The sequence below is a fragment of the Stenella coeruleoalba genome (genome assembly GCF_951394435.1).
Source record: "Stenella coeruleoalba genome assembly, chromosome: 9".
Taxonomy (NCBI): Eukaryota; Metazoa; Chordata; class Mammalia; order Artiodactyla; family Delphinidae; genus Stenella; species Stenella coeruleoalba.
Genome location: NC_137155.1, coordinates 98,252,002 through 98,385,519, shown reverse-complemented (window position 1 = coordinate 98,385,519; position 133,518 = coordinate 98,252,002). Strand labels below are relative to the sequence as shown.

At 47.9% G+C, this 133,518-nt stretch overlaps 4 protein-coding genes across 7 annotated transcripts; all 4 read right to left on the bottom strand.

The window, feature by feature from the left end:
- Nucleotides 1–27,379: 27,379 nt before the first annotated feature.
- Nucleotides 27,380–42,942, bottom strand: ZNF783 (zinc finger protein 783). 2 transcript variants are annotated; one of them, XR_013829629.1, is made up of 8 exons: nt 42,429–42,942; nt 39,371–39,772; nt 39,166–39,292; nt 38,874–39,002; nt 33,496–33,624; nt 32,306–32,416; nt 29,224–30,558; nt 28,473–28,486 (listed from the first exon to the last, which is right to left on the bottom strand). XR_013829629.1 is itself a non-coding variant. In XM_079930985.1 (7 exons), the coding sequence occupies exons 1-7, from the start codon at nt 42,450–42,452 to the stop codon at nt 29,720–29,722; spliced, it is 1,761 nt and encodes a 586-aa protein (XP_079787111.1). In that variant the 5' UTR covers nt 42,453–42,942; the 3' UTR covers nt 27,380–29,719. The 2 variants fall into 2 exon arrangements, 1 of the variants encoding a protein (XP_079787111.1); XM_079930985.1 differs by having other exon boundaries at nt 27,380–30,558.
- A 2,888-nt stretch (nt 42,943–45,830) lies between these two features.
- Nucleotides 45,831–64,538, bottom strand: ZNF212 (zinc finger protein 212). Its single transcript, XM_079931682.1, has 5 exons — nt 64,415–64,538; nt 52,777–53,166; nt 52,518–52,644; nt 51,202–51,291; nt 45,831–50,399 (listed from the first exon to the last, which is right to left on the bottom strand). The coding sequence occupies exons 1-5, from the start codon at nt 64,436–64,438 to the stop codon at nt 49,531–49,533; spliced, it is 1,500 nt and encodes a 499-aa protein (XP_079787808.1). The 5' UTR covers nt 64,439–64,538; the 3' UTR covers nt 45,831–49,530.
- Nucleotides 64,539–69,630: 5,092 nt separating this feature from the next.
- ZNF282 (zinc finger protein 282) lies at nt 69,631–94,835 on the bottom strand. 3 transcript variants are annotated; one of them, XR_013829856.1, is made up of 9 exons: nt 94,560–94,835; nt 90,983–91,402; nt 84,368–84,494; nt 83,746–83,865; nt 81,796–81,915; nt 79,947–80,063; nt 78,705–78,818; nt 71,179–73,060; nt 69,631–71,103 (listed from the first exon to the last, which is right to left on the bottom strand). XR_013829856.1 is itself a non-coding variant. In XM_079932032.1 (8 exons), exons 1-8 carry the CDS (start codon nt 94,722–94,724, stop codon nt 72,267–72,269), a joined length of 1,977 nt encoding a protein of 658 aa, XP_079788158.1. In that variant the 5' UTR covers nt 94,725–94,835; the 3' UTR covers nt 69,631–72,266. The 3 variants fall into 3 exon arrangements, 2 of the variants coding, with proteins under 2 accessions (XP_079788158.1, XP_079788159.1); XM_079932032.1 differs by having other exon boundaries at nt 69,631–73,060; XM_079932033.1 differs by having other exon boundaries at nt 69,631–73,060; nt 79,947–80,060.
- Nucleotides 94,836–101,127: 6,292 nt separating this feature from the next.
- ZNF398 (zinc finger protein 398) lies at nt 101,128–125,961 on the bottom strand (the record flags this gene model as incomplete). The annotated part of the gene is made up of 5 exons (XM_079931964.1): nt 101,128–107,148; nt 108,547–108,660; nt 118,609–118,722; nt 119,271–119,397; nt 125,764–125,961. Coding segments are annotated over 5 exons (1,698 nt in total), but the record flags the coding sequence as incomplete, so codon positions are not given.
- Nucleotides 125,962–133,518: the final 7,557 nt, after the last annotated feature.

Here is a 133,518-nt window from a genome sequence, read left to right as displayed (position 1 = left end):
CCAGGTACAATTGAGTGGGACTAACAGCTCTCTGCTGAGTCAGAATGGCCAGGCTGTGTGTGAGTGGAAGTGTAAAGCTTGTTAATTACAGGATCCCTCCGCCAGCTAGGGGTATAGCTTAGTGGTAGAGCATCTGACTGTAGCTCAAGAGGTCCCTGGTTCAAGTCTGGATTCCCCCTTTGAAAGTTCCCTTTTCCTCCTTGAGCTGAATTGACAATATTGTGTCCCATAGAGACCACTCTCAAAACGAGAACCTGGCTGGAGCTTACAGTACCTTAGATGGCCACCCCTTATGATTCAGGGTCCTGTCAGACACTCGGCCCTGTCTTGAAGATGAAGAACTAGACCAAGTGCATCCCCAGTACCCTCTTTGAGGGTCTGTTTCATGGGATCCCAATGGTACCAATTTCTGTATTATTCAGGGTCCAGTCTGGAGACAAAAATTGCACTGGTCATTTTAACAGAAAGCACTTAATATAAAGAATTGTTAATCTGTGTGTCAGTTTCTCAGGGCTGCTGTGATAAAGTGCCACAAAATAGATGGCTTAAAGCAACAGACATTTATTGTCTCACAGTTCTGGAGGCTAGAAGTCTGTAATCCAGGTATGGGCAGGGCAGGCTCCCTCTGAAGGCTCTTGGGGAGGGTCCTTCCTGGCCCCTCCCTAGCTTCTGGGGGTTGCTGGCAATCCTCAGCCTCCCTTGGCTTGTAATGCATCACTCCAATCTCTGCCTCCAAGTTCACACGGCTGCGTTCTCCCTGTGTGTCTCTCCTCTTCTTATAAGGACTCCATCATATTGGATTAAGGGTCCACCTGACTCCATTGTGATATCTTAACTAATTACATCTTTCATGCCCCTCTCCAAGGAAGGTCACATTCTGAGGTACTGGGGGCCAGGATTCAACACATCTTTTTTGGGGGGTGGGGACACAATTTAACCCACAACAATTGGAAATCACAGGACTGAAAGGGTGAAAGGGAAGATTAAGTATCATGGAGGGAGTACCTGCAAGAAACCACTCTGACTCCCGGTCTGTGGACACAACTGGAGGAGGATGAACTTACTCAATCTTACAAACCTGGGGAGGGTCTCTGTGGATCCGGGACCCCAACCCCTAAGGCGGGACCCCAACCCCTAAGGTGGTGCTAGTGTCCCTGAGGTGACATGACAAAGCTGGCCCTATGAGCACTAAACTGCAGGCGGCAATCCCCTGGGATGGACTGTCATGGCCGGGGACACGGACAGGAACCCAGTAGGCAGGAAGGACAGAGCCCTGCTGGCAGGACCAACCAGGAATCCACCTGGCAAAGGACAAGAGAGGTTTACAGAGTCCCAGACCCAGCAGCACAGAGCAGAGCACAGAAAGGCGAACTGGGAGCTTAGAGACAATCATTTCTTCAGACGTTTCATCTCACCCAACAGTGAAAGGGTTGACTACATGGAGATCTGGGGCAACGGGAGAGAGGCCAGCCTGCATCCTAGGGTGTGGCATTGTATGCTCTGACCCATATCCGGTCCATGTGTGTCCTGTCTTCGAGGTGTTGCATGCTTGGCCAGGCCAGTGGGGACTTTGAGTCTCAGGTGCTCAGCACAAAAACCACCATGGAGATGTCACTATAGACCCTTCCAGCTTTCGGGGAATGCTCCCCAGGTTATACCTCCTCCAGCACTGACAGTAGAGGCTGTGAGCTGTGGGAGAAAAGAGCCCGTTGCTTCTACTAAGGCAGGGGGATGAGTTAGCAGTAAAGCAGGTCTGGCAACTCAGCCAACCCATTCTGAAGGGGCAACTGGGGCAGCACATGGAATGGTGTTAATTGGACCTTGCTGACATGGCAGGGGGTATAGCTCAGGGGTAGAGCATTTGACTGCAGATCAAGAGGTCCCCAGTTCAAATCTGGGTGCCCCCTACCCTTTTAGTCACTAAAGGTGGTAAGGGAGTTCCAATTTCCTCTCCGCTTGCTGAATCTGGCTTTGCAGCAGGTAAAGAGTCAGAGAAGACCCTTCAGACCCAAGCAAGGCAGCTCTGCTCAGACCATGTGTTTGTCCCACTCCTCTGATCTTCCCACTCTCCCCTCCCCTGGTCTACCATGCAATCCTGCTTGTACGTTGATCTCCTGGCTGAGGATGAGGACTTTGTCCTTCGAAGGCAGCCAGAGAGAAATCTGAGATCACCTACAGAGGAAGAATAGTTGAACTGCTGGCTGACTTCTCAACAGTTGCAAAGGAAGCCAGAAGCTAGCGCAGTAACACAAGCAATATGTTGAGAGGAGATATCAGCCAACTCAGAATTCTACTCCCAGCCAAACCATTCTTCGAGAACAGACACAAGCTGTCGGAGAGTTTATGGCCAACAGATGCTCACTAAAGAAAAATCTAAAATATATACTTTAGAGAAAAGTAAAATGATTCCATATAGGAGGTCTGAGATGCAAGAAGGAATGTTGAACAAAGAAATTGGTAGATATGCAAGTAGATCTAAGAGTCGTCCATATAACACAGTGTTAATGTCTAATTTATAAGGGTTTTTTTTTTTAAAGATAGAACTAAAATACTAGCTAACAATAATATTTTAGGAAAGGGCTCATAAGAATTAAAATGTCTTTATGTAGTTAGGAAAGAAGATGAAGATATCGATTAACTTTAGAGTTTTAAAATTTGCATGCAGAAATTTCTAGTGTATCATTTTAGAAGTTGTAGTTTTGCTGAGAAAAAGGAGGTACGGGAATGAAGGGTATATGCTGATAGTCTTGCTAAACACTCATTAATTCTAATAATTTATTTGTTGATTCTTTTAGATTTCCTACATAGATGACCATGTCATCTAAGAAATTTTTACTTCTTCTTTCCAATCCTTATTTTATCTCTTTTTCTTACCTTATCATAATGGCTAGAACCACCAGGATCATGTTGAAAAAAGGTGTTGATGGTAGATATCTTGTTTTATTCTGATTTCAAATGAAAAGCTTTCAACATTTCACCATTAAGAACATGCTGTGTGGACTTCCCTGGTGGCGCAGTGGTTAGGAATCTGCCTGCCAATGCTAGGGGACATGGGTTCGAGCCCTGGTCCAGGAAGATCCCACATGCTGCGAAGAAACTAAGCCTGTGCATGACAACTGAGCCTGCGCTCCAGAGCTCGTGGGCCACAACTACTGAGCCTGCATGCTATAACTACTGAAGCGCACGTGCCTAGAACCTGTGCTCCACAAGAGAAGCCACCGCAGTGAGAAGCCCACACACTGCAACAAAGAATAGCCCCTGCTGGCTGCAACTAGAGAAAGCCCGCGCATGCAGTAAGGAAGACCCAACGCAGCCAAAAATAAATAAATAAAATAAATTTATTTAAAAAAAACTGTTGTGGGCTACACTTTTTGTAAATGGTCTTTATCAGATTAAGGAATTTTCCTTCTATTTCTAGTTTGCAAAAAAATTTTTTTATCATGGATCAATGTAGAATGTTCTCAAAACCACCCCTTTTTTGCATCTATTGAGATAATAATATAATTTTTCTCCTTTAGTCTATTAACATGGTGAATTACACTTAATTGCTTTTTGTAAAATTAAACACACTTTGCATTCCAGATATAAAACTAGCTTGGTCATGAAGCGCTCTCATTTTCATATATTTGTGGATTCAGTTATATAATAACTTATTTAATTTTTTGTACCTATATTTATGAGTGAGATTGGCCTATACATTTTTATATACTATCCTTGTTGGGTTTTGGTATCAAGGCTGTGCTAGCTTCACAAACGAAGTCGTACAATGTATACATCTTTTCTATTCTTAGAAAGGTTTTTATGCAAAAATAGAGTTATTTTGCATTAAGTAAGTGATAAAACTCACCAGTGAAACCAGCTTATCTGAATTTTGGGGGGGGAAACTTTCAAATAACTGTTTTAATAAAATTACTATTTAAAACTAGAGGACTATTCATCTTTTCTGTTTCTTCTTGTGTCAGCTTTGGTAAGTTGTAGTGTTTTTAAAGTTCTTGCTAAATTTCCACATAACATAGTCATAAAGTCCCTGGACTCTTAAAACATGATGCATGGATTCAGATTCATAACTGAGTGACCTTGGCAAAGTTGCTTAACTCTCTCAGCCTTAGTTTTGCCATATATAAAATGGGCATGATAATAGAAATGAGCGAAATAAGTACCTAGTTTGTGGAGTTGTTGTGAGGATAAATAAATTAGTATTTTAAAAGTATATAGAATAGAGCCTGCCACATGGTAAGTTCTTTGCACAGGTTTGTTAAATAGATTTAAATTTTTCTACATTATTTTTCGTAATGTTCTATGATTATTATTTTAAAGCCTAAAGACTGAAGCTTTTCATTTTCTTTTAATTTTTTAATTAAAAAAAAAAGTTTTCTGGCCACGCCACGCAGCATGTGGGACCTTAGTTCCCCGACCAGTGATTGAACCCGCACCCTTTGCATTGGAAGCGTGTAATCTTAACCACTGGACTACCAGGAAAGTCCCAATGCAGCATTTTTTTTTGAATTTTATTTTATTTTATTTTTTATACAGCAGGTTCTTATTAGTTTTCTATTTTATACATATTAGTGTATATATGTCAATCTCAATCTCCCAAGCAGCTTTTCTTTTTAATTCATGCTTTTGATTATTTTTGTCTGCTTTCTTATTTTTCTTATCATTTTCACCAAAAGTTAATCAAACTTACTTTGATTTTCAAAGGCCAACTTTTGGCTTTGTTAGTCACCTCTGTTGCATGTTTGTTTTCCATTTCATTGATTTCTGCTCTTCCTTGTATTTCCTTTCTCGTAGTGTTTTTTTTTTTTTAATAAATTTATTTATTTATTTATTTTTGTCTGCATTGGGTCTTTGATGCTGCATGTGGGTTTTCTCTAGTTGCAGTGAGCGGGGGCTACTCTTCGTTGCAGCGTGAGGGCTTCTCATTGTGGTGGCTTCTCTTGTTCTGGAGCACGGGCTCTAGGCACGCAGGCTTCAGTGGTTGTGGCGCCGGGGCTTAGTTGCTCTGCGGCATGTGGGATCTTCCTGGACCAGGGCTCAAACCCATGGCCCCTGCACTGGCAGGCGGATTCTTAACCACTGCGCCACCAGGGAAGCCCTCATAGTGTTCTTTTATCCAGTTTTTTCCCCTAACTTTTGAGGTGGATCCTTCATTTATTTATATTTATTCTTCTTTTCTAGTATATTGCTCAAAGCTATAAGTATTCCTTTAAATGCTGATTTAGTATCTGTCAATGGATGAGTGGATAAAGAAAATGTGGTATATATACATATACATATATATATATATATATATATATATTAAATGGAATACTATTCAGCCAGAAAGAAGAAAATCCTGCCATCTGTGACAACATGGATGGAACTGGAAAAAAAAAAATCAAACTCATAGAAACAGAGAGAGTAGATTGGTGGTTGCCAGGGGCTGGAGGGAGGGGGAAACGGGGAGATATTGGTCAAAGGATGCAAACTTTCAGTTATAATGAAGAAGTTCTGAGAATCTGCTGCACAGCATTCTGACTACAGTTAATAATATTGTATTGTATACTTGAAAGCTGCTATGACAGTATATCTTAAGCACTCTCACCCGTCCCTGAAAAGAAAAGGTAACTATGTGAGGTGATTGCTGTGTTAATTAACTTGATCGCAGTAATCATTTCACAATGTATTTATATCATATTATCACACTGTACACTTCAAATACATTACAGTTTTATTTGTCAATTATGCTTCAAAAAAGCTGAGAGGAAAAAGAAACTAAACAAAAAATTCTAAATTATTCATGATGCTTTTGTCTGATTCTATTAGTTAGTGAGAAAAGTATGTAAAAATTTCCCACTCTAATTCTAGATTTGTTTTCTTTGCTATTCTGTCAAGTTTTTGCCTGACATATTTTTTTTTTTTTTTTTTTTGCATTACGTGGGCCTCTCACTGTTGTGGCTTCTCCCACTGCGGGGCACAGGCTCCGGACGCGCAGGCTCAGCGGCCATGGCCCACGGGCCCAGCCGCTCCGCGGCATGTGGGATCCTCCCGGACGGGGGAACGAACCTGCGTCCCCTGCATCGGCAGGCGGACTCTCAACCACTGCGCCACCAGGGAAGCCCTGCCTGACATATTTTGAAGCTATATTATTAGAAACATAAAAGTTAGGAATTCTTATATCTACCTGGTAAATTCAGCCTTTTAGCTTAAATTCGTGATCTTCTCATCTCTAATAATATCTCAGGTCTTCAAGTCTATTTTGTCTGATAATAATATACACCCACTTTCTTTTTGTTAATGTTCTACAAGTTATATATTTTTTCATTCCTTTACTTTCAATCTTTCTGTATGCCTAAGTTTTAGACGTGTCTTTTGTAAATAAAACATAGTTGGTTGTTTTAACTCAATGTGATAATCATTGTCTTTTAATCTGGGGCATTTAATTTCTTTACTTTTAATGTACTTGCTGATGTTTTTGTATTCAAATCTACCACCTTATTTTGTGCTTCAATATGTGTCACTTATGTTTTTCTCTCCTTCTTCCTTTTTTTGTTTGATTGATTGAGATTTTTGTAATGCCATTATTTCCCCGTTAGTTTGAAAAATATAAATGCTATTTGTTCTATTTTAGTGATTATGCTAGAAACTCAACATGCATAGTTATTTTTCAAAGTCTCAAAGTCTGTGGCTAACCAATAGCATATCCTCCTCTTAGGTAATACAAACATCTTAGAACACTTTAACTCCACTTATTTTCCTCTCATCTTACGTTATTCCACATGTTGTCTTAACCTCATTATTGTTACTGTTTTATACAGTCAATGTTCGCTTAGATTTATTCATATACTTACTATTTCTTTGCCTCTTTCTTCCTTCCTACATCTCTATCCTTCCATCCAGATCAGTTCCGAGCTGCTTAGAATATCCCCTTACGAATTTCCTTTAGTGCAGGCCTGGTGTTGATGAATTCTTTCAGTTTTGGTTTGTCTGAAATTGTCTTTATTTTACCTTCACTCATGAAGGATACTTTACCTGAGTATAGAATTTTATGTTAACAGTTACAGTGTTTCAGTACAGTCCCTCAGTATCCATAGGGGACTGGTTCCAGGATCTCCCACCCCAGATACTAAAGTCCACGGATGTTCAAGTCCCTTATATAAAATGTCATAGTATTTGCATGTAACATGTACATCCTCCCATATATTTTAAATCATCTCTAGATTACTTATAACACCTAATACAATGTAAATGCTATATAAATAGTTGTCAGTGTGAGGCAAATTCAAGTTTTGCTGTGTGGAACTATTTGGAATTTTTTTCCAGATATTTTAATTCTGCACTTGGTTAAATCTGTAGATGCAGAACCCATGGATACTGAAGGCCAACTGTACACACAATTCCACTGCCTTCTGGCTTTCATTGTTGCTCTTGAGAACTCAGTTGTTAATTTAACTTGCACTCCACTGAAAGTAATGTCTTCTTTTTTATTATATTTTTAAGAGTTTCTTGTTATCTCCGATTTTCTGCAATTTTACTACAGTAACTCTAGGTATGGATTTCATCTTGCTTATTATGTTTGAGATTCATTAGGGTTCTTGAATGTAAGAACTGATGTCTTTCATTAGTTGTGAAATAATCTCAATGGCTGTCTCCTCAAATACTGCATCCACTTCATTCTCACCCACTTCTTCCAGGACTCCATTTAAATGGACATTAGACCACCTCATTGTGGCCTCTGTATTTACTACTCTCTATTCTGTGTTTGTCATACTTTTGTTTCTCCATGCTTTATTATGGATAGTTTTTCTTCCCAATGTTCCAATTCATTGATTTTCTCTTTAGCTGAATCTATTCACTGGGTAGAACATAGACATATTCATTGAGTGTTTAATTTTAGTTATTGATTTTTAGATATAAAATTTCTAAAAACTCAAAAAAAATTTTCTAGGTTGTTCTCTTTTCAAATCTTCTTAGTCACTTTTTATGCTTTCCAGTTTCCTACTGAAATATTGAAGCTTGGCTTTCCTCTCCTTGAACACAGCAAGCACTGTCATTTTACAGTGCGTTTCTGACAGTTCTAATTAAAAAGTCCCCGTGTTTAGTTATGTGATCTGTTGTTTCTGTTGATTTTCACTGATGGCATTTTGCTTCCCCGTGCACATAGTTATCCTTGACTGTGTGTTGAGCACTGTATTCAAAATTTTATTTGTAGAACTAACTCGAGGCTGGGGATAATAATATCTTCCTTCATTTGCTTTTTCCAGGGACCTGAGCAGCTCTAGCAGTCAAAGGACCTCAGCATAATGTCAAGGCTTGAGTTTTCTGGGCCTTTCGGATGTCACAAAGACCAGTCACAAATTCTTGCAGTGGCTGTTTTCTTTCAGTTCACCCCTACTCCTCAGGATTCAAGCCCAAAGCCAGAGATAGTTTTACCAGTGTCCCTATTCAGGGGGGCCCAGAATTCTGATTTTTATCCCCCTAATCCTGGGAGGTTTCCAAAAGTTCCACTTAGCCTCTCAGCTGCCTCTTTTGGACCAAAAAACACACTCAGGGCCAAAACAGCCTGTAGTATGGAGCATTAACTTTCTGTTTCCCATCCTTTTCAAATCTCCACCTAGTATTTTCTGTCTAAGGTTAGTTCTTTGATTCTTTTAATGAGATGTTTTTAACAGTTTTCCAGCTTTTTAATTTGTCTTCATAGGAAAGAGTGTTTCAAATCACCTTATCCATTAAGGAACGTGGAGATTCTTTTGCAGGTTTCTTTTTACCATTTATATCTCTTAACTATTTTATCTGGATTTTTAGATCTTATTATATAAAGTAGGGTCTACTTTTAGGCGTTCTCACTAAGGAAATACTGACTGAGGTTCAAAAAAGAAAAAGTGGTAGGAGAGAAAGGAGGGAGAAGGGAGAATCAAGTGGTCCAAATCTGTGGTAGAGGCAACACCCTGAGAAATTCCCAGGGGGAGGAAAGAGGGTTTACTTTTGACGTGGTTTTCAAATCTTTACAGTCACTTCTGGAAATTAGGAAGGAAGATGCATATACACCCTCTATACTTCTCAAGTGGTAGCAGCAAGAGCAAAGAGATAGCCTTCTTTCTGGAGATTACTGTAAGGTTGAGGAAATGAGAAACTGGTCTCCACACCAGCCATGAAGGACGAGTCCCCAGGGGGAGTGGGGCGGAAACTGGGTTAATTTCAGCAGCCTCTTCAGAGAAATGTGACCTCAGTACCTCTTGTCTGTGTGATAGTCAAGGGAGGATACTTGGAGCTGGTCCTAGTCCGGACCCTAAATTTGTATAACAAGACATAGCACGTTAATTTAAATTTCAAATGTGGAAGGAAGGGCCTGAAATCACAGTCTCTGTTTCAGTAACTGAAAATGTGAGCAAAGCAGGGGGCATGTGGATTTGAACCAGGCACCTCTTGATATGCATTCAAATGCTCTACCCCTAAGCCATACCCCCCACTTATGTTGAGCTTTTCATTAGCACCTTTTCACCCACGGTGCTGCTTTCTCCCTGCCTATTCTTCCTTGCTCTTTCCACATGTCCCAGGAGGTGGCAGGTCTTCTCCACTGTAGTCCGCTCTCCTGTCTTCCCCTCTCCAGCCCTCCTCTTCCTCAGGTCGTGGTAATGGCACCATCCCTTACACCTGGTCATTTGAGTCTATACTACTGGTTCTACTTCAGCCGGCACATAGTTAACAGGAAAAGGCCGTTGGTTCCGGGTCTTTAGTGAACCTCAGACTCAGCGCAGGGAGAGCCTCCTCCACACTCTGAGGCCTCAAGGAGGGTGCTCACTGTTTCACTCATTCATTCATTCACTCAACAAACACTCATGGAACATGTTAGGTGCCAGGCCCTATCATCCATGTTGAGGACACAGAGACAAACAAAACATTGTCCCTGTTCTTCAGAGTCTTAGTCCAAATAGGAGACGAGCCCATGAACTAAAGGATTTCCAAAGGGTGCCAGAAGCCCAAGCAGAGAGCTCTGGGAGCAGGGAGCCGGAGCTACCCGGCCTGCGAAGTCAGGAGGGGCTTCTGGAGGTGATGGGCAAGGGGTTTGCTGGAAGAAGCAGCTGGAGGGGTTTTCCAGCCAAGGCAGGAATAAAATCACAGATAAATAAGTGGGTCAGGTGTATCTGGAACTCAGTGAGGCTTGAGACTGATGTCACATATAAAGTGTGCTCATCAACCCAGGAGACACTTTGGAAGTCTGGTGATGAGTAGGACTCACCCACCACGACTGTCATTGGAGGAAGGCTTGTGACGCACGGCACAACTAGCCATAACTTCAATTAATTAAAACCCCAGCTGTCTAAGTGTAGACACGAGGAGGTACACAGGTTTGCCCAGGTACCATCAAGAACACCGCGTATACTAGAACATGGTAATGGAGTGCCCCAGGGCTGTGGGTGACAACTGCCTCTTTCCTATTTGATTTCCTATTTATTTATATTTACTTTTTATCACAGTTAAAAATGACCTTAGCAAGGGGGCACCCAGATTTGAACCAGGGACCTCTTGATCTGCAGTCAAATGCTCTACCCCTGAGCTACAGCCACAAGCCTGCCTCTGCTGTGAACTGCACCTCTTGATCTGGGCACCTGACTGCCGTTTCTGGCCTCTTACAGCCCAGCTCCGGGAGCAGGCAGCCTGCCCCGCGACAGCCTGCTCTCACTACCATCACTCACTCACTCGCCCACCTCCAAACACCTACTGAACAGTTTCTATGTGCCAGACACATCCTTCCTTCTCCTTCCATTTTCTCTGGCTCCGCCTACCTCTGCCACCCCAGTTCCGTCTGCCCTGCAGTGGGCCATCATTGGCTTTCCCCACCTCACAGGACCGTGGTCCCCGCCTCCCCTCCTGCACTAAGGCGCTGGGGAGCAGAGAGGGCCCTGCACAGGGTGGGGAGCGGGGACGAGGGCCTGGCCAGGACACCACCCCCTGAGACACAGATGACCCCCCCTTCTCCCCTCCCCACGCCCTTCCTTCACTCAACCCCCTTCATCCACTCAACCTGCAAATATTGTGGAGAAATAAGTTGAACCAGCTCCGAATTTCATCTCAAGGAGAAAACTGATTTGGGGAGGGGGTGGAACACCATGATGACTTGCTTGTGAGCCCCGGGGAATGGAAGGCGGCGGGCGGCAAGCTCCACAGCCGTAGCCGAGGGTGGGCAGCCCTGCTTGGGCAGCGGGAAGGGCGAGGCAGGCAGGGAGGAGGCTGTCCTCTCACGAGAAAGGCTGGGCGCTGGTGTGGAACGGAGCCGGGGCGCCCCCTCCCGGCCACTGAGGGAGACGCTAAAGCAGGCTTCGACTCCCCCATCAACCCTTCCTCTCCCCACGGAAGCGGTCTCCAGCAACGTCTACGAGGCTCATGGGCTTTGGGAAGTAGCTATTTCGTCCACAAATACTGAGGGGAGACCTAGTCCCCATGGGCTGGCTGGTGGCCAGTTTTCCTGGCACCTGAAGTGACCGCACACTTACTGTGCCCTCCTCTGCTCTCGAGGCCGCTGTGACCTGCCTCCCTTCATTGACCCAAGGGGGTGACATTTTCAGTTTCAGCTACCGCGGGGGAAGAGGGTGGCAACCAGCGCCCCAGCACAGCTGATGGAGCTAGAACTGGTCCCCGACCAGGCAGGTGTCCTGGGGCACAACACCTGCCTATATGGACCCTCTCCCTCACCAGGCGAGCCCAGGTCGGCCCAGCCTGGTGGGCACCTTCCCTGGCAGAGACCCGGCAGGATTTCACCGGCGGGCTCCTGCTTCATATAGGACCCCCGGCCCGCAGTCTCCACCCCAATGACACCGGCTGCCACTCCAGGACCTCCTGGGAAGAGGACTTGTTTGAGCAGCTGTGCTAGGAAACAGGCCTGAGGGGCTGAAGTAGCCAAGGGCGTGCGCTCCGGGCTCGCAGGGACAGGCCCTTGGGCGGTGGGGCAGAAAGGAAGACCCCGAGAGAAGACACGCTGAGGACCGTCTGTGGGGGAGACCAACCCACGGAGACACTGGGGATGGGGAAGGCACAGCTCTTCCACGTTGTTTTAGTTAATTGTCATTACCAAGAAAGAAGCCATAACTAAGCATAGTCAAATTTTTCAGTTACTCACGAAAGCAAGAGACTAGGGCTTTTCAGCCGGGTGAGGCGTGTTCTCGCTGAGCAGCGATCACAGGAACTGCTCCAGTGGTGGGAGAGGTAGGAGAGAGGACCAGCTGGAGCCTCCTCTACCCATTTGTTGCACAAAATGTTCAAAGGATGCTGTCAGTGCTGCTTTATGTTGAGGAAAAACTGGCAATTTTTACATCGTCATACCATAAAACAAATATTTGGACTTTTATGGCTTCCCTGGTGGCGCAGTGGTTGGGAGTCTGCCTGCCAATGCAGGGGACACGGGTTCGGGCCCCGGTCCGGGAAGATCCCACATGCCGCGGAGCAACTGGGCCCGTGTGCCACGTCTACTGAGCCTGCGCGTCTGGAGCCTGTGCTCCGCAACGAGAGAGGCCGTGACAGTGAGAGGCCCGCGCACCGCGATGAAGAGTGGCCCCCGCTCACCGCAACTAGAGAAAGCCCTTGCACAGAAACGAAGACCCAACACAACCAAAAATAAATAAATAAATTTTTTTTAAAAAAAAGAGCATAGAAGAGGTGAAGTAGCCGTCTCAGAAAGTGAGACAGCAAAGGTATACAAGACTGCCCAGCTACGTTCAATGCTGACTTGAGATTTTGGTCACAGGTGCACTTCGTCAGCACGGTTGTATGATTTTCCCCAGCAGTGTTAGGCTGCTCGGATGTGGGCATGGAATATGCGAACACCTGCACTGTGATTTTGCCAGGTGGGTACAATACAGGGAGAGAGGGCCAAACAGGTAAGAGATTTGCAAGACAGTGGTTGATGCGCTGGGTCATGGAATCCAAGCTGTGTGGGCAGGAGGAGAGAACACGAGGGGGAGGTGGGTGATGAAAAGCCAAACAGGAACAGGAAAGAGGACCTGACAAGGTCAGAAGATACAGGTAATGGTCAGATACTGTGCTTGAAATCAAGACCTCAAAGGTGGAAGCATCACTGATGATCACAGGATGTGCATCTCAAATGCCTACTTTCTATACTACAGCGCTGAGCTTAGGGCCACCTACCACCCACTGGTCTATGTGTCCCTTGAGAACAGGGATCCTGCCTCACTTTTCTTAATGATGCTCAGCCCTGAGCCTGAATCTAGTACATAGTAAGTGTTTAATAGATATTTGTTGAATAAAAGAAAGGGAAATAAATCCTATATGAACGGCTGTGCTAAGTGTCCCTACCTCCTCAAAGAGGGAAATGAGTTCCTCTGAGTTTAGGGCAGAACAAAGGACAGAACTCAGGCCAGGTGGCTGAACCACAAGTAAAAAATTCCAGGTAGCTCCTTACAAGTTAAATGTTCTTCTACAAGCTTTTGTTCCTTAGAGCCTAGTGCTGACACTAGGACTGTCTCCATGTGCCCACCCTCTCCCTGAGCTGCTTCAATAAGGGCTTCCTTCTCACATCTGCACCTGGGGAAGGTTGGGGCAGGGGGCTGTAGGGAGAAGAGACAGGATGTGTAAGGGCCTGTAGAGGTCAGACACACAGGAGGGGAGAGTGAGGGAGGAGCCCAGGGCTAGTTCATGCCTTCAACAGACATTTCCTGAGCCCCTACCATGTTCCCACCAGTGCCAGGTGCTGGGGACCCCTAGCTGATTAAGACCTCAATCTTGGGACTTCCCTGGCGATATATCTGCCAAAGGACAACGTGGTCATCGTCCTGGTTTCAGGCCGCCAGGGTTAGTCTCTGCACCCAAGGCCAAGGGGCCTCTGTGGCTTGAGCTGCATGTGCAGACCAACAAAGAGAAATGATTGTCTTGTAAATGCCCTTGTGCAGAGCAAGAGGGAGGGAAGGAGAAGGCAGCGAGGGCTGAGGGTCTAGGAGAGGGAGCGATGCTCAGCCCAGCTCATCACGCCATCAGGCAACAGTCTAGTGTCTCTCCTCCCCGTCTTGTCCTCCTCCAACCCAAAGAGTGCAGGGCCAGACAAGGTTTTGTTGTTTCAAGTTTCAATCTGATCACTGCCTCTAGCGATATCTGTTGAGTCTGTTTACCAGCATCCATCTCTCCAGCTCTTTATTAATCCCCCATTTCTCACCTTTTCCCCCAAATACTCTCACCTGAGAGATGAGCTCTAAGGTTGGTCATGTGAGTGAAGAAAACAAGGGGGCACCCGGACTTGAACCAGGGACCTCTTGATCTGCAGTCAAATGCTCTACCCCTGAGCTATACCCCCAGTTACAACTGTCCTGCTAATATCATTTCATGTGCAGAATCATGTTGCGTTAACACTGACAGTCAGTGGCAGAGATTAAATTTCAACTGATAAAAAAAAATTTTAAGCAATTTAGATCAGAGAAGAAACTGACTTCCAGAAAATCAAAAGTTATCAGGACTCTCCCTTTTCTTTGCTTCCTTCTCAAATTAGCTTTAATCTCTCAAACCAATCTCTCCACGCAGCTGATACCCCACCTCCAGCACCTCTAGGCTCACATCTCCACACTGTGGTTGCCAGAGAGAAAAGGGCTTAACTCTGAAAAATCCTAGAGAAGGCCTGGCCTGGCTGGGTTGTAGTGCAACCAGGGGACAGGGTACTTAAGTGGTATAACCATTTCAGGAGTGATGTCACGTAAGAATGTATCTGCTCCCACTCAGAATACACATCTATAGTACAGGGAGGGAGGGTGAGCCCCCAAAAGAAGTCAGGGGCAGCCAAGACATGGCCCCAGGGGGCCACCTCTGCAGCTCTGGGCCTCGCCGGTGGAGTCTACCATACGAAGCAGGAGAGCAGTCTATTGCTTCTGCGGCCTGGAGTCCTCAGAAGCCCTCCACAGCCACAGATTCCTTGACGGTTTTCACTCGTTTATCCAACAAGTACTTCGTAGGTGTCTACTGTGTGCCTGACCCTAACATCTGCACAGTTCTGGCCTCAGGAGCGGACAGCCTAGAGGAGATGTCTGACACGGCAACAAGTGATACTGACATGGTGAGAACCGGACGCTATGGGAACACAGAGAGAGAGAGCATTCATTAGAAGCCTGACCAGAGGCAGGGGTCATGACATGCTCCCCATTTGAAATGGGCTGTGCACTCTGAGGGGCTCATTTAATAAACAGGGGAGGTAGGGAAGGAATTCTGGGTGAAAATGGCACTAAGGACTAAGGAATCAGGTGAAGCTCTTGACAAGGTTCAAGAACGGCTGGTGCACACGCTGGTGTTGGGTGAGGTAGGAGGGGGTCCTGGAGAGGAGATGGCACAGTCTGTAGGCAGCAGGACCCCCACAGGAACTGATGAGCCACGTGGGCCCTGGGTGTAACTCCAGGGAGAGAGAAGGGATAGTCAGATCCACCAATGTGTTGAGGCTGGAGCACTGACGGCAGGTCAAGAAGTTGGGGTTCAAGTCCTGATGTCGTCTCCATGTTCTGAATGTCCTCTCTTATTCACATCATAGCCCATTTGGCAGACAAGATCTTTGACCTTTCTATGCCTCTGTTTCCTCATCTGTTAAGTGGGGATTATAAAAGGCCCTACAATTGTGAGGATTAAATGAGATCCTTTAGAGCAGGAGTCAGCAAACTATAGCCCACAGCCAGGGTACAGCCCCAGGAGCAAAGAATGGTTTTGATATTTTCAAATGGCTGGAGGGTGGAAATGGTACAGAGTACGTGCTTAATAAACATTAGCTGTTATTTCTAATAATAATAATATATTGTGACATGTGAAAATTATAAGAAATGCAAATTTCAGAGTCCATCAAGTTTTATCAGAGCACAGCTGCTCTCACCCATCTGCAGCTGCCTTCCTCTACTAGGGCAGAGTTGAGTGGTTGCAACAGGGACCAAATGCCCATAAAACTAAAAATATGTACTCTCTGGCCCTTTTCAGAATAAAATGTGCTGACTCCTGACTTCGAGTCTTTATAGAGTTCTGCCGGATACATAACAAATACTTAATAAAAAGTAGCTCTTGCCGGTATTATTATAGCCATGGGCAAACACCGTTCACTGGGGAGTCCGGAGTCTCTGATTCCCTCACTTTGGGGCATCATCAGCTCCAGCTCCCTCCTCTTCCCAGCTCTTCTACTTAGAGCTGACCAACTGCTCCTCACTGGGGCGGCGTGAACGACGCGCAGGAACAGGGGTGGGCACGCGTCCTCGAGGAGCACGCACTGATTACACTGGTGGCAGGTATCTGGCCATGACTCTCGAAATGACGAAAGCACATAACTCTGACCCAGAAATGAGACTTCTAGAAACTTAAAGACATATGCACATATTTGTGGAATGATGTTTGTGCAAGGCTATTCCACTGCACCATTATTTGTAATTCCAAAACGCTGGAAACAACCCAATTGTCCCTCATCTGAGGACTGGTTAAATAAGTCATGGAACATCCTGGAGTCGAATACTAATAAACAGTCATAAAAATGGTGATGCTCTTCTCTTTATGCACCGATATGGAAAGACGGACAAAGAAGAAACAAAACAGCAAGCTGCAGAACAATGTATGTACACACCATATAGCGCCACCGTCAGTGAGGAACAAAGGAGGGGAGAAAATATATTTGCTTCCATATGCATAAAAATTCTCTAGAAAGATATATGGCCAACATTAGATGCCTGCAGGGAGGGGAAGTGGGGGGGGCAGAGGTTAGATGGAATATTCCTGCACACCCTTTCCTACTGTTTGAATGTTGAACCATGCAAATGCATTCTTTATTTCAGTATTTCATTACCCATCTAAAAAAGAAAGTGTAACAAGAACAGAAACACAATGTAGCCCAAGTGTCACCATTTCTGTGACGCTCTCCCTCACCTCCACCCCCTCCCACTGGGCATCTATCCTCCACATAAACATGTACATTTTTTCGTACAAAAAATAAAAGTTATTAAAACATTCACAATAAGGATACTATGAGTGATACAGTTCCCAAATCCAGCTGTTTTGTGTAAATTATAATAAAATGCAAATAAAAAAGGATGCATACTTGCAATTTCTAGCACCTTAACTTTACAGACCACTGGCTCTAGCACTAGTGTGATAATTTGTTTATTTACAGGTATCCCCAGTAGACTGAGCTGCTTGAGAACAACCACTGTTATATTTGCCTCTGAAGCCCCATCGTCGAACGCAGTACCTGGTACATAACTCAGGTTGAGAGAATCTTTCTGCGCTGACAAAGGCCAATCCTGACAGAGCGCCTTCTCCAGCTCAGCAGCAGGGGGAGGTGAGGCACCTCCGGCACTTGCAGCATATGCAGATCCTGGTGCCGCATCCACAGAGAGAGGAGGTCCGGGGCCCACGTCTGCAGCCTCAGCCTGCCAGCCTCAGCTCATTCCTCCATCCACTAAGCCGTCCACCCTCTGCACAGCCACCAGCAATTTACCAGCTGCCTTAGTCTGCTTGGGCTGCCATCACGAAGTACAACAGACTGGGGGCTTTAAACAACAGAAGTTGATTTTCACACAGTTCTGAAGGCTGCCAGTCCAAGATCTAGGTGTCAGCAGGGTTGGTTTCTTCTGAGACCCCTCTCCTCGGCTTACGGGTGACCACCTTCTCACTATGTCCGCACAGGTCGTTTCCTCTGTGCATGTGCCACACTAGTGTCTCTTCCTCTTATAAGGACACCAGTCCTATTGGATCAGGACCCACCCTAATGGGCTCATTTAACCTAATCACTTCTTTAAAGGCTTTATCTCCAAACATGACTACATTCTGAGGTACTGGGGGTTGGGACTTGAACCTATGAATTTTGGTGGGGGACACAATTCAGCCCATAACATCTACAAAATTAATCTGGTCACATCATTGCCTTTCAAAAACGTCTCTTGATCGATAACTTTTGTTGTTGTTGTTGTTTTGTTTGCTAGCTTGTTATCTAGCACTGACATTCTAAGACAGCAAGGCTGGTGGAATGGGTGACCTCACCAATTGGCGCCAATTTCTAAAACCCATCTTAAGAATAAGGAATAATTACTGCTCCTTTTCCCTGCCTGGGTTTGACACAGGGTAGGCACTTTTTTTTTTTTTAACGTCTTTATTGGAGTATAATTGCTTTACAATGGTGTGTTAGTTTCTGCTTTATATCAAAGTGAATCAGCTATACATATACATACATCCCCATATCTCCTCCCTCTTGCGTCTCCCTCCCACCCTCCCTATCCCACCCCTCTAGGTGGTCACAAAGCACCGAGCCAATCTCCCTGAAGCACGCTTTTTGTTAAATGAATGAATGTAGGACATTCCAGATCACCAATACCTAATGGCCGCCCACATCTCGCAACACCATGCCAGATTTTGTCCCCAGGACTACAGGGTACAGCTCTTCTGTTTCTGTGGTGCACGCAGGCAACTTTGACACCATCATGCTCGGGGACAGCCAGCCTAGCCACTTGCTCCTGGATGCCACAGTCTCTTTAAAATTGGAGTATAGTTGATTTACAATGTTGTGTTAGTTTCAGGTGTACAGCAAAGTGATTCAGTTATACACACACACACACACACACACACACGTATATTCTTTTTCAGATTCTTTTCCGTTATAGGTTATTACATAATATTGAGTATAGTTCCCTGTGCTATACAGTAGATCCTTACTGGTTATCTATTTTATATATAGTAGTGTGTATATCCCAAACTCCTAATTTATCCCTCCCCACCCCTTCCCCACTTGGTAACCGTAAGTTTGTTTACTATGTCTGTGGGTCTATTTCTATTTTGTAAATAAGTTCATTTGCATCTTTTTAGAGTCCATATGTAAGTGATATCATATGATATTTGTCTTTGTCTGGCTTACTTCACTTAGTATGATAATCTCTAGGTCCATCCGTGTTGCTGCAAATGACATTATTTCATTCTTTTCTATGGCTAAGTAATATTCCATGGTGTGTGTATATAATATATACATGTATATATGTATGTGTGTGTGTGTGTGTGTGTGTGTGTGTGTGTGTGTGTGTGTGTATGTACCATTCATCTGTCAATGGACATTTAGGCTGCTTCCATGTCTTGCCTATTGTAAATAGTGCTGCAATGAACACTGGGTGCATGTATCTTTTTGAATTAGAGTTTTCTCAGGATAGATGCTCAGGAGTGGGATTGCAGGATCATATGGTAACTCTATTTTTAGTTTTTTAAGGAACCTCCATACCATTTTCTATAGTGGCTGCACCAATTTACATTCCCACCAGCAGTGTAGGAGGGCTCCTTTTTCTCCATTCCCTCTCCAGCATTGATTATTTGTAGACTTTTTGATGATGGCCATTCTGACCAGTGTGAGGTGATACCTCATTGTAGTTTTGATTTGCATTTCTCTAATAATTAGCAATGTTGAGCATCTTTTCATGTGCCAGTTGGCGATCTGTATGTCTTCTTTGGAGAAATGTCTATTTAGATCTTCTGCCTATTCTTTGATTGGGTTGTTTGTTTGTTTTTTGATATTGAGCTGTATGAGTTGTTTGTGTATTTTGGGAATTAATCCCTTGTTGGTTGCATCATTTGCAAATATTTTCTCCCATTCTGTAGGTTGTCTTTTTTGTTTTGTTTATGGTTTCCTTTGCTGTGAAAAAGCTTTTAAGTTTAATTAGGTTCCATTTATTCACTTTTGTTTTTATTTCCATTACTTCAGGAGACAGATCCAAAAAGATATTGCTGCGATTTATGTCAAGGAGTGTTCTATGTTTTCCTCTACAAGTTTTATAGTATCCAGTCTTACATTTAGGTCTTTAATCCATTTTGAGTTTATTTTTGAATATGGTGTTAAAGAATGTTCTAATTTCATTCTTTTAGATATAGTTGTTGAGTTTTCCCAACACCACTTACTGAAGAGACTGTCTTTTCTCCATTGTATATTCTTGCATCCTTTGTCATAGATTAATTGACCATAGGTGCGTAGGTTTATTTCTGGGCTTTCTATCCTGTTCCATTGAGCTATATGTCTGTTTTTGTGCCAGTACCATACTGTTTTGATGACTGTTGCTTTGTAGTGTAGTCTCAAGTGAGGGAGCCTGATTCCTCCAGCTCCATTTTTCTTTCTCAAGATTGCTTTGGCTATTCAGGTTCTTTTGTTTCCATAAATTTTAAAATATTTTGTTCTAGTTCTGTGAAAAATGCCATTGGCAATATGACAGGGATTGCACTGAATCTGTAGATTGCCTTGGGTAGTACAGTCATTTTAACAATATTGATTCTTCCAATCCAAGAACATGGTATATCTCTCCATCTGTTCGTGTCGTCTTCAAATTCTTTCATCACTGTCTTATAGTTTTCAGAATACAGGTCTTTTGCCTTCTTAGGTAGGTATATTCCTAGGTATTTTATTCTTTTCAACGCGATGGTAAATGGGATTGTTTCCTTAATTTCTCTTTCTGATCTTTCATTGTTAAGTATATAGAAATCATCAGATTTCTGTGTATTAATTTTGTATCCTGCAACTTTACTGAATTCATTGATGAGCTCTAGTAGTTTTCTGTTACTGGCTGCCACACTTAATCAGGGCTCTGGAAACGAAGTTCCTATCATGCAGCCAAGTCCAGGCTCTCAGAGTGCAGCTGATCAAAATGTGCCAAGGGGAAAAGGTCCCTAAGACATATTCCTAAGTGAAAACAGCAAGCTGCAGAATGATACACACAGTATGGTATGCGTGGTTTTTAACCCCTTTTAAACCTTTTTCCGCACTACCTACATGTATGAAAATGCATAAGGAAGGAGGCTGAAAGGCTACACACCAGAATGACAATAGTGGAGACCCTGGAGAGAGGGCTGGGGATGGAGGGTGGCCAGCACAGAGAGCCCTTCAGCTTCACGTGCATACATTTTCTTGGTGAGAATGTATTCTTGTAAGAACACGTTTGCAGAGTCAAAAAGCAAACACTTCCAAAGGTTAGAGGCTGGTTAGTCTGTTCAGAGGGATCTCCAACCTTGGTCCTCCAATGTGGACCTGCCTCCGAATCCCCTGAGGAACATGTTGGAACTTCAACGCCCAGACCTCCTGACGGAGAACACAGGATACACCTGTCCTAGAATTCCAGTAAGAGAAGCCTGCCCCTGGAAACACAAGTAAATAAAGCAATCTGCACACACTCTGTCAGCCCGCAGGTTTGAGCCAGAGTGTGTGGAAACAGCTCCCAGGAGCAGGGCCTGTCCTGGGGGTTAGGCAGGAAGCACAGCTCTCTCCTAATGAATCTGGAAAAGCTTACAGAGAGGGTGGAATGCAAGGAAGTAACTTCTGAAACATCAGGAACCTCCCAGACCACAGGATGGTAGCCGAGTCCCCCGAAGACCTCATTCCTCTGCCTCCCAATGCTCACTCGAGCCCCACACAAGAGCAAAGCCCCGCTCCACGGCAGAGCTGAGCCAGGGCTGGGGGCTTCTGCAGCCGGGGCACCTCGACTAGGCCCTGCATGCTCTGCATCTCCCTAGGAGCTTGTGAACAGCCCAGTCCTGACACGTCTGCTGTAGGGGCCCAGCCCCGGTGGCTACAGGCTGACTGCGGGGCTGGCCCAGCTCACTCCCTGCCCCACAGAGGAGGAAGCAACTCCCAGGTTCCTGCAGTAATGGCATTCACAGAGACAGGTCAGAAACCACAAGAGCAACCCTGCCTGCCAGCCTCTCACTCGTTGTTTCTTTTGTCCTGCTGTCGTGCCCCGTCCCGGCGGGAGTCTGAAAATGCCACTTTTAGCACCAGTCTTACATGCCAGCCACTCAATACCCTGGTCAATACCTACCTTCTTCCCAGCTCTGAGCTCATGGTAACTTAATTTACCTACTCGAAGGACCTGCTTCAAAGGCAAGGCTTTCTCCCCAAATAAAATGTCAGAGTCTAGAAAGCAAGGAACAGGTGTCTTGGCATGATCCCTTATGTCCTGAGAGAACAGGGCTCCTGGGTTCCTGTCCCCTGCTTCAACCAGGGTAGTCCCACTTTGCCCTGTGTTGTTTCTAGCTGTCATTTAAATAAAGGGTTCCTCGCCTTTAAAAAGCCTTGAAAACTGCATTTCAGATCCAGTGCTATTATTTGAAAGATAAAGAAAACTGAGCTCCTATTTGGTTCATCATTCATTTACTAATCACTCATTATTTGATATTTACACACGTGCCAGGCACTGTGTTAGGTGCTGGGGACATTCCAGAAAGACTCAGTGCCTTCCCACAAGGAGACTGAAGCCAAGGAGAAGACAGAAGGAAGAAGGAGCTGGAGTGCAGAGTGAGGGGCACCTGAGAGCAGGTGCTGAGAGACGCGGGGGCAGATATTGGTCAGAGAAGGTCTCAGAAGGAGGCCACCTTCCCGCCCATGTCTGCCCTCAGGACTCTGCCTGCTCTACGACAACCTTCTCAGTCTCAGGACTGGGTGTCTGGTCTGCCCTCTGCCACTCCCCCAAGCTCCCAGGGCCATCTCAGGCCACACTGATATGTGTGCAGCAAGTGGCACAGGCGCTCCCTGGGCACCAGAACACCTGGGCCTGCCCTAACTGTCAGCTGTGTGACATCGAGCAGCTTATCCCACTCTCCTCTCCCTCTGTTTCTCCAGAAACACGGACCCCTGACACCAGGCTGCCCTCAGCAGGCAAAGGTGGGAGGCCAGGCTCCGAGGGCCTCCCCTCCCACCTCCACAGCTCAGGCTCGGTGGCGGCACAGTCTATGAGGGAGGAAAACGGGCCCGTATGCCATAAGCGAGGTGACGGGGCTCAGCTCTGCAAGCCTGGAAGGGAGAGCGCGCCGCAGCCAGGGGTCTGGCGCAGGATCTGCCCCTCTTCCTGATGTGCGGGGGGAAAAGCACCGTGTCTCAGGCGGAGCACAAGTGCTCCCAGGCTCCCCGGCCGGCAGTGCAGGTGACCAAAGCTGGGAGGCACATCCCGCTGCCCTCACAAGGGAAGAAGTGGAATCCAAGAGAGACAGGAGGAGCCCGAAGTCACAGCCCAGCCACCTCATTCGACAGACGGGGAAACAGGTCCGGGAGGGGGAGTCAGGCATGCCTGGAAGTCAGCTCTCAGCTGGGCGCACCGTCCACTCTGCAGGCCTCCCGCCGTCCTCCCTTCCACATAGTCCCCGCCTCCCCTGAGGCCACATCCTCCCTCTCCCCATGGCCTCACAGCATGCTGGACGCCCTTCCCGAAGAGGAACCTTGGCGGCCAGGTGAAGGCAAGTAAGTCATTTGTTCTGGGCCTCAGCCCCCTTAGGAGGGGAGAGTGGACACAAGCCAGCTGCTTACCTGCTCAAAGCAGTGGGAGAATCCGGGGGTGCAAGCTGGGACGGAATGGGGGCGGGGTAGCTTGAAAAACTTAGATCTAATTGTGTCTTACACAAGCACGCATGCTCATGCACACCTATTCTTAATCCACAGCCTGAAGAACTTAATATTCCAGGACTGAACCTCCTTTTTTGGGCCTGGGGCCCACAAAGAATCCTTCATTCAGTAGTTGTTCTGGAGTACTCACAGTGTGCAGAGTACAGCTCGGTGAGCCCGAGGTCTGCAAATACAGATAACGAGAGGCCCTAGCTCGCCACCAAGTGAGAAGATGCGTGTGTAAGAGCTGCCTCTGGTGCTACATGAAGCGCAGACAGTGCGGAGCAGAGGCCAGTTCATATTTAGTCTCCGTGAGACCTCGGGCAAGACAGCTAACCTCCCTGCATTTCATTTCATAAAAACTAAAAACGAGAATCAAGGATACCTTCTACCTGCCTGAAGACAGAGGGCCAGTCAAATTATCTCAAAGTGCTTCCAGCTCTCAGATCCTAGAGGCTCATTTGATTCAATAAAGGATTTTATTCCAAGGACTTCAGGCTTGGAAGTCGCCCGGCTGGCCCCTTACCCGGGCTCACCTTCACGACATGCTCGCGGAGCTCCTCTGCCTGTCTCCCAGGCTGCCCCACCCCGACTCTAAGAAGCGCGTGGCCCCATCTTCTGCAGTCGCCCACACCTAGAAGTACAGGTCACCTGCGCCAACGTGAGTCACCAGCCATTTCAGAGAACAGCTAAAACCAGCTCCAGTCTCCTCTTTTCTCGCCCCAAACCACAAGGCATCACTGGCCAAACCACTGGGCAACTGCAAAAGCATCTCCATCATGTTTACTTCAGATAAAGGGCAGAGGCCAGTGTCTAAAAGGACTGAAGACCAGGGCTCCTAGGTTCTCATCCCCTCTCCTAAGTGCACACACACGTCCTGTGAGTTCCCCTACTTGAGTTCATGCTCAGAGGTCTTCCTGGAGTAGCAGGCGCACCACTGCTGCACAGCCACACCCTCCCCAACCAACTCCACGCCATCCGCCACAGCAGACATCTCTGCCGTGTCACACCTTCCTCCCGACGTTTTTCAAGCCCTTTAAAGTCAACTGGTGACTAGCATTAGGCACCTAGAGGTCAGGCCTTGGCAGCCACCGGGCTTCCCTCCACTATGAGTCTGAGGACCCCACTGAGTCCAAGCAGGCCCTCTCCACCCACACCCAATTCCTGTACCTTGCGGGGCTCCCCTTGCTGCCTGTTCCATGTTCTCCAGCCACCTCTGCAGCAGCCCGTGCTCCTGCAGCAGGATCCCAACTTGCCCTCCAGCGGACTCTTTATCTCCACAGCCATCTTCTCCTTGGCTGTCTCTGTTCACCTCTCCAGGCTCTGAAGTCGGATGGGCCACCGTTCCACCTTCCCCACAGCCTGAATGGCAGCCAAGATGGCCAGAAGGGAAATCTCTGCAGACTGGATCTGGGCCTCTCGTTGGAGGTCAGTGCCCATGTGCCATGCCTGCAACTAGACACGAGGAGGTGCGTCAGCCACCAGGAAAGGGGCCCAGAGCCATTCCCAGCTACGGAAAGGTCAGGATCCCCTGGAATAGGGGGAAACTTCTTCCAGGTGCTAGAAGGCCTCACTGGTCAGACTTCCAAACAGACCCCACCCGGCAGACTGTCAAAGACAGCAGACACTGACCCCATAGAGCTCCTGTGGGAAGAATCTTGAACCAAGACCCAGGGGTAATGGTAAATGGTATGACAAAGCATTACCATCATAAATGGACAGTCAGTATAAGGAATTTGAATCCCAGCCCTACCACATAATAGTGGTATAAACTTAGTCAATTATTTAACCAACCACTTCACCCAAGAACACAGCCCAGCAGGAGAAAGGAAGTGAGTGAGATCCAGAAGATTTCTCAGGGGACCAATGTACACACAGATTGCTATTTCAGTTCCTGGGTGTTCTAGAGCAAACCTACTGCCCGCATTCCTGGGCACAAAGGTGAGCGAGGCCCTGTTGTTCTGGCCTTGGTGATGTGATTTCTACGGCACTTCCACCCTGACATTTACTAGTACGTGACCTCCTAACCTGCCTGAGATATCAGGTCCCCGTGACCCAGGTGCCTTGTCAACCAGCTTCAGGGTTGTCTCCACACTAGGAGGCCAGGTCCTAGCTGCCAGGTGATGGAGCCAGAGAAAGTCAAAAGCCAGCATTTAAGAGTGGTCAGAAGAAAGAAATATTTCAAAGAATATCCTGCCACAGGAGGTGGAAAATGTACCGTGTATTACTAGGAGTAATAAGAAATTCATGAATGCCTCAGTGGGGACAACTGATATTTAATGGAAACGTTCCTGGAAATGGAATTCTGCTAGAACTTGACTCAACACCTATCCTGCCATTTGAAACCTGTGCATTTTGCGAGGCTGAAATGCACTGCAGGTACGGAAAAGCACTCAGGGAGCATTATATTGGCACGTATTACATCACTAAAACAAATATAAAGGCTGTGGACCAATGATCATAATGTTTATAAACCAAAGAGTGTGATTAATCCAATTCTGTGCACCTGGTCCCCCCAACACCTTCTCCATAAAAGCACTTAGCCAAGTGTCCCACACGTGCTAGGGACTGGTCACCACACACTTGTCCCTTCCTTCCTTCACAGCATAACTGTTCCACCTCTGAGTCTGGTCTCTGACCGGTATAAGGTGTAGCCTAGAGGGGGCAGACCCCACTTCCACAGATTAGGGACAAAACAGCTTATCTCCCCACAGTGCACAGTCACAAATCTGGCATCCAGGAATGTACCTAAAACCATCTCAAAGTTATGTCCACCAGGAGATGACTCCTCTGCCTTCAGAGACATAGAAAAACCTCATCTTGATAGCTCTTGTCACACAGGCCAGGGATGGCCTCAAACTTGCGCCTGAGCCACTAACCAGAAGTCCTCTATGACGCAGACCCCTCCTAGCAGCAACAGGAGGGACACCCTGGGCAATTTCAGAAAAGAGTGAGCAGACACCTAAATACATCCTGATAGGAATCAGAGTTCATACGTAGAAGAGCTTTACACGACCCTCACAGCCAGAGGCAAGACTGCTGACGGGAGGAAGCCAAAGGCCTAGACTGGAGTGGAAATAAGGTCACCAGACAATAGCACTGATCTTAGCTTGGGAAAGGGATGAGAATGGGGTCACGGTCTCCCTGAGACAATTTTAGGGGATGGGGGCTGAAAGACAGGTCCAGGAGGGGGGCCCTGGAGTGTCTCTGGAGTGAGGATGGTCACAGCCCATCCGCCCCACACACCCACCCTGAGCCCCTGAACCGGGTCACAGAACGTCAGGGCTGGCGGAAACCTCGGAAACATTGTGGTTAAGTCTATAGGCGAGCAAACCGGGGCCAAGAAAGGAGAAGGGATTTTATCGTGAGACCTCAGACAGCTCCCCTCAGGCCCTTCGGCCTCAAGCGTCTTTTTCCTAGACCCTCTACCCAGGCTGAGCCTCCCCAATTCCAGGAGGGGCGGGGTGGGGGTAGGACATCCTCTGTGAGTGCCGCCCTCACCGGAGCCGGGCCGCCTCGGCCATGTCCCTGCACTGTCCGGCCGGGCGGGGGAGTCGCCGCCGCCGCCGCCGCCGCCGCCGCCGGGCGGCCCACACAGGCCAGCGCCCGGCCTCCCTGCAAGCGCTCTCGTGTTCTCGCGGCCGTCGGGCCGGGCTGCCCCGGACGCGCGGGAAAGAAAGGACCCGGACGAGCAGTAGCGCTGCCCCGGGCTACGAGCTAGGCCCCACCCCGCCGCCCGGAGGCGGCTCCCCATTGGCCAGACCGGGAAGCTCCGCCCCCGCCCCTTGCGCGGACGACCCCGGCAGCCCGGAGCCTGCCCCACATTGGCCGGCCCAGAGGCCCCGCCCCCGCGGCGTGCGCCAAGGCTCTGTGGGCGCGGGGCAGGGTTGGGCGCCAGCTCCGTGGGAGAGCCCGGCGCGAGGGCCGCTCTCAAGCGTGAATGCGGACCCGAGCTCGGCCGAGCAGCCCACCCGCGTGGCGGGCGGGGACTTTCCGCACCGCCGCAGACTCCCAGAGAGCAGGAACCAGGTCACGTGCACGTACAGAGTCCAACATATTTATTGAGCACTGATGGGGCCAAGGTTTCACCACCGTCACAGTTCTTAACGGGCCTTTTAACACCAGAACCCCAACTTTGCTTTACAAATGAGGAACCCGAGACCCAGAGCTGGGAGTGAGACTGGGGTCAGACCAGGCTCCAGCCTCCCAGGTCACGCAGCCTCCGCTGACTCATTTCAGTGCAAAGAATGTCCTTTGAACACCTAGTGAGTGCCAGGCAAACTCACAGGGCCTAGCCGGGAGCCCGGCACATTGAATGCTTTGGAAGAAGAGGAGCACCACTGCACAGTGATTACTGCTTCTGTTAAGAGTTTGCGTATTTACACAGGGCATTAAGCATTAGAAAAGCCTGGAAACTCTGAGCCCTGAGGCCTTCCAAGGAAACACCTGAGACTAGCTCTTGCAGCTGAGGGCTAAGCTCTCAGCAGCTTCACTAGCACCACATCCTGTCTGAGCACTTGCTGACAGCCCAGCCCTGACTGCGGGGCCCTGGCAAGAGCTGGGGGATACCAGAGCAGACAAGCAGGATCTATGGCAGGGGAGGGAGGCGCCTCTCCCAAGCCCAGAGGAGCTTGGCTGAGCAGTCACTGACGCGTACACTCTCGCCCCAGAGATGACAGCAATGTTTCCATCTGCCCCCAACCCTGTTCAGGACTTTAGGAGAGGTATGAGGGTCAGAGGGGGGCAAGAGGAAGTGGCACAGCCAGGGACCCAGGCACCTGGAAGCAGGCCTGAACACTGGACACTTCACATAGTGCCAGATAAATAAGACAACAATCAGAAGAGCTGAGGACCCATCACTCCAGCTTCAAAGTCACCCAGACCAAGGGCTGGTTTATAGGGAGCGCCCAAAGTGGTGTGACTAAAGAGGCACAAGAAGCTAGGTGCCACCGAGACTTCTCCATAAGGCGCGACACTAGAGCCCGAACCTCCACAGTTTGAACCTCACTGCTTTGGTGAGAATTTGTTCCACTGAGGTACAAAAGGCTCCAGGCGGATATAGCCCAAAGGGAAAGTCTTACCTCACTTTGCACCCGTGGGACCTTCCACTCACTCCAGAAAATAAAGGTCCTTCTTGAGTGATTCTGACTGGGAAGAGGGCTGGAAGATCAACATGAAAGAGAAAGGGGGCCCTGAACCTGAAAGGAAGGTCGAAATCAGGCTTCCTATTTGTCCCGCTGCCTCTAAATCTATTATGACCCTGACAACTCTAAGGTGAGGTAGGATGCACTCGGGTCATTACCACCTTCGACAGACAAGTAACACGAGGATGGAGGTGGTTAAAAGATTCACCTAGATCTCCTGGCCTAACTCTGCCATGAGCCCCAAGTTCTAGAAGACAACCCCCTCCTTTAACGTGACACATCAGGCCTGGCAACCCCACAGTCCACGTGGGCTGACCAGCCTCCCTCAGACCAGGATCTTCCTCTCGGGAGGAACTTCCTGGGCCCGCTCTGCACCTGACCTCCCCCACCCCCCAGGTGTCAGGTGGGGTCCAGTCCATGGAGCGTGCACACCCGTGAACACTGAGACCTTGGGGGAAATGTCATCCACTCCAGGCTGCAGTTCCCCGCTCTCAGCTGATTACCAAAGTCAATCATGAATGTGAACACCCACTGGGGAAAGGACCAGGAATACTGGGAATCAGTCTAGACCAACGAACACACACCTGGGAAGACACCTGGTTTCCAGGGCAGCAGCCAAGGCACCCCCATCAACAGGCATTCCCAGGCTGGTCTGGACAGTCCCTCTGCCATCCCCACACACAAGGAGGTGGCAGAATCATCCCTGCCCCTCAGGAGTTCTCGGTCCCCTTTACAACCACACACAATACTTACAGAAGCACTTAGAAAATCTCCATAAAAAAAAGTTTCAAAATAACAGTAGAAAACTCAAATTTCCAGTGCCTATTCTTTAGGCTGTCTGTCCACTCTGCTGTTTCTCGTGTTGACAGAAGGCCAAGACCTCTGTGTATAAAATCAAACCCCAGGCTCTCCGTGTCTCGAACACCCCTACTAGAAAGGCCATGGCCTCTGGTCCTGTTGCCTGTCCACAGTACCGGTCAAAGGCCCCCACCAAAGCTTGGCATCCCCTAAGCCTTAGTGGCCCCTGTGTAAGTCAGGAATGTAGAAAAGGCAGCAGAGTGACAAACTTAGGAAACTGAGGCATCTGGCACGCATACACTCTGTCATCAAAAAGGCCACCGCTTCCCATGTAAAAAGATCTCTCCAAAGCCATCGCAGAAGGAGGAACCAGCATCAGGCACAAGTGGAAGGGCTCCGCCGGTGTTGAGGTGGTCCTGGAGCAGGGGGTGCCCCGCAGGCTCCTGCCCGGTCAGCCCTCCTCGGAGGGGCTGGGCCGTGCCAGCGGCGGGCTGCCCAGGCGGGCGGGGGGAGCCGGAACGTGCGGGCCGCCCTGGCCGCGCGCGTGCGTCTGCATGTGGACCGCCAGGTGGTGGTTGCGGTTGAAGGCGCGGCCGCACTCGGGGCACGGGTAGGGCCGCTCGCCCGTGTGGATGCGCTGGTGCCGGAAGAGGTCCGAGGGCCGGCGGAAGGCCTTGCCGCAGTAGGGGCAGGCGGGCCAGCCCTGGCTGTCGCCGGTGTGCAGGCGCTGGTGGAGCAGCAGGCTCTTCCGCTGCTGGAAGAAGCGCAGGCACTCGCTGCAGTGGTACACCTTGGCGGCCGCCGGCCTCCGCCCCACGAAGCAGCGGCGGCCCTCGGGCCCCTCTGGGAGCCAGCGGATGACGGGGCCGGGCACCACCACCTCCCCCGGCTCCAGCGCGGGCTGGGCACGTCCCCCGGCCCCGGAGGCCGAGCCGCCCCGGGCCTCCGCGCGCTGCTCCTCCTCCGCGTGGGTCCGTTGGTGAATGGTCAGGTTGATCTTCAAGCGGAAGCTCTGTCCGCAGTCAGGGCAGGGGAAGGCCCGCTCTCGCCGGCGGGGGAGGACGCGAGGCGGCTCGCCCCCCTTCCCCGGTGCCCCCGGTGGCAGAGGGTCCCCTGCCCGCACCCTGGGCGCTGCCCCCGAGTGAAGCCGGCCAGAACCCCCGGTCCTGCTCCTGGGCCCTTTGGGGAGTCTACACTCTGGCTGGTTCTGGGACTCCCCCAGGTAGAGCTGCTCAGGCATCATCTCGTCCTCAGATTGTGCTTCCGTCTTGATGACCATACCGCCACCACCTGGCAAATGGAGTCTGCGTTGATTTCAAGCGGACCACACCGCCGGCCCCCACCCGGGCCACAGACCCAGTCCTGGCCTCCCGGCGTGCTCCAGCCACACCAGCCCCGCCCCCACCCCCCAGCCTTCCCCGGGCCCCTCTTCCTCCCAGCGCTCCCGGCCACAGCAGGGAAACACTGCTGCAAACCCAGGAGCTGGGGTCAGGAGTCAGACCGGGGAGGCAGATGGGCGGGAAAATGAAAGGCAGACAAAGGGAGGCCTACGTCCTGTGCCCTGCGGCATGCTGACCATGCGGGACCCCCAAAGTTCTGACGACTTTAGTTCTGATCTGTGAATGACGATGAGCCCTGCGGGCCACCACTGCCCCCAGACTAGGTAAGAGGCTTCGGGCCTGGAGGTGGTGGGTGACTTAGCCCCCCTCAGAGCTACACAGCCAAGTAACAAGTCCACACCGAGCGTCCACCACCTGCCCTGACAGAAAGCAGGCACGAGTCCTGGGCTTCCCGGCTGGGCCTCAGTGTGGGTCACACTTGACTCTGAGGTGGGACTCAGGCAGCGACAGGTGGTCTCAGCAGCAGCTCCAGGGGTCCCTGTCGCTGAGGAGGCCGGTCCTGGCCGCAGAGCCCTGCCTGGAACCCGGCATTCTCCCACCTCCTCCAGCTGCTGGTCACCTCTGGTTTCCTCTGGAGCCAGCCAACCATCCCCCAGGATCCGGCAGCCTCAGCTGCTAGACCGCACAGTCTGCTCAACGGTGACAAGAGAACCCTGCCCGCTGCCTATTAGAATGAAAACTTACAGCCCTCATTAGGCAACTTCCAAGGTCCAAGACAAGAGTGATTTCTATTCTTGCTGAAGCCTGAGCTTAAACCGCAAGCCGGGAGGCCACTGAGGAAGAGACCCCTTAACTGGTGAACCTCCAGGGCAGCACCCGACAGCAAGACCTTGGGTTCTCTGCTCACCGCTCACCCAGTAATCTTCACAAATTAACTCAGGGCAGAACTTTATTTCTATGTCAGAAATGACGCACTTTTTAATTTAGTCCTCCAGCTACAGAATCGTTAAGCATCTAAGAATCCTGTAAACTTTGAGGTAAAACCTTGTTGCATTGAAGAGGCCCCCATGGTGGTCTTGGGCTTAGAAATTAGTGAGGGTCTCAGGCCCTCTTCTCTGTGAAGGCCAAGGCTCCCAGACCTCTTCATCTGCAGCCCATCTGCAGCCCCACCACAACCCCAAGGCAGGCCCAGATCTCATGCTTGCCTCCCACCGAAGGAGGTACCAGAATGGAATGGGAGGACAGCTGGATCCCTTTCTATTGGGCCAAAATTGGCAATAATCGCTTTCTTTTTTCCTGCTTATCAGGAGGTAAGCCCGGTTTATAGAAAACACACAGACTCTAAGCAGGAAGAGCTAAATTTAAATCACAGGCCTCCAGACTCCAGCTGCAAGACGCGAGAGGCTGTGGGCTGGGCCACTTCACAGGGTGGCTGTGAGGAGGCCACACCTGGTGGCACACAGCTTGTTTTAAGCAGCACCTTTCCAGCCAGACCAGACCACGATGGGGGAGGAACAGGACCATAGGTGACCTGGGTCCCCAGAGCCCCAGGGAAGTAATACTTGGGGGGTGAGGGAGGGAGCCCTCAAGAGGAAACCCCTTACCAGGTCCATCATGCAACCCCTACCCACTCCCAAAGGGCCCCCGAGTTCCTCCGAGGCTCTGCTGTGGCCACGGGGCCTCTTCCCTTCACTCACCTGGCCCCATGCCGGGCAGGATGTCCCTGGGAGGGGAGGTGGGTGACTCCCCATCTGAAGATTCTTCCTCCCGTTTAACCGAGGACAAAACGCTAGTGCTGGCTAGTGGTCCTGTGAGAGAGAGTCCCATGAGGGCCTTTCCCAACAGCAGGCTCCCACAGGGAGACCCAGCCATTCCCTAGCAGGTCCAGGACACGCTCAAGTGCCTGAGGCCCAGGAAGAGGGAACGCTGGGTTCTGTCCCAAGGGTGGCAGGTGCCCCACCCCGCAGCCTCTGCTCAGAGGTGGGCGGAGACCGGGGAAGGCCACACCCCCAATTCCCATGCAGGTGGTGCTAACAACTGGCCCCTCTGCATCTGGGGGTCACCCTGATGGGCCTCAAAAGGACAGAGGGTTTGGGGAGGCCCCAGGGCACAGCACCAGGTTTGCAACAGAGCAAAAGGACAATGAGAAGGTCCCAGTCCTCTTACATACTGGCTGGGAAGGATGGACACAGGGAAGCGGGGATGGGGTGTCACCTCCAACTGCAGGGGCCCATATTCAGTGGGGAAGATGCACAGAAGTAACTGGATAGAAAGCAACCCAGAGACTGAACGGTCGGGCCGGCAGGAGGGGGACGCCAAGCCAGCACAGAGCAGTCTGGAGACAGAAAACGAGGCTCTGGGTTACCTGCCAAGTGCTATGCTAAATGCCCCCTGAATATACTCTATTTTTGTGACAGGACGGGCAAGAATTTCCTTTAAACAAAAGCAGAGAACACTGGAAGTGGTGACTGGAGCTTCACCGGTCTTCAGAAGAGGACACTCACTGAGGAGCGCACGTGCTGGCACTCTGCTAGGCATACGGCACGTACTGCCCCATTAACGGGATTGTCTTAAGAACCCTGAAGAGACCCAATGTCCCCCTCCTGTGCCCTTCCCCTCACTCCAGCCCGATCAGTGTACCTGGCCCCCAACATACCTAAGTAACCCATACCTTTGCTTAGACTCTTTCCTCCCGCTGAAAATACCCTGTGTTCCCAGCAAAATCTACCTCTAAGGCCCGTCTCAGGGGCCCCTTTTCCAGGAAACCTGTCCAGCCTTGCCCGGCCTGGCCCAGCCCCCAGCCACCTCTCCCCGCCTCGAGCTGCAGCACTTATGCTCAGTACCGCTTGTCTGGTCCTGTTCACACGGCTGCCCAGCGCTCACTCACCGGTGTTCGTTTCGGGTGGGGTTACTCTTGTTTCTGAGTCTTGCTGGTGCTTGGAGGCCTGACCTTCTTTTGGCTCCTTCCGGGCAGGGCTGACTGGGCTGGAGGTGTGCTCTGAGTATGGAGGAAGGCCTGGGGAATGCAAATCAGTGACACTACGGGCAACGCAGAGGTCTCCCAGGAGCCTCTGGGGAGTGGCTAAATGCAGTCACCTGGAGCATCAGGTCAAACACAGGGTATGATAATTCAGTGAACTTTACTGATCGTCTAGTAACTAGATTCTAGACTAAAACCTCCATATCTGAGAAAAGGAAATGGTATATATAGCATGTTAAGTTATCCGATAGTACCACACAGGTCATGACACAGCAGGACCAAAGGTCTGGCTTTTTAAGGACTCCTGGCTCAGAACATTTCAACGGTAGTTCCCACTCCCAGGTCCTCCACCAGGCTGGTGTATAAAGATCCCCTGGGGAGCACCCCCAAGATTCTTATCAGTCAGTTCTGGGTGGGCCTAGGAAGTATGCATTTTTAAAAAGCTTCCTAGGGGAGGGGGCTTCCCTGGTGGTGCAGTGGTTGAGAGTCCGCCTACCAATGCAGGGGACACGGATTCGAGGATTCGAGCCCTGGTCCGGGAGGATCCCACATGTCGCGGAGCAACTGGGCCTGTGCGCCACAACTACTGAACCTGCATTCCAGAGCCCACATGCCAACAGCCCGTGCTTGGCAACGAGAGAAGCCACTTCAGTGAGAGGCCCGCACACCACAACGAAGAGTAGCCCCACTCGCCACAACTGGAGAAGGCCCGCGTGCAGCAAAGAAGACCCAATGCAGCCAAAAATAAATAAATAAAATAAATTTATTTTTAAAAAAAGCTTCCTACGGGAAAAGACATGAATATTTCACAGAATAAAAAATTAAAATGGCCATAAACAAACAAAGCTACACTGTTACCAAGGCCAGACAGACACTACAAGAAAACTGCAGACCAATATCCCAATATGAACAAAATGCTAGCAAACCGAATTCAGCAGCATATTAAAAGGATCAAATATCATAACCAAGTGGAGTTTATTCCTGGAATGCAAGGATGGTTCTACATATGAAACTGAATCAATGGAATACACCATGTTAAGAGAATGAAGGGGGAAAAAACCCACATGATCATCTCGGCTGATGCAGAAAAAACATTTGACAAAATTCAACACCCTTTTATAAAAAAACTACTCAAAAAACTAAGAATACAAGGAAACTACCTCAGTATAATAAAAGCCTTAATAAAGGAAATTCTGACATGTGCTACAACATAGATGAACCTTGATGATACTGTGCTAAGTGAAATAAGCCAGCCACAAAAAGACAAACAGTGTACGATCCCACTTATATGAAGCACTTAGAGCACCCAAATTCAGGGAGACAGAAAGTAGAACTGTGGCTGCCAGGGGCTGAGAACAGGGGGGAGGGTTATTGTTTGACGGGTACAGAATTTCAGTAAAAGAATAAAAGGGATGAATGGTGGTGATGGTGGCACAGCATGGTAAATGTTAATATCACTGAACTGTATACTTAAAAAGTTAATATGCTACATTTTATGTTATATGTATTTGACTAAAATAAGAAAAAAAAATAAAGTGCTAATACACAGCTCAATATAGATGAACCTTGAATACATTATGCTAAGTGAAAGAAGACAGACACCAAAGACCACATACTATGTGATTCCATTTACATGACATGTCCAGAATAGGCAAATCTACGGAGTCAGAAAGCAGATCTGTTGTTGCTTATGGCTGGGGGGCTGGGAAGGGGGTCAGGGTGATAGCTGAAAGACACAGAGCTTGTTTTTGAGGTGACAAAAATGCTATAAAATTGACTGTGGTGTTGGCTGCACTTATCTATGAATATGATAGAGAGCACTGAATTGTATACTTTAAATGAGTGAATTATTTCTAATAAATCTATTTTTTTAACTACACTGAAGTACTTACCTATTATGCAGACAGAAATCCGACAAGTCTGACCACATTCTCTAGTGGCAAGGCTGTGGGGAAAGAGGCCCTCTTTCACAATGCTGACGGGAATGTAAATGGTACAACCCCTATGCAGGGGGATTTGGTGATAAATTCTTTAAAAATTGCATATTCATTTACCTTTGACCCAGCAGTCCAGCTTCTGGACTGTATCCCAAAGATACACTGACAAAAATATGAACTGATTTATGCACAAGATATTTCCTACAGCATTAATTATATCAGCAATATACTGGCTATTCCCCAAATAATCCATCAGTGAAGACTGGTTAAATAAACTATGGTATATCACACCATGGAACATTCCATATTCACACAAAAAATTAGGAAGATCTCTACATACTGCTATGAGGTATTTCAAAGACAAATAGTATGGGGGAATACAAAGGTATCTATGTATTAGTGATATTTTCAAAAGGAAACACTGGAGTATAAACGAGAAGTTAATAAAAATGGTTATCTATAGGGAGAGGGAGGGGATAAGGGTGGAAATGAGACCTCGCTGAGTGTATCCTGTTAAATCATTTTGACTTTGCAACCATATCTTACATGTTCAAAAAGTTAAATTAAATCATAATTAAAAAGAGCCATCGCTAAAAACCTAAAATTAAGCAGGGGCTTCCCTGGTGGCACAGTGGTTACGAATCTGCCTGCAGGGGACACGGGTTCGAGCCCTGGTCCGGGAAGATCCCACATGCTGCGGAGCAACTAAACCTGTGTGTCACAACTACTGAAGCCCGCGTGCCGAGAGCCCGTGCTCCGCAACAAGAGAAGCTACCGTAATGAGAAACCCCCACAATGAGAAGCCTGTGCACCGCGATGAAGAGTAGTCCCTGCTCGTTGCAACTAGAGAAAGCCCGCACACAGCAACGAAGACCCAACGCAGCCAAAAATAAGTAAATTAAATAAATAAGTAAAATTAAGCAGAAACAAAAAAACTTAACTGTATATCAAGTTGGTGGCATAACCACATAGAGAAAATAATTATTTCAAGCGACTTTAAAAGGCATTATTTTGTCTATTAAGTCCTGAATGAAATATGCATTCAGATGACAAAAAGAGCTGAAAAGAAATTTCAAATTTCAATTAGAAGTGTAATTGTTAGTAGTAATACAGACTCAATTATTTGAAATTATTTCCAAATTATTATTATTCCAAATAAGATATTATAGGATAATGAAATATTAAGATTTGGATACAAAATAATGCAAATAAGTAATTATGCTAATATAGTGAGGAATTTAAGATGTCCATGTAAAAGTGACATACAAGTATAAAATCAAAGGACATTAAATTTGAATTCTAAATATCATTACGAACTCATGATTTTTTTCTTCTCAAAAATACATATTTTCTGAGAAGGTCTAGAAGTAATGCCAAAAATTAGCAACTACTAGAACTCATACTGCAGTTTCAGAATACCATTCCTTATTGAAAGAAATAAAACTTCTTGGAGAAACTCTTATTCCAGGTCTGGGGAAGGAAATATACAAGATGAAACTAGAACATCTTACGGTGTCTGAACGCCATCAAAGTTACATCAAAATGACCTATAGGTCAACTTGAAGGGGCTCCCAAGAGCTAAAAATGGGACAACTTAAGCATGAAAATAATGGCTGCAAAGGACTGCATGTATAAAATACTCAACAATCTATGAAGTCATAATAATAATAAAAAAAAAAAAAGAAAGAAAAGCCCAAGTATTGGTCACTTTTGGAGGCGTCTAAGGAAGCAACTCTTCATTCTAAAAACTGATGAAGGGAAAGAATTAAGCACCTATCCTGCCTTTTCTGTACAGACTATATTTCAAGGTAACTAAAAGAGTTAGTTAGGGAAATTATTCTTTATAAAAGAATTTCAGGGCTTCCCTGGTGGCGCGGTGGTTGAGAGTCCACCTGCCGATGCAGGGGACACGGGTTCGTGCCCCAGTCCGGGAAGATCCCACATGCTGCGGAGCGGCTGGGTCCGTAAGCCATGGCTGCTGAGCCTGCGCGTCCGGAGCTTGTGCTCCGCAACGGGAGAGGCCACAACAGTGAGAGGCCCGCGTACCAAAAAAAAAAAAAAAAAAAAAAGAATTTCAGCTATTAGGTACGAAAGTAATGACCAAATTTCACCATTTTACAACCCCTAATAAAATAATGAATCCAAGCAACAATCTTCAATGGCTAATAAAATCATTAGGTGAAAAGTTGACGGGGAACTTTATAACAGAAGGATAAGGCTCACAATCAGAGAAAGAAAGGCAATTGGGTAAGACCTGAAGCCATAGGCTCCTAGTAGAAAACACAGGCGGTAAGCTCTTTGACATCAGTCTTGGCAACGACTTTTTGGATTTGACACCAAAAGCAAATATAAACAAGAAAGAATACATCAAACTAAAAAGCTTCTGCACAGCAAAGGAAACCATCAACAAAGTGAAAATGCAACCTACTGAATGCGAGAAAATATTTGCAGGTCATACATCCGTTAAGGGGTTAACTTCCAAAATATATAAAGAACACAAACAACTCAACAGCAACAAAAATCCAATTACAAAATGGACAGAAGATCTGAATGGACATTCTTCCAAAGAAGACATACAGATGGGCAACCGGCACATGAAAAGATGCTCAACATCACTAACCATCAGGGAAATGCAAATCAAAACCACAATGAGATACCACCTCACATCTGTTAGAATGGCTATTATCAAAAAGACAAGAAATGACAAGGATGTGGAGAAAAGGGAACTCTTGTACCCTGTTGGTGGGAATGTAAATTGGTGCAGCCACTATGGAAAACACTATAGGGGTTCCTCAAAAAACTAAAAATAGAACTACCATATGATCCAGCAATCCCACTTCCAGGTATTCTTTCAAAGAAAACAGAAACACTAACTCAAAAAGATATCTGCACCCTGATGCTCACGGCAGCACTATTTATATACAATAGCCAAGATATGGAAACAACTGAAGTGTCCACTGATCAATGAATGCATAAAGAAAATGTCACATATACATACAATGGAATATTATTCAGCCACAAAAAAGAATGAAATCTTGTCATTGGCGACAACCTTGACATTATGCTACGTGAAATAAGTCAGAGAAAGACAAGCATTGTATGATCTCACTCATATGTGGAATCTATTAAAAACAAAGACACAAAAATGAGGTCATAGATACAGAGAACAGATTGGTGGTTGTCAGAGGTGAGGGGTGGAGGTAGGTGAAACGGGTGAAGGGGGCTAGGGCGTGGCCCACCCTGGGTTAAGGGCCTGCGCTCCGTCCTGGCCTCATGGCTTGGAAGCGCGGGAGGCTGGGGACATGAATGGACTGTCCCCAGCCACGTCCCCATCTTGCCCCCACTCACCAGCGCCCAGCCTCCTTGGGCGTGCTTCCTCTCTGTCACTCCCCTCCTCCCGGCCCCTCGGGCCTTCGGGGCAAGGCTCCTCTCCCCTCTCCATCCGGGTGAGGATATCCGGTTTGGAGATAGCATAATCTGCACACAGAACAGAGGCAGCTGGGTCAGGACTGCACACCCACCATGCAGTTGCCCACAGAGATGCAGAGACCCCCAGAGGAACAGAAGCCAAAGCCAAGACCCAGCCCACAGGAGGCCCATCTGTGCACCGAGGCCCAGGGTGCCACCTACACAGCCTTACCCAGGGAGACCAGCGTCTCGTAGTTGCCCCGCATCACGTGCTTGTACAGCTCCTTCTGCCACTCATCCAGTTTGCCCCACTCTGGCTCAGAGAAATACACGGCCACATCATCAAAGGTCACGGGCACCTGGAACCACAGTGTCACGCACGCTCACCCGCACGCTGACGGGCACGGGCTGTCCCACCCCCGGCGCCCAGGGCTTACCTTGGGGGCCTCGCCCTTGCTGCCCGGGGGCAGCCGCAGGATCCAGAAGTTCCTGTTCCTCAGCAGGTTCTCCACGTTCTCCAGCCGCCTCTGCAGCAGCCCGTACTCCTGCAGCAGGGTCCCCAGCACTGCCCACTTGCCCTCCAGCTGGTTCCCCAACTCCACGGTCGTCTTCTCGCAGTCGGCCAGCTTCTTCTCAGCCTTCCCTGTCCGCCCCTCCAGAGTCAGCAGGCGGGCCAGGCAGGAATCCACCTTCTTCTCCAACGCCTGGATGGCGGCCACCACCGTCCACAGCGTGATCTCCGTGGAGTAGAGGTATGAGCTCTTCTCAGCACCCAGCTGGGGTGATGGAGAAGGCGTCAAAGGCCTTTCATCCCCCATTTGCCTGTCCCTCTCTGGAGCCTGTCCACAAGAGAAAAGAGAGATGTTATCAGAATTATCCAGTCAAAATGTCCATCTCTAAAAGAAACCTCAGAATGGCACCTGCCCAGGTGAAGCCCCATCTGGGATCCTGAGGACCAGTCAGGCAGCCGGGGATGGGGAGGGGGGACATCCAGCCTCTAGGACAGGAAACACTGGCTGGACCAGGGTGTTAGCAAGTGGGAACAGGAGGAAAGGCATGGCCAAAGCAGGAAAGCATCTGTGGCCTCACACAGGTGACTTCCTTTCCGGGTCTCAGTCTCCTCCTCCGAAACTCAGAAGCTCTGCAGTCAAACAACCAGAGTGCAGCTGGCAGCTCCACTGCTCACGAGCTGGCTGACTTTGGCAAGGTTTGTTAAGCATTTCAACTTCAATCCCACATCTATAAAATGGGGATTATATGATAGGATTGTGAGAATTGATGGTACAATCTTTGTAAATAGCACATGGCAAACACTCAATAAATGTGAGCCCTGTGTTGTTGATCATGAGGGGGATGATGACGATGGTGGCTCTGGCTCAGGGATGCAGCAGTTCATATGGCCTTTGTCCTCCACCTCTTTCATTACAATGTCCTTCAGCATCTCGGAAAAGAGCTCCTGCAGTGCCTCAGCTTACCTTGGTGCCTGATGACAAAGTCTCAGTCCCAGTTCATCTCGCTGAAAGCTTTGTTGGAAAGGTGAATTGACACTTCATCCCTTCACTGCACTCATCCTCATGGTCAAATCACCATCAAGTCCTATCCGTGTAACTTCTGAAACTATCTCAAATCCATCCTCTTTTCTCCTTCTCTGCCGTGACTAGTCAAAATCCCAATCATCTTTCCCCCAAACCACTGCAATCCTGCCCAGCTGGTTTCCCCAGTTCGCCCTTCTTCCCCCACAATACACTTTCCACAGGGTGATCAGTAATCTTTTAAATACACAGACTAGATCATTTTAGTCCCCGATCAACAGCTTCCCGTGTACCCAGAATAAAACCTAAACTTCGTATCGTATCCCAGCCTACCTCCCTGAGCTTATATCCTCCTGGCTATCAACTACACTCCAGCTACCCTGGTCTCCTTGGATTCCTATGATGCACCCAGCTCTCTCTTCCACCTTTCTGTTAGCTCTTCCCACACCTCTCTGTACGCCTGGCTCCCTCTCGTATAAGGCTCCAGCTTAAACACTGCCTCAAAGAGACCTTCGCCGATGGACACATCTAACATAGGCCCCCTGCTAGTCCCTTCCTTCACAGCACTAATAATCTATGATCGTGCCATGTGTATGCCTGTGTTATGGTTTGCTTCGCCCATGAGAACATAAGCTCCATGACGACGTAAGTTTCTAAAAGACTGCCTCATTCATAGAAGACGCTCAATAAATACCTACTGAATGAGCGACTGACTAAACAATTAAACAACACATTCATCCAATAACAATTACTGAACATCTGTCATAGTAAACGAGCAATGGGGATGCAGAAAAAAATATGTGGTTCTTCCTTCTCCTGGAGAACAGTTTTGTACAAAAATAGTCATAATAAATTAAATAACAGTGTGATACCATGGGCTATCGAAAGTTGAGGGCAAATCTGTCCTGTTTGAGGAGTTTCTTGGGATCTCATGTGCTACACAAGACAGCAGAGGAAAAGGGGCGGGTGGATAAGAATGGTCAGAAAGAGTACTGAGAAAGTGGCCCAGGGCTAAGTGGGAGCTGAAAAGGTCACTTGTCCCCCTACAGAAGGGCCTTCCTGGGGGCCATAAACGCCAAGAACTCCCATCCTCTTCTGCCTCGCACTCAGAGGACCCTTAAAAAAGCACACACCAAACTCACTAGTTAAAGAGGAGAGAAAAGTTCCTCCTTAAAAATCATCCACAATAATCAGCATCCAGAAAGATCACGGCTTCAAACATTTTATTAAGATGTATTAATAATAGTAGATACCGTTTATTGAGCTCTTTACAAATGTTTTTCGAGTATGTCAAAAAAGGACAGATTATTTTCTCCGAATTGGACACACTGCACATTATCAGCCAACATTGTAACATCTGCTAAACTAATCTTAAAAACAAAAACACGAAAAACAACAACAAAAGCACCACACCTACAATCCCGTCAGTAAACAGCACTCAACACCTCTTAGGTGTCAGAAGAACACTTGGGCACCTTAATGGGGGTGTAACTCCGGAGCCCCTGGTGGGCGTCAGGCTCTGGCCTCTACTAGGTGGGCGACTTCAGACCGCTCCCCGCCCCGAGCCCCAGACTTCGGTCGTCAGAACCGAATGGGGCCGGCGCCCCTGCCCCCCTGCCTGCCTCCGGGGCCGCCGGACCTCCAGTGAGACAATGGACGGGGCGGGGAAACAGCCATTCGGTTCAAAGACGAGGGCTTGTCATCTTAAGTGTAACTAGAAAGCCCGGCCTGTCCCCCGACGTCGGGGCCGTCCGCCCGCCGCGCCCGGCCTCGCGTTTGGGCCGCCCGGCCGCTCGGACGAGGCGGACGAGGGCGGCCAGGCGGCACGAGAGGGCCCGAAGCGCGGGCCTGGACGGAGGCGGCGCGCGGGCCTCTCGGGCCGCCCGACCGAGACCCGCGCGGGCCCACGCGGCGGTGGAGTCGGCGGCCTGGCCGGGCTGGGCGTCCGCGCGGGGGCGCTTACCGGGGCAGGCGCCTCTTCGGCCATGGCTGCCCGCGTCCTTCTCTGGGCGGCTCTCCTCAGGCCCGGTTTGTCGGGCCCGGCGCGGCGCTGCGCGGCGCGGCGGCGGAGGCGGAGCTGAGCCGCCCAGCCTCGGAGCTCCTGCCGGGCGGCCGCGAGCTGCGTCCGTGCCACGTGCCCCGCCGGCCCTTTAAACAAGAGCTGCGCTCGCGGCCCTGCCCGAGGGCGCGCACAGCGCCCCCTGCAGCCCGAAGGACCGCACGCCCGCGGCCCGCGGCCTTCTGCGCCCACCCGCCCCGGCGGCCGCGGGGGTCTCCCGGGGGGAGCGGGGTGCCCGCCCCCTCCTGGGCCGCGGTAGTCGACGCCGGGCCTCACGCGCCGCGGAGCCCTCCAGACGGGCTCCCTTCGGGCGGAGGCGACCCTCGGGCCTGGGCCGAGCGGCGCGGGCCACGCGCAGGGCCGGCACGGTGGGACCCTAACCCCGCTCCGGGGTGCTGGGGCAATCCAGTCAGGGAGCTAATAAAGGAAACGCGCAGGAAACTTCGAAGCTCTGGGGGAAGGTCCGTCATTGCCGGGTAATCTCAAGTGTATGCACTTGATTTGCCGTTTGAACACCTCTAATGGACCCAAAGTGACTATACATTTTGCCCGGGAAAAGCCAGGGGGGTGGGAGGGATCAATAAGGGTTTTTAAACTTTATTAGTTTTCCAGAACAAATAGAAAGACCTCAGGAAAATTTTATTTCCTTAAAAAAAAAAAAAAGCCCCACCTCCCTCCCCAAACCTCCCTTTGGGGACCCTGGGTCTCCTCGTCCTTCCCTGGGGCCCACCTTCCCAGCAGACACGCGACTCGAGCATCCTCCGCAGAGTGCCCTGAAGCCCTCTTTGCCACGCCCAGTCTTCACTTGCGCATCAGCCACCTGCTGGGGATCCTCTGCAGCAAGAGTAAATCCATCACTAGTTCAGGCCCTGAGGCATCTTGAATAAACGACTCAATCTAGGACCTATTTTCCTCATCTGCAACCCACCGAGCCTTGCTCTGGAAAACCTGTTAATCTCTGAATATAAAGTAAAATATGCTGCATGCCATTTAACTTTTATTTCCTATCTTTTCTGCATTTCCCAATCACCTCACTCTTTGTCCAACAAGCCCGGAAATTCTTCCCACTAGAAATTACTCTGCAGTTTTGTTTCTTTGTGTGTATGCTTTGTTTTTGTTTCTTTTCTTAGTATTTTTCTCTTGGGAGGGAGGGAGAAAATGATTTGCCCATGTATTTGATCCAAGCAAAAGTGTGGTCAATCAATATAATAAGAACATAAGTAAATTGATACCTTCTCCAAGTAAGGTGCACCGGTAGAATTTGGGGCAAGGTTAGGAAGTGTTACTTTAAGGTAACAAGAAGTCAAATCAATATATGGCATTGTTTATTGTGGAAATCCTTGTTGAAGTAACCTGACCTTAAGACAGTTTGCAAACTTGTGCTGAAGACAGGAAGAGCATCCCTCGGTTCTCAGCAGGGGTAAGACCAATATATTAAGGATTATACATTTCTTATAAATTGATAAGTTGTGATCTCATAAAGTAAGAGTTAATGTCCAAGGCAAACAGAAAGAGTCCGGAAAATGGATTGGAGAGGAAGATGCTAGTATTAAACAAGCTTTGTTCAGGGAAGAGTGCTCTAATTTTTGACAGCTGGTCTGCGTTTTTTAGAAGAGTTTCTGTAAGTCAGTATTCAAACTTCAGTGTGCATCATGCTCTCCTGGAGTGCTTGTTAAAATGCAGACTGTTGGGCACCGGTCTCAGAGTTTCTAGGCCTGCGGCTGGAGTGGGTAGGAGTCCAGAATTTCATTTCTAACTAGTTGCCATGAAATGCTGCTTCTACTGGTTGAATGATCACGCTGCCCTGTGCATTAGCTCCCAGAGCTGCCTCTCATTCCCACGCTCTGACTTTATAAATATACTGAACAAAAAATACAGAAACTTGACACCATAATGTGGTTTCCACAGCAGACCAGCCTGGGTGTCAGGCCAGGTGTAGCTGTAATATAAATTAAAATTCCTTGCATCCTTCGTTATTAATCTGTCTCCTGTGGATTTGCTCTTTTTTAGATCAGGTCTCCAGGGCCTGAACACCTCTGGGTGAGTTGACAACACTGGATTTCCAAAGTAGAGGCACAGACCCTGCAGGGACAGGGGTGACTCCACCCAGGTGCAGCCCACTCTGAGACAGTTGGCCATCGGCCTGTGCTGCAGAGGGTGGGCTGGTCAGGTGAGGGCCACTAAAACAACACCTTAGGGTCACGTAGGGTTGGGGGGTGGTCAAGATACTCATGTGTTAGTGCCCTCAGCCAGGAGATGGGGCAGCTCAGAGAGAATTCCCGTGGCCCCCTCACCCTACCTTTAGATTATAAAGTGGACCCACCCAGAATTGTAAAGTGGTAGGAGGGGAAGTATTAGAAGAGGGAGACCAGAAGTATAACCAAATCTCCCTTCCTCCACGAAGCCCTCCCTAGTTCAGACAGCACTGAGCTCCCTATCCTGTGAATTCCTGTTATACCTGTTCATTCAGTAAACGTGCTGTGACCATCTATGTGGGAAGCCCCCATGCTCAGAGCTGTGGAATCTGGATACGATTAAGACCTGGTCCCTGCCTTCAAAGAGCATCGCCTCCTGTTGACTCCACCTCGGTGATCTTGTCCATCACTCTCTTCGCGCTGAAGCGGCACCCAGTCAGATCCTCACTGGCTCTCGCTGTTCTCACTCAAAAACCTTCTAACATATCCCCCACCCCGGCAACAACAAAAGCATGCTGTACCTCTTCTTAGGTTAATAGTCCCAAATCGCAGTTAGATTCAGGTCACCCTTTTGCTCAAAACTCTCAGCTCCCCATTACTAACTCAATACAATCCAAACTCCTTAGTCTGACCCCAACCTCTCTTTCCAACCACGTCCCCCTACTCCCCTCCTCCCACCCCACCCTCCAGACAAGTCGAATGAATTGGTGTTTATTGGTACATGCCCCATAAGGTCTAGTTTGGTCATGTCTCTCCTTTTTAGAATGTCCGTCATCTCATCCTTAAAGGTCCAGCTCAAATGTCATCTCTCATAAAGCCTTTCCCAATGTCCTGCAACTTGAATGTAATTGTTCTCTTACAGAATTTTAGCTTCATTTTCTATCTTCTATTAAAGTCCCTTGACAGCCTGTGAGCCCAAGAACAAAATCTGATTTAACCTTTTATCCCTCCCTCTGTAGACTCTGCACATGGAGGCTACTCAGATATTCACGGGTGAACAACATCTAAGGTATGCAAAGGTACAGTACAGGAAGGGAACAGATTTCCACCCCACTGTTCACAGCAGTATTATTTACAATTGTCAAGATATGGAAGCAACCTAAGCGTCCATCAACAGATGAATGGATAAAGATGTGGCACATATATACAATGGAATACTACTCGGTCATAAAAAAGAATGGAATTTTGCCATTTGCAACAACATGGATGGACGTGGAGAGTATTATGCAAGTGAAATAAGTCAGACAGAGAAAGACAAATACTGTATGATATCACTTATATGTGGAATCTAAAAATACAACAAACCAGTGAATATAACAAAAAAGAAATAGACTCACAGATATAGAGAACAAATTAGTGGTTACCAATGGGGACAGGGAAGGGGGCAGGGACAGCACAGGGGTAGGGGATTGAGAGGTACAAACTATTAGGCATAAAATAAGCTACAAGGATATACTGTACAGCACAGGGAATATAGCCAGTATTTTATAACTATAAATGGAGTATAACCTTTAAAAACTGTGAATCACTATACTGGACACCTGTAACTTACATGTTGTACATCAACTATACTTCAATTAAAAATAATTTTTTTTAAAGGAAATGTATTTTGATCGAATGTAAACTCAGCTAGGGCAATGACTGTTTTTCTGTACACTGACATACCCCAAGTATTTAAAACAGTACCTAAATAATAGGTGCTCAACATATATCTGTTGAATAAAAGAAATGAATAAGGGAAGCTTCCACAAAAGGGGGCCTACGAACTGAGTAGTGAAAAATAAATAGTACTTGGTTCACAGAGAAGGGCATTCCCCAGAGAGGGAAAGCCTGAGCTGAATTCAGTCGTGGGAAAGTACAGCTTATTGACTAAGTGACGGGAATCCCACTGTGGCAGCAGGAGAGAGAATTTAGTGTGAGAAGCGAACAAACCCAGAGCAGGTTAGGTTGTCCAAGTCTTGAATCTACACTTAAAAGCTTGCTCTTCATCAGTAGCGTCAGTGCACTGCAAGGCTTTGAGGAAAGCCCATGTCCAATCTGTGTTCCAGGACAATAACCCTGGTAGCAAAAAGGACGTGATTAAGGGTAGGAGACCAGTTAGGTTACTCAGTGAAAAGTAGGTGGGCGATGATTAGGCCCTTACCTGGTGGAATAGGAAGGAGAAGATTGGACAGATGAGTCTCTGATGTTTGGCATTTCACTCTTCACTATATGCTGATTTAATCTATCTTGATCATCCCTATCCTTCAGGCAGTTGCACAGTCTGTTTCCTTCTCATCACCCAGCAGAGCAGACTTTCAATGAAGGACAGTTGAAGCAGGCCAAGATTTTTTGTATCACTTAAAACAGTGTATTCTGTGTGCAGAGCATGACCTGGAGATCCTGTTAAAATGCAGATTCTGATTCAGTGAGTCTCAGAGCCTGCCCTTCTACCAAGCTCCCAGGGGGTGCCAATGCTTCTGGTGCAGAGACCACACTTTGGGTAACAAGGACTTAGAATCCAACCCAGACACGAAGTCCTTAATCGTGGTCAGCCAGAAGCAACAGAGCCTGTGGTGGAGTGTGTGAGCACTGAAGCAAGATAGCCTGGTTCACAGCCACCTCTGCTTCTGCATCACCTTTCAGGTCTCTTCCCGCATCTCACATGGGAAATGGGGTAATAATCGTACCCACCACATAGGGTCTTGTGAGGATTAAGTTCACTTTTATGTGAAGAACTTAGAACAGTGACTAGCACATGAGTGCTCAGTAAACATTAGCCATTATCACACTAGTCTGACGGATTAAGACAATCATTTCCCTGCCTCAAGAACCACCTAACTTTGCTGGAGAAATAGGAGCCTATCTTGTACTTTTTCTCCCCATGATGCGAGGCAAAGGCTGGTCACATTAAAGCACTCACTGGGAGGTAAGAATAGTCAAGGATGGGATAGGGGGTATCTCTAATGCAAAAACCCGCAGGCAGGAGACTGGAGAAGGGATTTAGGAGAGACGCTCCAGACGTTTTCCTCCATACAATGAAGCTGAGCACCTCTCACGGCGCTGCCCTACGACAGCTTCCCTCCACATTCCGTTTCTACACCAAGATAATCCCTTACCTTACAGCGACCAAACTCATTTTTATCTATTTATTTAGTTTCTTCTCAACCCCATATCCCACTCATTCCTCCCATGGGCAACCATAATGCCTGTATGTAACTTTTCGCTTCTATGTGTTCTTACAAAGTGATTTGTTTTGTGTACATGTTTTTAATTTACAGAAATGGTATTGTGTTATAGATCTCATTCAACTTGTTACATTCGCCACTCAGCACCATGTTTAAGATGGACCCACACGGCCACATGTGTAGCTAAGCCAATACCCCTAAGTGCTCCCCAGGACTCCTGGTGCACCCACCGTGTCTCACCTGCCCTCTCTACCTCCCAACGTTCAGATGCTCAGACTGCCTGCAGCCCTCGACCACCACAGGTGTTGGTGAGTATTCCCATACACACCTCTTCTCATCTCCCTAGGTTTAAGGAAGGATGCAGGTCAGGCTATGCCATCAGGCCTCTGGCACTGCTCCAGGTCAGGCACCGCCTCCATCTTGGCCCCAGGAGGGTATTCTTGACAAATGGAGAAAAACATCAAACAGGAGTTTTGTGGGTTTTTTTTTTTTTTTTTTGGCTAGTAGTTAAGTTTTATTCTAGGCAACTGCAAACATCAAACGGGACATTCACATAGGACCCAGGAGCCCACTCTCATCTCCCCAAACAACAGTGGGGCAGGCATTCAACACTCCTGAGAGATGGGCATCTGTGTGCTTTTTTTCCACCATTTCAGGAATAGTCAATCCCAGAGCTACTGTGGAAAGTGTGTGATCTGAACAACCTCAAGAAACAACTGGTATAATAAAAACCAACTCAAGTAACCACTGGTATAAGCTGAACAACCTTAAGTAAAAAGTAGTCTTCTATGCTGGGAGGCTGCAGAACCGCAGCAAGGATGGGATGGAAGAGCAGAGAGAAACCCAAACTCAGAGAAGCAGGACCGTATCTCAGCTCCTTTACAGGACCCTTCATTCCCAGCAGGGGTTCTGGGGTCTAACCCTACTACTCTCCTCCTCTCGGTCAGGTAGCCCTACTCCGGAGCGCCAAGCACCCGCACAAGAGGGAGCCCAGCACTACGGCCCTGACTAAATGTGGGTGGGCTAAAAGAGCCCCATAAGTGATCCCCTCCCAGAGGGCAGGCCCAGTCCCCATGTTAGGAACAACTTCTACAACTCTGGAAATCTAAAAATTGTCAGACTTTTTTTTAACCAACTAAAATCTAACTCCAAAAAAAAAGGGTCTTCAGAGCACGGTAAGCAGTTCATTTAAATTATTTCTTCTACTTGTTATTAACAAGGAGATGACAAAAGAAGAGCAGCTAGAGGGCTTCCACGTGTCTGCTCGCTCCTTTGGCCCGACTCAACCCTCGGGAAGACCTGAATGCCGGGACGGGCCCTGGAACAGGCCACCAGCCCTGCAGGCTCAGAGAGCCAACCCCAGCCCACGACTATCAACTCGATGGGAAAAGCAGAGACTTGACGGTGCCACAGAGATGGCAAACTCGGCAGCAGGGTGAAGACAGCAGGAGAGGCCTGGCCCCGACTCCTCCTCTTCCGTGGTTTTCAGGGCAGCCTTTGGGCTCGGCCTGGCGCCTGGTCAAGGGAAAGCAAATCAAAGTGACTCCCCTCAGAAAGAAGTCAGTCCCTGACGCTACACTGTCTCTTCAGGGGGACAGTGCCAGCCCCCTCCGCCTCCCCCAGTCGGGCGAGGGGCCGGCACCCCTAAAGCAGGCCGTTGGGCCTTCCGGGCTCCAGGGCTGGCCCGCCCCGCTCCCGCTGGTGGATCTTCTGGTGCTGCAGGAGGTGCTGCTTCTGGACAAAGCTCTTCTCACACTCAGGGCAGCTGTAGGGCCGCTCGCCCGTGTGGATGCGCTGGTGCCGCACCAGGTCGGACGGGTGGCTGAAGCTCTTGCCGCAGTAACCACAGATGAGGGCGCTCCGGCTTTTCCTCCAAGGGATGTGGCCGGGCAGGGCGACCAGGCTGTTGGGTGAGAACCGCTCCTGGACCCGGCGGCCGGCACCGGGCCCCTCCTGCAGGTGGCAGCGCTGGTGGGTCAGCAGGCTCACCCTGCAGCTGAAGCTCCTTGTGCACACATCACACTGGTGCAGCTTTGCCTTCCGGGGCTGGGGCTTAAGCTGGGGCCGGGGCCGGGGCCGAAGGCTCTCCTCTGGCTCCGAGGCCGTGTAAGGCTCCCATCCTGAGTGGGTCCGCAGATGTGCGGCCAGCTGCTGCTTACAGCGGAAGATGGCCTCGCACTCGGAACATTCGTAGGGGCCAGCAGTGTCCCTTTTCAGCTTCAGGCCCTGCCCACGCTGCTGACCCAGCTGCAGCTGCCTGTTAGACTTCTGCTTCGGGGGGCAGCCCAGAGTTCTGCCACTGCCAGGGTCTCTACTGCCCTCAATGGGCTCCTCTGGATTAGTGTCCCCGGGACCTGATTCCAAGAGGACAGAACGTCCTTGACCATCCCAGAGCTCAGGCTGCTCCGGGCTCAGGAAAGCGTGCTCTTCGGCAATGCCCGAGAACTCTCCAGGAAGTTCCGCAGAGCCGTCCTGCGTGTACTGTATCTCCTGCTTGATCATAACCCCTTCCGCTGCCAAGACAAAGAAGAGCCACAAAAAAGATCACATTCTAGCACCTTTGGTTTTTTCAGAGCTGAACAAACATCTGTGAATTTCAGAAGGGCTCAAATCAAAGTACCCCAGGATCAAGGGAATCAGGATAATTTGGAAGAGGATGAGACAGACTGGGCTGCAAGACCTGAAAAAGTAACCTATACTCAGGTAGAGACATACTGATCAGAAATCCGAATATGTTAGTCTTACAGAACAGTGTTATAAATCCTCTAAGCTTGTCCACAAATTTGTATTCAACTCTGTGGAAAATGGTAAAGTATACATAGGTAACACCTAAGCTAATTTAAGTGTTACAGAGTGTTAAAATAATACATGTGAATAATTGAAAAAAAACCAAACAACCGAACCTATAGCTTAAAAATTCACGTATCCAGCTCTGTTCTTCCTGCATATTCTCCCCAAATTACCTGGTTTACAACGGTTTCTCCTGCCCCTTACCCAGTTAGCTTCACTCCTGAAGATCTGACCAACCCTATTCTCAATCTCCAGTGGGTTTTGACTAAGGCCTGTTAGACACTCTACACTGTCTGCAGGGCATAGAGAAGTGTGACACGGCCGTGAACCTTAGGGACTCCACACAGCAGTTAAGGAGGTAAGATACACATATAATAGGTGAGCTGATGATAATCATGAAGGACTTTAGAACAACTAAATGCCGGGTGAGGTTACTAACAATCAGTGTCTGGCCGTTTAGCAGTGGGGCAGCTCGCTACAGGCTGCAGGGAGCGGGCCTGGGTGGAGTGTTCTGGAGCCACTCACCTGGGTGGACACCACGAGCGTCTTCCTCCTCCAAGTCACCCAGTATCTCTGTACCCAACTCCGCTTCTCCTTCTGGCTGGCCGAGCACCTCTGGGTTGGAAACGGCACAGTGTGAGCCCAGGAGACAGTACTGGTCATTTGCCGATGAACAAGGTGACCAATGTCAAGGAGCTGATATTAAAACTTCAAAAGATTCAAAGTCACTTTCCCTTAGCAGTTTGGGACAATTAGAAAATTATGGCCAATTCGAGTGATCCATTCAGCTAACTGCTGCCTTCAATGCCCCTTCTCAGCCGTTTGAGGCACAGGTGGTCAGGCTTCAGAGCCCACTGCTTTCCTTCCAACACCACCATTGCCACCCACGGACATGGGCTCCTCTCCGGGTATCTAACTTCATCTGGGCTACAGCACTGCAAGGTAAGGTCAGCACCGCTATCCCCCACTATGACAGACAAGGAAACAGCCACTAGCAGAACACGTGAGCCAGTCGAGGTCACACAGTCCCATCTCTGACCTATTTGCTACTCCCCTCCCCCTCCGCTTCGCTCCAGGCACGCTGGCCTTCTTGACAAGGCTCCACGGACCTAGGTGCTAAAAGATTTTGTCAACCAAACAAAATGCATTTATTACGTAATAGCCTACATTTTACATATAAAGATGTACATCTATCAATCGGCACTTCTCATCAACACAAAATGAACACTGGGACCACAAGGACCATCTGTAATTCCAGGTAAACGCCAAGAAACAGTGTTTGGTGAGCCCATGCTGTCTGCCCATCCCAGGCAACAAAGGATTTCCTGTCAAGCAGTCCTAAGTATTAAATGCAGCATGAGGAACCCTAGCCATGTTAAACCCTAAGGCACATGATGACATCTTATCTATTAGTAAATATTATCAAGAACTGACTGGGGGCTTCCCTGGTGGCGCAGTGGTTGAGAGTCCGCCTGCCGCTGCAGGGGACACGGGTTCGTGCCCCGGTCCGGGAAGATCCCACGTGCCGCGGAGCGGCTGGGCCCGTGAGCCATGGCCACTGAGCCTGTGCGTCCGGAGCCTGTGCTCCGCAACGGGACAGGCCACAGCGGTGAACCGACTACATGAGCACAGGGAAGAAATACAAAATGCACAACACCAAGACCTTTCCGAAAGTCTTCATAAATTGAGGGCCTGGAGACTCCCATTTCTCAACCTGGCTGAGGCCAAGAGAGGATCCACAGCCCACTAGAATCACAGATGCAGCCTGGGTCACAAGCTACTTGGCCAAGAATTGTAGGATGCCTGAGAGCAAATTCTAGGGAGAAAACTCTGCTACTTACTTAGAGAGACCAGAGTCTCATAGCTGCTTTTCATCGCATTTGTGTACAGTTCCTTCTGCCAGCCCTCCAGGTTCTCCCACTCCTGCTCTGAAAAACAGACTCCATCATTTTCAAGTGACCTGGACACCTGAAATCACAAATGTCACATAGTGAGTGTCTCCTACCAAAGCCACAAAGGAAAAGCCAGCCACTGAGAATCTTCACTAACAAAGGGCTGGGCCCACCCCCTCTGGTCTGACTCTCAACCCTCAAGGCTTACCTTGGGGGCCTCGCCCTTGCTGCCCGGGGGCAGCCGCAGGACCCAGAAGTTCCTGTTCCTCAGCAGGTTCTCCACGTTCTCCAGCCGCCTCTGCAGCAGCCCGTACTCCTGCAGCAGGGTCCCCAGCACCGCCCACTTGCCCTCCAGCTGGTTCCCCAACTCCACGGCCGTCTTCTCGCAGTCGGCCAGCTTCTTCTCAGCCGTCCCCGTCCGGCCCTCCAGGCTCTGCAGCCGGGCAGCCTGGGACTCCATCTTCTTCTCCACAGCTTGAATAGCGGCCACCACTGTCCAGAGTGAGATATCTGTGGTCTGCAAATAGGAGCTTTCCTCTGGTGCTTGTGGGGGCAGCGTGGAGGAAGTCAAAGGGGTGGAGCGGCGCTTCCTCCTGTGCTGAAGAACCAGATACGGCGTCAGGCAGTCAGTGTCACTTCCAAACAACAGGTGAAAAAACACAATGGGTCCAGTGGGTCCAGGAGCGCTTACAGCACCTAGTTTCTACTTCTTTTCTTTCTTTTCAATTTAAAAAGCATGTGCGGGGCTTCCCTGGTGGCGCAGTGGTTAAGAATCCGCCTGCCAATGCAGGGGACACAGGTTCGAGCCCTGGCCCGGGGAAGATCTCACATGCCACGGAGCAACTAAGCCCATGTGCCACAACTACTGAGCCTGCGCTCTAGAGCCCGCAAGCTACAACTACTGAGCCCGTGTGCCACAGCTACTGAAGCCTGCGCGCCTAGAGCCCGTGCTCCACAACAAGAGAAGCCACGACGATAAGAAGCCCACGCACCGCAACAAAGAGTAGTCCCGATCACTGCAACTAGAGAAAGGCCGCGCACAGCAACGAAGACCCAACACAGCCAAAAATAAATAAATAAATTTATTTTAAAAAAAAGATTAAGAGGCATATACCACGCAGTAAAGTAATAAAAGCATGAAAAACATATAAAAATAAAAAGCAGGTGCTTTTACATTCTGATACTGCAAACTATACATCTATCCTGTAACAAGAAAACGCTGAAAAGAAGAAAGAAAGAAAAACGTATGTAAAATACCACCGTCCAGAAATAAGCTTGGAATTTTGGTGTATTTCCTATAAGTTTTTTTCATCATTTAACTTATTTCTTTTTCAACAAAACTGCAATCATATTGTACATGTTTTGTTACCTGTGTTTCACTGTCAGCATATTCCGTAAGACTTCCCTGCATCAGTATTCAGTTTTTAAGCCCATTTCTTTCTACTTGATATTTTGGACTATTTCTAACACTTTGCTATGATAAATGATGTAACTTACATCCACACTCAACTTCACATTCCTTCTTGATTTGTAGCTGATCACGTCAGCCCTGCTAAAAACCTTTCAGTGGCTCCCCACAATCAAGACAAAATTCCTTAGCAGGACCTACAAGACTCACCTCATTCATCTTTGCACCCTAGCAACTAGTATAGTGAAAACACCTACTAAATCCTTCATAAACATTTACTTAAATGACTTGACTAAGTCCTCGGACATTGTCCTTAGACTTCACATTTTTATGGTCTGTCCCAGATAGTAGAAAAATCACTGTGGCTGAACCTCAAAATTACTAAAACCAACACCTGGGAAGTCTTCCTGAACTGCCTCTTGCCCTCACTGTCTCACTGCATGTTCATTTCAGTCCTAAACCCCTGAAACTTCATATTCTCAAGTGTAACAGCATACACTTGATTCAAGGCTGCTTCTCTAACCATAATGAGGACACTGAGAACAAGGCACTGAAAGGAAATATCTTTGAAAGAACTGCTAGGGCCAGAGCTTATGGTCTGGAGAAAGAGGGGACAAGATGAAACCAACCGGCACAGAACTGAACTCTTAAGTTTGGCCATGACCTACTCCAGTTAACCAACTCAGTTCATTATTGAGCATACAGTCAAAAGCTTAAATATCCCCCTTAAAAAAGATTTAAAGAAAAGTTTAATGTAAAAGAAAAATACAAATGAAACAAAAAACTTAGATTACTGGGTAAATTCATTTCATCACATGTTCTGCTTTTAACTTTAAGTCTCTAAGTCTCTAGTTTTTTGGAATCTCCTCTTTCCTTTCTGTGGCCAGCACTGTGTTGCTTTCTAGCACTTTTTCCAAACAGGAAGGTGGGTTGGGATCTGAGCAGAGAAATAACATCTCTCCTCTTCCACACAGTCAAAGGCTAAAAAGAGCAGGCAAGCCAAGGTTCCTCTTTTCTTTTGTTTTAAATTATCTATCATGACAGAAACAATTTGAATGTCCATCAACTGGTGAATGGATAAACAAACAAACTGTGTCCATTCGTATGTTATGGGTTCAATTGTGTCTCCCCAAAAAGGTATGTGGACGTCCTAACCCCTAGTACCTCACAATGTGATTTTACTTGGAGATAGTCTTTACCGAGTAATCAGGTTAAAATGAGGTCATGACAGTGGGCTCTAATCCAATGTGACTGGTGTCCTAGTAAAGAAGGAGGAATACGGACAGAGACAAACACACAGAGAGAGAAGAGACAATGTGAAGGCACATACAAGGAGAAGACAACCACGTGAAAGTGGAGGCAGAGGTTGGAGTTATGCGGCAACAAGCCAAGGAAACACCTGGCACCACCAGAAGCTGGGGGAGAGGCATGGAACAGACTCTCCCTCACAGTCCTCATAAGGAACCAACCCGGTGGACACCCTGATTGCAGACTTCTAGCCTCTGCAACTGTGAGACAATCAATTTTGTGGTTAAGCCACCTAGTTGGTGGGATTTTTTTACAGCAGCCCTAGGAAAGACATATCGTATATCAGAATACTCCTCAGCAATGAAAAGGAACAAATTATTGAGACTTGTAACAACATGGGTAAATACCAAAATCACTAGGCTACGTGAAAGAAGCCAGACACAAAATGCTACATACTGTATTCCATTTACGTGACACTGAGGAAAAGGGAAAACTATAGACACAAAACAGAGATCAGTGGTTGCCAGAGGCGGGGATTGGGGGAAATTAATTACTTAGGGGTAATTTCTGGGATGATGACAATATTCTATAACTTGGTAATATGATGGCTACACGTTTTTCAAAACTCACTTAACTACAGTTATGCCGAAGGAGTAAATTTTACTGTATGTAAATTATATCTCAGTAAGCAACACTCAGAACGTTAAGGAGAAAATATTAGCTATTATAAAAGATACCATAAACAAAGTCTAAAAACAAACTGGGAGAGAATATCTGTAAACAGGATATGAAGCGCAAAGGAAAGATAAACAATCCAAAGATAAAACTGCAACTATAAATAATTTGCGAAAGTGGAAATGCAGGTGGTCAATAAGCCAATGAAAAGACAGCCACATTAGCAGTCAGGAATGCACATACAACCAAGTGAAACCACTTTTCACCCACGAGGTTGAGAAATGTGAAAGAAAGGGGCAGGAACAACATTCAGAGCTGACTATGACGTGGTAAAACTGGCACTTCCATAACACTCCTGGAAGGAATGAAAAATACTACAAACTTTGAGGAAAGAAAATATCCAGGAAGTCATTAAAAACCCTTTCACCTAGTAGTACCGCTATGGGAATCTTCAAAAATAAATGGCATTACTGTTTAGTGACATACATACAAAGATGATTACTGGCAACATTCTCTGGAATAGCCAAAACTTGGAAATAATCTAGATGTCTAATATTTTTTTTGGCCACACCGCGTGGCTTGCGGTACCTTAGCTCCCCAACCAGGGATTCAACTCGGGCCATGGCAGTGAAAGCACCAAGTCCTAACCACTGGGCCGCAAGGGAACTCCCTCTAGATGTCTATTAATAAGAGGGTGGTTAAATAAATTATGGCACGACCAAAGATGATGTTATACAACTGTTAAAAAGAATGAGTTAGATCTATATGTATGGTTTGGAAGACTGTTCATCATACATTGATAGGCTGTCAACTTTTAGGGAAACATATTTATTCTGACTTCATTTTCCTAAAGAAGAGAAAAGATACGTGTATATGTTTCCACACACAGAAAGGTTTGGGAAGGTATTCACCAAACTATACTAACATGAGTCAGTCTCAGGATATGAGAGAGAGGAATTTTAATCTTTGATTATAAACTATTGCTTGTTTGACTTTTTCAATAAACACGTATTCCTCCATAATTTTTTTCTTAAGTTCCATATATAAGAAAATTCCTGAAGGTAGTGAGAAATTTTTTAAAAGTATACTTACACTAACTGTATTTCTAGATTTTCTGGGACAGTCCTGCTTGCATATTGTATCATAGTGTCAGATCATGTATCATACATTGGGCCTGCAGCCATGGTCTGAAACCCATTAAGTACAAGACACAGCCCCTGTTGTTTAGACACCTACCATCTGCTTGAGTAAAACACTGAACAATTAAATAACGCTCTAAAGTGATACTTGCTTAAGCTGGACTAGATGATATTTAAGGTCACTTCTGAGATACCATGACTTACTGAATAGTTTAAAAAAGAATATTTACATAATACATAAAATATATAAAGTAGTGACAACAAATCTCCATGTAACCACCACTCAGTTTAAAAAATTAATTAATTAAAGTTAAATATATATGTATATACACACACATATACACATGCACACAGCATACCTCGGAGAATACTGTGGGTTCTTAAAGCAAGTATCACAATTAAGCAAGTCACATGAATTTTTTGGTTTTCTAGTACATAGAAAAAGTTATGTTTACACTGTTCTGTAGTCTAATGCAATGGCATTACATCTAAAAAAAGTATATACCTTAATTAAAAAATTAAATTTTTTCAGGTAAATAATGCTGACCATCATCTGAGCCTTCTTTCTGTAATATTAACATCAAAGTTCACAGATCACCATAACAAATATAAAAACAATGAAAAAGTTCAAAATATTTTGAGTATTACCGAAATGTGACACAGAGACACAAAGTGAGCAAACACGTTGGAAAAATGGTCGATGACAGACTTGCTCAACACAGAGTTGCCACAAACCTTCAGTTTGTAAGAAACACAGTATCTACCAAGTGCAATAAAGCAAAGCACAATACAATGAGGTATGCGTGTGTGTGTGTGTGCGTGTGTGTGTGTGTGTGTGTGTGTGTGTGTGTGTGTTTTATATATATCACCTTTACAGTCCTTTGTGCAACTCTCTGAAGTAACTACTATCCCAAATTTGGTTTTTACTATTAACTGCCCTTTTTCATGTTTGGTTTTTTTTACGTTTGTTTCCAAAAAATATATATTCTTTAAATTTTGCATGTTTTAGGATTTTATATGAACAAGTCACTCTTCTACAACTCCTGGGAATAGCTTGTTGTTGCAGGTGGCTTTAATTAATTCATTTTCATTGCTGTATAATATTCCATCGTGTGACTATACCACAGTTTATTTTTCTATTCCACTATTGATGTTTCCCCATCTCTGTCATTACAAGCAGTGCTATGATAAATAGAATTGTGTCTGGCTTCTAGTGGACATGGGCAAGTTTCCCAAGGGTATAGTCCTAGGAGGGGAATTGTTGGCTCATAGGGTATATACACATCCTGAACTTAAGCAGATAATGTCAAATGTTTTCCAAAGCAGTCATACCAATTTCATTCTTGTCAGAAGTCTGTAAGTATTCTGGCTGTTCCACAGCTTCATCAACATTTGTTACTGTCAAACTAAAATTTGCATCCCTCTAGTAGATCTGAAATGATACCTCATCATGGTTTTAACCTGCATTTTCCTTGATTTTTAACAAGGGATAAGCATCTTTTTTATGTTTATTGGCCATTCAAACTTCCTCTGACTGAAATGTTTAATCCATTTATCTTTTGGGTTATCTGGCTTCTCATAGGATCTATGAGGTTGTCTCATACAATTTCTCTGTAAATTCTGTATACTAATCTTTATCAGTCATATGTGTTACAAATAACTTCCCTTATTTGTGCCTCATTTTAAAATTCTCTTTATTATCATTTGATTAAAAGTCCTTAATTTTAACGTAGTTGAGTTTTATCAGCATTAATTCTTTTGTGGTTTGAACTTTTGTGTCAGGTGTAAAAAAAAAAATCTATATCCCACAATACTGTCTTCTAAACACTTGATAGTTTTGACTTTCACATTTAAGCATTTATCTCAACTAGAACTGAGACAGTATTTGTGTACAGTGCAAGCTTTGATTTTCATATGAAAGTCAATAAATAGATCTAATACTATATAATGAAAAATCCATCATTTACCCACTAATTTTTTTTTTTTTTTTTTTTTTTTTTTTGCGGTACGCGGGCCTCTCACTGTTGTGGCCTCTCCCACTGCGGAGCACAGGTTCAGGACACACAGGCTCAGCAGCCATGGTTCACGGGCCCAGCTGCTCCGCGGCATGTGGGATCTTCCCGGACCGGGGCACGAACCCGTGTCCCCTGCATTGGCAGGCGGACTCTCAACCACTGCGCCACCAGGGAAGCCCTACCCACTAATTTTTAATGCTATCTCTGTCATAAATCAAGTTTTCATACATACAGTCAGTCTGTTTCTGGCATCTCTGTTCTGTTCTATGGGTCAATTTTTCTACTGCTTTACCAAAATTACCATCTTAATGACCACAGCTTTTTGATAGTTATTGATACAAGTCCCACCTCCTTATTTTACAGGAGTATCTTGACTAATTTTGGCCTGTTGATAGTTTACAAGCTCGAAAGGTTTCATAAAAATATCTTTAGAGATTTTGTTTGGCACTGCATCAAGTCCATAGATAAATTTGAGAAGTGACATCTTTAGGATAAAATGTCTCAATTCACACACACAGTATATACTCCTTTTGTAAGGTATTTTTTAACACCTTTTGGTATTTAAATATATTCCATAGGTATCTGTTCCAATCATCAATTGCTATATCATAAATAATCCCAAATTTTGTGGCTTAAGACAACAACATCTATTTTGTTCACGAATCTGCAATTGAGGGTTTGTCAGGGACAGTTTGTGTCTGCCCCACTCCATGTCAAGCAGAGCAAATCATAGGCATGTAGGTGCTGGAATCGCCTGAAGAATCCCAAGCCACATGGAGAGGGATGTTGGTGGTGGTGATGGTGATGTTCTGTTCAACAACCCTACCTAAGGTCCTGGTCTACAGTCAGCATCAGCCACCAGAACACACTTTCATTTCTAATGGGGTATTTTTGCCTTCTCTCTTTTTTCACTAATCTCTCTGAACGTTGAAATTATATATTGATATGTGGATAAAAAAATTAGTATTATCCTCTATATCTGTGCTGTCCAATATAACAGCCACTAGAAACATGTGGATGCTTAAATTTAAATTAATTAAAATTAAATTAAAAATTCAGTTCCTCAGCTATTGAGCCACATTGCAAGTGCTCAAATAGCCACATGTACTTTGTAGCTACTACACTGAACAGGACAGAGAGAATATTTCCATCATCTCAGAAAGTTCTGTTGAATGCACTACACCCTTACTAGTTTTTCTCTGCTTGATAAAATACTAAGGTTGTGTTAAAATTTCTACTATGATAATGGATTTTCCTTGTAGTTCTATCAATTTTTGTTTTATATATTTTGAGACAGTATAATTAGGTGCACATAAGATTAGAAATGTCCTATCAGCCTGGTAAATTGAGTCTTTTACTATTATAAAAGTAGTAGTAGCCGTCTATCTCTAGCAATATTAATACAGTTAAGCCATTTTTCTTTTGATTAGTATTAGCCTGATACATGTTTTCACATCCTGTTATATTCAACCATTTCTATAGCTTTATCTTTCAGTTGTATCTCTTATAAGCCATTTGCTGAACTTTAACCAATCCTATCAATCTTTGCCTTTTAACTAGAACATTTAGTCCATTTACATTTACTGTAATTGTTGACCTATTTTTATTTATTTTTACCTTTTTTGTGCTATTTATCCCATCTTCTTTCTTGCCTTCTTTTAGATAATTTTTTCTTATTCTATTATCCCCCCTTTTAAATTGTAAGTTATACAGCCAATTTCTAGTCTTTTAGCAACCATCCTAGAAATTACTTACAAAGACCTTTAAATATCTGAATTCTGATCATCTCTTCCTAACGTTTACATCAATGCTGACATGTATTTTAATTCTGCCTTTGGTTTTAACCCACAAGAGATTATTACTGTTTTATTCAGTCAATAGTTGTTTAGATTTACCCATTTTAATGGATCATCATACTTTCTTACACTTTCACTTTCCACTTAAGATAATTTTCCTTGTACCTGAAGTATATCCTTTAGAACTTCCTTTAATAAGAGTATATTGGTGAGGGAGACGCAAGCGGGAAGAGATATGGGAACATATGTATATATATAACTGATTCATTTTGTTGTGAAGCTGAAACTAACATACCATTGTAAAGCAATTATACTCCAATAAAGATGTTAAAATGAAAAAAAAAAGAGTATATTGGTAACAAATTGTCAGTTTTAATTTGTCTGAAAATATTTTATTTTACCTTTTTTTTTTTGAAAGGTACTTTTGCACAGTTTTAAAATATGGGATTACATAGTTATTTTCTTTTAGCCCTTCGATGAAACCATTCTACTGTTGGCTGGCTTCCACTGTTGCTGAGAAGCTGAACCTCATCAGCCTTACAATGGTTCATTTGAAGTTAATCTTTTTTGTTTGGCTGCTTTTAAGAATTCTCTCTGCCTTGTATTCTGTACTTTCACTATTACGTGTCTAGGTAGAGATTTCTTTATGTTTATCCTGATTGGGATCTACGGGACTTCTAAGTATTAGTATTTGCATCAGTCCTACAATATCCTCAGCCACTAGATATTCATCAAATATGTCCTCCAGTGCAGATTGTGTGTGTGCATGTGTGTGTGTGCGCGTGCGCGCGCGTGTGTGTGTGTGTTTCCTACTGGAATTCCAATATGTTTTTCTTCTGGAATTGCAATATCTGAAATCTCTGAAGGTCTAATTTTGTTGCCCATTAATTTTACTGGCTTTTTCTCATAGTTTTTCATCGCTTTTTGGATAACTTTTTATTGTGAATTCATTTTTCTTGGCATTTTATCTGAGAATTATCTGAAGTCTGAGTTAAGTGTAGACTCCTCTGGAGAAGATCTGTGTTTATTTCTTATAGACGGCTGGAGGCTCTACTTTAAACTAAATTCTTGGCTTAAGGTTTCCCAGACACCAAGGTCGTGTGAATTCAGGCAATAAACCCACTTGAGAGTCAACATGAATTTTCAAGGGGCACCTTGCACCCATCTCCCAGCACCAAGGTTTGACATGATTTTCTTTGCAATCACTCCTTGGGGGTAAGAGCTTACTTCCAGTTCACACTGAACGTTGCCCTTTGAAGTCTCAGTTTTATGAGACTGGAGTAGGAGGCGTCTTAGACTCCCCACCGTAGGCTCTGAGTTTTGTCTTCTATTTTCCAGGCCCCTTGAGGTCATAAACACTACAGATGAATGTTCAGCCAATGCCCTCAAAGTTGGCTTCAGAACTCTGCTTACCTCTTAAGCACTCCATTTTCCACTTAGTCTTTGGGCTCCACTTATTCTTTATTTTTTTAAATTTATCTTATTTATTTATTTTTGGCTGTGTTGGGTCTTCGTTGCTGCGTGTAGGCTTTCTCTAGTTGCAGTGAGCGGGGGCTACTCTGCATTGCAGTGCACGGGCTTCTCATTGCAGTGGCTTCTCCTGTTGCAGACACAGGCTCCAGGTACATGGGCCTCAGTAGTTGCGTCACTTGGGCTCAGTAGCTGTGGCATGCAGGCTCTAGAACGCAGGCTCAGTAGTTGTGGTGCACGGGCTTAGTTGCTCCCTGGCATGTGGGATCTTCCCAGACCAGGTATTGAACCCGGGTCCCCCGCATTGGCAGGCAGATTCTTAACCACTGCGCCACCAGGGAAGCCCCTCCACGTATTCTTTACTAGCTACATTTCAAATATATTTGTTTTTCCCCCTCAGCATTTTTAGTTGTTTTCATCAGGGCACCCACTTGGCCATACTGTCAAATAAAAGGTACAGAATCTTCATCTCAAGATGATAAAAGAAATATGCTCAAGGACAATTTAAATACGTTCTGCAATGACAGATCCATAAATTACTTAAAGGATAGTTGGGGATTTTGGAGGATCTTTAAGACTTCTTTTTTTTTTTTTTTTTTTTTTTTTTTGCGGTACGCAGGCTTCTCACTGTTGTGGCCTCTCCCGTTGCGGAGCACAGGCTCCGGATGCGCAGGCTCATTGGCCATGGCTCACGGGCCCAGCCGCTCCGCGGCATATGGGATCTTCCCAGACCGGGGCACGAACCCACGTCTGCTGCATCGGCAGGCGAACCCTCAACCACTGCGGCACCTGGGAAACCCAAGACTTCTTTTTAACAAGGTCTGTTGTAGACATGTAGGTAACGGCGCTGACCAGTCAAGAAGTACTCTGGAAATTAGTAACTTGTCCTCCTGCCCGACTTTAGTACTACAATTTGATCTTGGGGAAAAGGCAAGTCTTTGACTGGATCACCTTAACTTAAAGGAATCAAAACGAGGTAAATATTGTGATTATCATGAACATCTGTGTCTTGTTTCCATAATTTGTTGAAAGCAAACACTGTGTTCTTTAAGTCTTCCAATCCTTCCCCTCTTAGTTCTTACCCACTTCCTACAAGAACCAAATACAATGCATCCAGCTCATGGTCAAGTTTTCACTACAGGATCTCCTTAGCCCTCTATCCTCACAAAGGTCTCACACGATTTTGAAAGTGTTTCTAGATCGAGAAATGCTGCACTAAAAACCAACTAAACTCCATCTACCCTTCCTATAACAAATCATCCTGTATCATTAAAATAACCACCACTTTGTAATAATATGAGAGTGTCAGAGCTGCCAGAAACCTTAGAGATCGTCTAGTAACTAGTCCAACACTCTCAACTTACAGCTAAGGAAAAGGAGGCTTCAAGTGAACAAAGTTGCCTAAAATCACTAAAGTGGATAGCTGAGAGCTGAGTTACGGCTGATACCTAGTTTCCCGACACCGTGCCCAAGCTCCACGTCTTGCCATTCCCTGAATGGGGACATCTGGGGAAGGGGGAGAGGGAAAGAGATCGACAGCTTCACAGACAAAAGCCAACAACTACACAGTGAGATAACACCTGTCCCAAGGAGAGGAAGCCCAGCCTGACTTCAACCTGCGGCTGCAACCCAGGGCAGAGTCTGTAGCAGGAGAGCACGGCAGAAGAAACGAGGGAAACCCATCAGCCCGAGAACGAGCTGGTCGCAGAGAGGCAGAGTCCTGGGGTCCCCGAAGCACCGGGCAAGTTCACTGGCAGTGACGGGGACCCAAGGTTTCCAATCCGCGCCCCTCGCCAGCCTGGAAACGGGCTCTCTTAGGGCGGGACGAAAACGTGTAGGGACGGTAGCAAATCCAAGAACATGAAACAAACCTCCGAGAAGTTTCTCGGCGAAGGCGCGTGGCACTGGGGCTGTGGCCCGACGCGGAGGAAACCGACAGGGCGAGGGCAGAACTCTGGGGTTGCGCGGAGAGGTCGGCGTTGACCCACGCCAGCTGCGGACCACGGCCGCCCAGCCCCGCACCTCGAAGCCCCGCCCCGGCCGGGGCTCAGCCGTCCCGAACGCGCCCTCGGGTCCGCGCCAGGAGAACTCTTACCCGAGCAGGCGCCGACTCCGCCATGGCTGCCAGTCGCCCCCCAACACCCGGGCCCCGCCTGATACGCCTCGGGGTGCGTGCGGGTCCGCTGGGCGCCCCCGGCACCTCCTCGAAGCTGCCCCCAACGCCGTGTTGATACAAGGTGCATTATGGGAGTTCGGCCCTCCCGGGCCAATACCGGCTCCAGCCGCTCCTCCTCACCGCGCGGCATTCCCTTTGCGCCTCCATGCGGCAGGAGGGTGAACAGCACCTCGGCACTCCGAGCCCGAGAGGGACAAAAGGACTCGGTGCTTCCCAGTCAAGTGCATGTTCGGAATTTAAGGCAAACCCATGGACCTTTTTGTGTCTTCTACGTACCCAGCACTCTGGTAGGTGCTTTGAGGGATTCAAAAAAGTATAAAAATCAGACTTTGCTCTGAGGGAAGAACGTGTAATCTGGTTGGGGAAAAGAGATACGGTCCCAAATGGCAAGCAGTTTTATTCCAAAAGTACACCTGTTATTTCACTTTTTAGAAACTAGAAATACACTTCTCATATCAGCAGTGGGTTAGGTGCCCAGGCCAACCCCCTGAAGCTTATCAATGATAGTAATCATGCCTTGGAAAATCCAAGATAGCCCTGATTTCATACCCAGCCCACACGCTACACGTTAAACCATGCATTCTGCGTTTTGGATTGAAAAGCATGGTTATCTTACCATTTGAGTACGCAACACACAACACTAACGCAACGTAATTATGTAATTTGTGCCACATTTTCTCTATAGAGACAGGCGATGAATTTCCACTTCGAATGATAGGCATGAAGCAATTCCCCTGAGAGCTAAACTCTTAAGATCAACAGGAAAGTATGTTCACGTGACTGGCTCCTTAGTGTGCAGGGCTCAGTTCAGACCTTACCTCCTCCGACAGACATTCCCTGTCCACCCTGTCTACAGCGCAACACCCTCCTCCATCCCAACACTCAATCCTGTTATCCTGCCCGAAATTTTTCATAGCATTTATCACTATCTGAAATAGCCTCATTTTTTTCATTAGTTTGCATCATAATTATGTTTCACTAAAATATCTCCACTGTTATCCTCCATCTCTTGCACACAGAAATGCTCATGAATATTTTTGGATGATTGAATGGTGAATCAGAAGATAAGGATAGGAAAAGTCAGCCCCAAGAGAAGGCATGATGTCCAGGGCAACCAGACTGACAGGGGATTGGTTGAATCATTAATACACCTAAAGAAAAAATGGGACAGGCTGAGAAAATTAGTCAGCCTTGGAGATATGTCTCAGGCCAACAAAAACTTACTGTCAGATACAGAAAAGAAAAATATCATGATTGTGGAGGCAGACATATCAGGACAAAGGATTAAACGGTTCAGTTATAGAACTCACACTCTCTATTCTGTTTCTATGTCCACCAGGCAAACTTCTGATGATGCAGGTTCCCGTGTAGCTTCTGGGAGACAACATGCAGGTCAGACGGATGCAAATGTCCAGACCACCCCTGGAAATTATTAAACTGATTCTCTGCCTTATCTGTCAGTCTCTGAGAGTCAGCATGATTTAGCATCCCTGCCTGGAACTCTGGGGAAATATTTAGATCAAATTCCCAATGTGCAAGGGAGGTAGCACCAGGTGCTGGTTTGCAGCCTCACGGGCTTGCAGAGATGGTGCAGTGATTAGAAAGTGGGATGAGGAGTGAGAGCGTCTGAGTCCCTAGCCCAGCGCTGCCACTTACTAGATGTGGACCTTGGGCAAGTCATGAACTTACCAGCACCTCCATGACCTCATTATTAGTGAGGGATAATAGTAGCACGTATCTCATAGAGTTATTGTGCATATTACATGAGTTAGTTCAAATCAAGTGCTTAGAACAGTGCCTGTCACAGGTTAGGAGCTCAAGAAGCACTTCCGATCCCTATTACTCATTGCAAGATAACAGATGGAAGTAAGGTGCTTGTGCAGCTGAATGCCTAACACAGAGCAAGCGCTCGGTAACAAGCAATTTCTCATTTGGGTTTGGTTTAGCTTTGGCAAGGTCCAAGCCTTGAACTGCAATGAATTCACCAAGATAAATGTCACCTTGTTGCATCTCTTAGATGCCACCCACTTGTCCTTTGCCAATGACACTCAGATCTTGACACATGCCTTTAAATAAACTTAAATGCAGTTCACAGTTATTCCCATTGGTGGCAGTGGTATTAGAGGAATGAAGGAAATATACTCTTAGTACTTGTATCCTGTCATCTCCACATCTGTACACTATGAACGTAACATGCAGAGCTGAGAGCAAGCTTAGACATCATCTTACCCGAACTCTCATTTTCAGTGACAGAAAAAAGTATTCTTTGAATCACAAATAATATAAAGTTTAATAATGCTGTAAAATATTTATCTCGTCCCTTTAATTTTCTATCATATGATTTATAGCATACATATTAACACATTTATGTACATTTATGTATGCCCAAACATTTTTTTTAACTCAGGAACGTTTATAGACCACAGCTTTGAGACCCTTTCTAGTCTGTTCCCCTTACTACCCTGCAAGTCTCTAGATGTCTGGGACCATGTCTTTTGTGCTCCTCTCCCATCAATAACCCCCTGGGGAGCATATTCCACTCAGCTTCTGGGTCAGTGAGAACCCCAGAATGAACACTCCTTGGCTCAAGCTGACCCCCGAACCCCACTGTATATACGGATGTAGTAGGTACCTGTTAACCTTGTCAGCCTAGCACTTCTCCCTTCCTCTGGGCATATATATACCTCCTTCCCTTTGGGGATGGCTCTTTCTGGGCTCTAGCCGTGTAACTCAAACAGATGCTGCCATCTTGTGCTGTGACAATTCCAGCCTGGCCACAATGACTGAAAAGCAGCCATCTGACTCAAGCCAGCCCGATCATAGCACCCCAGCCTCCTGGCCACAGTAGTTGAGCCAGTGGTGGGCATATGACTTAAGCTCTTCCCTTGGATTCTTCTACTGGAGCTGAGGGAACAGGTTAATTTTCTGTCTGGTGAAGCTGTAGATGTGTCAGGAATAGTCTTGTTCCCCGTTTTTTTGGGAGTAAGTTAATTTGAAAGAATGATCCCAACACACAGAAAGGAGCAGAGATGACACATTTTTGTCTCTGTCCAGGATTGGTTATTCAAATGTTCCTTTGAGTCTGTGAATGATTCCAGGTTCCTTCCAGAAACTTCCCCTTTCTTCATGGTTGGCCAGTCAGCCTCAGGTAGGGGAACTGGGTGTCTGGGTGACAAGGAGATTTTTTTACTGCACATCCTTTTACCCATTTTGAATGTACCAGACTTGTGCAGATGGGAATTTCCTGGTGGTCCAGTGGTTAAGACTCGGCGCTTCCACTGCAGGGGGCGTGGGTTCGATCCCTGGTCTGCGAGCTAGGATCCCACACGCCACACAGCGCGGCCAAAAAAACCCAAACAAACAAACAAGAAACAGGATTTAAAAAGAAAGAAAGAAAGAAAAAAAACTAGTGCAGAGTTTCTTTTAGGGAGAGAAAAGTGTTTTGTTTAGCAAAAGAGTTTTATTGGCCATTTTAATCGTGGGAAAATAGGCTCCTGGGCAGGGCTTGGAAGGCAGAAGGTGGGCAAAGATAAAACTAAATTGCTCTCCAGAGTAAATTGGGATTGGGGGGTTTCCCTGGGGAGTGAGGGACCGGAGAAGGGGAAGGGGAGCTACTCATCAGAGGTCGGCAAGGTCCTGCGCTAGGCTGAGATGAGACCCTCTCTATGAACTTCAAACTATAAAAGTCTACTACGCGTTAAGTGTCTTACCTGGGAAAGGCAAAGGAAGGGCACAGAGCTCCACCGTCTGGGTTAACGCAGAGCTGACAGGCAAGACCGGCAGTGTGAAGGAAGATATATGTGAATTGGGGAATCCAGAAAGCGCGCAGTAACTAAGGGAAACAAACCTCTCCTCACGCCCAGATCCTTGAGATGGGGGGCAGGGCTGCTGGTTTTGACACTATGTGCTGGGACTCAAGCCCCTTTACCATTAAAGGATAGCGATCCCATTGGGACGGAAGGTGTGGGGAATCCGGGTAGACAACGCTGGCTTCCGCTTCTAAGACTGGATATAGGCTCTCTCCCGACTATTTAAAAAAAATTTTTTTTTAAATAAATTTATTTATTTTGGCTGTGTTTGGTCTTTGATGCTGCGCGTGGGCTTTCTCTAGTTGCGGCGAGCGGGGTCTACTCTTCGTTGAGGTGCGCGGGCTTCTCATTGTAGTGGTTTCTCTTGTTGTGGAGCACGGGCTCTAGGAGCACGCAGGCTCAGTAGTTGTGGCTCGCGGGCTCTAGAGCCGAGGCTCAGTAGTTGTGGCGCACGGGCTTAGTTGCTCCGCGGCAGGTGGGATCTTTCCGGACCAAGGCTCGACCCCCTGTCCCCTGCATTGGCAGGTGGATTCTTAACCACTGCGCCACCAGGGAAGTCCCTCCCCGTACTCTTAAATGGGAGTCTTCTTTTATAATAGGAGATAGTAAGCCTATAGCGATTAGAATGCTGACGAATGATATGGGTTTAAAATATGTCTAAGGAGGTTTGAGCAGAGGTTCTCAGCCTTTAGCACACACTGCCAGCATCTCACTAGATTTATAGACCTACGGGAACCTCGCTGGACGGGGTAGGGGGATGTAAGATTCTTATATCCAGGGCCCCTCTTCTCAAGAATAACCATTTTAGAGATGTCCCTCCATGACGGCTCCCTAGCGAGTCAGTGTTGGATGGAATGACGGCCATGGCCTCCCCCAAACTATTAGGGTCCCAGGATGATAAAATGCTGTTACATGTTTTTCTAACAGTAACAAACCGATGGGCCAACACTGTAAAACACGGACACAGGCTGGTTCATCTTGCGCCTGGTGTGTTTACTCATTTTTCCTTTACCCTCTGCCATCACCCAATATTCCGGGACCAGAGATCAGAGAGCCAGTTATAGCGCCCAAAGCCTTGATGGTGAGATAACTTTGTCCACCTGTGGCTCTTCATTTTCAGTGGCATCTAGCTTGAACCTGCCGTCTCAAGACTTCCTCTCTGAGGAAGCTATGCACTGTTTCTAAGGAGTTCTAAGCGGGGGGATGAGGGTGTCTGTGGCACAGCGGATCGCAGGCTAACTGGCAGCCCGTCTGTGGAAGAGTCTTGGCACTGAAGGCCCTCCGTGGCCCGGTCACGACTCACCTTACATCTACATCACCTACAACTTCATACACCCCGGCTCTAGCCAGGCCAGTCTCCGGCCTTACTGCCCCAGTTCCTGCCTCCCCGACATGTTCCATCCTCATCCCACTTTGCCTCTCCCTCCTTCCCCTGCTGCATTCAATGCATCCTTTAAGCCCCGGCTCCTCCAGGTCTAAAGGACATATAAGCTCTCAGCAGCGGATGCCTCTCAACAGGAATCTGGTAGGAAAGAGTTTTACTCTTCATTATTTTTTAAACCGATTTTTACTGCATGCATTAATCTTTTAATTAAAATACTTTTAATTAACACATTATCGGGAGGAAAATAAAAATCCACCCCCAAAGTAGGACCGCCGTCCTGCTTCGGTAAGTGGACTGCAGGGTCCACGCTGAGGATCCTCGCTGCCTGGGGGAGGTCCACACTGAGTGTCACCACCTTTGCTCAGCTCCGGGGGGGGGGGGCGTTAGAGCTCACTCTAGGACTCCCCCAGGGGCTGGTGCTGGAGGCTGGGTCGACTTGCGGCATAACCGAGGGGCACTTGGTGCGTGGGGTCCACCAGACTAGGACGCGAGAAACCAGAAACTTGGCCTTGGCTCTCTCACTCATCCGTCACTAAACCTCTTTGGGAATCAGCTCCTCAAAGGTAAAATAAAGGGACAGACTCGAGCTATGGGCTCAAATGTTTCAAACCCATGTCTCAGTAGGGATTTCTCCCCCTCCTTCATACTCTTAACAGCCCAAAGAAGCAACAAACAAACAAAAAAACCTGTTGGCCTTACTTCCCATGATTTAGGTTATGAAAATGTTGATTTTCTCCACGTGCTTTTGAAAAGCAGACTACTGCTGCCTCCCAACCAGTACAATGGACTAGAGGGTCCCCTTCTGCTCCAACAGAACTCCATTGACCTTGTCTATATTTAACTTCTCATTTTCTTAAGACTTGCGTCCTTCAAAAAGCAGAATAAAGGGGGGAAAAAATCTCAGTTAGCTGGATTCCAGTTCATTGAGGGTTTACTGTACGAAGCCACGCTGGAGAGCCCTCCGGCCTTGTGAACATGCAGTCTGCAATCTGGACACCTTTTATTTAATTTCAAGAATTCCCTTTGCACGGCAAAAAGGGGTCTGAGGAAAGCAGAGCGGCACAGATGAGGGGAAGGGCAGAAGCAGAGCGCTCACACACGTGCTCCCCAGCTGGGAGAGAAGTGGGATCGATGGCAGGAGCGGAAGTCATTCTTGACACAAACAAGGGTCCTGGGGCGTGCCACCCCACCCCAGTGCCTGGCCATGCAAGACGCAGATAGGGAGGCTGTGGCCCATCAGGACCACAGAGCAGATGTACTGACACGGGGAGTCCTCTGGGCGCCTCCCGAGGCGCCTGCAGGGTCTGGAGCAGAGGAGGGTCTGTGTCCATGTCCACGAGCATGGTCGGTTAACAGACAGCACCAGTTGGGAGGCTCAGGGCAGGAGAGAGACTGAGGCTCTCAGACACTAGCACCTACTGGCCCTGGCCCTCCTGGGAAGAGACTCACTTCCTTGATAGCTGCTCTTGCAGCAAGAGCCTCTCCCTCACCCCTGTGCCCTGGGAAACGAATAAATCATCAGGATGAGGTCTGAGCCAGGGTGCTAGCTGCCTCTGGAGGGCCAGGTCACTGCTGTGCAGTGGAAAGATGCTGCTGCACCAGGTAGAGGGACTGGAGGTGGGAGGGACAGGCTGGGGGCCGGCAGCCCTCCCTCCCGCCCAGCAGTGCCCACACAGGAAGAACCTTCTGGAAGCACAACCCCGGGCATTTTCTAGTCAATCTATTCCCCATTCCCAGTAACCCCATGAGTTGGCCCCTGTTGCTTCTGATTATTTTTGGTGGGTCAGGGGAAAGAGAGAGGAGAGAGACCAGGCCAGAGAGGTCTCTCACATGCCAGAGGTAGGCAGTGTGTGTGGTGGGGACACTGCGCTGGGGGCAGGGCTCTGGTCCCAGCCCTGCCACTCTCTTCTGTGTGATCTCGGGCAAACCATCTCACCTGTGTCTCACTTTCCTCAGCTATCAAGTCAGGAAAATCCTACCCCACGTACCTCAGAGGGATAGGCTAAGGGTGAAAATAGATAACGGATAGAAAACGTGTTTAAAAAAGTATAAAGCGCTATTCAAACGCGAGGCAGTGTTGTCATCACGGAGATCCATCCCTTAGCACGTCCCTCCTCTCACCAGGACACCTTCGCTTCCTTTTTAGGGTCTCTTAACTTTAGGACCTATTTCTTTATCTCAGAAGGGTTCCGAGACTCCCTGGTGGTTTCCCCTGATCACAATCTGTGACCCCAGAGGCCCAATGGGCACGCTAGGTGTCTGAGGGGGGGTGCCGGAAGAGGGACCTACCCGCTGTCCTTCCGGCACCTTCCCTGCGCCGGCCCCCTTGGTCCACCCTATGAGAAGAGCTGGGCTGTCCATTCAGGCCGGACAGGTCTAGGGTACCCCTGCCCCACACTCAGGGGACCCCATCTGGAGTGCAATTCCTGTTCCCGACTTCCAGCAGGTGGCGGGGTAGAGGGAGGGAAGGCGCCCCGAGAACCAAGGGCAGGATCGGATGGTGGGGCCTCAGGACGCCCCCAGGCTCGCCCCCGCCCCCTGCTCCTGCCGCCGGGCCCTTCCCTCCCCCGGCCCAGCCCTAGTCTCGCTCTGGCGGCGCCTGGAGGGGCCGCTGGGCCCCGAGGCCCGGTCCGCCGCCGCTGTGCACGCGCAGGTGGTCCTTGAGCGACTCCTTGTAGCGGAAGCTCTTGCCGCACTCGCCGCACGTGTAGGGCCGCTCGCCGGTGTGGATGCGCTGGTGCTTGAGCAGGTTCTGCTTGCGGATGAAGCTCTTGCCGCACAGCGCGCACTGGAAGGGCCGCTCGCCCGTGTGCAGCCGCTGGTGGTTCTGCAGGTGCTCCTTGCGGCTGTAGGTCTTCTCGCACTCGGAGCACTTGTAGGGCCGCTCGCCACGGTGCGTCATCTGGTGGCGGATGAGGCCCGAGTGGCAGTTGAAGCTCTTCTCGCACTCGGCGCACTCGTACGGCCGCTCCTTGGTGTGGCTGCGGTGGTGGATGATGAGGCTTTTGCGCACACCGAAGCTCTTGCCGCACTCCGGGCACGAGTAGGGCTTGCTGCGCGCGCCGTGCAGGAGGAGGCTCCGGCGGAGGCCGCCCGGGCAGCAGCTGCCGCAGCCCCCGCCGCCCCCGCCTGGGCCCCCGCCCGCGCCCCCGGCTGCCCCGCCGCCGCCCGCCTGGCCGTCCGCCTGCGCCCCGCCCGCGCCCCGCTCCCCAGGCAGCGCGGGGAAGCCGTCGTCCAGCAGCGCGCCCCCGCCGCGGCTCGGGGGGCCGCCCGCGTCCTCGGGGGGCGCCGGCAGCGGGGGCAGGCTCTGCGGGGCGGGCGGGGGCTGCGGCGGGGCCGGGGGCGGGTTCTTCACCATCAGCAGGCTGTCACCTGGGGGGGAGACACGAAGAAGCGACATGCTGACACTGCTCGGTCCAGGACTCACGCCGTCCCTGCAAGGGTGCCCCGGGCCTTAACTAGTTCCTCTGCGGCTTCCTGCGAGTCACAGGCTAGCCGGGCCTCAGCTTCTCTAAAGGATGAGGGGATTGAACAAGGCAAATGATCAAGTTCCCTGTGCTCGAGGGTTCCCCAACCCTCGGAGCTGCACAGAGCCACCAGCTGGAGAGCACCTGAAGCGGGTCAGGCAGGTGGCACGCAGTTACGATAGGAAACACCCCCAGATGCCGGGAGCCGGTGGGCAGAGGAGCGGTGCTCTGCGGAAGTCCCCTTGGAAGGCGGAATCGCCTGGAAATAATAAGACTTAATTGTATTCTGGTGTTCAGTGCTAATTTACCTACGGAGAATCTCTCGACTGGAAGGAGAGAGTCTGCCAGAACCTATCCCAGGTGAAAAGCCCGTCTGAAGGCCTACAGGAGGGGAATGCAGGGGGCCGGGCGCATAACCACCCTGCGATTTGCAGTTATGTCTCCACTAAGCAGGCAGCCTTCGGCCTTGTACTGCGGCGGGGTCAGCTGGGTTGATATGAGTCCCACCCTGGCGCCTGACCCCACCTGGCCGCGGACCACACGTGACTGGCGCTCTCCTCATCCTCGTGTGGAAGTGGCTGCCCAGCCAGCCTCCCCAGGAAGCGCCTGTCTCGCTCCTGCAATGGTGCCCTTTCCTGCACCCGAGTCTCCAGGGTTCATGGTTCTACACGACCTTGGGGGCAGTGGGGCACAAAGCCCAGGCTCTGGGCATCGGAGCAGCGATCTGAGGCCCAGGACTCCGACTTCCAAGGCACTACTGGGTTTGCTGACTGTATTTAGGAGTCTTCTCTTTCCTTCACCCTCCATCACCTCCCCGATCCCCAGTTCACAGTCCTTTCTTCCTGCAGGAGCCCCCTCCCCATCACATGTGTTCCTTATGTGACACTCCTAGACAGACTGGGCCCAGCCTGCCCCCCTCTATCCCAACCAACACTGACCAGGCAAAGAACCATTTCCATAGGACACTGGCCAGGGGCAGGGGCCACTGTAACTCTCCTAGCCTCAATCCAGGATGTCATGCCGTCAATCCTGCAGGTTTGGCTGTGGCCTCTGTCACAGCTGCACTGTGGGCCTTGCTTCTCCCTCTACCCGATTGGCTACTCTCCCTCCTTCGTGGGTGTTATTCCCAAGAGGACCCCGAAGGAAACCACGTGTACGTAAACCTCCATCTCAGGGACTGTTTCCCAGGAAACCCAACCCCAAACAATCCTAATCCTACTCTGATCATTCTTCAAACTCGGAGTAAGCACCAGACCACTTCTGTCAACTGCCTCCCTGCTCCGCCCCGCCCCCCGCCTCTGTTCTCCCTTCCTGACCCAGCTTAGCTCCTGTGGTCCCTCTGCCCCTCTCTCCTCTGTTGGGCTTGCCTGGGGGACCCCAATGCAGCGACAGCACTCAAGTAGCTGAAGGCTGCTGGAGAAGATCACACACCTCAAACCCTGGCATCCTACCCCATGACTCAGCATGCCCCAGTTTTCCACTCTCCATGGGGATTACGTCACACCATCTCCTCCCACCTCTAACATGAGGACTTTCACTCTAGAACTCACTGGCCAGTAACTGATTCAGATACAAGCACGGGACCTTGTTCTGGCTGATGAGATGTGTTTGCTGGGAGGCTTCTGGGAAAGCATCCTCACTCCTTGGAGACAGCGCAGGCAAAAAGACGGCCTCTCCTTTCCCTCTGGGCCTGGAGGTGATACTTGGAACAGCTGTGGCCAACTTGCTCCATCCACACCAAGGATGAGCGAACAAGCAGTTGGAAAGAACCTGGGTCCTTGATAATATAGCTGCGTCCTTGAGCCAACCAAGGCTAGAACTGGACTACCTCTTAGTTACGTAAGAGGATAAATGTCTTCATTCTTTAAAGCAGTTTGAATATGCAATCAATTGTACGTATGTAAAGAAATCCCAGTAAACACTCTGGACACAGAGGCTCCAGTGCGGTTCTCTGGTAGGCAGTACTGTCACTCATCGCTGTGCGGGGAGCAGGACACTCCCGACTCCACAGGGAGTAGACAACAGAAGCTTCATGCTTAGGACCCTCCCAGACCTGGTCCTGCGGATCTCCCCTTTCAGCTGGTTCTGATTTGAATCCATCCTCTTGCTCTAATAAAACTAATTGTAAGTATAGCACTTTCCTGAGTTCTGTGAGTTGTTCTAGGGAATTACTGCACCTGAGGCGTTAATGGAGACCCCTGAATTTGCAGCCAGCTGGTCAGAAGTGCGGGTGGTCTGGGGACCCTCGAACCTGCAGCTGCTGTGTAAGATGAGAGCAGTCACGTGGAGAACGAGATGCCTCACCTGTGAAGTCTGGCCTAATCCCAGGTGGTTGGTGTCAGAAGTCCTTGCAACCTGTAACTCCCCAATCAATCTAGCCCCAGGCTCTCCAACTTCAGACTCCTATGTTCATCTGTCTACTTGACATTGCTACCTGGATGTCATCTCAAGTTGAACGGGTCCAGAGGAGAACACCTAATTTACACAGCTAACCTGCTGCTTTTCCAGGACTCACCATTTCAGCAAACAGCACCCATTCGCCCAGTGTTTCCAGATCAAAACCTAGGAGTCACTCTTGTCTCCTCATCCACCACAGACAATCTATCAGTTATATTTCCAACCATCACCTCTTGACCTGGTCTCTACCCACTACATTAGCTCCTACATGGTTTCCCTGCTTCTGGCCCTTTCTCCCCACCTGACTCCAGTCAATTCCCAAACGTACGTTTTAAAAATGTAAACCAGATCACGTCACCACTGTGTTTCAAACCCTCTGTTAGTCTCCTTTCATATTAGAATAAAATCCAGACGCTAACCTGGCCCATAGGTCATACGTGGTCAGACTCCTCCTTGTCTATTGCTCCAACCTCCTGCCCCAGATGGCCTTCCTTATGGCCTTCCCTTCCCCAGCAGCCCCGTGGTCAGCTCCTTCTCGTGATCTGGACACACTCGAGTGCTTCTTCCTTTCCTGCCCCGACTCCCGGCCCCCTGTTTTCCCCGAGTCGTCACCCTCAGAGCGTTTACCACCCCGAGTTTATCTTGTTTGCGTGATTACTGTTCATCACCGTCCCACAAAAGGAAAGGCCCCTGGCCCTTCTTCACCACTGATTCCAAGTGCCTGTAGTACTGCGTAGCATAGAGCAGGCACGAGGTAAATACTTGTTAAGTAACAGAGACTAAAAAAGGCTGGAATCACTGTTTTAACCAGTTTTAACCCAAGGCAGTACGTGGGAATTTCAGGAGGCTGCTTTCAAATCGTATCCTGTGACTTGCGAGTGTGTTTTGAGTGCTGGCGTCCGGGTAGGGTGGTCTGGCCTGAGGCTCCCCACTCTCTCCAGAAGCACCCAGTAGCCACTGAACTCCAAACCCCTATTCACACTTCCTGCTTCAGTGGAGCCCCATGCACGTTACTTCTGAGTGAACCAGACTTTTTTCCTGTCTTACACTAACTGTCAGAGAGCAGAGAGTAATATCCACTCATTAATATATAAAGCCAGGAATCCTTTTTACTAAAAGGTAACGTCCGGTTAGGCTGACGTCTGACTTTGAGTTAAGCAGGACACCGGGTCTTTCTCTCTTGTTTACGGCAGGGCCAGGGAAGGGGGTTGGCGTGAACATGCATGTATTTCTGTGTTTTACTCTCTAGCCCTGCCCCCTCCCCCCTTCCGAGCCCCCTCCAGAAGACTACCACATGATGCCATGTCTTACCAAAAGTCCACCTGGTGGTCCTTGGCAACCACAGCACTAGGTGGGTTTTAAACCTCAAAGAAATCACAGGTGAGATACTAATTTCACATCCCAACATTAATGAGCGGAAGGCAGGTTCATTTTGGGAGAAAGACAAGAGGCTCCGATACGAGGCTCTAGTGACTGGGCGGGCAGGAGAAGCGTTTCCAGATACCCCTCTCTCCCAGCTCTGGGCCTTCCTTCCCAAATGCAAACTTTCTAAGGCCTCCCAGAGACAAAGCAGCACGGGGCAAACTGTCCTACGAGCCGCTCGGCATATTCGAACTGGAGAAGGAAAGCGCTTTGGTAATTTGCAGAGCCTGGCGATTTCTGCACGAGTGTCTCACGCTGTTTTCACAACCACGCAGGTCCCAGGAAAAGGCTCCTTGAAGCCCACACGCTCTTAGCCAAGTGGGAGAAGTCGGAAGGCAGCGCCGAGGGACAAAGATTTGGGCGGAGCTTCCTGGCACAATGTTTGCTGATCTGGTACCCCTGCCTTCAGGGCCAGGGCTAGAAATGGTGGCCTGAGTGCTGCAGAGGATGGGGTGGCATCAACCGCTATCGCTTCTTCCTGCCCTCACAGGCGGTCCCCCGGATGTCCCTGTCACATCCCACCCCACCAGCAGGTTAGAAAGAGGACAACTGAAATTCTGTTTTAGACAAGGATGTGCACCGTTCCTCTGCCATCCCCTGCCCATTCCTCCGGCCCCACTCTGCTCTTCCAGACTGAACTAAGTCTGTCTCACGGAGAGTGAGATCCGCTCACCTGGGTTTTAAATGTCCCTTCAGATTCAGAAACAACCCATGTCCTCAGCTCTGACATGGATTTCGAGCTCTCAGAGGGTGTCAGGAATGTGAGCAAGGAACATATGATTAACTGTCCCTTCACCACCCCAATCACCCAGAGGACATTAAGCCAGCTGTTTCAGTGGTACTGGCCCTGGCAAGGAATGTGAGCCTGATGCGACGCGTTACCTAACCCACCAACACATGCCAGAGGTCCTCAGCCAGTCAGGGGGCTTCCAGAAAGACCCAAGAGAGCCAAGTCAGGGGAGGTATTTGGCCTCACACTTGCCGGCAGAAGAAACCCCCCTCTTCCTATCTGAGCTTCAGGAGCTTCCCAGTTACTCTGGGAGGTCAGCTGCCAGGGCGCTCTGGTGCGTGTTTCCTAGTGTGTGAGCCGCCTGCTGCCATCACCTGCTGTGACACCACTGCCTCAGCTCGCTCCCAGCCTGCTCGCCTTTCCCTGTTGTGATGGGTTCAATTATATCCCCCCAAAAGATAACATCAAAATCTGGACCCCCCAAGTACTTCAGAATGTGACCTTATTTGGAAATAGGATCTCTCCAGGTGTAGTTAAGATGAGGTCATACTGGAGGAGGGCAGGCCCCTGATCCAACGTGACTCGTGACCTTATAAGACACAGAACGTGTGAAGACAGAAGATTGGGGTGACACCTCCACAGACCAAGGAACACCAAAGATCACCAACAAACACAGAAGCTAGGCAGAGGCAAGGCAGGGCTCCCCTACAGCTTTCAGAGGGAGCATGGCCGTGCCGACCCTTTGATTTCAGACTCCAGGCCTCCAGAACTATGAGAGAATAAATTTCTGCTGTTTTAGGCCACCCAGTTGGGTATTTTTGTCAAGACAGCCCTAGGAAGCTAACATACCTGCCATCCTCCAGAAGGAAAGGGGACAGTGCTTTGATACAGGCCTTCAAAAGGCTGCCATGACAGAACATCACCCTGTAAGGGGCTAGGCTGGTGAGCAACCGTCCCAGTGGACAAAACACCCAGGGGCCCCGCTGGGTGCGCCACTCACCGGGGCCAGAATCTAACCCGAGCTCTCCTTCCATGGCGTCGCGAGGGCCCCACGGGTACGGCTGCTCCTCCTGCTTTATCCAGGACAAGATGTCGTGTGCGGAGATCAGAGACTCTGTTCGGGGAAAGAAGGCAGTCTTAGAGCCTGTTGCTTTCCGCCGAGCATCCCACCGGAAGTTCGAACACCGCCACGTGCAGAGGCCGCTGCTCTGCTCAGAGGGCGTGTGGCAGTTGGGGTATCCCTGTCTCCATCCCGTCAACAGCCTCCCCAGATGGGACCTCACTGGTCCTGCTGCCGGGGAGGAGGCTGTGTGGAGGCAGAGCCAGGGCCGGAACCCAGGTCTTCTGGCTCTGTCCTCGGAGCCCCAGGGCCATCTGCGGGGCCAGGCCGGAGGGGAGCCTGGCCTCTGATGGCCCACAGGACCAAGGGAGGAGAGGTCGGCCTTCCAGATCGGCAACGGCAGAAGCAGTGGGCACAGGTCATTAATAGGAACTGCCGTGGACACTGCCGCCTCTCTGTCGGGAGGGCACTGCTTCCTCTCCTGCCCTGGACCCCTTCAACTTCCCCCCTTGTGGAGCTGTAGAGTTGACAAACGACACGGAATCCTAGATCTTACAGCTGCTTCTTTTCCTGGTGTGCGGGGCTGCATGAGACTTTGGGGTCACAACCAGCAAACAAGATGACACTGGCCTCCTCCAGCTCTGCAAGCATATGTGAACACACGCGCACACACAGTGCACACGCACACAAATGCACACGCACACCCGCATGCACACACACGCCCGCGTGCACACGTACATGGGGCCTGGGCGGGCAGAGCTTCCCTATTGTTCTTTTATGCTTCCCTTTACGCCTGGACTTTCCCCAGAAGTTTCCTGGGAGACACCTAACTACTATTCACTCAAGGAAGACTCCGGAAAAAGTAAAATTACTTTCTTTCCTTCTGTCACAGAAATATATACCACTTTTAAAAGGCTTTTTAATTATATTTCAGAAATCAGTGAAGTCATATTAGTATCAGTTCACTGACAGTACAAATTATCAGTGTGATGATTCCTTTAGAGAAGTCCTCCCCACTTCGCTAATAGTTATATGCCGAAATGTGTACAAAGTCACCACCTGAGGAACACACTGTAGTTTATCCCCTGCGTCTTTCACTGGCCTTTGACCAAAGTGACTCGATCGGATAGATTTTCTGGCGGTTACAGAAGTCATCTCCACGTGCCCCGACGGCGCGCTCACCTGAGTTGGGGTCCGTTGGAATGTCCCTCTCCGCCAACTCCTGCTGAGCCCACACGCACGGGGGGTCTTCCTGTTTGATCCGGGACAGGAGGTCTTGGGCAGAAGCTGGTGAGTCTGCTTGTGGGAACAGAGCAGCAAAGGTGTCAGGGGACACGGAAACGCCCGCAAGGTGGTGCTTTAAGTCTCTCGTGTCATGCAATGAGTTCTTTTCCCTAAACATCAGCAGTAATTATTCTAGTTAATTAAAGCTTTAGGTCAGCTTGGCCTCAGCTGCTGGAGCTTTTGCCGCAAATAAGTGGATACTACAGGGGGTGACATAACAGTGATGTCATCGAGAGAGCTTTCCTGTCCTTCAGGAGCTTAACTCCTTCAACCGAGGTTCACGCCTGAGGCCTGAGCAACACCGTGGAAGGAGGTCTTCCTCCTGCAGGGACCGTCCAGGAAAATGACACCTTCCAGGAAGGCTTTTTTTTTTTTTTTTTTTTTTTTGCGGTACGCGGGCCTCTCACTGTTGTGGCCTCTCCTGTCGTGGAGCACAGGCTCCAGACGCGCAGGCCCAGCGGCCATGGCTCACGGGCCCAGCCGCTCCGCGGCATGTGGGATCTTCCCGGACCGGGGCACGAACCCGTGTCCCCCGCATCAGCAGGCGGACTCTCAACCACTGCGCCACCGGGGAAGCCCCAGGAAGCCTTTTATCTTAACCATCTTAATGGGGTTTTTCTAAGATGTATCCTACACCCTCTTTCCTCTGCAGAGTCTATTAAATCTCATTTACCCTTTATTGCCTTCTTATCTCTTAAAGATCCCTCTGAAGCACTGTGATGCTCTCTGAGGAACTGGCCGGATGAATTGGGAAGCGGAAAGGGCTGCTATCACTCACCTATGAGTGTGAGGCTTTGACTAAGGGGGATGAGGTTTGTGGAGCTCTAACCTGTGGATAAGTAAAGAGCTACAGTGTGTTAATATATCTTGTGACGGTTAATTTTATGTGTCAACTTGCCTAGACCACAGTACCCAGATACTGGGCCAAACATTCTTCTCGATGCTTCTGTGTTGTTTTTTTTTGTTTTGAGGAGTTCAACAAGACTTTGAGTAAGGTGGACTGCCTTCCATAATGTGGGTGGGCCCCGTCCCACCACCTGACGGCCTTAATGACAAGAGACTGACATCCCGAGGAAAAGGGAATCCTGCCGGCAGATTGCCCCGGTGCTCCAGTTGGCAGAAGCCAGCTCCTTAAATTCAATCACTCAATCAAGATCTCTACACACATGCGCACACACACGCACGCACACACCCTGTTGACTGTTTGGAGAACTCTGACTAATAAATACATATCTTCTCTAACAGAGATCTCACATACAAAGTCCAGCCAGAATGCCGTCGAAGAGGAGCTATCCAGACCCCCTGACAGGACTGTGGCCGTGCGGGGCCTGACACAGAGGCAGCAGCCGTAAGTGCTTGGTTAAAACAACGAAAGCTCTTCCCACCAGTCGGGAGCAGGTCTCATGGACCCCCAGATTCCCCCACCCACGGGACCTGTAAAACGCCTCACACTCAGTACTTCTGCAGATACTGCTTTCCAAGGGAAGAAAGGAACAGTTAAAAACTGATATTACAAAGAAGAGAAAACAGAACGGCTAAGCCCAGACGTGCTGGCAACTCGTCCACGTCGTGTGCCGAGTCTGCGGCTCGTGGGAAACCCTGTCTCTCCATCCATCCTGGACCCACAATCTTCCGTTTTCAGCTCAGGCCTCTGGCCCGGCACACACGTCAGACAATGCTGGGCGCCTGCAGACCACGTTGGACTTTCCTCTGCCACCCGGCTTGGGCGGCCAGTCAGCTCACTCACCGGTGATGGACTCTGTGGGGATGGCTCTTTCCTCCAGGCCCCGCTGACCCCGGGCACACAGGGCCTCCTCCCGCTTCACCTGAGAGGACGTGTCCTGTGCAGGCACCAGGGGCTCTGCTCCTGGGGACAGAGAATCACATCGTTTGGTGCCGTTTTCATGAATGATCGTCAGCTGGACGTTCTCGGGGTCAGGAGCACGGCTGACAGCACTGGCCAGGGAAGAGCACAGGGGTCTTGGGTTTCTCTGGGCAACTATGGGGAATCCCCAGGAGCAGAAGGTCCTGGGAGCAGAGAAGCGATCGACATTCAGGACAAGGGGGTAGGCCAAGCCACAAAATGAGGTGTGGTAAGGCTGGGACAGGGTTCCAGAAACAGCCCACGCTGGGTGGGTGCTAATCAGGACAGGCCATAGGTCTCCCTCCATGTGGGAGACATTCGTCCTTGTTCTGCAGCCCAGTCAGGAAGAGTGGGCCAGACAGACAGACAGACAGACAGACACACACACACACACACACACACACACGAAGTTAGACTGGGCAAAGGGAAGCAGCCCCATCCCTTCCTGGAATGGATAAGGCACAGCATCCTTTTGCATAAAAGACAATAACATGTCTTCCATGCAGACCCCGTGACGTGACCACAGGGGCATGTTCCTCTTGTGAGGGTCTATGGTGTGATGTATAACACTAGCCCCCGCAGGAGACAGCAGGAAAGAGACTACATGAGGAAGTGGAAGACATGGATCCTGGTTTCACCTCTGCCCCCAGCCCAGAGGATGAGTCACTTGCCCTCTCTGGCTCTCAGTCTGCTTGGTCCATCCATAAAAAGGCCACAGTGGTCCCTGTTCTATCTGGCACAGGGATGGATGATAACTCAGTGAAACGGCTGAGGTTACATTGCTTTACTGTGAAAGGTTACCACAGCTGCTGACCTCACACATTTGTGGTACCTAAGACAGGGAAGGAGCCATTTAGACGAAACGTCCACAAGAGGCACATGCACAGCAACCAGGGGCTGGGCGGGGGAGGCCCAGAGAACAGAGAGCAGAACCAGGGGCTGGGCGGGGGAGGCCCAGAGAACAGGAGTGACTGCTCATGGGGGTGGGGCGCCCTATGATGAAAACGTCCTGGAATTAGATAGCGATGATGGCTGCACAACTTGGTGAACTGAATGATACACTTCACGAGTGAATTTACAGCATGCGAACTATATCTCAATAAAGACAGCAGAATGGGGGGAGGGGGCCGCCTTGAGCCACCTTCTAGGGAAGTTTCGGTGAATACACCCTCCACTGAAAAGGGAGGAAGGGCAGAGGGCCCCAACGGGTGAAGGCTCCTGGGAGAAGGCAGAGAATACAGTTCAAGGACCAGATTTCACCTGGCCCAACAGTGCTCAGGAGAGCTGAGGTCCCGAGAAGCCTCGCACCTCCCATCACCAGGTGTGACGTTCTCGGGGAACTGGATCCTCAGAACGTAAGATCTCCCTTGAATGAGAAGAAAGCTTTGGAGGGTAAGTCTGCCTGTGATGGGGCGTCTGTGAGAACGGGGCGAGGATGCTGAAGGAGACAGCCAGGCACGAAGCAGTCGGCCACGCACCCCACGTGCGCCACACAGAGCCTCCTCTGCCCACCTCCCTAGGCTGGAGCTGCACTCGGGTCTAGGGCGCCCATCAGGGCTGGGAGGCTGCAAGGCGCCCCCACGCCCCCGCTGCTTCCTCTTCTCTCCAGCTTACCTGGGCATCTCGAGCTACACGGTTCTGACCCAAAAGACAAACATCTGTGGTGCGCTTTCTGGCCCTGAAACTCTTCCTGTAGGTGACCGCCAAATTTCAAGGGCAGCAGAACTGGCCCCACGAACAACTCGGGAGAAGCCCGCCTGGAAGTCATGCAGGGATGGCGGTGCTTCTCTCCCACCCTGCCCTGGACCTAGGGCTGTCTTCGGCTGCCATCACCTGTGTCTGGATCCATCAGGATTTCTCTCTCTTCGGGGTCACGCTGCTCCCACACGCAAGGCTCTTCCCGGGGCTCGGCCTGGGGTGGAGCATCTGGCTTGGACACTGGACCTTCCGAGTCTGGAATGAGGGGGAAGGGAAGACAGGGCTGAGTGAAGCTGATCAGTGGGCCCCGATCAAGGGCGATGTGGAGCTCTCCCCTCCCCCACCCCACCCCAGCAGTCCTCTAGGTGGTGGCCGTTATGTGAGTGCGTCAGGTAATCTCTCACGAGGAACTATGAAAACAAGTCAATAGATTCCCCCGTTTCTGGTCTCTGAAAGCCAGCAGCAGAGCGACCGTGGCTTATCCAAGGCTGCTGGGAGGCAGCGCGTAGTGATGCTGTTTGGCTGTGATTCCACAATGGTGGCAGCGCAGTGTTCAGCCCTGCGGTGATAGGCCCTGTTTTTACTTTCCATTCTGTTACAAGTCATTCTAACTTCCTAGCAGGCAAGCAAATCGTTTCTTGAGTTTCCGTGACGTATAAACATGACACCTTGCCCGGGGGTGGTGCACCACGGGTCGAGAAGCATCTCACTCCCCACTCCCAAGGTGCTCGCCACAGGGGAGGGAAGGCGCCCTTACCCAGGGACATCAGGGTTTTGTAGTTCTCCTTAACCAGGTTGTTGTAAAGCTCCTTCTGCCATTCATCCAGGTTCTTCCACTCGTCCTCAGAGAAGTAAACAGCAATGTCTACAAAAGTCACCGGAACCTGGGCCAACAAGAGTTTTAGTCTGGAACCCCCTGCTCGCTCCTCCCCCCACCAACTCCCCATCAGGGGCACGGGGCCCGCTGCACCCACGGCCCCCATCCTGCCCGGCCCGTTTCAGTGGAGTCAGTCCACTCTGTTCCTGATCATCCTGTGCCTCCAGTAACCTTTTAAAAATTAAGCATTTAGGGCTTCCCTGGTGGCGCAGTGGTTGAGAGTCCGCCTGCCAATGCAGGGGACGCGTGTTCGTGCCCCGGTCCGGGAAGATCCCACATGCCGCGGAGCGGCTGGGCCCGTGAGCCATGGCCGCTGAGCCTGCGCGTCCGGAGCCTGTGCTCCGCAACGGGAGAGGCCACAGCAGTGAGAGGCCCGCGTACAGCAAAAAAAATAAATAAATAAGTAAAAATTAAGCATTTAACCACATCCTTTGTAATTTCACTTTTAGGTAAACTGGGTACCTGAAGGTAAAGCTTTTGGCATTCAGGGTGACAGAGACGCAGTAGGTTCCTGGAGTGCGTATTAGCAAGCCAAGTCCAATAAAACCCTGTTATAGAACCTGTACTTCAGTCAGGTCACCCCTAGGTACACAGTCGTGTTTTTGTCACTAAAACTTGCCCGTTGCCCGTGCTAAGGCTCCGGAATCTTGATCTGTTTCGTGCACCGCTACATCCCAAGCATCTAAAAGCATGTAGTTTGGAGTCAATAAATATTTGCTGAATGTGTTGAATAGCTGTTGCCAACACTAGGAAGGTCCCACTGTGGCCTGAGTCATCCAGCATCCAGTGTCAGTCACCTGGTGTTCAAGGTCATCTAATCTGCTCCATAAAGCTGTTATTTCAGTTCGACAAGGATTCTTGTCTGTACTCATTTCAGTCACTCACCATCATGGCCTCATCTCGGACAGAATTGTTCAAGATGGTTTCACTTCCAAGACTTCAATATCTGAGCTTCACTTCTCTGACCACATAGCCTTACCTCCTACCACTTTCCCATCCCTGCTGGACCAGCCTTTCCCTCTCACTCTGAAATCCAAGCCCTCAGCTCTCCCCAAGGCCCTGACCCTAGTCCATCGGTCTCTGTACCTGACACATGGCACCTTTGTGTGAATGAAAAAAGCAGCACTCTCGGTGTCAGGCCTGCTGGCGCACTGCCTGGCGCCCTTCATTTCTCCTCCTCCTGCCTGTGAAACTCAACCCAAACCACCTTTTCCCTTTGGCATTTTCCATCTCTCCGTCTCCCCCTTCAGGACCCCCAACCCGAAAGGAGCCCCACTCAACCCTGCCACCACAAATGAGTCTACTCTTCCCCTGCACTTGACACATCCCGAGACACACGTTCTGTGCTTTCTTCCCCATCCAGGCATCCTTAACCCCCGAAATCTGTCTATGAGCATCCTCTACTCTCTGAAACCTCATCCTGAGAGGTCATCAGCCTCCTGCTGTTAGCTTTCACCCCTTCAGACCTCTCTGAAAGGTCAGACCACCTTCCTGGAATTTCCTCCTGCTTGGTTTCCACGACCACGCTGCCTCCTGCCCACCTGGTTCACGTCTCCTGTACTGCTCCCTCTTCCTCGCCCCAGGACCATGGTTCTGCTCTCACCCTGCCCTGTTTCCTCACTTTCCCCTTGGCAGCTTCATTCTTCTCACGGGTTCAGTGGTTACTTCTTTGCAGATGACACCCTTCAGCTTTCCTTCCTCCCTTCAAAGTTCACATTTCAATAGCCTTCTGAGTGGCTTCATTTATTCATCTTTTTTTTTAAGATCTTTTTTTTGGATATGGACCATTTTTTTGAAGTCTTCATTAAATTTGTTACAATATTGCTTCTGTTTTATGTTTTGTTCTCTTGGCCACGAGGCATGTGGGATCTTAACTCCCTGACCAGGGATCAAACCCGCACCCCCTGCAATGGAAGGTGAAGTCTTAACCACTGGACCGCCAGGGAAGTCCCTATTCATCTTTTAAGTACCTCAAACTAAATGTATCCAAAACCAAGTTTGTTATCTTTTCCGACACACCAACTCCTCTGTCCCCGCTTCACCAGTCAAAATTCCAGAATCATGGTCCCACAACTGGAAATAGACATCACTCTGCAAAAACCTCACTCTGCTAGGATGCAGCAGAACTCTGAGACATGGGCCAAGATTGCAGGCAACCCACAGCCTAGCCAGACAGGAAAGAATATCCATGAATTATCCATGAACAATTAACCAATTTAATAGAACCCACGAGGCACAGAGAAGCTGAGAGACAGCAGCCTGAAATTTGAATCTGACAAAGAGAATGCATCTAGCAAGACCAAGAGTCTACAATGAACTGAAACTACTGCCAGCAACATTAATTAACATTCTCATGGTGCCGTATGGTTATGGAGGTTTTAAAATATGTCTGCAAATTCTTTGACAATCCCTTCAAAAAATAAAGCCGAATTCTCCTCCTCTTGAGCGCAGGATTGAGTGACTTGCTCCTAACAAATGAATAAAGAAGTGACGGTATACAATTTCTAAGGCTGCATCATAAAAGACATTGTAGCTTCCATCCTGGTCTCTCTTTCTGGATCACTCACTCTAGGGGAAGCCAGCGGCCATGTTGTGAAAATGCTCAAGCAGCCTTGTGGGGCAGGTCCAAGTGGTGAGGAACTAGCTAAGGCTTCCTGCCAAAACAGGCGAGTGAGCGTACTGGAAGCCGATCCTCCCGCCTCAGTCAAGCCTTCAGATGACTGCAGCCCATCAGTCATCTGCAGGTCATCAGCTTGACTGTAACTTCATGAGACTCTGAGCCAGAACCACTCAGCTAAGTGGCTCCTGAATTCTTAACCCACGAAAATTGTAAAATGATAAATGATAATTTTTTTTAGGCTGCTAAGGGTTGGGGTCATTTGTTACATGGCAATAGAGAACTACTACAATGAGCTACATAGTGTTGTCCCATCAGCGATATCAGTTAACCCTCACAACTCCACGAAGTAGGCATAGTATCATCTTCGTGTTACAGGTGAGAACACTGAAGCTCAGAGAGACCGCCTGGGAATTTACTTACTAAATTACTTATTTACACTTCACTTCTTTCCAAAGAGGAACTGAGGAGGCTCAGAGACAACACAAAACATAGCTGACCTGTGGTAGGAAAACCGGCACGTGGCAAAGCCAAGATTCAAACCCAAGCCTTCTAATTCCGGACCCCACAACCATTCCATTGTTCCGTGAGGGTAGGTGTCAACTCAAGACCCCCAACGCCTGGCCCAACACACAGAACGCGCAGCAGGGCCGGGACGCAGCACCGAGTTAAAGCAGGGCGCAGACGAGGGCAAAGGGCAGCGTGGGAGGAGATGCCACCTATGCCGCACAGCAATATGTTATATAAGCCAAACTCGACAAAAACGAGCCCCTGGGGGCTGCAGTGGTGGGGGTGGCTTAGGGAGAACCACAGCCACTGTTAGAACTCAGCTCTGCGTGGCCTCAATGGATCACCGTTCAGCACCTCCTCCGGCGAAGCCACTGGGTCGGCTACCAGATACAAAGACCAAGAAGGCCCAGTGCCTTACGTGGAAGCGTGAGCCCTCCAGCTGGAGGGTCATTCGGCAAACATGTTTTGCTATAAGCCGGGTACTGCTGTAGACACGGAGACACTGCAGTGAACCAAGAAGAGGGAAACCAACCAAGAGACAAAAAAAAAAGTAAGTATTTAAGATGACTGATGGTGTAAGTGCTTTGCAGGAAATGAGAGCAGGGACCGAGGAAAGAGTGCGCCGGGATTGGGTGGCCAGGAAGGGACAGCGGTCCAGTGACAGCTTAGCAGAACCACTGATGGGGGCGACGGGGCGGGGGCCCTTCAGTGGAGGAAAGTCCTTGCCATGGGACCGTGGGGAGCAACAAGTGGGCGAGAGGGAAAGGAGGTCGGATGGGTGGGCCAGAGGGAAGGGGCCAGTGACGAAATGGGGGCTTTTATGCTCAATAAGTTGGGGAGCCATTTGGGGGGTTTTAAGCAGAGGTGTAATATGACTGATTTGTATTTTTTCTTCCTCCTTATTGGGGGTACGGGGGCAGGGAAGAAAGCAACGAATATTTATTTTTTAGCCTCGCTGTGCAGCATGCGGAGTTTTAGTTCTCCGACCAGGGATTAAACCCATGGCCCCTGAAGTGGAAGTGCGGAGTCTTAACCACTGGACTGCACTGCCAGCGAAGTCATGACTGATTGATAATTTTAAAGGATCACTCTGGCTGCTCTGCTGAGAAGAGACTGTATGGGGTGGGGGCCCAGGATGGAGACAAGAGGACCAGGGCGGAGGCCATGGCAATAATCAGACGGGAGGCGATGACAGCTTCAACAGACGAAGGCGGGAGCGGTGGAGGTGGGGAGGAGTGGCTGGGCTGTGCATATGTTTTGAAGAAAAATCAGATGGTATTTACCAATATAGCGGAAGTTGGGTGCGAGAAAGAAAGGAGAGAAGGATGACCCTAAGGCCTGTGGCTTGAGCAGCTGGAAGGATGCTCTTGTCTTCGACGGAGAGGAGGACGACTTTGAGTAGAACAAGGTTCAGGCAGAAATCGGGAGTTCAGTTTGGTCGAGTTAAATCTAAGATACTTACTGACATCCTGATGGAGATGTTGAATTAACAGGTAGGAACGTGACTCTGCATTCAAGGAGGAAGTCTGGGCAGGATACAGAGACAGAGCGGGAGGGAAAGACTGCCTTTGAGAGCTGACAGCATCTAAAACGCTGAGCCTGGATGAAATCACGAGGGAGGGAGTGTAGAGAGTGAGCAGAAGGTCAGGACGGAGCCCTGGACCATGCCAAACACTAGAAGTCAGGAAAAGGAGGGGAAAGCAGCGAAGAAGACTGAGAAGAAGCAGGTAGTGATGCAGGAAAAGGACCAAGGGGGTGCGGGGAGCCTGGAAGGCACGCGGACAGGTGTTTCAAGGAGGGAGGGGTCTCCTGCGTGAAATGCTGCTGACAGGGCAGGGAGATGAAGACTGAGGCTTTAATACCACGGCTTTAACAACCCTTGGCTTTAATACCATGGATGTCATTAGAGCCTTGGCAAGACCACTAGGACGGAGAAGTGGCAGCAAAAGCCTCAACCACGTGGGTTCCCGGGAGAATCATCCAGTCACCAATTTCCTGGAATACTGAGAACAGAGGAACACGTTAAATGTAGACCACAGAGGATGCAACAGCAGAATCCAGAGAGTGAGAAGTTCCACAGGACAGATGGCCTAGTTTCCTCCACAGATAAACTACAAGGAAAAATGAGAGAGATGAAGGAGGAACTTACAGATTGAAAAGGCTTAAGAGACACAGGAATCACAGCGTGTGGACTTATTTGAGTTCCGATTCAGGCAAACTAACAGAAAAAAATACATAATATTTTTGGAAGAACTGAAAATCTGAACACTGACTGGATATTGGCGTAGGTTGAGATCTTTGTTACGGTAGTGATAATCTTGAGATTATTACGTTAAAAAAAGAGTCCTTACCTTTTAGAGCTACCTATTGAAATATTTACAATTAAAACGCCTGCTGTCTGGGATGTGCTTCAGAATAAAACGGGAGGGGGATGTGGGTAGGGAGTTAGATGAAACAAGATTGTCCAAGAGCTGATAACTGCAGAGGCTGGACGATGGATTCATGAGGGTTCATCACACAATTCGATCTACTTTGGTCTAGGTTTGAATTTTCTATAATAAAAAAGGTTAAAAAAGGGAGAGAGAGACAATGAAGAAAGAATTGGAGACAGCAAGTAAAGACCGCTCAAAAGAGGAGCAGAGAAATGAGGCACCGCTGGAGGGAGTTTTTTTTTATTACAGAGATGGGCGACGCTGCAGGCGGGGATGAGCTAGTGGAGAGGGAGGAGGTGACGATGCAGGGGACACAGGGCAGATGCTGCGTGACTTCCTGGAGCAAGTGAAGGGGTGGGGTGCGAGCCCACGGTAACAGGAAGGCAGAGGACACGCGGCTGCACGTGGAGTCTCCGGAGGGTGACCCCATCTTCTCAGGGGCGTGCTGACCGAGCCCGCAGGCTTGATGAGCCGGGGACAGCAGGAGAGAAAACGGAACAGGAAACGGAGCATGAATTCTGAACTGTGAGGAGGGCCCACCGGAGGGCGGTGGCCACGACTCAAGTGACCCTGGTTGGCGTGGTCTGGGTCAGTCCCCAACCATTCAGAGGAGCAGACACGAAGACAACCAATGACAAAGGGTCATTTGCAGGTGCCAAGGGGAAAACCCAAGCATGAGGCGCTGTCGGAATCTGCGGACGCCCAGACGCCTGGGGAGGGACACCTGCGGGCTCCATGGGGAATGGCTGGAGGCCAGCCTCGCGGCGGTGGAACATTCCAGACGAAGTGGTTAGAGTGGAGGCAGGCTTTGGGAAGAAGACACTTTAGTCAGGCAACAGGGAGCCAGAGACGCCTGTGAGAAGGCCTGACAAAAAGAGCGCTGTCCACGTGGGCTGGTCCTCTCCGCCATCCCTGCCCCTGGGGACCACCACTTACCTTGGGGACCTCGCCCTTGCTGCCCGGGGGCAGCCGCAGGACCCAGAAGTTCCTGTTCCTCAGCAGGTTCTCCATGTTCTCCAGCCGCCTCTGCAGCAGCCCGTACTCCTGCAGCAGGGTCCCCAGCACCGCCCACTTGCCCTCCATGTGGTTCCCGAACTCCACGGCCGTCTTCTCGCAGTCGGCCAGCTTCTTCTCGGCCGTCCCCGTCCGGCCCTCCAGGTTTAGCAGCTGGCTGGCCTGGGCATCCACCTTCCTCTCCACGGCCTGGATGGCGGCCACCACGGTCCAGAGAGAGATCTCTGCTGTGGGCAGCTGGGGCTCTCTCATCATGCGGTCGGGGAAGACGGGTGCCCTATCTGGGAAGGGTGGGAACTGAAAAGGCATTGGTCGCCGGGCGTCCATGTCCCATTCCTGAGCCTGTGCGAGGAGGGAGAAAGTGACAGCGGGGATGAGACCCTGTGTGAGGAGGCAGGGTGGCCTGAGAGCAGGGGACAACTCATCAAATGCCACAGAGTCTCGCCCTCCTGCCAAGCGCCTGCCTCTCAGGCTATGGTGTTAACGTGCCAGCAAGAGCTCGGGCAGCCACCCACCCAATCTTCCCACTTCCCACCTGCAGGGGTCAAGCTGGCCACTAGTTTATGACCCCACCTTGACCCTTGAGAGGTCAAGGCTGTGGACCCCAGCCTAAAATGTCACGAACCACTTTCCTTGGCGAGCCCATCTGTTTTCTTCGTGGGCTAGACTTAATGATGAACTCTAGAGCTGCCCAGTGTTTGCTGTTTCAAAGTAAAAATTTTCATGTCAGTCATCTGCCCCTAATCTTCCCAGCGATCTCTAAGCAGGTTAGGGCAAGAATGATTATCTATCTCTGCTTTAAAGATGATGAAATAGAGCCACAGAGAAGTGGCCGGTCATTCCACAGCATCTCGCTGCACTGTCAACTGGAGTAGTTCTAGGTGCTGCAGGTGACAAAAAACACAGTTCAGGTAACTGGGCTGCCTCCCTTCCCAGCAGGGCTGTGGCCAAGGGAGACACCAGGAGCCCGAGCAAGAGAGCAGACGAGCAGCTCTGTCTCCTTATGTAAGTACGTATTCATATTTTCCAAAATAAAAGTGGGTTTGCCAAAAAATGTCATTCACTGAGGAGAGGAGGAGGGGACATCTCTAAGAGGAAGAGAAGACCTCCCAGCCCCCTCTGCTTCCCAGGGGGGAGGGGTACCTGATGGTCCCGGCCCTCTGGTACTCCCCCAGTTCTGGGTCCTTACCCTGGAGGGCGAGGTCCCCTGGGTGCAAGTTAGGAGCTGAGCCCTGTGACCGAGAGTGGGGTGGTCACTGTGCACTGGTGACCTGGGAACTGGCCCCATACCATACCAGCTACCCAGGGCTTACTGGACAGCGGGGCTGAAATGGCATCTCCTTGCCACATGGGACAGGAGGAGGTGTCATTTTCTGTTCTCTCCGTCGCTGCTGAAGAGGCCCTCAGGCTGGGCGAAGTGGAGACCTATTATTTAGAGGTGCGCTGGGCAGGTAGGGACAGGCATGCTCACTGCCCTCTCTAACTCAGAGCAGCTGTGACAGCCACAGAGGAGCATCACCCAGCTTCCAGGGAATCACTCCTGACATGGGAGAAAGGGCAGCAGGGTCTGGGCCCCAGACCCTGCTCCATAAGAGGCAGTAATATTTCCAGCAAAGCCGCGTACTGGGGCTCATTCAGGCATCATTCCAGCCTGGCCTACAGAAGGGGGCAAGGGCTGATGGTGGAAGTTCAGAGAGTCACTGGGCCCAGTTTACTTTTTGCAGGTGTTGGGGAAGAAAAATTTTCCTTCTACCCTCCTAGGTTCTTCGGCTGCTCTAATAGGCGAATTGACATAAGACAGATTAACATGAGAAAAACGAAGTTTAAAAACATGTATTCCGGGGCTTCCCCGGTGGCGGTGGCGGCGCAGTGGATAAGAATCCGCCTGCCAATGCAGGGGACACGGGTTCGAGCCCTGGTCCAGGAAGATCCCACATGCAGCGGAGCAACTAAGCCCGTGTGCCACAACTACTGAGCCTGAGCTCTAGAGCCCTCGAGCCACAATTACTGTAGCCCTTGCCCCTAGAGCCTGTGCTCCGCAACAAGAGAAGCCACCACAATGAGAAGCCTGCACACCTCAACGAAGAGTAGCCCCCGCTTGCCACAGCTAGAGAAAGTCCGTGCACAGCAATGAAGACCCAACGCAGCCAAAATAACTAAATAAAATCAAACAAACAAACAAAAAACAGGTATACCTCCTGTATACCTGGGAGAGACCCAGAAAACTGAGTTACTCGCCAGAATGGCCCAGGCCACTACCTTAAATACCATCTTCAGCTAAAGACAGATGATGTTGGGGGGTGGAGGAGTCAGTCACAGGAGGTGACCAGGAAAAGACCAGGACACAGGGTGTACAGGTTTATGCAGACGTACGTCCTTGCCTTCTCCGCTGGTGAGAGTTCTTAGAGACACTGAGTCACGCTCCTCTTCCTGGTAGAGCGACGGAGATTTCTCTTTTACAGAGGGAACTCCTACTTGGTTTTCAGAGCTTCTCCTGTGCCTGCAGCTCCTCTAAAATAACCATCTTAAAATAATCCTTATGCCAAAGAGGCATATTTTGGGGCGGCAAGTTCCGCTTCCCTACACAGGTTTGGAGACCTAAAGCTGAAAAATGATCAAACAGGACACGGCAACTCCTGGCGGACTTGTCAGAACCCGGCTGGCTGAGAACCAGGCCAGGGACAGAGGAGGCTCCGCGGGGTCCAGCCCAGGGTCAGCTCCCACACTCTCCTCCGGGCAAAGCTATCCAGGCCTCTCTCAGCATCACGTCCTTGTGTTTTACACACCGCTCTAGAGCTCTGACTCCGGAACCGAGATCCTTATGGACCTTTACGAAATGACTGGTGCCTATTCTCAACCCCAGAGGCGCTGATTTAACCGGTCTGGACGAGGCTTGGGCGTCAGGAGTCTTAAGCTGCTCAGGTGCTTCTAATGTGCGACCAAGTTTGCCCACCGCTGGATGGAGGGCAGAATCGCCTCTCAGCGGCCCCTTCCCTCCATCACAGCCGGTGCCGGGGAAAGGTGAATCGCTCGTTATGCTCGGTGAAAGATGGCCATACAACGTTTAAAACATCTTTTCGTCAGAGTGGCCGCAGTGTGACCTGACGAGGTACGCTGCGCGCCCACGTCGCCGGCCCGGCGCGAGTGCGGCCGGCAAGCCCCTCGGCAAGCCCGGGCCGGGGTGGGTGACGCGGTTACGGCCCCGCCAGGGCCCGGGGACCGCGCGTTCCGGGCCCCCCGCCCCGCGGGGCCTCCCCGGGCGCCGGCTCTGGGCCCTGCCGGCACGCGGCCTCGGGCGCCCTCCGCTCCGGGGCGCGGGCGGGGCCTGCGAGGGCGCCGGGCCGGGCCTGTCGCGCGAGCCCCCGGCGCCCCGGCCCACCCGGCCTCCGTCCCCGCCCCGCGCGGCCCGGGCCCCCAGCCGCCCGGCGCCCACTGCCCTGCGCCCCGCCCCGCCCCCACGGCAGGCGGGCGGCCATGGCGCCGGCGGGGGTGCACCCACCTGCATGGGCGGCATTCCCTCGGCCATTTCCCCGCGCAGCGCCGGCTCTTGGTGGCAGACCTCCTCCGGGGGCAGAGCCTGCGCCCAGCTCCAGCTCCCGCTGTCCAGCCCCAGGCCCTGGATGCCCAGCTGCTGAGGCTGCGGCCGTGTTGACACAAACTGCATCCTGGGAGCGCTGTTCCCCGCTCGGGCCGGCCAGGGAGAAGAAGAACGTTTTCCAGGCGCCTTCCCCCTCGCCGGGGCCGGACAGCTCCATCTACAGCCCGTAGGAGCAAACAGTCCCCTTCGGCGGCGCTCCCCGCCCCTCCGCCGCCCGCGCGCCAGCCAATGGCCTCCGAGCTCCTGCCCGCCTGCGGGGACCAACGGGGCCGCTCCGGGGCCAGGGGACCACCGCCGCCCCCAAAGTGACCCTGCGCGGGTATGCCTCTCATACCTGCCTGTCCTAGAGTCCCCAACAAGGCAGGCGGGCCCTGGGGCTGGATTTCTGTTAATTCGGCTAATATTTATTGGGGATCCCATCCCAAAGGACCTGACCCTTTTGAAAAATTGGCAATTGTCTCCAGACTCTTTGTTCTGGCCTTTCCTCTTGCCTCACTCCTTTGCAGCCTTCACCTCCCCACTCTCCCTCGTCTCAATCCAAATTTACCTGGATCAACTCCAGGCCTTTGCATTGGACTGGATGACAGAGAAGTGCTGTGTCAGAAGAGGGCCACACTCTTCCTCCCAGGTAAGGTGCACTCACAGCATTTTAACAGCAGCCTCTTCCAGAACCTTTAAATGTAAGTCAACGTCACTTTGAAACGTCAGGCCAAGTCAGAGGAGGAGCGGGAGAGAGGACAAGGTAGGCTGATGGAGAAGAAATGGGAAGGGGAAAACTCATTCACTCATTCCACAAATATTTACTGAGCACCTACTATGTGCCAGCTGCTGCTTGGGCAGCGGGTGGGCTTTGCAGTTTGACATACCTGAGTTTAAATTCCAAAATCACCACTCATTAGCTGTAACTGTGAGCAATTTCACTTCTCTGAGCTTCACTTGGTCTCTTTATATATAAATGAAGAAAATAATGTCTATTCCACAGTTACAAATCAAATGAGAACAGTGCTTATAGGCACCCAACAAAAGTAATTACCTCCAAAAGGTAAGTCCTTGTAATTATCCTCAAAATAGTGTCTGTCTTCCTAAATGACTAGTCCCTATCTTGTTAAGACAGAGATCTCCAAGGCTGATTATCGCCCTGGGTAGAGGCAGACCTTCCAGAGGGCCACCCCCGACTAGTACTCTTTTGTTCCACTGCATTTAGTATATGAAAGGGCATTATTGGTCCAAGTGAGACATGTACTTAGAGCACCTGTACTCAGAAGGACAGTCATCAAGTACTTTCTCTGCTAGGCATACTTCCGGGATAAAGAATGAGTATCTCACAGACTTAATACTATTCTCAAGGAGCTTACAGGTTAGCAAAGGTTATGTTCCCAGAAGCCAGTGATTTTCTTCCCTCTGTTCCTTGGCCATAGGCTGCCCCCGATTGTAAATATCATGTCACTATTATTAGAGGAAACTGGCAAGTAAAAGCTCTGAAAAGCTCCAAGTAAACTCATTTCCACCAGTGAGACACATTTCAGAGCACACATTCTGACCTATACATCAACATCTTCCCTTGTTCCTAGAGATGGAAGAGAAGCTAGGTTAGTCCCAAGCGTTTAAGCTATCTTTTCAATATAAAGTAGTTAAAATTACTTCCCTTCCTAAGCATTAAACTACTTATAACTACTTCTCTTTTTACACAATAAGATACCACATAGTATATCCACTTTACATTTCTCCTTCACAGAGGGTGAATTTTGCACACACAGAGCCATCGTACTTTCACCCCTGGCAGCCAGAGTTCAGTTCACTGTCATGAGATATGAGCAAAGCTACTCAGCTCAAACAGGATTTAAATGCACAGGCTTCGTGGTACTAGTATTATCTTATAACTGCCAACCCTAGCAACCACAGGTCACAAAAACCAGTAGTGGATACAGCAGATGCATGGTGACTGGGGGGATTGGGGGACACTTCCCAGAAGGAAAACAAGAAGGGCACGAGGAGGGGGCTGCTGTCCACGGACCATGGACTCCAGTGACCAACAGGCTGATGGGGCTGAGAGATGCGAGGGTGGGAGAGACCCTCACTGGGAGAGGTGTCCAGTCCTCAGACTTGTTTCTGTGAGTTACTGAGTAACTATGAGGCAGTTATCTAACTTTCTGAGGAGGAGAAAGCAACTGGATGAAGTGGATTATAGATGTCAAGTATCATTGTTAATAAACATTTCTCGTAGGGGAAGGACCCAGGGCTGGGCCCTCAGTCTCTCAGGTGGGAATGGGCTTCTTCTCATCTCCTCACCTAGGAATTAGATAGCTTCTGCTCAGGACAGGGTATTGGAGTAAAGGAGAGGCCAAAGGAGAGGGCATTCAAAAATGCCAGAACATTTATGTGTTGTGATGGTTGATTTTATGCATGAACTTGACTGAGCCACGAGATGCCCAGAGAGCTGGTAAAATGTTACTTCTGGGTGTCTGTGAGGGCGTTTCCAGAAGAAATTAGCATTTAATCCAAGACCGATTAGAGAAGATGCCCTCACCAGCGTGGATGGGCATCATCCAATCCGCTGAGGGCGTGAGTGGAACAAAAAGGCAGAGGGAGAGCAAATTTGCTCCTCCTTTGAGCGGTCACAGCCATCGCCTTCTGCCCTCGGACATCGCTGCTCCTGGTTTTGGGGCTTTGGACTCGGAATGAATTACGCCACTGCTTTCCTGGCTTTCCAGCCTGCAGCTGGCAGATCATAGGACTTCTTGGCCTCCATAATTGCATGAGTTAATTCCTCTGATAAATCTCTTCTTATATATCTCTATATATCCTTTTGGTTCTGTTTCTCTGGGGAGCGCTAACACACGTGTCTGCCACTCCCTAATTCCTGGTGTTCCCTGTGCACTCCGTGTCCTTTCAACAACTACAAGCTTTATTTGAGGAAGAAATCCTCTAGATTCACGCTTAGCTAAGTGAAGAGGGTAACCAGATCTGCACTTCTACCTCAGTGTCGCTCCTTGCTTAGTTTAAAAAGCAGGCTTAAGGACTGCAATGTAATCCTCAAGCTCTCCTCACCCACTGACATGTCCATGGTTACAACTTCCTTATCTTCACTTTAGGATGCTTTACGCCAACCTCCAAGGAAGGATAACACCTTAGGTTTCAGAGTCATTGACATCCTAAGTATAACTAAAAATCAGAGGCAAGACTATGTGAAGGGGAGGGTCGCTGGGGGTAAGGTGATAAAGCTCCAGGACTACTTAGAAGAGGCAGAAAGTGTTCATGTGGGGAACACAGTCAGATATTTTGTATTATACAGTTTTAAGGTCAATTTGCTCTTGCTAATGAGCTTTCAATATCCTTGCCTTTTTCAGATCCACCTTCTGCCAACATTTTAATTCAAACTTAAATGCCCAAACACACACACATGTATTTTTTTCCCTCTCTCCCTCTCCCTCTCTTTCTCAGTGACTTCTGAAAATTTCTGCTTTATACCTATGCAAAGTTTGGAGAAAATACTACTTTTTCCCTCTTGAGTTTATTCTCAGCCTACTTCAAATAGGCATTCTATCTTTGCAAGTCTTTGCAAGTCTCGACACAGTAGATGAGTGAAGTTCTCTTCAGTTCTTAATGACTCTCTGGCACTTTCCTTGACATGTGACGGCTTGGTGACTGAGTAAGCTACTCGACAGTCCTAAACACAGGCACCAGGGCTCAGAAACCCTTTATGCAGAAGACATGTTTTATGTTGGCGATAACTGCAGTACATCCTCTCCAATCTTCTCAGTGGGCAACCCTTCAACATTTAAGTGTGGGGTGACTATATATTTTTTGTTTTGTTTGTTTGTTTGGGGTTTTTTTTTCGTTTGTTTGATGTGGACCATTTTTAGAGTCTTTATTGAATTTGTTACAATACTGTTTCAGCTTTATGTTTTGGTTTTTGGCCGCGAGGAATGTGGGATCTTAGCTCCCCGACCAGGGATCGAACCCGCACCCCCTGCATTGGAAGGCGAAGTCTTAACCACTGGACCGCCAGGGAAGTCCCTGGGCTGATTATTAAAATAATCAGTGACGTCAGTGGCTGTGACATCACCACAGTCCCTTTCGGTTCTTCAGCAAACTGCCCTTACACAGAGGTGCTGGCCTCACCACGATGGAGGTTAGGGAGGACGGCGGTGCAGGCACTGGTGCTGTTCCCACCTGTGCTCGTGCAGCGTCCTGTCCATACCAGGTCTCTGGACAGAGCCTGCAGTGGGCACAGCTGAAATGAATGCTGCCTCTGGAGCTCCTAACTTAACTACTGAGATCAGTCAGAACTTTTTCAACAACCATTCCCATAGCCTTATTTCCTTCCGAGTCCTGCCTCTAGAATCAAATTATGACTTCCCATTGTGGATTCAAAAATCCTTTTTTTCATCTTCAATCCACAGCTCCCTGTTCTGGGAAAGCAGGCTAACTGGTCATTTCCAGTCCAATAATTCACTTTCTCTTTCTATGATCTTCTAAACTTGCAGGCACTTTAGAATCACTTGGGGGAACTTTAAAAAATAAAACATCAAAAAAAACAAAAAAACAAAAAACATCTGGGCTTCCCTGGTGGCGCAGTGGTTGAGAGTCCGCCTGCCGATGCAGGGGACGTGGGTTTGTGCCCCGGTCCGGGAGGATCCCACATGCCGCAGAGCGGCTGGGCCCATGAGCCATGGCTGCTGGGCCTGCGTGTCCGGAGCCCGTGCTCCACAACGGAAGAGGCCACAACAGTGAGAGGCCCGCGTACCGCAAAAAAAAAAAAAAAAAAAAAAAAAAAAAACCCAACAAAACAAAACATCTAGGCCCCATCCCAGATGAATCAAATCATGCCAGGGTGAGCCCCGACATAAATATTTTTTTTAGCTCCTCAGCCCCACAAATCTCCCTGGGGGCATAAACATCCCAAATTATTACTTACTAATAATAAAAAATGATTGACTTAACTATTCTTGTTCATTGTTTTATTCTGCTGTTTACTCATTGAGGCTGGCTTGCAGATATTGTTTTTCTTGTATAATTTTTTTTAAAACTATAACCTCAAAGCCAAGAACTGATTTGATGTACATAGCTTTACATACATCCTTAATTTTGAATTCTGTTTAAACCAACCTCTCCAGGAATGTGCCTGCCTTTCCAATTTGTTATAATTCCTCATATACATAAAACTGGTTATCTCACCTGAGTTGCTGATAGAAGTCAGCACATTATATAGGTCACATTATATATGTCACCCTGATATTTTCTGCATCAAACTTTTTTTCAGTCTCTGCCCACACGTACTTCTGTTCTCTCACTGCTTCCCAAATTGCAGTCTCAGGCTAGCTTCCCCCCAGCACAGGCAAGCAAACTGGAAGTGAAGAAACAGCCACTGCCCAGTCTTGACTGAAGAGAAGCATCATTTAAGTAACATCCAGGAAACTGTTTAACTGATCAACAAGAAATTCTCCTGCACCTACTACATCAACACTTTCTTAGGCTTGCAGTATGTTTCAAAGCACTTTTGAAGACCTTCCCTCATTTGAGCCTCACCACACCTTAGGTAAACTTGGTAAAGTGTATACTAGCCTCACACTGCGAGTGAGAAAACCAAAGCAAGAGGCTCCCTGACTTCCTTTCCAGGACCTCTTTCATTATGATAATCCTTATTCTTTTTTTTTTTTTTTTTTTTTTTGCGGTACGCGGGCCTCACACTGTTGTGGCCTCTCCCGTTGCAGAGGACAGGCTCCGGACGCGCAGGCTCAGCGGCCACGGCTCACGGACCCAGCCGCTCCGCGGCACGTGGGATCCTCCCGAACCGGGGCACGAACCCGCGTCCCCTGCAACGGCAGGCAGACTCTCAACCACTGCGCCACCAGGGAAGCCCGATAATCCTTATTCTTATAAAAGCATTAGAAGTGCTATATACAAAACGTTTTACATTACACAAAATATACGGGAAAAAGTAACCACTGAATGACCCCAGCACCCTAGAACAACTATTACTTTGGTGTGTCTTCCTATGCTTAAAAGTGCAGTCAAACACATGCTGTGTTTTAAAACGAAATTTTATAGTTTTGCTAGAATTTTGTCAGTTTGTGTGGTTTTGGAGTAATCATAATATGGTTAGAATGAGACTCTTTAATCTGTAATAACGCATACCTCTCCAAGGTGTTGATTCTGCTGTGTCAAAGGAATCACTCAATAGGGCAGAATCTGGGGAGAAACCAGACAAGGAAAACAGGACCAGGAAGTAAAATCTTAAGTTCTATGATTTTAGAGTTGGAAGGGACCTTCTACTACCACCTTGTTCAATCTGCCCATTAGAATTAGGAAAATGAGATCTACACAGTCTAAGTGGCTTGCTCCGTACCAAGCAGGTAGAGAATGTTAAGCTACAACCAGAATCATTTGTAATCCCTTCGCAGGTGGTCTTCCCACTGCACGATCATTCATCGAGCATCCACGTCCCTGACAGCACGTGACACCAGAAGGAATACAAAAGAAGACATGGCCCCAGTTCTTGGGAAGCTTAATTTTTAGACCAGCTTCAAGATTTTACAGTAAATACTGGCTTTGCTAATAGCAGACACAAAGCCACGTAGCCCAATGAGGTTTTACTAAATATTTTATTTGAAATGTAACCTGGCAATTTTAAGAGCATTGCAGCGCAGTACTTCTGAGGCCTCTCTGATTGACTGTATCTCTCTGCATTCTTCAGTGGGCAGTTGGTCTTAAGGGGCAGAATTATGTTTTGTTTTGAAGAGGCAATTTGACCAAGCTGACAGAAGTCATTGTGTATGTGTGTATAAATAGAATTATGGCCAGAGTTACATATTTAAAAAGAAAGTGGAGCTGGGACAGAAAGGAGGAATATCACCCTAGAAAGTAACAAATTACTTCTTTTGCAAGATACAGAAACAGCACCTTCCAGGTCCTTTACGCAGGGGCCATGAGCTCTGGTCTAGGATGTGCTGATGAAGCAGAAGCCTTTCAAGCAAGCCTGATACAGGTGAAACAGAGTTTTCCTCTCCTCGCAGTACTAGGAATGCCCCACTGTGCCACCGTTTGCCCATTCCCATGTCAGTCTACCAGGCCCACAGATCCTGGGATCTGGGACCTTCCCGCCTGACTACAGCTGACTGAACCAAGATGAGCATGTAACCCAAGGGCAGCCAGTCCAAGGGTCGGCTGGAGACTTCTGTGGCCTGGTATTGAAAGAGGAGCTGGGTCAGATCCTACATGTTAGAACGTGAACTAAGAAAAGTCAAGAGAATCAGAACCACCTGGTGTCATGGCGCACACAAACTTTTGGGAGCCAGGAGATACAGAAAACACAGAGTAAACGAACAGGCTAAATGGAAGCAAAAGATGGAAGGCGTAAGCTATGTCATCAAGCAATCACGTGCTTTTGCAGAGCGACCTCAGTTCTCTGCACCTTCCCCTCTCCGGTTGGGCCTGCACCTTTCCTGATGGCTGCCCCCTGACACCTCCGTGTGCCAGGCTCTGTGCTAAGCACTTTCACAGGTTCCCCCCAAACCCTGACACCTCCAAGACATAGCACCATTCTATTTTACATTTAAGGAAACTAGGCTTAGGATGGCTAAATAATATGTTATGTTACTTCTTATGATGTCAGGACTTGAACCTAGGTCTGAATCTAGTCCCTGCTTTAAGCCATTAAGCTGTACTAACCCACATGGCATGTCCTTACAAGGCCCAAGCACTCCCTACTCCCATCTCCCACCAAGTTGCCCTAACTTGAGGATCTTTTGCTTGTAAGAGCCTGACACTTCCCAAGTCAAAGAATGTCCTCTGTGTAAAACCCTGTGAGAAGACTGCTTCCTTTGTCGAGTGAAGGGAACAGGGTCAAAGGTGTCCACCGAGCACACAGAAAGAACATATCTCTGATGATAACAGAGTGCCTGGTCTGTGAGAACCTCTCGGGGAGACTTGCTTTTCCTCATCGCTCCTCAGCAGCCCTCAGGCAGCTGAGGAGGATGCTTTTTGTTGTCTAAGAAGCTACAATGTGGGATGTGGCTGTGGGACAGCATGCCCGGCCCCTCCTCAAGAGGAAATCTGAGCAGAAATTTGGGTTCTCCATCCCATTCGGAATGAACAGATAAAGGAACTCGGGCCCTCTTTCATCATCAACAAGACCGTTGCCAACTGAGACAGTGAACGTTTATTACTCCCTAGTAAGCCATAAGGTCTGGTCCTGGTTGAGATAGGCATGGACACCCAAATATTTAAAAATGCTCCAAAGAGAAGCCCAGCAGAGTCCCCCAACAGAAAGTCCGCAGACTGTTACTAATGATGAGGGAAGTTATGTAAAGCACTGCTGGGAAGTTACGTAAAGTAGCTAGAGCCCAGCCATGGTGTTCCAGTAACAAATATCCAGCAGAAAAGGTCAGAGTCTTCTTTCACTTTCTGGACAATCAACTCCATTTATGTTCACATCTGTGGCTGAGCCAGAGGTTCATCTTACGGTGATAATGAAAAATCTAGTAAGCAAAGAGTGAATCTGGTTACAGTCAACAGCTGGATCCACTCCAAGGAGATGCTGCCTATTTATGTGATAGTACAGACTTCCCAGCCCAGCGGGCAGACTGATGAAGGGCACGTTTCTAGGTTTTCCTCTTTCCCACTGTGTCTGGTCAGGAAGACCAATCCTCAGTTACTGTTAAGTGTATGGTTTGTCTCAGGAGCCCTTGATGGACCACGTTTCTCCACACACTGGAACCCCTCTGTTGGACTTATCTTTTCCACTGGTCTATTTTACTTATCCACTTTTGAATCTTAAGCAAACAAACTCGAATTAAGAGCTGGCCTGGAGTTCTACCTGGTAGAGGACTGGTGGAGGGAAAGGAGACCAGAATGTACAGTAGCTGAACCCCAAGTTTGTTCAAGGGCTGAGGACTGGATAACATCTACTTCCATCTTTCTGGCATGATGCTGCCCATTCTTCCCTCTCATTCAGCTTCACGGCTCTTGCCCCACTGGTATTTGAACTCTGTTCACTTCTTGCCAAAGTGCGGGCCCCTGCTGGCTACAGTTCCTTGCAAAAGGGACTGTGGGACCTATCTGCAGCATTTTAATCCACAGGTCTCTTTCATTAATAAGCTCTGTGTCCTCAGTAAACCTCTGAGTAAAGAATTTCCATCTCATCCGTCATCACACCTAGTGTAGGAGTGCCTTCTCCAGCAAACCCTGGCGAATGCTCAAATCCATCTGTTCAGAAAAGGGACCTCACCACATAGAGATCTGACTCTTCTTCCTTTTCATTAGGAAGATCAGGATACAAACCAGAGCTGGATCTCACACTCAGGTTCCTAGTGGGTCACCAGGAAAGCTGGAACCCTGGTTTTGGGACCCCCAGAACCCCCCAATTTCCCATGGTATGGGTCCAGATTCTAGCTAGAAAACTCTTAGTCCCATATGCCAGGGTTCTGTTTATCATCTCTCTTGGTTTGTCCCATACCCTTGCCTTTAGACTATAAGTTATGACAGTGGAATAGGTCTCATACACATTTCTTAGGCCTCCCATGATGCTTGGTGTTGAGAATGTCACAGATGTTCTGTAAATGTGATTATCCTAAGGAGCAGCATGTTCAGACAGAGCATTCCCAGGAGCAAAGCTAGCTGGGGGTGACACTTTTTTCCTAGTGTAGTTACACATAACTAGGCAGGGTGAGGTTTGGGCTGGGTGATAAGGGAAAAAATGGGTCCTTCCCTTATCATTTCATCAAGAAAGTGTCTTGTCTAAATACTCGCAGACCCTGTCACAGCCATCTCAGGAAGATTCAGGGGAAACAGGAGAGTACAGGTACAAACAACTTTTCTGCCCAAGACTTAGGACTTCTGCATTCTCTGTCTTCTACCTCAGTCTCCAAGCAAGAGTAAAACAACAAATCAAACTGATTTCAGTCAAGTTTCAGCAAGAATGTCGCTTTGATTTTGCTGTCTTATTTTGCTTTGCCTGGATAAAAGCCAGAGATAGAGATAGGATTTTGGCAGGAGAAGGAATGCACAAATTTTTTTTTTTTAATTCTAAAGGTTCACTTTTTTTCCTTTCACCAGCCTCATTTTGCAGATGAAAATCTGAGATCTGTAAAGGGAAAGGGGCCCAACTGCAAAGCCACTTGGGAATGGGACCAGGCTCAGATGCTCCCAGGTGACTGACTGACCCTGACAAAAGAACACACGGCAGCCAAGGTCCCCAGAAGCAAAACCAGCAGGAAGAGGCTGTCCTCACCCACGCCTCGTGCTTAGCTCTCAGGGGCCTACGAAGTCCCTCGATCTGCCCATTGCCGGGGGGGAGAACAGACACTCTGCTGGCTCAAGAAAGCGGCATTGCAACTATCATCTCACTACTGAGGAAGTGAAAGGTGACAGTCCATTGGCACTTTCCAAAACTCTGTAATGCTTCTGGAAAGTGCTGTGACCTTTCCTGCTGATGACTGTCAGAATATCAGACACCGGGAATGGAAAAGCCAGCTTGCTTGCTTGGAAACAATAAGGAAGAATATGACATAAGTGACTCTAAGAAACATGGTTCAGGCACAAACTCTAGGCTCTTCTGTCACTTCTCGGGGATCTCTAGCTTTTAAAGCTGGGGCTGAGAATCCTGCTCCCAAATTTTTAACCAGGACCCCGGCAAAAGTTTCTAGCAGTTTAAATGACAGTAAAAGCCTGAATGCTTCAAATTAAGCTAGTGAAAGAACTGTTCTCCTTAAGAAGGTTTTAAAGTCAAATTTTTTGCTCATCCAGTATTAAACAAAATATATTAGAAGAATTAATCTAGGAGACCTAGGAAGGCAGTCTTGAGTCATCATTTCGGGAGAGACAGTACCCAAGCACGTGAGCCAACTGGAGCCACTGTCTGGGAGGAACAGGAGTGGTGCCCAGGCTTGGGCACTTTCTTCCAGAACCATCCTACCATCAAGGAGGTGATGAAAGGCTCAGTTAAACATTCTCTGCCGCAGAATGGGCTTCAAGCCTTGGAGGCTCTTCCACGCACCTGACTCTACCTACTGATGGATCACCAGAGGCCGAATTACCCTGTGATGGACCACCAGAGGCCGAATCTTGCTTTCCAACCTCTCTGCAACATTCTTATAACTTCTGCTTAGGTAATGTTTTTGAAAAGATGAGGAAGCTGGGCTCTCCTCCAGGTCTTCCTGGGTTTCACAATGTGCTGCTCTTGTGAAGTTCCGAAACTCAAGCACGCCTCTAGCCAAGTGCACAGGACCCCAAATTCACTGACGTGCCAGGCAGGCATTACCACCGGGTTAGCGGGGTGCAGGAGCTTCTGGGCTTGCCTCTTGCCCCGCTGCCAGCACGGCTAACCCTGAAAGGAGAGAGATTTACTAAACCCCGCCTCCAGTCCCTTCCCCATACCACTGATTGGCCTCTAGACCTTCGGTGTTAACGCCCAGGCCAGCGGTTTCGAGCCCAGTTAGGAGGGGGCCCGGGGGGTCCGGCGGCTGTCCAGAGGGGTCACTATGCCCACCACAGCCGCCACCGTGGCCCGAGCGCAGGTGGTCCTTGAGCGTCTGCTTGTAGCGGAAGCTCCTGCCGCACTCGGCGCAGGGGTAGGGCCGCTCGCCCGTGTGGATGCGCTGGTGCTTCATGAGGTGGTGCTTGCGGATGAAGCTCTTGCCGCAGTGCGCGCAGCTGAAGGGCCGCTCGCCCGTGTGCAGCCGCCGGTGGTTGAGCAGGTGCTCCTTGCGCATGAAGCTCTTGCTGCAGTCAGGGCAGGGGTACGGCCGCTCGCCCGTGTGGATCATCTGGTGGCGGATCAGGGCCGAGTGGCCGTTGAAGTCGATGCCACACTGAGGGCAGGAGAAGGGCCGCTCCTGCGCGTGGCCCCGCTGGTGGAGCAGCAGGCTGATCTTCAGGCTGAAGCTCCGGCCGCACTGCGCGCACCGGAAGGGCCGCTCGCTGGCGTGGGCTCGCCGGTGGCTGGCCAGGCGCGCCTGGTCGGCGAAGCGCTTGGGGCAGTCGGGGCAGGGGAAGGGGCGCTCGGTGCTGTTGTGGACCCGAAGGTGGTAGGTGAGTCTGGACGGGTGAGTGAAAGTCCTGGCGCAGTGCGGGCAGGTGGGTGGCGTCTCGCTGGCGGGCGGCTGCGGGCCGCGGTCGGCGTGCGGGGGAAAGTGCCTGGGGCACTGGGCACAGGGGGCCGGGCGCTCCCCCGCGGGGCCGCATTGGTGGGTCAGCAGCATGTCCTGGCTGAGGCTCTTGCCACAGTGGTGGCACGAGAACACCTGCTCCCCGGCCGGAGGCGGGAGGGGGTAGCTGCCCAGCTGAGTGAAAGTCACTTGTCCCTCAGAAGCTTCGGCCAGCTCGGTGGCTGGACGTCCAAACGGCGCCATGGGCGCAGACTGCGGGCTTTTGAAGGCCACGTCCGGAAACGTATCCTTAGCTGCTGCTGGTGGAGAAGAGAAGGTGACGGGCACCTCGGGGCACAGGGAGGCTCTGGCGAGGCCTTCAGCTTTGATGACAAGCTCTTCGTCTGAAAGAAAGGACTCAGAGTCACACCTGTCGACAACAGGTGTCCCAGCAACTCTCCTGTGTCCCTGCCCAGCTCTGACAGGCTGCTCTGAGCTCCCATTGGCCCAGATAAGGAAGTCAGTGGAGGGCTGAGATAATAACCAGGGTGTCTGTAGTCCCTGAGGCCAATGTCGGAGAATTTACTACCGAACCTCTTCAGCGCTCCCCGTTTGGACAGGAAGAACCCTGGCATCAATCTTCCCAGCATTACTTTCATTATGATTCACCTCTGCTCACAGGCTCTGAAATGTTCTCTGTTGCCTATTGTGATTAGGCCTAAAATCATGTATTTATCTAATCTTGTTCTTTTGTATTCTGCCAGGTAAGTCCTTCACTATAGTTAGCTGTCTCTTTACTTTCCTGGAAAATAAAGTACACATTTCTGCTCATATGTCTTTAATCATTCTGCCCTCCCTTTTGTAGAATGCATCTCCTCTCTTCCCATCTTCCCAGATTATACCCAACCACACAGTACCAATTTTCTAAGGCCAATTCTAGCTTCACATCCTAGCTTGCGGGGATCTTAGTTCCCCAACCAGGGATGGAACCCAAGCCCCCTGCAGTGGAAGCGCAGAGTCCTAATCACTGGACCGCCATGGAAGTCCCTTTGCATCCTTCTTTAGGCCTTATCTAAATACCTAAACTAAAACTGATGTGATGTTCTCCAAACTTCTTATTTCTTGTATACAAGTCATCCATCCCACTCACCCTTGACATTTAATAATAGGCATGCCTAGCACTGATATGTGTGTCCCCAATATAAACTTCTTGAAGAGCAGAAACTGTCTTTTTTTTTTTCCCCAGGGTCTAAGCACAGAGCATAGAAGTTAAACAGGTTGCATTAAGTTGCATAAACGATCATGTCTCTTCTGACCTTGAGATTCTCTTCTGGTTCAGATGGCAAAATATAGATGGTGCTAAATGTCTCAGAAGACGCGTGTTTCTTCTCATGTCACTGTTCTTCCTGAGGGAGAGCTCTTCATTAACATTCCCATTTGTGCCTCTCCCAAGACACTGCTGTCTCCACTGCTTGTCTCCCCCACCCCCTAGCTTTGTTCTGTCCTTTCTGCATGCTCTTCAAATGTTCTGTCCTTCCCCATCCTCATACTTCTGGTGCATCTGTATGCACTTGTTTTTCTTCCTCGGACACTTCTAATTTGTCTTTACACTTAAGAGTATGTTTTCTCACTTAAAATGTATCTTGGTTTGATTTCCGTTTCATTTCTAACTTACTTGAACATGCTTTTTTCCCCCTTTTCCTCATTCCTCACCCACTTCCTTGCATCCACAACCCGACTTCCTCTGCCGTTTCTTCTCAGTGGTCCTGGCATGAGCTGGGTCTGGGTGCCTCAGTACTCACCGGCATAGGTGCTTTTGCACACGTCACTCTCCTTGGGCTCCTGTGGGGTGCCAACCTGGGTCTCTTCCTCTTGTTTAATCCAAGACAGAATATCTGATGTTGAAATGCCAGGCTCTGTTTGTGGGGAAGAGAATGGCCTTCAGGGCTTGACTCAGAAAGTGGAAATAATCATGTTGGTTTGCTGAATATTACATTTTGCCCAAATATTTATCTCTAATTAACTATAACAACAAAATGAAACTAGCCTTTTAAAAAATGCATATAACATCTAGAGAACCAGTTCAAAATGAAACCAAATTTATGACTCTTTACATGATAGACTCACCTTGATTCACTATTTTCGGTGAGCCCATTTCAAAACAAATCAAAATTTTTATAGTAGAGATGACACTCTGAAATAATCTAGATTCAATAGTACCTTTCATTTCATTAGCACACTTTCAAAGTATTTTCACCTTTTTCTCTCACAGCTTTTTTACGAAATAATGAAGCAGGGAATATTTTCTCCATTTAAGTAGGGGGGGCCCTCAGGGGTTAAGTAAACTGCCAGTAAGGAAGTATTTACAGTGAAAAGCTATATTATCAAAGATTTGCTTTAGGGGCTTCCCTGGTGGCACAGTGGTTGAGAGTCTGCCTGCCGATGCAGGGGACACGGGTTCGTGCCCCGGTCCGGGAGGATCGCGGCTGGGCCTGTGAGCCATGGCCGCTGGGCATGTGTGTCCGGAGCCTATGCTCCGCAACAGGAGAGGCCACAGCAGTGAGAGGCCCGCATACCACAAAAAAAAAAAAAAAAAAAAAAAAAAAGATTTGCTTTAAAATACACACACACACACACACACACACAAAGATGAACCGAAAACTTTAAAACAATGTTAATTTGAAAACAAATACAGGGACTTCCCTGGTGGCACAGTGGTTAAGAATCCGCCTGCCAATGCAGGGAACATGGGTTCCATCCCTGGTCTGGGAAGATCCCACATGCCACGCAGCAACTAAGCCCGTGCGCCACAACTACTGAGCCTGCGCTCTAGAGCCCACGAGCCACAACCACTGAGCCTGCATGCCACAACTGCTGAAGCCCACGCACCTACAGCCCGTGCTCCACAACAAGAAAAGCCATCACGATGAGAAGCCTGCGCGCCACAACAAAGAGTAGCCCCCGCTCGATGCAACTAGAGAAAGCCCGTGCACAGCAACGAAGACCCAACACAACCAAAAATAAATAAATAAAATTGATCCTTTAAAAAAAAATACATTTCCAGAATTACAAAGTTAGGTTTAAGCACAGATCTGACTGCTCAGAAACATTTTTCAGGTTCCCAATTCTGGGTTCTTTCCAAGAGATCATATTACTTCTACTTATTAATGATATAGATTATTGTTTCCTGAACACTGGGAGTGGAGAGAATAGTATTTGCAAGGCCCTCAGGCCTTGGGGATTCTTCTGGAAAGAAAAAAAGAACAGCCTCTAAAGGCTTTGCACATAACATGCCTCATTTGGTCAGTACAGAAACAGCTGTGCTTGCTATTCCAGCCGAGGTCTATATAGCCTTTTTTGGCCTAAAAGGACAAGCTGGCACGCTGACAGGGTCCAGAGAATAAATTCAAGCTCTCTATATTATTTATGAAAAAAGCCTTGTAGGAAGGTTATGGTTTTATTCCTAGCAAATGAACAGAAGTCAGTGTTTTGTTTATTTTTAGAACTCAGTGTTTTGCTCAATGCCTTTCAAATCTGTTAGAGACCACTGAAATCTAAAGTCACCCCCAAAGGAGAAATAAGAGGTTGGACAAGACTAAGGCCCAAAAGACTGTCAGCTTATGCAGAGAGACGGAAAAATACAGGTTTTTGCACACGTGGCAGTCTGTCTTTCCAACTTCCTACTTTGAGCTACAAGGCTGAAGTGTATTAACCATAATCCAACCTTATCTTTTTTTCTCCAAGATTTTATAAACACACACATATATAAACAGGCAGTGAGAGACTGAGTGTAAGGAAGTGGATCTTTTAACAGACATCCGAATGATGAACTGTCTATTCATCAAAAATATGAGACTTTTAAAATGCTTAATTGCTTCATTTGTCAATTTTCTGAATAATGAGTTAGTGCTCTAGAACCTCCAAATGTGATTCAAGTGGTTTTGACTTTTTTCTTTAGTTTATCATTATGAACTCACAGAATGCTATACACTGGATGAGTTTCAATCCATTGCAGCCATTATTTTTTTAACCATTTTTTAAATTGAAGTACAATTAATTTACAATGTTGTGTTCGTTTCAGGTGTACAGCAAAGTGATTCAGTTATACATATATATGTATATATTTTCAGATTGTTTTCCATTATAGTTATTACTGAATATAGTTCCCTGTGCTATACAGTAGATCCCTGTTGTTTATCTGTTTTATATATAGTAGTGTGTATATGTTAATCCCAAACTCCAAATTTATCTCCTCCTCCTCTCCCCCCGCTATCCCTTTGGTAACCTTAAGTCTGTCCGTGAGTCTATTTCCATTTTGTAAATAAGTTCAAGTCATTATTCTTTTTAACGCTCAAATTGTCCCTTTTTTGGCCAGCGGGAGCCCCTTCAGATCAGTTCTGTATCTTTTCACATCATCAAACATCTAGTTTCCTTTATTTCTAGTATGACAAACTAGAGCAGGTTCATCTTGTACATTTCCTGCTCCAAGCACACAATCAATAATCTCTCTGAGAAACGGGATTTAGAGACAACAATCTGGATGATAAGGATGCTAACTGCTAATAGGTTGTCACTGCTTCTAGGTCTTTTCAATGGGCAAAGCTATAAAATACATACCTTTTAGAAAAAGGAAAGTGTCATGAGTTTATATTAATATTTATGATTCATATTTAAGATTACAGGGCTTTAATTAAATCCTTTGATTTCATGCTTGTATCTTTTCCCTCTTATCCTGAGAATCTGGGTTCCTAACGACACTACATAATCTTTGCTTTATCTGAATGTACATTTCAAAATAATACTAATATTATTAACAAAAATATGGACTCAATTTAAGATTTTTTTGTGGTATACAGTTTAGTTATTTCAGTGTGTGTTTGATTTTTACTTTTTTTAATGTAAAATATTTACAAAGTTCCAAAATCAAAACTATAAAATAAGGTACATTCAGAGAGGTCTAGCTTCCATCTCTAATCTCTCCCTCCCTGTATAGGCAGCCATTCTCATTAGTTTTTGTTTTAATCTTGCATTGTTTCTTGGAAAAATATAAGCAAACATATGTACATCTTTGTATTTTCCCTCTCCATGAGGTATACTACACAAACTGCCCTGTACCTTCATTTTTTACTTACCAATATATTGTGGACATCTGTCTGTAGCCGTATACAGAGAGCTTTCTCATTCCTTTTTGTAGCTGTACCATTGTTTATTCAAGAGTCTCCTACTGATAGGCATTTGGATTCCTTCCAATCTTTTGTTACAATATTAGTCAGCAGCCAACCATAAAAGCTATGGAGGACTAAAAGAACAAGCCAGTTCTCCAGAAATGCGAGTGGCTATTGTTATTACAGCCACTGGCTCAGTATGTCTTCACTGAACTTGGGGAACCCCAGGAAGGTAACCCTTCTTTTTGAATAATGATGCTAAAGTTCCTCTGGTCATTTAGCTTACTAGATCAGTAAAACTAAGTAAATATTTATTTTATCAAATAATTGGGTCTTAGCACTGTTGTAACTGAATGCATGTAATATGGTTGTGTCTACTACATTTGGTGGGGGTGGTGGAGGTGTATAACTGAGGACCTTTTGGAAGTGAAATAAAAGGAGCAGGAGTACTGGAATACTCAGGTGGCCTCATGCAGTCACCTGCCTGGTGACGGTAGGGCAACTACTGGCCCAGTCACCACAACAGCACTCAGAGCACATCTGCACAGGCCTGAGGAATCCCAACAGTGGATACTTAAAGAGACACAAATGAAAGTAAAATCATTGGTTCCTGCAAGCAGCAGGCTCTGGAGAAAGCCACAGAAGAGAGAAAAACTGAAAATAGTGATCAGGTAAGAGGAAGTCGATAAATGCTGAGGTTTTAGGTTTGAGGGGTAGTTCAAATAGAAAGGCTGATCCCAAGAAAACATAAAATTTTAATATCTACACTGGTTGAATGTCATTTTAGCTATGAGAAAATCTTATTGTATGTGTGTGTGTGTGCGTATGTTTTAAACAGGTAAGGCCCCACACTGTCTGAAAAGCAGCTGGAACCTTGAGGTTCTGGGATGTATACAAAGGCATTATGAACTAAGTGAGTTAAAACAAGTGCTGAGGGACTTCCCTGGTGGCACAGTGGTTAAGAATCCACCTGCCAATGCAGGGAACATGGGTTCGAGCCCTGGTCCAGGAAGATCCCACATGCCGCAGAGCAACTAAGCCTGTGCGCCACAACTACTGAAGCCCGCACGTCTAGAGTCCATGCTCTGCAACAAGAGAAGCCACCGCAATGAGGAGCACGCTCATGGCAATGAACAGTAGCCCCCACTCACTGCAACTAGAGAAAAGCCCACGCGCAGCAACTAAGACTCAATGCAGCCAATAAATAAACAAATAAATAAAATTAAAAGAACAAAAAAAAAACTGGTGCTGAGATTTGCAGCAACATGTATGCAACCAGAGATTATCATGCTAAATGAAATAAGTCAGAAAGAGAAAGACAAATACCATATGATATCACTTATACGTGGAATCTAAAATATGGCACAAATGAACCTATCTAGAAAACAGAAACAGACTCAGACATAGAGAGCAGACTTGTGGTTGCCAGGGGTGGGGTGGGGGAGGGGAGGGGGGAGGGGAGGGGAAGGGGTGGGGGAGGGGAGGGGAGGGGGAGGGATAGAGTGGGAGTTTGGGGTTGGTAGATGCAAACTATTACATTTAGAATGGATAAACAACAAGGTCCTACTGTATAGCACAGGAAACTATATTCAATATCCTGTGATAAACCTAATGGAAAAGGATATATAAAAAGAATGTCTGTATCTGTATAACTAAGTCACTTTGCTGTGCAACAGAGACTGGCACAACATCGTAATTCAACTATACTTCAGTTAAAACAAAAACTGGTGCTGAGATTTGAATTCTTAAGCAGAAAATAAAAATACCTGACAGGGCCTTCCCTGGTGGCGCAGTGGTTAAGAATCCACCTGCCAATGCAGGAGACACGGGTTCGAGCCCTGGCCCAGGAAGATCCCACATGCTGCGGAGCAACTAAGCCCATGAGCCACAGTTACTGAGCCTGGGCTCCGTGAGCCACAACTACTGAGCCCACGAGCCACAACTACTGAAGCCCACGCGCCTAGAGCCCGTGCTCTGCAACAAGAGAAGCCACCACAATGAGAAGCCCGCGCACCGCAATGAAGACTAGCCCCCGCTCACCGCAACTAGAGAAAGCCCAAGCGCAGCAACAAAGACCCAATGCAGCCAAAAATCAATCAATCAATAAATAAAATTATGAAAAAAAATACTTGACACATGAAACTACCATTGGTAAAGATATAAAAACTTTTTTGCACCTTTTGTGAAATAGGTATAGAACTGTAACATAGCAGGTGAATATATTGAGTATTTGTGTAATAAGTTAAAACCTCTAAGTTTTATTTCCAGGATAATTCTTGTTTGCAAATAGGCTAAAATAAAATAAAATAAAAGGACTATCATATTTGGATGTGCTTTGGTCGCTGATTTTGTTTAGGAAAAGGTGGCCTTGCTGGATTAGAGTGAACGGTGATAAAGGAGATAAGGGTGATGCACCCAAAACAATGATGATCAAAGAAGTCTCCTCAGGACTACAAGGTTTGAGAATGAATTTATTTTACTTATAGGTCATTCTAGAATCTTGGCTCTAGTCCATGGCTTCCAAACTAGAAGAAGCGCTAGATAATGAGCTTTTGGTAATTATTCCATCTGAACTTCTTAGTTAAGGCTTTTCTCCAAAGAATTCTAAAATATTGGAGTTCAATATTAAAACTATCAGCAACCAAATAATGGCCACACGCACACAGAGCTGGTCTGTATTCTGGCCCTAGTAACAGAGTCAAAGACGAATTTCAGAAATCTCAGGTTTAGATCTCTCTGTATTCTCCCATTCATTACTATTTTCTACTAACTGTAAGCAGTTTTATCTAAGATACCAGATAGCAATGACTGTTCCCTAGGAGGAATAATAATTTCTCTTTTCCTTCATCAGATTCAGATGATGGCGATGGAGACAGAGCATAAAATTAATTCTAAGATATCTGGACATAAAAAGGAGGGGGTGCCACATGGCACTATTGCTATCCCCAAATCTAGTCTACCTATGCATATTTTTTATTTAATTACAATGCATAGTTCTTCCTAAAGCTCTAAAATGGAATACGATAATAAATTATGGGTGTTATTTTATAAGAAATATGGATAAATCCAAACATAATTTTAGAAAATTGTTTCTAAACGTTCATCAAAATTTTAATGTAAACACACTGGTCTAATAAAAATTACAAGGTGTATTAAAATTAAACAAAGATGGGGAGTTCCCTGGCGGTCCAGTGGTTAGGACTCCAAGCTTCCACTGCTGGGGGCCCAGGATTGATCCCCGGTCAGGGAACTAAGACCCTGCATGCCCCGCAGACGGCCAAAAAAAAAAAAAAAAAAAAAAAAATTAAACAAACATGATGATGTTAAAGAAGAGAGAAGCTGCTTGCTCAAAAATGAAAAGTTTTGAATCTTTTTTTATAATAACAAGATGTTAAAAATGATATAAACGGTTAAAGTGAAGAATAATCTATGAAAAAAATACTTTATTAGTTCTGTCACTAAAGTGGCCCAGCATTAGTATCTACCTGGCATCCGTGTGGACAGTCTGTTATGCACCTTGATGGCCAGACAATTAATACTATTCTCTGCCGAAAGGAACCAAGACTTTTTTAATGTGTTGGGGGAAGGAAAATCTAAAATAAGCTCCTGTTAACACAGCAGTCCTGAGACTGCCTATCCTCAGGAGGCCTGCTTGCAAGGTTGTCGCTTGGCTGGCAAATAGCTCCCTATGCTGATATCAAACTTTCCTATATGTTGAGTGCTTCACTGGACCTAAGCTGTTTGTACAAACAGTGTGGTTTATGTTGAACATCCACTTTCCTTCTGGGAGTCTGGAATCTTGGTACATGCCAGACAGAGGGTGCCTACGTGACCAGCCTTGGGTGCTGAGTCCCCAGAGAGCTTCTCTGGGAGACAACACACTGCACGTGTTGTCACAACTCATGGCTGGAGGAATTAAGTGTGTCCTATGAGACTCTACGGAAAGGGGACTCTGGAAGCTGGCCCCTGGTTCCCTCCAGACTTTGCCCTGAGTGCCTTTAACCTTTGCTGATTTTGCTTTGTGTCCTTTCACTGTAATAAATCTCAGCCCTGAGCGTGACTATATGCCGGGTCCTGTGTGTCCTCCCAGCAAACTACTGGGCCTAGGAGAAGTCTTGGAAATCCCAACACAGCCTGGAACATATTTTTTTAAGAAAACGAGTACTGAGGCCGTACTAGAAGGACACAGGAGACACAGCAGATAGTTTAGAAGTCCTCTCACTTGTTGACAATTTGAGCAACCAAAAGAAAACAACTGAATTAAATGAATAAAAAGGCATTAAAATATAATCAAACCTAAAAGGAGGAAAATACTAAGGGTTCTAAAGGTTAGAAACATATGAATTTTTTAAAGGCTATATACTGATCAGTCCAAATTATATGACTTCTATCCTCAAGTTCTAGTAAATATCTAGGTTGGTAATCACCAATGCAGGCTAAAACTCTAAATAATAAAACCAGAGTACTAAATAAATGCAATGCTTACACTGTTAACTCTAAATAAAAATGTATTAAAGTATAAAGGGTGACTACCCACAAATAGAGTCTTTTTTTTTTAAGATTTTTTTTTTGATGTGGACCACTTTTAAAGTCTTTATTGAAATTGTTACAATATTGCTTCTGTTTTATGTTTTGGTTTTTTGGCCCCGAGGCATGTGGGATCTCAGCTCCTCAACCAGGGATCGAACCCACACCCCTGCACTGGAAGGCAAAGTCTCAACCACTGGACCACCAAGGAAGTCCCCCACAAACAGAGTCTTAAAAACCAAGGTAAAAATAAATTGACAAGATGAAAGCTAAATCAAACTTTCATATATAACCTCAAAACCAAATTATTCATACCTTTTCCATTCATCCCCAAACAATAAAATGATACACTCATTCTTTCTCACTGAGGACTATGTCATGTACCTAACAAAGGTGACCAAGGAGCCATTTCCAATAATGAATTTTTCTGCAATCAAATAACCCACCTTTACTTGTGATATGATTTTAGACTCATTATTTATATCCATGATATAGAGATTAATAAAATTCAACCTGTTACATTGCCTAAATACAATCACCTACACATTCTTAAAAATAGTGGGTAGCAGATATATACATTCCTCAAAACTCAGAGAATGGGACTTCCCTGGTGGCACAGTGGTTAAAAATCTGCCTGCCAATGCACGGGACACAGGTTCGAGCCCTGGTCCAGGAAGATCCCACATGCCGCGAAGCAACTAAGCCCGTGTGCCACAACTACTGAGCCTGTGTTCTAGAGCCCGCGAACCACAACTACTGAGCCCGCAGGCCACAACTACTGAGCCTGCGCTCTAGAGCCCATGTGCCACAACTACTGAACCCCGCGTACCTAGAGCCCGTGCTCCACAACAAGATAAGCCACCACAATGAGAAGCCCACGCACCACGATGTAGAGTAGCCCCCACTCACCGCAACTAGAGGAAGCCCACGCACAGTAACGAAGACCCAACGCAGCCATAAATAAATAAATAAAATTAAAAAGAAAAATTTACATCAAAAGAAAAAATATAGGGCTTCCCTGGTGGCACAGTGGTTGAGAATCTGCCTGCCAATGCAGGGGACACGGGTTCGAGCCCTGGTCCGGGAAGATCCCACATACCGTGGAGCAACTAAGCCCGTGAGCCACAACTACCGAGCCTGCGCGTCTGGAGCCCGTGCTCCGCAACAAGAGAGGCCGCGACAGTGAGAGGCCCGCGCACCGCAATGAAGAGTGGCCCCCGCTTGCCACAACTAGAGAAAGCCCTCGCACAGAAACGAAGACCCAACACAGCCAAAAATAAAAATAAATAAATAAATTTATTTAAAAAAAAGAAAAAATATAAACAAATATTGAACTCTAGGTAAATGATATTCATGCTGAACTAATTAGGGGGAAATGTATTGATATCTGTACTGATTTTGAAATACATGAAAAATAAGATGTATTGATGTAGGGATACAGGGATGCAGGGATGGATATATATGTAATAGGGAAGTACAGTAAAATGTTAGTGATAGAATCTAGGTGATAGGTATCTAGGTGTTCATTGTAAAATTATTTCAACTTTTCTGACTGCTTGAAAATTTTCATAATAAAATGTTAGAAAAAATAACAGTGTATGGGGCGGGGGTGGGTTGTCAGAGAAGTTCATCTAATAGACACGTCTGGAGGATGAATTCTCTGTGAGCTTTCTATCTATCAAAGAACAAAAATTGCATGAGATTTTTCTGATAACAGAGGTGGGACTTGAGAGAAATAATACAACTGGACTTTGACTAGCAGTCTTCTCCACACAATATCAAGGAGCTGCCAACTGAAAAAACTAGGGAGAGTTAACTAATGATAGCTGGCTCCCAAATTGGGCAAAATCCACTTTGCCCAGGTGGATGCCATCAGGGTCTGCCAGTTAAGTGCGTCCCCGAGGGACCAGGCAGACTCCCAGCCCCTTAGCACTTCTGAACAGCTGGGCACACATTCCCTCGATAGCCCTTAGGTGTGTGGTACTGATGAGCGAAGGCCTTGGACAAGGTTATCTCTAAGCTCTATTTAAATGCCTGACGACCCATTCGCAGTCTACTTGCTTTAGGACTGAGAGGCTCTAGAAGGCCCAAGCCCTGCTTACCTTAGTTCTGAGCCATCATCTCTGACCAGGAAAGGGAGACAAGGAGTGGATACTCTCTTCTCTCACTCACCTTCAGTGGGATCTGTGGGAATCTCACTTTCCTCTGGCCCTGCCTGGTCCTCTGTATTATGGTCCCCTTCTGGCTGAATCTGAGATAAGACATCAGGTTGATTCATGGCATAATCTAGGAGAGGAAAATGGGAAAGAGGGTATGACAAAGTGATAAATGAGGATGACAACTGATGGCCATAAAAGCTGAACTGAAGGCTGTGAGGTGCAGGCCCAGGGAATTTCTTTCAGAGTCTAGATCACCTCCCCCCATCCATTCACCTCCAACTATGGACGCTATCTATTAGGAAACAAGTAAGAGGAGAGGTGAGGTGTGGGAAAGGCACATGTGCTACCTGGGCACCGCCTGCTACTTCCATGGAGTAAGAGTGAGTGTGCCTCAAGGAGGAGAGGCAAGGCCCTTTCAAAGTGAGGGATACCATGGAAACCACTGCAGCTGGCACACCCATAACCCATAACCTTGAACTTCATTCTCTGTCCCATGATTTGGCAGAAGGAGAGATCACGATTGCCTATTTAGCAAGGGTGAACTGGAAATCTTTCGCTTGGAACCAGAAGTGTGTGAGGACAGAGTGAAAATGAGGACACTGGAGGAAAAGGGACCATTCTGAGACTTCATGGAGCTGCTGTCACCTCATTCAAAAGATGCCAACTTAGCCTCACCCATGGAAATGAGCGACTCGTAGTTGCCCTTCATGATATTCTTATAAAGTTCCTTTTGCCATTCTTCTAATTTTTCCCACTCTGGAGTGGAAAAGTAGATGGAGATGTCATCAAATGTCACAGGCACCTGAAATTACAACACTGGGGTTAGTTTCTCTCACTGCAATTTAACCATTCAATAAATCTCTACTAAATGCCTACTAGTTACAAAAAAACCTAGGTGAGATGCTGAAAGGATACAGGCAATATTTAAGACACAGATCTAACCTCCAAGAGTTGACAGTGTTTTCACTGTGATAAACTTTAGGGCTATGAGTTCTAGGAGAGTGTAAACAGTCACTCATAGAGGTAGGTACAAATGCAAAGCAGGATTTCATTCACAGAACTCTACATATTGTGAATATCCGTCAAGTACAAGGCTTATCCTAAGCACCAAGATTATAAATATATCGTTTCTGCCTAAAAGGAGCATATGACTATACTCAAATTAATGACATGGACAAGAAATTTTGGAAACAGAGCTATAATGCGGTTGGGATGAGTCTAGAAAAGATGGGACTTTGGCCAGTCCTAAAAGACAGGTAGGTTATAAACAGGCCTAATGTGAATGGGAAAAACATTTAAGCATGGAACACTGGAGAGTGCATTCAGAGAACAGTTATAGATTCTGCCTAGTTGGAGTCAAGGTTTCATGAAGGAAATGGTCATATACAGGACAGAATCCTCCCACCTTCCACCACAATTCTGTCTAAAGCTAGGAGCTTATCCACAGGCAAATGGATATGTTTCTCTGGAAAGAAATACAAGAGTTGCCTGGGGAATTCAGGCACCAAGTATGGGCACTATCGCCTAGTGTGAAGCTCTTCTCCTTCTGCCATCGTCATAATGGCTAGCTCTTCCTTTTCCTGCCTGACAGCTTTCAGCAGTTTTATTCTTAAATATGAGCTTATTTCTAAGTATCAGTGACCATTTAGAGAAATCCTGCCACATGATCAAGAAAGACTAAAATAAAAGGAGGGAAAAAATAACTGTGGAAAAAATAGAAATACCTAGGCAACAGAATTTTTTAAAAAACCTTAATTAGTAATCCCATAAAGAATCGAGAGATATTAAACCCATAAAATAAAAACAGGATGCTACGGGAAAAGAAATAACCAAGAGCAAGAAAGACTCCGTGTAACTAATATACACACATATACTTTTTTCCCCAAATTAAAAAATTCAATAAAAAGATACTCATCTTCATAAACTTAACATATCCTTTAAAATACAAAGGTCTGTACAATTCTATGAGGCAATTAATTTCTCTCTAATTGCTTCATTTGTGCCATCTTTTCTTCCCCAACCATAAATTTTGTTCCGTAGGAGCTAGAACCATAAATTACTCATTTTACATCCTGCTCAGCATCTAAAACCAACTGAGGCAAACGTAGATGCTCAATAGTTAATTTTTTATCTAATCTCACTACACAGAAGATTTGTGATCGCTTACAACAGAAACACATGTGATAAAATAATGACAAAAATAAAGGATTGAGATGGGCTTCTGGTTCAAGATTGTGAACTAAACACACATGTACTTCCCTTTCCACCCAGAGTTCCATTGAAATGACAGTAAATAAGAGCAGGAGGGACTCAATACCAGTACCAAGAATGAGAAGGAGAGGCCGTCACTAGATCAGAATTTCTGATGAGTTTCTCACTGAGACCTAGAGGATGCGCCTGTGCTGGGGTCTAAGCTACGAGGAAGCTGCATCTCTGACAACACACAGGAAAAGACTGCAGTAAGGAATCCAGAGAATTCCAAGCTCAAAGCTGGCAGAGATGCTGAGTAGGGGTTACTGGTTATAAACTGCAGTCTGCAGGTCGACCTCTGGAATAGCGGGGCCCCCTGCCTTGTCCTCATCAGCCCTGGGAAAGCAGCATTTACCCCAAAGCTGAAACCCAGACCTCAACTCTAAAGAAATTAAAAAACCCGCTTGGAGGGCTTCCGTGGTGGCACAGTGGTTAGGAATCCACCTGCCAATGCAGGGGACACGGGTTCGAGCCCTGGTCCGGGAAGATCCCACATGCCGCGGATCAACTAAGCCCGTGTGCCACAAGTACTGAGCCTGCGCGCTAGAGCCCTCGAGCCACAACTACTGAAGCCCGCGCTCCTAGAACCCGTGCTCCGCAACGAGAAGCCACCGCAATGAGAAGCCTGCGCACCACAACGAAGAGTAGCCCCCGCTCGCCACAACTAGAGAAAGCCCGTGCGCAGCAAAGAAGACCCAACGCAGCCATTAAATATTTTTAAAAAAACAAAAAAACCTGCCTGGAGACAGCACCCGGTCCCAGTGCGGTGCTGACAACTTAGAGTACCACCTTACTCCTGGCCTCTGGGTGGCCCCCCGCACTGCCTGTTTGCTCCTTGCACAGCACCTTAAAGTGAAGCCCACCTATATCAGGCACCTATGGAGAGAGCCTCTCCTGCAAAGCAAAGATCCTTTGGTTAAACAGACTTACATGGTGGCAGAGAAAACACGCCAGTTTCTTCAAATCAACCTCTTAATTAACCTACTAGCAACCAAGGATTACTCGATATTGAAAAAGTAAAACTAACAGCATCAAGATGAGCACACACTACAAACAATCCTAGAGAATTAAAAAAAAAAAAAAGCTCCAATACATATTCTCAGAGACATTCAAGTAGATACTGCATCCATTAAAAAAAAATTCAGGCTGCTTTAAAAAAGGAGAAAATAAATATTCTGGAAAATTAAATATATACTTGTTAAAATAAAAGAAAGGCTGGAAGGAAACGTCAGAGAACTCTAGTTTAAAAGGTGAAAAATATGAAGGAAAAGTTAAAGACACAAAGACAATAATCCATCATCTGTCAAACAGTAATTCCAGAAAGAGAACAGAAAAAAATGTGAAAGGGGGAAAAGAAAAATTATAAAAATAGAATCACAGAAGAAAATTTTCCAGAGTGGAAAACATATCAGCCTTCTGACTGAAAGGTCACACCGAGTGCCCAACAAAAAGTTTAAAAGACCTACACCCAGATACATCCTCAACAAATTTTAGAAAAACCAAGTACAAATAGAAGATAAAATCTTCCAGAGAGGGAAAAAAAAAAAAAAAAAGAGATTTCTTACAAACGAATGAGAATTGATTTGTTATTAAACTTTTCATCAATGGCATTTGATGTTATGAGACAAAGAACCAACGCCTTTAAAATTGTGAGAGAAATGGAATATTATTCAGCCTTAAGAAGGAAATTCTGACACCTGCTCCAACATGGATGAACCTGGGAGAGGTCATGCTCAGTGAAATAAGCCAGTCGTACGGGGACAGATGTCATACTGCATGACCCTACCTAGATGAGGACCTAGAGCAGACAGATTCACAGAGACAGAAAGCAGAAGCGGGGTTGCCAGGGGCTGGGGGAGGGGGGAATGGAGGGGTTCTATAGGTGCAGCATTAAAGTTTTGCAAAATGAAGAAGTTCTGAAGATGGTTGGTGGTGACAGCTGCATAACAATGTGAATGTACTTAATGCCACTGGACTGTACACTTAAAATGGTAAATATTTTTTCTTTTTCTCCCCCACAAAATGGTAAATTTTATGTCATATATATTTTACCACAATTTTTAAAATTAAGAAAAAAATTCTGAGGGGAAAATTATTTTGAGTTTGGCATTCAAAAGTAAGGGCAGAATAAGAGCATTTTCAACAAATCAAGGACACAAAATTTCTACCTGTGTGGCCCATGTTTCAATCTAGTAAATCTTCGATATATTTCAATTTCATGAAGAAATCTTTGAGAGAAATCACATTATTTTATATATGACTTTGGAGTTTAAGATAGACAGTTTAGGGCTTCCCTGGTGGTGCAATGGTTGAGAGTCCACCTGCAGATGCAGAGGACACGGGTTCGTGCCCCGGTCTGGGAAGATCCCACATGCTGCGGGGCGGCTGGGCCCATGAGCCATAGCCGCTGAGCCTGCGCGTCCGGAGCCTGTGCTCCGCAACGGGAAAGGCCACAACAGTGAGAGGCCCGCGTACCACACACACACACACAAAAAGATGGACAGTTTCACTGTTATCCACTCATCCAGGTAAGACAGTAAGTAACTTTATGGCAAATATTATGTTTAACTTACCCAAAAACCCTTCTGGAGGTGCTCCAGATACACAAACAAAACACACTGTGGGGAAGGTTCTCTCTAAGAAGCTGACTCTGAGCCCTCCGCCGCCTGCTCACCTCTGCTCCCCGCCCCCGCCAGCCTTAAAGGAGCCTCCATCGCCTCTCTTCCCGTTCGCCCTTCAGCCTGCTCCACCCAGTCTTCTATCCCCGCCCCTGCACTAAAACAACTCTTGCAAGGTCCCCAGCGAGGCTGTGTTGCCAAGTTGTATTCACCATCCTCATCCTTCTAGCCCGCTCAGTAACACGTTAACCCACACGACCACTGTCCCTTGACCCTGTGACCCACACACTCACTGGCCACCACTCCCACTTATGGCACTTGGTCCTTGGGCTCTTTCTGCTGCTTCTCCACATTCTCTCCCGAAGTAATCACCTCCAGCCTCATGACTTAACAATACAATCTGTACGTCAGTGATTTCCAAATATTTCTCACCTTTGGGCTTCGAAGATCACTTAACATCTCTCCTGAACGTATCCCAGTCATCTCAAACCAATGCTGCCAAAGGAGAACTAATTCTTTCCCACCCTGAAGCATCCCCACCTCTGTAAGTGCCAATACCATCCATCCAGTCCTTCAAGTCAAAAGCCTAAGAGCCCGTGGTTAAGAGCATACTCTCTGGAGCCAACTGGGTCACAGTACAACTCCAGCATTTATACTTACTGACTGTATGAGCTTGGGCAAGTTAGGAGTCTTATTAAAGCAACTAAAGCACTTACAACAGTAAGTGCTCAGTAAATTATCACAGTTAATTTACAGCTCTTGTTCTTAATTCCTCATTCCCTAATTCCCATTAGTAAGTCCTACCGTCAATTTTCCCACCAAAACAGCCTGAATCTGTCCACTTGTCTCCATCTCCACTACTGCCACCCTCACTCAAGCCACTCTCGGCCCTCCTACCATTACAGCTGCCTTATTGTTTTCTCCTTGCTTCTGTTCTTACCCCCATGACCCATTCGGCCCAGAGCGGCCAAAGAGATTCTTTCAAAATACAGACCAGATATAACTCCTCATCTAAAAAATCCCCCAGTCTTCCCATTACACCCAAGATAAAGTCCACATTCCTTACCTCGGTCTCCAATGCCCTATGTCAGTGGTTCACAACCGTAGTTGCATATTAGAATTATCTATGGAGTTTTAAGATTAATGATTAGGCCCCATCCTGAACCTGTTACATCAGAACCTCTAGATGTGATGCCCATCAAAATTTTAAAAGCCCCCCAGGTGATTCCTGTACAGCTAGGGCTGAAAAACACTGCCCTAAATGAGCTGCCCCCTGCTTCTCTAGCCGTGCTCCACTTACTCACTGCACACCAGCCAACTGGTCTTTTTCCTTCCCCTCAGTGTTTCAAGGTTGTTTGTGCCTTTGGGACATTGCACCAGGTATTCTTTACACCTGGGAAGCTCTTCCTCAGATCTTCTCCCAGTAGGTTCCTTCCTGTCATTTAGTCTCAGCCTAAAAATTAGCTACTTTATGAGAACTTCTGTGACATCCAATCTAAAAAATAAATCACCAGATAGCACTTTTATTTTTATCAAAGTACTTAAATGGATTTATTTTGTTTGTTTATATCATCTTTCCCCCTAAAATTTAAGCTCCAGGGGAGCTTACAAGAATTGTTCACTGCTGTGCCTTCAGGAAGTAGATATCAAGCAAATACTAAGTGTTCAAGAAGTATTTGTTGAATGAATGAATAAATAAACGGGCATGTTTGGAAACTAGCTGCCTCCAGGCTGTCTTCCATAGCTCAAGAATGATGTTTATTTCCTGTTGTTTTAGGGACTATTCCCTTCAGAAAGGCCGGGCCCTAGCACTGTGGCGCACTCTGTAAAGGATGCGGAAGGACAGGATCCATGTGGATCCTAGACCCACAGACAGCCCCAAACCTTATATTAACCACTTAACTCCACACCCCTTCCTCTGTCCTCCTCTTTTTTTTTTTTACCAGAATTGCCAACAAATTCAAATTGACTGATTTAAATAATATTTACTTTTGTTTCCAAACAAGACTGTAGCAGACAGGTTAATAAAGAAAAAAGTGACTTGGGGGGTAATGGGCGGGAGAAAGCAAAAGAGAAAAAAATCCATCTGCCGGATAGCCAACTTTGGATTGGGAAGAGTCTTCCAATCTGAAGTCTGACACTTCACATGATCACTAAATTGAACGTGGAATGCTTCCAAAATAGATAAAACACAAAACAACTTCTTGGTTCCTTCAGCCAAACTGATTGACCAAGACTACCCCTTGCTAATAGTCTAAGGTCTAGTGGTAGCACTGCGCACGCAGAAGTGGAGGTGTTACCTTTGGGATATCTCCTTTAATACCGGGGGGCAGCCGCAGGATCCAGAAGTTCCTGTTCCTCAGCAGGTTCTCCAAGTTCTCCAGCCGCCTCTGCAGCAGCCCGTACTCCTGCAGCAGGGTCCCCAGCACCGCCCACTTGCCCTCCAGCTGGTTCCCGAGATCAGCCACTGTCTTTTCGCAGCTGGCCAGCTTCTTTTCGGCTGTCCCTGTCCGTCCTTCCAGGTGCAGGAGTCGCCGGCTGTGGACCTCCACCTTTCTCTCGATAGCCTGCACGGCCGCCACTACTGTCCACAAGGAGATGGCCGCAGTCTGCAGGTGTGCTTCATTTGCTGCTGGGGGTGTGGGAAGAGGAAGCGCCTGCAGGGATGTAAGGCATTCGGAGTCCCATTCAGAAGTCTGTGTGCAGTGGAAAGAGATGAGACATTGAGTGTTAGAAGGAGCCCTGATCCGAACTAAAATGAGATAAGCGCTGCTTAAGTGGCCAGCGGAGATTAATCTAAATATAGTATTAGTAGTGCCTGCATAAGCCTCATCTTTATGGAGCTCATTGACATCAAAAGCCAAGAGAATTGCTTTGGTGGTTGAGGGATGGAGTAGGTAAGACAGTGAACAGGTGAAACTGGATCAAGAAGCAGCCTGGCACAGAGCCAGCCACCCAGAGGCCAGGTTGCTGCAGCATCCTCTGGCTCTGGAAAAGCTCTAAGTGCATCAGGATCTTTCCAGGTTTCAGTGAGCTCGGTGCCCTTCTGATAAACCCCTTATTTATTGACTTAGGCTCCGGCCCCATCCATCACCCTGCTGACAAGCCACAACCATATCATTCAGTAGCAGCTGAAAAAGCTGAGAATGTCAAGTGTGGAGAAAGCATGACAGCTATTTTCAAATATTTGAGGGTTATAAAACAGAAGGCAGGACAGACTTGTTTACTCCTATACTGTGTTACTCCAGAGGGCAGAACTAGAACCAACATGAAATTTTCAGGAACGTAAACTCTGGCCTATTTGAACTAGATCTTTCCAAGAACATAACAGGCTGCCTCCTCACTGAACATACCTTGGAACAAAGAGTGTATAGAAAATGAAACTCCTACAAGAAACGGGAGGTTGGGTGAGGGTGACCTCTGCAAAGCCTTCTGACTCTACGAGTTTGATAACCGGCTCTTTGGCCGTAACCTCCGGTCTCTGCAGCTCTCCCACCACCTTTTTCTCCTTTCACCTGCTCTGCGATCCCACTGAACCCTTAACTGTTCCATTTGCTCCTGGTTTACCGGCCTGCTCCGGGCTTTGCTTTCTTCCTTAGGTGATCATTTCAGCTAACTTCAACCCCTTCACTCGTCTGCCTTTCTGCCTCACCTGCTCGGCTAACCTCCGGCTTTGAATCAGTTCAATTGTTCTCATTCTCTGTTCCTGGAAGCAGGCTGGTAAGCCCTACGAAATGAAGTCACACAACCAGGTAAACTGGTGTCACCACACACCCACGGTCTCTAAGCTCAGCAGGGACTCAGCACTGTCCTGTGCCCCACACTCCGCTTCCCATTCCACAGCGTGGCCACCACAAGCCCCTGGCCCTCTCCAGCTTTTAGGCTCAAACTAATGAGCCTAAGTATCATCTGGAGGCCCTGCTAAAATGCAAGACTCTGCTTCAGTAGGTCGGGTAGGAAAACTGGGAGTTTGCATTGAAAACAAGGTGATGTTGCTGTTGCTGCTTCAGGGAGCGCAGGCTGAGCGGGAAGACTCCTGTCCGCTGCGGGCCCCTCACTCTCAGGAGATGACGCGGCCTCCTACTTTGAGAAGAGGGTTAGAATTATTAGACCTCAACTCTCTCAACGTTCTCCTCTTTCTCTTCTTTTTCTTCACCCTCCTTCCCACTTCAAACTCATCAGTAGCTTAGTCCATGCTTTTTTCTTTCCTTCCCTCAGGAAAAAGGTGCATCCTATTTAAAATGAATCTCTCCACTTAATGCTCTGAATGCCACCTCCTTCCACATTTTTAGGTACACAAATCTTTCCTCTTGTTTATGGTCAATGTTTCAATCTCTCCCGGGTCTTCTCCATGGGACAGACCTGCACTGTTCAATATGGTAGCCACGTGTGGCTACTGAACACTTGAGATGCATTTATTTCCATTGAGATGTGCCGTGAGTAAAAAATACACACCAGATTTTGAAGACTGAGTGTGGGGAGAAAATGTAAAACCTCATCGATAATTTCTTAATACTAATCACACACTGAAATATTTTGTAAGCCTTGGGTTAAATAGAACATATCATTAAAGATCATTTCATCTATTTCTCTTTACTTCTAAAATGTGACTGCTGGGAATTCCCCAGCATCCAGTGGTTAGGACTCCCCCCTTTCACTGCCGAGGGCTCAGCAGGCCACTGGGCATAAATAAATAAATAAATAAATAAATAAAAATAATAAAATGTGACTGCTAGAAAGTTTAAGGTTATATACGTGGCTTCTATTATGTTTCTATTGGACAGGGCTGGCATACAGACACATGATCATCTCTACCATATTGAAAAACAAGATCCAAAAGGGAAAAATAGGTCTGAGGGCACAGATGACATTCCCTCTGCTCGATCCCCCACCCCCACTGCTGCTGCTCCCTTTTTCCTCCTCTTCTTCCCCCCTCTCACTTTCGGGTCACTACTCTGTAGGCCAGTCTGGCTCCTGATCCACTACAATGACTCTCTTTGGGGTGAGCAGAGGCTTCTTAGTTGGCAAATCCAAGGCATCGTTTCCGGTCCTGTTACTTGACTAGTCCCTGCTGGTTCTGCACGGCTCTTGTGTGCAGCGACTGTCTTGGTCAGCTCTGCAGGCTTAGCAACTGCCGGAGCGGGCTTGGCACGCGGCAGGCCTGCAGTAAACATCGGCGTAACGAATAAAACACGCAGAAGGTAATCCCGCCCTCCGAACCTGCACCGCTAGTTCACTCTGCAATCCCGACAGAGGGCCTCCTGCGTGTCCGGCATCGTCACGGGCTGGGCACTGGGGATCCCTGTCCTCCGGCGGTCCTTCAACACACCTAAGTGTTGCCGTCACCACGGCATCTGTGGCTGCGCGAGGCTCACGGAGGCGGCAGCGAGGGTGACTGTGGGGTCGGCTCCCAGGGCTGGAGAATGGCTGATGAAAACCCCAAACCAAGCCAACTCCACTGCCCCGAGTCCGGCAGGCAGGAGCGGGGCTGGCACCAGGCGAGGATCGCTTCACTCATTCCTCTTCCATTGGTGTAAGAGGCTCTCTCCGCTGGAAACCTCCAAACGGGATGGGCGAGCCGGGGCCTCACACCCAGGCGCAGGGACCCAACGATGGGGGAGGGCGAGCTGTCCCAGACCCGCGCTCGGCGTCGGGGTCCCCCCCAGGCCCCTCCCCTGCCGGCGGGACCCCGGTGGGTGTCTGTGCTCGGCCGTCCGGGCTGCGCCCCGCTCCGGGGCCCCGAGCCTGACAGGCCGGGCTCCCCGCCCTCCTCCCTTCCCTCGGGTCCGACCGCAGAGCCCGAGGCGCCCCGACCCTCCCGGGCTCACTGAGCTCGGCGCGCAGGCCGCCCTTACCGGAGCCGGGGCTGCCTCGGCCATGGTCCTGCGCTGTCCGGCCCGGGCCGGAGTCGCCGCCGCTGCCGCCGCCTCCGCGCTGCCCCACGCAGGCCGACCCCCGGCCTCTCCGTAGGCGGCACCCGCCCGGCCCTGCCTTCCCGACCCGGCTCTCGCACTGCCGTCGGGCCCGGCTGCTCGGGGCGCGGCGACGCGGCAGAGGCGCGGGGCAGCCGGCCGGTGGAACTCGGGTGGCGGGCAGGCTCAGCCGCGCTCAGCCCGCAGCGGCCCCTCAGCTGGCGCTTTGTGGGCACCGAGCGCACCCCAGGGACCGCTCGGGCCTAGACGCGCCGCCCGCCCGCCCGCCGCGGCAGCGCGCCCCCTGCCGGCCCCGGCGGCCACTTGCGCCCCACCGGCTGGCCAGGCTTCGCTCGGCTCCGCTCGCGAACGGTTTGTTCTACGGAACTAGGTGGGTCTTGTTTTCTCACAAACCCCGAGAGTGCTCAACAGATTGGTGCTTAGGCCCCAGCCACAAACCAGGACTCATTCTGGGAAGCGTTTTTCTTTCTGGAGGCCCAATCAGCAGGCCCCGTCTGAAGGGAGGCGCCAGGGGGAGGGCAGCCCGATGCAGGAAGGTGGAAATGGGCGGAGTGCGAGGTCCAGGTGCCGGACAGGGCGTAGGGAGACAGTGGGTTAGAATCAGAGACCACGAGGCACAGATATGTGATGAAGACGACATTCATCACTTGCAGAAATTGCAAATGTGGCTCCCAAGGGGAAGCGGTTCACATCCCACGTGGCCGGTGTTAGGACCAAAACTACAGTCGTCCTTATATCTCGGATTATTGAAGTTGGGGTTTGCTGGGTCTGTACTAACGGACAGCAAAGAACCAAGTGCTATCTACGGAGGTTGTGTATCTAAGGCTGACAGAGCGTATGTTACAGTAAGACAACCACATAACCCTGAGTTTCCAGCAAGGCCCTCCTTTCAAACAGGCTGAACGTGACCCAAAGTCCTCCCAAACCTGTATTTCAGCAAATGAATCGTCAATGCCCATAACAGTTAAAGAAGCTATAAATCACAAAAGTATGAGAACCGTCCTGTTGGGCCTGCTCTTGAGCCTACTAAGCTATTTTTAGACTGTAGCTACACCTGCAGTATGTAATTTGAGGTCTACCTCAAATTAATATATATTTTGGTCAAATGGTGAATGATGGTAAAAAATTGTCATTGTAAAGCAATTATACTCCAATAAAGATGTTAAAAAAATTGCTATTCTCTGAATCAGAATATCACCATAATCGAATGAACTTCTAGAAAAGAGGGGGGAAATCTGAATTTTCTTGGAAAGGAAATTCATTTTTGTAATTTTATTATTAAAAATGTAGTAATTAAAACTTTAAAAAATTTAAAGTTTGAACTTATAAGGCAAGAACAGCAACTGCTGGACACTCCTATGACCATTAAATAGAAGCAACTGTATTACTAAATAAGATACTTTCAACTGAGCTTCTTGGGGCATAGGTCTAGTTCTGCCAGTATAATATGGTAACATTACCATTAAATATTCTTTCTTCTAATAGGAGCTTATTAAGGTAAAGATTTTCTCTTTTTTAATTCTTAGCCTTGAAAATTTGGGGGGATGGTGATAGCATTTCATCGAAGCAATTTTGCTGACTGAAGTTTTGTGCACTGTTTCAAGAAAATACATATTTTCAGAAGCAGATTTAAGATGGCCATCCTCATATTTTTAATTTCTAATTCCTTTTTTTAATATCTTTTTATTTTATTTTTAATTTTTGGCTGCATTGGGTCTTCGTTGCTGTGCATGGGCTTTCTCTAGTTGCTGCGAGAGGGGGCTACTCTTCCTTGCAGTACGTGGGCTTCTCATTGTTGTGGCTTCTCTTGCTGCGGAGCACGGGGCTCCAGTAACTGTGGCGTACAGGCTTAGTTGCTCCGCGGCATGTGGGATCTTCCCGGACCAGAGCGCGAACCCGTGTCGCCTGTATTGGCAGGCGGATTCTTAACCACTGTGCCACCAGGGAAGTCCCTAATTTCTAATATTTTAGCCTGTTCTTGCCACTATACATACTCACTGGAGAAAAATTTGTTCTTAAACTTTGGATCTAGAAATGGGACAATGGAGCAATTTAACTGGTTTTCAAGTTAAGAAAATAATTGAAGTTTCCACCTGCATCTTGGCTTTCCTTGTATGCACATCAATTTCAGCATCTTCCTTAGAGTAGAATCAAAAGGAAATCTTTTTTCAGCAGCAATGATGTAGGAAATACTTGCATTCTCAAGGGACATCAATTTATTCAGCAAGTTCCAGCAAACAAACTGCTTTCCATGTAAATCACCATCGGTTATTAGTAAGTCTTGCTACGTTGGTAACGTTCTCTGGAAAATACAGAATTAAGGCCTTCTTTATTCTATAAGCCTTTGACGGATGTAATAGCTGTTGTTCTATCTTGTTGAAAAATTTTGCATATGTACACAACAAGACAATTTCAAAGGTTCTTGTTTAACAAAATTTGTTATTGGTTGAAGAAAAATTGTGGAAGTAGTCTACAATCTTTCTGCTTGAAGCCACTCATTTTCTATTACATCTTTTTAAGCTATATATATATATATATGTTGTCATCTTTTTAAGCTATATATATATATGTTGTCAAACCTAAAAAAATTAAGGTTGATTCTTCATGTCCAAATGTCACACATACCATATACGTACTGTGGTAGCGTATTTCATAATTTCAATAACCTTTTTGTGTACAACAAAATATAAATCAGGAAAAAGTTTTTAGGAATGTTTTCTAAAATAAATCAATATTTAGAATTCATAGCTTGGGCAAATCTAAAAAAATCCTTTCTCTTCAACAGCTTAAAATGGTTATAAGTCTACAGTAATTATTTCTACAAGCTTTAAAAAATATTACCCTTCACAGATCCCAAACCACAAGGCATTGTCTAATTAAAAGCATTCTTGTAAAGTCCGTTGTTTAGAGAGAAGAAACGTATTTTGGGTGTCTCATTTTATCTCCTTTCTCCTTTTTTTCCAGGCTCTCTCTATATTTTTAATCATGTCTCAATCAAAGATGATTAATCATATATGCCTTGTACATGACTTTTTTTGTCCTTGTGAAATTTTGAGATAGCCATGTTGACATTCTGCATTTAATTTTACCCTCCTAATATGCGAAAAATTACCAAATAGGGCTTTTTCTTTTTTAGGATTAACAGACCAAATGGAATTTAATTAAACATTAGTTTCTAAAGATTACTTAGTGTTATGAATGCAATTGCACCAAATAATTCTACAGTAATTAGAATTGTGATACAATCTAATCTTTGTTAGTTTTGCCCTGTGGTCATATTTATATTTTTATGAACATCTGTAGGTTCAAAAAGGATATATTGTTTTTTTTAAGTTATCTGGATGACAGTCTCTCAATATTCACATTAACTGTTAATATTTAACTATCTGAAAGTTCTCATTTATTACATAAAATCAGCACCTTTCATAATCCGCAATAATTATTGTAGCATTTTACTTTTGCAATATTAAAAATGCATTCATATATACCTCAATTGTTAGCATTTCAACATATAAAGCACATCATCGGATTTTGCACTTCTAGTTACATCTAGAATTTCAAATATTTAAATTTGAGAGCAAATATTCATATACTAACAATGACTGATATGCCATGTTCTTTTTAAATTACGTTTTATTTTAGTATAGTTGCTTTACAATGTTGTATTAGTTTCTGCTGTACAGCAAAATGAATCAGTTATACCTATACATATATCCACTTTTTTTAGGTTTCCTTCCCATTTAGGTCACCACAGAGCAATGAGTAGAGTTCCCTGTGTTATACAGTAGGTTCTCATTAGTTATCTATTTTATACATAGTAGTGTATATATGTCAAACCCAATCTCTCAGTTGGTCCCATCCCCCCCTTCCCCCCTTGGTAACTGTAAGTTTTTTCTCTACATCTGTGACTCTATTTCTACTTTGCAAATAAGTTCATCTGTACCATTTTTCTAGATTCCACATATAAGCGATAGTATACAATATTTGTTTTTCTCCTTCTGACTTACTTCACTCTGTAGGGCAGTCTCTAGGTCCATGACATGCCATGTTTATGTTACTGAAGATTGATGCACTGATGGGATATGATGGAAATCTACCCAACAGCACAGTCTTACTCATGTA

Coding starts and splice junctions, on each gene's coding strand:
- ZNF212 (XM_079931682.1), bottom strand. CDS start 64,438: ATGGCGGAGTCGGCGCCTGCTCGG. Junction 53,167..64,414: donor CGGAGTCGGCGCCTGCTCGG/GTAAGAGTTCTC, acceptor CTGGTTCTTCAG/CACAGGAGGAAGCGCCGCTC. Junction 50,400..51,201: donor CGCTCGTGGTGTCCACCCAG/GTGAGTGGCTCC, acceptor TTGTCTTGGCAG/CGGAAGGGGTTATGATCAAG.
- ZNF282 (XM_079932032.1), bottom strand. CDS start 94,724: ATGCAGTTTGTGTCAACACGGCCGCAGCCTCAGCAGCTGGGCATCCAG. Junction 91,403..94,559: donor AGGGAATGCCGCCCATGCAG/GTGGGTGCACCC, acceptor CTCCTCGCACAG/GCTCAGGAATGGGACATGGA. Junction 81,916..83,745: donor CCTGATGGATCCAGACACAG/GTGATGGCAGCC, acceptor CTCTGTCCCCAG/GAGCAGAGCCCCTGGTGCCT.
- ZNF783 (XM_079930985.1), bottom strand. CDS start 42,452: ATGGCCGAAGAGGCGCCTGCCCCG. Junction 39,773..42,428: donor CCGAAGAGGCGCCTGCCCCG/GTAAGCGCCCCC, acceptor TCTTGTGGACAG/GCTCCAGAGAGGGACAGGCA. Junction 32,417..33,495: donor CCCACCCGAAACGAACACCG/GTGAGTGAGCGC, acceptor TCTCTCTCACAG/GACCACTAGCCAGCACTAGC.